This window comes from Vigna umbellata, chromosome 3 (genome assembly GCF_029865625.1).
Source record: "Vigna umbellata cultivar VRB3 chromosome 3, Vumbellata_1.0, whole genome shotgun sequence".
NCBI classification, from domain to species: domain Eukaryota; kingdom Viridiplantae; phylum Streptophyta; class Magnoliopsida; order Fabales; family Fabaceae; genus Vigna; species Vigna umbellata.
Genome location: NC_142167.1, coordinates 17,661,178 through 17,798,832, shown reverse-complemented (window position 1 = coordinate 17,798,832; position 137,655 = coordinate 17,661,178). Strand labels below are relative to the sequence as shown.

The 137,655-nt window shown below is 31.9% G+C and overlaps 16 protein-coding genes, 1 long non-coding RNA gene and 2 pseudogenes across 24 annotated transcripts; 10 read left to right on the top strand and 9 right to left on the bottom strand.

Annotated features, from left to right (window-relative positions):
• Nucleotides 1–6,420: 6,420 nt before the first annotated feature.
• Nucleotides 6,421–8,582, bottom strand: WOX2 (WUSCHEL related homeobox 2). The gene is made up of 2 exons (XM_047318637.2): nucleotides 7,640–8,582; nucleotides 6,421–6,972 (listed from the first exon to the last, which is right to left on the bottom strand). The coding sequence occupies exons 1-2, from the start codon at nucleotides 7,962–7,964 to the stop codon at nucleotides 6,581–6,583; spliced, it is 717 nt and encodes a 238-aa protein (XP_047174593.1). The 5' UTR covers nucleotides 7,965–8,582; the 3' UTR covers nucleotides 6,421–6,580.
• Nucleotides 8,583–20,077: 11,495 nt separating this feature from the next.
• LOC124842203 (heat shock cognate 70 kDa protein 2) lies at nucleotides 20,078–22,865 on the bottom strand. The gene is made up of 2 exons (XM_047318638.2): nucleotides 22,554–22,865; nucleotides 20,078–21,980 (listed from the first exon to the last, which is right to left on the bottom strand). The coding sequence occupies exons 1-2, from the start codon at nucleotides 22,765–22,767 to the stop codon at nucleotides 20,245–20,247; spliced, it is 1,950 nt and encodes a 649-aa protein (XP_047174594.1). The 5' UTR covers nucleotides 22,768–22,865; the 3' UTR covers nucleotides 20,078–20,244.
• A 2,479-nt stretch (nucleotides 22,866–25,344) lies between these two features.
• ALB3 (63 kDa inner membrane family protein) lies at nucleotides 25,345–31,069 on the top strand. 2 transcript variants are annotated; one of them, XM_088109177.1, is made up of 11 exons: nucleotides 25,345–25,770; nucleotides 26,906–27,016; nucleotides 27,397–27,471; nucleotides 27,587–27,647; nucleotides 27,977–28,050; nucleotides 28,156–28,260; nucleotides 28,511–28,618; nucleotides 28,686–28,786; nucleotides 29,193–29,342; nucleotides 29,410–29,536; nucleotides 30,835–31,069. In XM_088109177.1, exons 1-11 carry the CDS (start codon nucleotides 25,459–25,461, stop codon nucleotides 30,934–30,936), a joined length of 1,326 nt encoding a protein of 441 aa, XP_087965303.1. In that variant the 5' UTR covers nucleotides 25,345–25,458; the 3' UTR covers nucleotides 30,937–31,069. The 2 variants fall into 2 exon arrangements, with proteins under 2 accessions (XP_087965303.1, XP_047174551.1); XM_047318595.2 differs by having other exon boundaries at nucleotides 25,352–25,770; nucleotides 30,829–31,069.
• A 331-nt stretch (nucleotides 31,070–31,400) lies between these two features.
• On the bottom strand, nucleotides 31,401–32,323 carry LOC124842168 (CLAVATA 3/ESR (CLE)-like protein). The gene is made up of 3 exons (XM_047318597.2): nucleotides 31,972–32,323; nucleotides 31,756–31,811; nucleotides 31,401–31,652 (listed from the first exon to the last, which is right to left on the bottom strand). Exons 1-3 carry the CDS (start codon nucleotides 32,165–32,167, stop codon nucleotides 31,578–31,580), a joined length of 327 nt encoding a protein of 108 aa, XP_047174553.1. The 5' UTR covers nucleotides 32,168–32,323; the 3' UTR covers nucleotides 31,401–31,577.
• A 5,089-nt stretch (nucleotides 32,324–37,412) lies between these two features.
• Nucleotides 37,413–38,421, top strand: LOC124842188 (Pathogenesis-related thaumatin superfamily protein). Its single transcript, XM_047318620.2, has one exon. The coding sequence runs from the start codon at nucleotides 37,457–37,459 to the stop codon at nucleotides 38,201–38,203; it is 747 nt and encodes a 248-aa protein (XP_047174576.1). The 5' UTR covers nucleotides 37,413–37,456; the 3' UTR covers nucleotides 38,204–38,421.
• Nucleotides 38,422–48,489: 10,068 nt separating this feature from the next.
• LOC124842176 (ubiquitin-conjugating enzyme E2 7-like) lies at nucleotides 48,490–53,479 on the top strand. Its single transcript, XM_047318607.2, has 6 exons — nucleotides 48,490–48,649; nucleotides 48,765–48,867; nucleotides 49,336–49,433; nucleotides 49,516–49,616; nucleotides 51,607–51,684; nucleotides 53,112–53,479. Exons 1-6 carry the CDS (start codon nucleotides 48,607–48,609, stop codon nucleotides 53,187–53,189), a joined length of 501 nt encoding a protein of 166 aa, XP_047174563.1. The 5' UTR covers nucleotides 48,490–48,606; the 3' UTR covers nucleotides 53,190–53,479.
• Nucleotides 53,480–54,217: 738 nt separating this feature from the next.
• DSI-1VOC (dessication-induced 1VOC superfamily protein) lies at nucleotides 54,218–55,074 on the bottom strand. Its single transcript, XM_047318647.2, has 3 exons — nucleotides 54,837–55,074; nucleotides 54,593–54,755; nucleotides 54,218–54,494 (listed from the first exon to the last, which is right to left on the bottom strand). Exons 1-3 carry the CDS (start codon nucleotides 54,959–54,961, stop codon nucleotides 54,363–54,365), a joined length of 420 nt encoding a protein of 139 aa, XP_047174603.1. The 5' UTR covers nucleotides 54,962–55,074; the 3' UTR covers nucleotides 54,218–54,362.
• Nucleotides 55,075–56,539: 1,465 nt separating this feature from the next.
• Nucleotides 56,540–62,938, top strand: LOC124842191 (sec14 cytosolic factor-like). The gene is made up of 7 exons (XM_047318624.2): nucleotides 56,540–56,825; nucleotides 57,609–57,993; nucleotides 58,542–58,693; nucleotides 60,882–60,977; nucleotides 61,510–61,766; nucleotides 61,879–62,099; nucleotides 62,345–62,938. The coding sequence occupies exons 2-7, from the start codon at nucleotides 57,619–57,621 to the stop codon at nucleotides 62,711–62,713; spliced, it is 1,470 nt and encodes a 489-aa protein (XP_047174580.1). The 5' UTR covers nucleotides 56,540–56,825; nucleotides 57,609–57,618; the 3' UTR covers nucleotides 62,714–62,938.
• A 5,851-nt stretch (nucleotides 62,939–68,789) lies between these two features.
• On the top strand, nucleotides 68,790–74,185 carry LOC124842162 (UDP-glucuronic acid decarboxylase 6). 4 transcript variants are annotated; one of them, XM_047318586.2, is made up of 13 exons: nucleotides 68,790–68,945; nucleotides 69,495–69,600; nucleotides 70,340–70,426; nucleotides 70,533–70,620; nucleotides 71,415–71,506; nucleotides 71,789–71,853; nucleotides 71,939–72,027; nucleotides 72,468–72,545; nucleotides 72,679–72,772; nucleotides 72,956–73,022; nucleotides 73,116–73,179; nucleotides 73,255–73,295; nucleotides 73,579–74,185. In XM_047318586.2, the coding sequence occupies exons 2-13, from the start codon at nucleotides 69,523–69,525 to the stop codon at nucleotides 73,762–73,764; spliced, it is 1,029 nt and encodes a 342-aa protein (XP_047174542.1). In that variant the 5' UTR covers nucleotides 68,790–68,945; nucleotides 69,495–69,522; the 3' UTR covers nucleotides 73,765–74,185. The 4 variants fall into 4 exon arrangements, with proteins under 4 accessions (XP_047174542.1, XP_047174543.1, XP_047174546.1 ...); XM_047318587.2 differs by having other exon boundaries at nucleotides 68,804–68,941; XM_047318590.2 differs by lacking the exon at nucleotides 68,790–68,945 and adding an exon at nucleotides 68,989–69,122.
• Nucleotides 74,186–77,443: 3,258 nt separating this feature from the next.
• On the top strand, nucleotides 77,444–82,317 carry LOC124842160 (UDP-glucuronic acid decarboxylase 6-like). 3 transcript variants are annotated; one of them, XM_047318585.2, is made up of 13 exons: nucleotides 77,444–77,558; nucleotides 78,045–78,159; nucleotides 78,705–78,791; nucleotides 78,878–78,965; nucleotides 79,316–79,407; nucleotides 79,658–79,722; nucleotides 79,813–79,901; nucleotides 80,788–80,865; nucleotides 80,979–81,072; nucleotides 81,319–81,385; nucleotides 81,469–81,532; nucleotides 81,644–81,684; nucleotides 81,901–82,317. In XM_047318585.2, the coding sequence occupies exons 2-13, from the start codon at nucleotides 78,070–78,072 to the stop codon at nucleotides 82,081–82,083; spliced, it is 1,038 nt and encodes a 345-aa protein (XP_047174541.1). In that variant the 5' UTR covers nucleotides 77,444–77,558; nucleotides 78,045–78,069; the 3' UTR covers nucleotides 82,084–82,317. The 3 variants fall into 3 exon arrangements, with proteins under 3 accessions (XP_047174541.1, XP_047174539.1, XP_047174540.1); XM_047318583.2 differs by lacking the exon at nucleotides 77,444–77,558 and adding an exon at nucleotides 77,560–77,697; XM_047318584.2 differs by lacking the exon at nucleotides 77,444–77,558 and adding an exon at nucleotides 77,747–77,904.
• A 1,206-nt stretch (nucleotides 82,318–83,523) lies between these two features.
• On the top strand, nucleotides 83,524–88,636 carry LOC124842159 (K-stimulated pyrophosphate-energized sodium pump protein). The gene is made up of 11 exons (XM_047318582.2): nucleotides 83,524–84,027; nucleotides 84,126–84,210; nucleotides 84,548–84,744; nucleotides 86,532–86,614; nucleotides 87,003–87,048; nucleotides 87,156–87,212; nucleotides 87,330–87,384; nucleotides 87,471–87,571; nucleotides 87,667–87,730; nucleotides 87,823–87,956; nucleotides 88,281–88,636. Exons 1-11 carry the CDS (start codon nucleotides 83,947–83,949, stop codon nucleotides 88,452–88,454), a joined length of 1,077 nt encoding a protein of 358 aa, XP_047174538.1. The 5' UTR covers nucleotides 83,524–83,946; the 3' UTR covers nucleotides 88,455–88,636.
• Nucleotides 88,637–89,170: 534 nt separating this feature from the next.
• LOC124842189 (THO complex subunit 4A-like) lies at nucleotides 89,171–93,278 on the bottom strand (annotated as a pseudogene). Its single transcript, XR_015784828.1, has 5 exons — nucleotides 92,970–93,278; nucleotides 92,716–92,871; nucleotides 91,047–91,115; nucleotides 90,787–90,965; nucleotides 89,171–90,103 (listed from the first exon to the last, which is right to left on the bottom strand). The product of XR_015784828.1 is annotated as a THO complex subunit 4A-like (transcript).
• A 4,467-nt stretch (nucleotides 93,279–97,745) lies between these two features.
• Nucleotides 97,746–98,464, bottom strand: LOC124842194 (putative histone H2B.1). The gene has a single exon (XM_047318627.2). It carries the CDS (start codon nucleotides 98,375–98,377, stop codon nucleotides 97,940–97,942), a length of 438 nt encoding a protein of 145 aa, XP_047174583.2. The 5' UTR covers nucleotides 98,378–98,464; the 3' UTR covers nucleotides 97,746–97,939.
• A 2,377-nt stretch (nucleotides 98,465–100,841) lies between these two features.
• Nucleotides 100,842–101,825, top strand: LOC124842163 (glycine-rich RNA-binding protein 4, mitochondrial-like). The gene is made up of 4 exons (XM_047318592.2): nucleotides 100,842–101,052; nucleotides 101,186–101,254; nucleotides 101,351–101,457; nucleotides 101,612–101,825. The coding sequence occupies exons 1-4, from the start codon at nucleotides 100,950–100,952 to the stop codon at nucleotides 101,657–101,659; spliced, it is 327 nt and encodes a 108-aa protein (XP_047174548.2). The 5' UTR covers nucleotides 100,842–100,949; the 3' UTR covers nucleotides 101,660–101,825.
• Nucleotides 101,826–102,690: 865 nt separating this feature from the next.
• LOC148201752 (putative histone H2B.1) lies at nucleotides 102,691–103,426 on the bottom strand. Its single transcript, XM_088108877.1, has one exon. It carries the CDS (start codon nucleotides 103,326–103,328, stop codon nucleotides 102,885–102,887), a length of 444 nt encoding a protein of 147 aa, XP_087965003.1. The 5' UTR covers nucleotides 103,329–103,426; the 3' UTR covers nucleotides 102,691–102,884.
• A 10,182-nt stretch (nucleotides 103,427–113,608) lies between these two features.
• LOC124842180 (ras-related protein RABE1c-like) lies at nucleotides 113,609–117,641 on the top strand. Its single transcript, XM_047318610.2, has 8 exons — nucleotides 113,609–113,815; nucleotides 114,658–114,730; nucleotides 114,824–114,924; nucleotides 116,223–116,288; nucleotides 116,400–116,497; nucleotides 116,885–116,947; nucleotides 117,025–117,117; nucleotides 117,197–117,641. Exons 1-8 carry the CDS (start codon nucleotides 113,743–113,745, stop codon nucleotides 117,272–117,274), a joined length of 645 nt encoding a protein of 214 aa, XP_047174566.1. The 5' UTR covers nucleotides 113,609–113,742; the 3' UTR covers nucleotides 117,275–117,641.
• Nucleotides 117,642–119,376: 1,735 nt separating this feature from the next.
• On the bottom strand, nucleotides 119,377–119,808 carry LOC124842195 (zinc finger protein ZAT11 pseudogene; annotated as a pseudogene).
• Nucleotides 119,809–119,812: 4 nt separating this feature from the next.
• On the top strand, nucleotides 119,813–123,016 carry LOC124842201 (uncharacterized). The gene is made up of 2 exons (XR_015784754.1): nucleotides 119,813–121,775; nucleotides 121,935–123,016. It is a non-coding gene; the product is annotated as an uncharacterized LOC124842201 (long non-coding RNA).
• Nucleotides 123,017–124,059: 1,043 nt separating this feature from the next.
• On the bottom strand, nucleotides 124,060–128,321 carry LOC124842181 (UPSTREAM OF FLC protein (DUF966)). The gene is made up of 3 exons (XM_047318612.2): nucleotides 127,498–128,321; nucleotides 126,543–127,412; nucleotides 124,060–124,588 (listed from the first exon to the last, which is right to left on the bottom strand). The coding sequence occupies exons 1-3, from the start codon at nucleotides 127,794–127,796 to the stop codon at nucleotides 124,426–124,428; spliced, it is 1,332 nt and encodes a 443-aa protein (XP_047174568.1). The 5' UTR covers nucleotides 127,797–128,321; the 3' UTR covers nucleotides 124,060–124,425.
• Nucleotides 128,322–137,655: the final 9,334 nt, after the last annotated feature.

Genomic DNA, 137,655 nt, shown 5'->3' with positions numbered 1-137,655 from the left:
AGACATAAATATCCTATTATGATATATATATAAATCATCTAAGAAATTTATGCTAATTAATATTTGGATTTACGTCACTGTTATATATTTTATATTCTTCTGTTTTCATGTTAAGTATGCTCGATGTAATAAGATATATTAAAAAATTTACATGGATTAAAAAAAGTTTAAATTATATTATTTTAATCATGTGAGAGCTTTATTTTAGGGCAAATGAAGAGAAGGAGACGACGAAAATTGGAGAGATGTGATGAGATGGATTTCGGAATAAATAATAATATCTCTGAAAATTATATCTAAATCTGCTGAGAACGGTGTCATGCAGTCTATGTAAATTAATCATTATCATCTAATGAGATAAGGCTTTGGTAGTGTATTTCAAATTCCAGAAAGGAAAGCAATGCATTATGGCAAAAGGCTATTGAAAATTCTAGAACTTTAATACAATAAAAAAAGGTTTATCCCATTAATATATAGATGATATTGAATGGCTACTAAAAAAATAAATGTTTAATTATCACGTAATGTGCTTTATGGTATTTTTTTCCCGTCATCCAATAAAAAAAGATACTCTTAACAGGGTTATAAATGAATTGAGCGAGGTAAACTAAACTCAATTACAACTGACTAAAGAAGAATTAGTCTAAATTTTAGTTAAAAACCTTTTTTTTTCTTTTAATTTGGTTCGGTCACTAGTGCAAAATTGATCTTTAACGTCACCCCATAGACGTCCGTCAACCAAAATTCCAATGTAAATAATTGACCGGTGGCATAGATGTAAATAATTGCGTGTGGAGACGTCCGTCCTAAAAGGGGCCGGACGTCTATAATATTGTAGACGTCCGACCCCTCTAACGAACGTTCAAAAGCCTGACGGGAGAGTTGAAGATTCAGCCTTTTGAACGTCCGTCCTGGAGGGAGCCGGACGTCTATATATATTAAACGTCCGGCCCATAAGGGACGGACGTTCAAAAGACTGACGAGTTAAACGACCCTGTCAGCATCTTGAACGCCCGTCCTAGAGGGGGACGGACGTTTAATATATATAGACGTCCGTCCCCCTCCAGGACGGACGTTCAAGAGGCTGACAGAGTACTTGAACCGGTCAGCCACTTGAACGTCCGTCCTGGAGGGGGACGGACGTCTATATATATTAAACGTCCGTCCCCCTCCAGGACGGACGTTCAAGTGGCTGACAGATTCAACTACTCTGTCAGCCTCTTAAGGACTTTCAACAACGGACGTTCAAAAGACGTTTAAAATAAGGACTTACTAACCAAAACGCGAAGCCGCGAGGAGTTATGCGAACCCGTGAGAGTTCCCTCTGCGCCTTGCATTTCTAGGTTGGTTTTTATCTGTTTTGGACCGTTTAATCTTACTTTTATTCCGATTAAATTGTTCAGTGATGAAATGTCTTTCATTTGGACCGATTAAAAATCGTTTTCTGTGCATTTTTGTGCAGTTTGTAGAGTGTTCTTGGGCGGCGTTTTTGGCCTACGTTTTAGGTCGTTTACTCCTCCGTCTCCCTCCATTTTCATTTCGAATCTGCTCTTCAGACGTGTTGCAGTGCACAAAAAAACGTCCAAAACCTGTAATCCTAAATAACCCGTAAATAACCCTAAATAACCCGTCTAATAAAGCCCTTTCTGCAGTAGTGTATAGACGTCCGAGAGGTTCGCAGCGGACGTCTATACAGACGTCCGCCTGACACAGCAGACGTCTATATAGACGTCCGGCCTGACACAACGGACGTCTATATAGACGTCCGGCCTGACACAACGGACGTCTACATAGACGTCACCTGTAAAGACGTCGGACGTCAAAAAGCCTAAAGAACGGACGTCTATGGCCCTTTCTGCACTAGTGGGTTCAAGCTAATCTACTATACGATTTTGCTTATTAACTTAATTCCACGTAATTTAATATAAAATCTTGATAGCCTTACATTTGTCAGTTCATATATTTATTTCATGCAAAAACAAGTTGATATAAAAATGAATAAAAAATCATTATATTGAATTCGTCCATTAAGTGAACGAATTTAACTATACAACTCAATGATCAGTTTAATTTTCAATTAAAATTTGGTACATAATCGAGTTCAACGAATAACTGGACTAATTGAATCTCAAAGTAATTTTGAGTTGGTTTAATTCATAAAAATAGATAATGGTGTTTACACCAACAGTATAAAATAATTTCTCAATGTATTTAAATTTCTAATTTTTTTTTCTTGTTTCTTTTATTGGTTTGTCAAAAAGTTCTCCCTTTCTTCTTGGATTTCACTTTAAGGAATTGAATCGAAGGAACTAAGTAAGTTATCTTCTGAAAAATCTAAATTGGACTTTCCACTTAGTTGAAGTTTTGATACAGGGATAATGATACTTTAACAAAAAAATTTTGACAATATTTTAACATCGTGTCATTTTGTGATTGATTCAAAATTATTTCATAATTAATAATAATAATCATAAACATCAACATGGACCAATCATAGAATGACACGTAAATAATGTTAAAATGTTGTCAAAATATCATCATGCTTTGATATAACTAGGGAATTTATTTTTGTAAAATCTTATTTTGTCTTTACATGTTTATTTTGTTTTTATTTTGAAAAACAAATTTTTCAAGTTTTTCTTCCGGAAATTAAGTCCAAATTAAATTATCTTTATACCTAAATTCAATGACGATGACAACTTACAAACTAGCGAGGTCCAGATCCACATAGGAACAAGTAATAATTGTTCAAAATATTCATGGGCCACGGGTTCCCATAACCAATCTCCTTGACCCGGCCCGAACCAACTGTACACGTTGCATTTTTTATAGTTGGGTTATAAATGATACTACAGTAACAATGAAAACTTATCAATTAAACAACTTTCAATGGAATTTAAATAAAATTAAATGTAAATGTATTTTTAATAATATTTAACGACGGTTAAATCTAACCGTTATCATTTCAACGATATTTTTAACGACGATTAATTTAATGATGGTTTGAGACTTATAATAGAAAATTATTTTTAACCTTGGTGAATTTGCCTTTTGTATAATAATGCAAATACAATTTTGTAATCCAAACTTAAATTATACTTACTAATTATGTATTTATTAGGTCAGGTTATATGATGACTTAATTTAACATAAAAGTACAACACTATCCAAGATAACAAATTTGTTCAAACCCTATCCAACCTAACCTACCTATAATCATCAAAATTCATTTATATTTGTTTTTTCATTTCTCATCTTTTAAGTATCATTATTAAAAAAGATGTAACTCTTTCTTATCCTACATATAGTGAAATATTTAGTATAATATATCTTTTACCTCATAAATATTTTGTATAGTAATTTTTTTATGAACATAAGAGAAAAAGTTAACTATTATTTGTTGTTTCCTAATCTTTTTACTTATGATAGTTTATTTTTCAATAAATAATGAAAATACATGTGAAGATGAAATAATACAAATTCAACTTCTTCACATGTTCGGAAACATGATATTAATAATTCCATACATTTTATTAGAGAAGTTCCTTCTAAATATTCAAAAAAAAATTACAAGTGATGAGTTTCTTCTTAATTTTTTGAAACGTGATTTAGGTAAACGTCCTTAAATATTAAAATATCCAATAAATCAAAGAGATGAAATTAGAACAACTTATAAAGCTTTTGACATTGAGGATATATGTGGACATTGAGGATATATGTGGATAAAATATCACTTTAAAATTTCAATTTTAACATTTTATTTTATCAACCATATTTGAATTATGTCCATCTTTAATGTGAACAAAGAAATCAAAGATATTTTACTTGATCGATAATTTAATCTGTCTTATTTTAGTTCTTTATGTCTCTAAAGCTACAACATAATGATTATTTTCTATAATAAAGATCATGAAAACAAGATTGTAAAATAAAATGGATGATAATTTGTTTGTAGACAACATAGTTATCTATATTAAAAAAAATGGCTAAAAATTTTATTTTTGATTCAATGATTGATGAATTCAAGAATTTGAAGGAACGAAGAGTAATGTTTTAAATATATGTCATTTCTTTTATAGTTATAGTAATTTATGTACTCATTTTTGTTATATTAGTAACAACGAAGAAAATTGAGTGCTTTCCTAATTCTTAGTATAAAAAAGCTGAAAAATCAATTACAAAACAATGTCCATTAACATTGATCATATAATCAATATGGAACACAGTCATTGGTAATTAAAAATCATAGTTGAAAGGTAATGATGAGAGCTTCATGCTCACTATTTGATAGGGTAATCTTTGGAAGAAATAATAAGACCATGTCTCTTTCTTGTCGAAAAGAATAAAACTTTGTTCACTTGAATGGATTTAGGAAAAAGTGATTGAATGAATTTGAGAGGATTTGAAGGTAAATTATTTTTTATTTATTTGAGTGAATTTTGAAGGTAAGTGAGAGTGGATTTGGAAGTAAAGTTTGTGAGAATTAGTATAAGATTTGATTGATGTGACAAATTAAAAAAATTTACTTCTAAATCCACTCTCACTTACCTCCAAAATTCACTCAAATAAACAACAAAAAATTTACTTTCAAATCCATTCAATTACTCTCGCTCAAATCCATTTAAGTGAACAAGGTGTAAACAAGCTCTCTGTTTGACGACTTTAAACTTGTAAAACATGTTAACTTTTTTTGGAAAGTGGAATTATTTACTATTGTTCTCGCGTTACATCTTATTGTGTTCTATCACGGTTTTATCTTTAAAAGATGTTTGAACCAAAAAAATATTTAAATTGCTTTAAACTTTAATTCCTAAATGATATAACACAAGTTCATTTTAATTCAATTCCAATTAGCACTCCTAATCCTTTGAAACATATAGCAGAGCGAGAAAGCACAATGAAATCAATATGAATAGCCAAACTTAGTGACCTCATGTGTGAAACCAATCTATTAAAAAAGCCTCACACAACAGAGTCTTCACAACACTAAAAGCATCTTCATAAGCTTGAACATTGCTATTCATTCAGAACAATAGATGCTGTACATGCAATTGGAAAGAAAAGGTTTGGATTGGATTGGATAAAGGAATAGATGAATATATAGTATACTGTAGCAGTAGGGACACATTGTCTCTTTTAAGAAGAACTGTAGGTTTGGGACCACCAACTCAACTTGTTAAACCATTCCTTTCCTTTTTATTGCCTAAGAAAATAAATTGGATTCAGAATTGCGATTTTAGAACAGGCAAAACTTCAACTGTTTTTTCGTTCAAGTGTTTTGGTCGTTTTAGTATATTTCGAGAAAACATCATTTACTTTCAATTATTTTTTTCACTTTGAGGAAAGAGAATAAAAAAATCCAAAAATAACTACAGCTAAGTTTTTATTTATCTATTGCTTACTTTTATTTCGGAAATAAATAACATGGAAAATATTTATTTAAAAAATTACCTTCTTAAATTATTTTTATTCTTGTCGTGTCATAACGAGTATCTCTACTCATTCAATCAAATACTAACTTGCAATTACAATATAGTTAAAATTATTTCAGAATATTCCCACACAACAAAAATTAAATACTGTTAATGTCCATTAAATAGATAGTATCTGAAAAATCGAGTAAAAAGTGTCCACCCACAATGGAAACCCATTCAAGTCATTAACCTCTTAAATTCAAATCTAACTATGGATATCCAATTTCTTTGACCATTATAATGGTAACGGATCAATCATAGTAACAGGAGAAATTTTTAGATTTTTTTTTCTGTTCATTTCACTCATTTCTACTTAATATCTTACTTATGATTCAATAATTGAATTAAATTCTAAAAAATTTCCACCTTTTTTATTAAACAAACAAAAAAAAACGTGTGTCATTTTAAAATTTGACCACGGAACATAGACTAAAAAAGAATTAAAAAAATACGAAACACCACAGAATACGTGTCTGTGAAACTTTGTATGGCTATAGAATAGACCAAAAAAGTCAGTAAGAAATATTTTAGCCAAGAAACATAGGATAGATCCGAAAACAGAAATCTTAAAAACCAATAATTGATGAACACCTTTTATTTTTAAATCCCTGAAGTTTTTCTCTATCTCTCTTTCTACAACCATATCATTCATGACTTATTTTTTTTCTCTTATTTGATATCATTTAGGGGTCATTTAATATTGGAATTGTTTTTATATTTCAGTTTTTCGAAGATACACTCATTGATCCTTGTCGTTGTATTATAATATTTGACATTTATGAAAATAAATATTTATATAAAAGCTCCCAAAAAGAAAAGTGTTAAAAAAGATCGATCTCGTTTGCTTTTAGTATTCAGCAAAAAGAATTATTTCATGAGTGAGCGGCAAGCAAAACGGTGACAGTATAATTATGGCAGAAACATAAGCCAGGTTGACAAGGATATGTCAAGTTATAAAATGATAATAATAATAATATATTAAAAAGAGGCACCAATAATCTCATTACAATGAACTGAAAGGCACATAATAAACACATTTCAGTGATGAGCCATGGGAATTCAAAGTTGCATGTTAGAAGTTTAAGCTAATGACATAGAACAAGTCTCTAAGAACCTTGTCCAGAAGTAGTAAAAAAATCAAAGAAGGGTTTGTTAAGAGGGGAAGGATCATTTTCATTGATATCAGTGGAACTATCAGCAGAAACTGAAGCCAGAGAAGACACCTGGTATGTTGTTTTCCCTTCCAAAATACCAGTTGGGTGCAGAGGAAAAAGATCCAACGTTTCTTGGTTACTGTAGCTCAAGTTGCAATCCGAGATTCTCTGTTGCATTCCTTCGTATAACAGCGGACCGTTGCTGATAACGTTTGACATGTCTGTGGGCACAAATATCTCAGATGGTCTTCTCCTAAAACCTACTGGTACAAGCACCTTTGGATGTGGGGGATAAAACCCATTTTCACTCTGCACCTGAGGTATGCAATACGGAGGACACAGGCCTGAAAACCAAAAACACCCTCAACTACCAAGGTTATATAATATAATTAATATGTGACTAATGAGAAAGAGATGTAACAGTTTGAATTTTGAAAAAGATGTACTATATATATAGATATATAGATACATTGTGTGTGAGAGAGAGATGTGAAAAAAAGGCTTTTGGAAGAAAACAAAAGAAAAAAACAGAAAGCAAAAGAAACAGCTGTCCTTCTATCATGATTTGGCTACATAAAAGTGGAGACAGTGACTTTTAAGATGATTTCAGTTACTTGTGAAGAAATAAATACTGTTAAAAGAACCGCAGTATGTAGATCTCAGTTGATACGAGTTATTTCGATCTCAGGTTTAAATGTAGAGAGAGATAACTTGGTTAGAAGAATTTGAAGAACACACATGATAATCTTCTACAGAGAAAATTAAAAAGAGAATAACTATTGTTATTATTGCTTTATTTAATTAACACATATACCAATTGCAAGCACATTTGCATGAAGAGACGAATTGGTGACATAACAATCAAACAGTAGTTAATCAATCAAAAGCAGAAGGCAAGAAAGAAGAGTGAAGATATAAAGATGAAAAATTGTACAGTTTAAATGATTGATTGAATAGAATGATGAATGATGAATGATGAATGATGAGAAAGGAATGAATGAATGAACGAACCGTTTGGGCAAATTGGCGGAGAAAAAAAGGGCTGAGGAGTATGAAGAAAGCGATTGAAGTAAGCGATGGTGTCTTGCTTCTGCTTCTGTCGCTGCCTAGCTTTGTGATTCTGAAACCAGTAGAAGACATTCTTTCCTTCGATGTGACCATACGCCCTAAGCCTAGCAGTTATCTGCTGTATCTCCTCAGCACTGGGAGTCTTTATTCCCTGCTTATACAGGTTCTCTAGCATGGTTATTTGCTCTTTTGTAGGGTTCCACCGTGAACTGGCTGCAACACCATTAGACCCTCCCATCTCCAACTCTTCGTTTCCACTCTCCTCCATCTTAACTTGTTTCTCTCTATTAAATCAATGGTAATGGGGGTTTGGGTAGTAGTATTATAGTAGGAGGAGGCAATTAAAGGGTTGTTTTTTATTTGATTATTAGTATACTACACCAGACAGTGCTCTTATTCTCATGGGTGGTGAAGGAGGTACTCTTTTTATAGAGTAGGTAGGGAGAAACAAAATGGTTGAGAATTGAGAGAGAGGATTAACATGCGTATTGTTTTTGGTGCAGAACATCTCTGAAAACATGGCGGTTAGCGGCACAGAGAGAGGCTTAGGTTTCGTCGTCTTCGTTCCAAGACGTGTAGAATTTTTACGAGAAGACAATAATTGCCCAAATGGCCCCCCCTTCGTGCCATTGATTTTGGTGCATACATAGTAGATTTAACGACGCTGTTTAAGATTAACGTTGATTTCTACCACTACCTCTCTCTCTTTCCTAAGCCCATAATGTCTTGTATCTCGGGAATGACAGATAGATAGAGAGAAAGAGAGAGAAGAACGTAGGTTACGCCATTGAAGGAAAGGAAGGGCATAAAAGTCATTGAAGGAAAAAGACAGCCGGTTGGGTTGTAAGGTGTAGGTTAAGGCTAGGCTTTGGGAATTGAAGTGAGAGCAGATAGGCTCAGAGGAAAGAGATTAATGAATGAATGAATGAGGTTGAAACGTCTACCTATCTAGCCTCACTCAAAACGAGTTTGAAGGTGACTGTGAACTTCATATCTTCTTAATTTATTACCATTATTCTAAAACCATCGTTTCCCACTGTATGTTCTCATGCCTTTTTTTGTCTGCTAAAGTCGCCCGATTGGACCACCCTTCTTCATTTCAATTCCTAACATGCCCCAGCAGTTGTGGTCCATTTTCATCTACATTCTTTTCTTTTTCTCCAAAGTGTCATGCAATTGGCATCATTATGATTATCATTATGACCAAAAAAATCTCATGCATAGGACTAACGTATGGGATACATAGCAGTTAAATATTACTTTGCGTTGGGTTCTAAGGAAAAACAGTTCTGGCCTGACCAGTTCTTTGTCATGTTGCATGTACCAGCTAGGAGTAACAGTGCTTCATTAGCTGTTAATTCATTTCATTTCACTGTAACAACGCATTCAACGTAATTACTGTGGGCACAGTATTGCTTTCCAGCACCACAGTTCTTTTTTCCCGAAAAACCGATTGAAAAACGCATCAAATACAATTTGGATTACTGCTTTATACGTGGGGAAATAGAACCAGTTTTTGTAAAATTCAAAGTACTCGTACAGCGTGGAGAATAACCGAAACCAGTGCAAAAAGAAACAGCAAGTGGGTGGTATAAACCTTCTGGCTTGTCAACATGTATATATAGCCTTTTCTCAACCTTTGAAAAAGAAAGTGAAACAACTGGCGAATTCAAATCCAAAGGCATACACACGAAGAAGCGGATATAAATGAGACAGTTTCAAAAAAAGGGTTATTTTGTGTGCAAATTATTACAAGTTAGTAAGTAAGCCAGGCTTCTTTTATAACACCACATTTTTGCTTATAAGAAAAACTAATACACTCTCCTTTTTTGAGCATTGTTTTAGATATTTTCTCTCACTGATTTTCGTAATCTGGAAACGCAATTAAGTTGAATGCACGTAAATTTCACTGGATTAAAAGTATACTGCATAGAGAAACGGAGTGTCAGAAGATGGATTACACTACATTTTTCTTTTAGGTGCCAAAGAAATATCCACGTTTAGGAATCGATATATTACCCGTATGTCAAAATCAACAGAAAAGAGAAAACGGGTCTTGTCAAAGTTCTGGGATCAGTAGTATTTTTTTTATTTATTGAAGTTGATGACGAAAAGTTAGATTTGGAATATTTTAACACCAGTATTTCTCGTACTTTTTGTTTAGACATGTTTCTACTATTTCCTTATGCTATTCTCAAACCATCTCTATGGTTTTAAATAATTATACTACCATGGAACGGAATCGTTCTATAATCTCAAAAGGCGAAAGAAAATCACAGTGTACCTTGGAAAGGGTAATAGGCGTAAGATTTGATTTTATATATTTGGCGGAATGTTCTTTTTGCTAGATAAGTAGGCACAAAAGTTGAAAACCAAATCCTTAAAAGAAGGAAAAGAAAAGAAGAAGAGAGATAATAGAAGAGATATAAAATAAAATACAGCATGGATTAGAAAGCAGAAAAAGCAGGAGGAGAAACGTAGATGTAACCAGACAAAGGGTTTGAACATTGAAAGAGTGCAATGGGTCGAAAAGGGTGGTGGTGGATGGTGGTGGCGGTGAAGATGCGTGCTGAGATAGATTACTGGAATTAAGGTGGCAGTGTGTTTGGCGCATGCAGATAAAGAAAGGATAACGCAAACACCAAGTTGATGGATATTGGTTGGACGTATGTGTCATAAATGTCTCTGCATGCTGCTGCTGCTGCTACTACTATACTGCTGCTGCATCCTACTAGCATATACGGTCAACCAAAATATATAGGGAGAAAAAGTGGACCTGATAGGTAAGAGAGTGAGAGTGATCATGCTATTCAATTCTCAATTCAATTACTGGCTTTTGCGCTGACTACATTGTTGTTCTAGTACTACCAACATATGCGATCACTGCTCTGACTTTTCACTTTTGCACTATATCATATATACTCACTTTTTTCTCTTCTTTTTAATGCACTTCTTACTCTGTAAGGTTGCTGTAAATATATATACCAGTAGTAGTAACACATACATTCAACACTTTCGACCATGAATCAAATTCAAAGAGTTATTATCATCGCTTTCTCTTTGCCATATCTTATGAATGAATGTAAAATGTAGAATCATGTTGAGCAGATAGATAGATAAAGTTTGAAATGAAAGATAGTTAGAAATGATTGTGCAATAATTCAGTTTGATGATAAAAGAAAATGGCTGTGTTGTGATGAGAGCGTGGCCTCGTGAAATGCGGAAGCAGAGGCGGAGGCGAAGGGAATTGAAGCACCAATCCCTTCGTCTCAAGTCCACGGAATTCGATACAGATTGGTGAAACCATGCATATCTTCGCCTCTGAATATGCACCCATTCAAGCTACGCTATACAATTACAATAAAAATAATAATACCAATGTAGTAATTCAAGACGTTTGAAAATAATATACATGTTCAAATTACTTTTTCTGAATAATTATTTACTGTAGTTTTTTGTTTTTTTTGGCAGACTTATCTTTTTTAAATTATTTGTATTAGTATTTGATGGTCATGTGATACAATTTTTTTAGTGAAAGTTTGTCGATCATAAATTTTGTATTATTTTTATTTTATATGTACAAATCAAAGTTAGATCTTGGATAAAAATGTTGAAGCTTAGATATACTGAAACTGATTTTGTGTTCATAAATGATGCGTAAATTTAGATATGTCTATCTTTTTTAAGTTGTCAACAAAAATTGAATTAACCTTTATCATTAAGAGGACTTAAAATATTAATATTTTATTAAGATTTTTTTTATTTTGTTAATTTAAAATATCAATATATTATTATATCTTTTAAATAGTTGTTGAGTAGGTGTAATTTCTTTTTATGAATGTTAAACTATAAGTTTCCGAACTTTGGTATATCATTATCTTTAAACTCAAGTCAACAGCGTAAAAACGTATTTTTATTAGGATAAATGAGAAAGTTTAATATAAATGAAAAATAAATAGCTGTAATTTTTAAATTGCAAAGGTCATACATAACAAAAAAATAATTTTATTTCTTTTTTACTTTTTTTATATATTAAGTTTTATTTTTAATTCTTTTATATATATATATATATATATATATATATATATATATATATATATATATATATATATATATTAACAGTTAGTTTTGTTTATAGGTGTATAATATGTATCGATCCGTCAATCAGACGGTCAATCTTTTATAACGACCAAATAATTAAGATAAAAACTAAATAATTTGAAATTTTATTTTCATTAGATTTAATTATCATTAGGTTATGTTTGTTGAAAAAGACTGATCTCATACACCAAAAATATCTAAAAGAGTACGATTTATGTAAAAGAAAAATTGCTAATTTATGTAATGTTGTGGTCCAGTTTCTAATTCTATTTGGTTGGTGCAAGTTGTAATCTTCTTTTCTAACTCTTTTCTTGATTTTACACAGCTTTTCTTCATGAGCACAGGATTTTAAGGTAAGGAAATTTTTTTTAATTTAGTAAATATGAATTAATTTGAGTAAAATCAAAGATTATCAACTTTGAAAGATATATAAACTTTGAAAGGAATTTATGTTTCTTTATGGAATTATAAGTTGTAAAACCTAGATTTTAATCTTATTAAAACTTGTGTGACAATCACTGTGGTTTAACATTCATATTCTGCAGTTAATATTTTTCATTGAATATTAAAACAGTCACATCTCTTTATTTTTATATAATTAATAGAGATTCGTGCACTAATATTTAGTATAAAATCAATTGGATTGCATAATATTCGAAACGTATAACTTAAATTTAATATTTTAATTTTTATATTTAACCATTTAATTTATCGAGTTAATCAAATGAGTTTAGGTATATAAGGTCTAATTTTTCGAATTTATACTAAATATAAAAAAATTAATAAAAAAATTGTTTTTTTTAAATAAATGAAATAAATATATAAAACTTTAATTTATAAAAATAAAATGTATAATTTTAACAATAATTATTATAATGGACTAAATTTATATAAATTACAACTATTTCTTAACCAAATAATATCATATTAAATATAACAATTTAAAATTTAAAATTTATTTACAAATATTAAAATATAAATTTGAATATTTATAAATTTTCAATAAGTTATTATAATCTGATTGTAATTATTTATTTTACTCAATTTTATTTATTCAACATTATCGTTTATTCAATTCAACTTAAGACTATGTCGAAGTTTATTTTGAATTTCTTCTAATCACTATTTGATTTAAGAACTTGATGCAGAGAGGGAAAAAAAAAAGAGTATTTTTTTTTACACCATCACTACATCCTTCTCTCCTTGTATTCCAAAAGTAACCTTTAGTAAATTTATTTTTACTTTTACCTTATTTAACTTAAAATCCTAATCTTTTTTTTCATTCCTTGTTGTCGCTTACCCCACACCCTCACATGTCACATAATCTCATTCTCTCTTCTTCCTACTATCTTCGTCTTTCTCTCCCTTTTGTGATATTTGTTTCCTCTCTCCATTATTTTGCCTTTCGTGCCTACATTGTGTCTTACTTCCAATATGGTTGAGGTTCGCGAAGGGGAGTGTGGTTTGTGTTTGGTTTCCTCTCTTCAGGTTGGTTTCTTATTCGTTTTCTGGTTAATGTTTTTTGTCCATTTTGTTTAGTGCTATGATTTTGTATGATCTGAGTTGTGATGGTCATTTTATGAGTGAAACCGCAAAGGTCAAAACGGGGAATGGAAGATCCGTTTGGCCTTCACCGGATGTTAACATCTGTCGAAGGCCAAACGGATATTTCATTTCTGTTTTAGCCTTCGGGTTGTGTATTTTTTTTAATTTTTTTGGTTGATTATTTTATTTTTTTTAGATTTATTAAAATTATATTTAAAATATATTATTTTGTTAGATTTATTTTTGTAAATTTTGTTATATGGAGTAAAAATTGCTATGTTTAAAAAGAAAAATGGTTGCAGGCATCAATGGAAATGAGGAATCCGTTGGAACCTTTAACGGATGTCTATATCTATCAACGGATATTAGTATCCGTTAAAGGGCCGACGAATGTTCTATTCTTGTTGAGTCTGCATCCTTTTTTTTTCTTTGATTTTTTAAATAAATAATTTTAATGTCTACCAAAGATAAATTGGGAATGTAGTTGTGCAAGAAGAAGATGTGGTGGTGCAGGAGAAGCTTTCAGAAAACAAAACATCTCAGTCGACGCAATGTGTGCGTAAAGTTGAATTTGGGCCAATGATTTTATACTGGACAAAAACTACTCGGTGGGCTTTGTTATTCACACCTTACTTTCTACTATTTTCATTTTCTATTTTGTTATTACATTTTAAGTTAAAATACTTTGAACAAAAACACACTTTTCTTACATACACAAAAATGAAAACGTGTTTCAAATTTTTTTGACTGTTGTGACCACTCACGATATGATTAAGTTTCTCTTCTGACCTCAAGTTTAATGTTTTAATTATTAACTTATGTTTTAATTTCTTTTTTGATTTTAAATTTAAATAATATTATTAAGGTCAATAAAGTATTATCTGTTATGAAATTTAAAATTTCATCCTTATTTTATTCTTAAAAATACATGATAAAAATTGAAGAAAAATCGATATTTGAATTATCTTTAATCTTAACTTTCAAACGATATAAAACTATTAAATAAACAGCTTTTAGCATCATAAAATTATAATATTATATCTTTTGAATATGGTTGTATTTTTTAATTATTAAAATAATATTATCAATATCAGTTAAATCTCGACTGAATCTTAACCAGTGTATTAACTGATTGAATGATTCATGCGATTTTGAAAATATATATTTCCTTGTACAATGAAAATATATTTTTGCATACATTACATAAAATAAACATATTTTTGTTCTGCTAATAAGTTTTTAACCTTGTCCATTGAATCTTAGAATAATATATGTTTCATTGTATATTGAAAAGGATTAAAAAGAAAATTTTTATGTGAAATATAATTAGATTTTTACGAAAGTAATTGTTGAAAAAAATGGAAAAATCTAGGATGGTATCATTTCTAAGCTTTTTAAATGGAAGGAATCGTCAATATTTTCTTTTCACATATTATTAAGTTTCTAAGAAAATAAATGTCATTTTTTATCTCTACTTTATCTATATAAAGAAGTAATAAAAATAGCGGAAATGAAAGGAAAATGAAATTGAAGGTATAACATATTTCAAACTAGATTGACGCATAAAGGATCTAGTTAATTTTAATTTCTTTTTTTTAGAATTTAAATTTTCCTTGGCTACAAAATCTTAAAGTTCATCACCTTAAGCCTTGAAATCCTTTGTGTTTTTGTTATTGTTTAAAACTTACTTTCTTTCTTTAAGAGAACTACATACACATAATAATTTAAAATACTATATTTATAGAAAATAAACACTTTATTTTAATAAATTTATCAAACCTCATGAAATTTGTAACACGTTTTTCTTATTTACATTAAAACATTCTTATTTACATTAAAAACATCCTTTTAATCGTAATAAAAGTGTATCGTGTACCGTATTTACAAATGTTGGTGACATAATAATAATGATAATCACTACAACAATAATAAGAAATTATAACAACAATAATAATAGCGATAATAATGACAACATACAACAATAATAATAAAATATATCAATAATAATAATAGTGAGAATAATGAGAGTAAGAATAAGATGGTAATGATTGTTCATCACAAATTATAATATTAGAGCGTTAATAATAACAGTAAAAATAGTAACAAATTTAACATAATTATAAAAATAACAATGATGTAACATTATTGACATAATGATATAGTTACTACCATAAATATAATTTGATGGTAGTGATAAGAAAAATGACAATAAGAATAATAATTAAGAAAGTATAATTAAGTAAGTGAAAGTAGTAGTGATTATCATATAGTGCTAATGGTAATAGTTGTCTATAAGATGATGATGATAATAGTGAAGGTTATATGTGAGATATAAGTGTATATAAAACACAATGCGTTTAATTGTATTTTATGATATTTTAAAAAAAATTACAAAATGTGTTTTTATTTATATTTTTTACAAAATATGTGTTTTTATTTATATGTGTATTTTTTTGTTGTAGATAATTAATTTCATTAAAAAAAGTTAATTTAAATAAATAATGATTTAAAGGATAAAATAATTAAATTAAAATTAACAGTAATATAAAGAGTAAAATAGAAATATAATCAATTTAATTTAAAATAATGATTAATTAAAGGATAAAAATATAAAATATTGTGTACACGAAAAAGAAAAAATTATTTTGTGTCTACTCTTTTTTATTGCAGAAAAAAAACTAAATAATAAACTATTTTCATTATAAATAATTATAAAAATAAATAATTTCTATGATTTTTCCTTATTATGTAAATTGGTTTTTATTATAAAAAATTATTTGAATTAAAAAAAAGACTAATCATGGTCAACTTTTTAAACTAATAAACTTTACAAGTACCTATGACGATAAATATTGTACAATGATCATTCATCCATAGAAAGTTTTTATAATGCACTTGCATATATTTTTAGTTAGGTGTTGTCACTAAAACGGTGAAGATAATACGATGAAACCAAACAATTATATTATGAAAAAGGATGAATAAAACATAAAAAATTATTATGTAAGGTAAATTTTTTTTTAACAATTATTCTTGTAAACCAATAATTACACGTGAAAGTAAGAAATTTACACTAACAATAATTAACTATTATTTCTATAGTAAAAAATATTTTAAAATAGTAAAGAATTTTTATTTGAAAAAATAAAAAAAATTAGAACAATCGCAAAACTAGAACTATAAAGAAAAATTGAATGAACCAAATTCTAAGTAAACGAGATTGAAAATTAATTCTGCATATTCTAACTCATTTTGACTGCAAATACATAAAACCAAAATTCTGTTTTAACACAATGAATAACTCATTTTGACTGCAGATACATAAAACCAAAATTCTGTATTAACACAATGAATAAAGACCATTAATTAGCTTAAAAAATAACATTAGTAATAATAAAATAAATCGTATAGAACAAAGTTGGTTTTTTGGAGGGAAGTTTCTCAAGATTTTTCTTAAAATTGTCTAATATTTTTATTGGATCACATTCATCCATGTTGCCTTTTCTTAAAACTGTCTAATATTTTTATTGGATCACATTCATCCATGTTGCCGCATGAAAACATTTTAAACTAGCAATTGTGATAAGGATCGCGATATTCCAACAACGCCAATTTGACAAAGATTTGACAACGCCACGTGTCAAGTTTTAATTGGTTGAATTTGAATGTTTTTTTTAATTTAAAATCTGATTTGGAATGGGTTGAAGTTTGGATTCCGAAACTGCCCTCTTCGTTTTCGAACTCTATCTTCTCTCCTTATCACTGTCTTCTCTCTCCATTTTAGGGATTTGAATTTCATTTCAACTTCTCTCTTCACAGCAGTGTTCTCCCTCCTCCATTTTTGTAGTTGTTTGTTCGTCATCATTGAAAGACCAAGTTAAGGTGTTTCTGGGTTGAGAGGTGAGTTCCTGCACCATTGACAAAGAACTGATGTTGTTGTAATCGATTACAGGGAGCTGGTAATCGCTTACCAGTAGAAAAATCTCCTTTTGTACCGAAAGTTGAAGAGTGCTACCCAGACGTGGCTTAAGCACTCCCCAGGAATATTTTGGATTCGTTATGACTGTCTTTTGAAGGTTTTATGGATGAATCATTAATGGAACACTTCAAGTTGGAATACTTCAATATTAAACAAATATAAACGAAATAATGAAGGGTATTGAGTAATGAAAAATTATAACAATATTAAAAAGCACATACATTAATAAAAAAACGTAATGACATTTCACGAAACAACAAGTTTTGAAATGAAAAGATACATAACAGTATACAATGAAATGTAATCTAAGAAGATGGTTGTCGATCAAATTGATTGCAGAAGTTAATAACTTCTTCCTCTACGAGTTGTGCAAAAATTGTCATGAACTTGAACTACCTTGGTTCAAACACCTATAGGTGGTTTTCTCCAATTGAGGTGAGGTGCATAACCCATGCTGTCAACTTTGACCTTTGCTGACTATTTTAATCATAACTTTTTCCACAGACCTCCAAATGATGTGATTCTTTTTTTATTAGAAAGTAGACTCAAATATCTTTCCAATGACTACTAATTTATAATTTTTGGACACCTGAGTAGGTGCAGTTAATTCTTTAAAGTTAACATTTTATATATTTCTACCACCTCTAACCTTTGCTGGTTGTTTTACTCATAACTTTCTCCACCGAACTCCAAATGCGTTGATTCTTGTTTTGTTGGAAAGCTCTTTGAGTCTAGATTCCAACAAAACAAGAATCAAGTCATTTGGAGTTCGGTGGAGAAAGTTAAGAATAAAACAAGTAGCAAAGTTCAGAAAAATAGAGTTGGGGAGCAGTGTTCATCTAGATGGGGAGTACAGTTGAAGTTTTTGTACAAATTACCCTTTTTCCTCTGATAATCGATTACAAGACCCCTGTAATCGATTACAAGAGGAAAAAGGGTAATTTGTATCGAAACTTCAACTGTACTCCCCAGCTAGATGAACACTGCTCCCCATTCTCTATTTTTGTTGAATTTTTCCTTTTTTGAGATGGGTGAGTGAGTTCAATGTTATTCGGTGAGCTCTCTGCACCAATAATGAGGTTAGGTCATTGATTTCTTCAAAATAAAAATGTTCATTTAGGTGGTTTTCTCCAATTGAGGTGATGTGCATAACCCATGCTGTCAACTTTGACCTTTACTGACTATTTTAATCATAACTTTTTCCACAGACCTCCAAATGATGTCATTCTTTTTTTATTAGAAATTAGACTCAAATATCTTTCCAATGACTACTAATTTATAATTTTTGGACACCTGAGTAGGTGCAGTTAATTCCTTAAAGTTAATGTTTTATATATTTCTACCACCTCTGACTTTTGCTGGTTGTTTTCCTCAAAACTTTCTCCACCGAACTCCAAATGAGTTGATTCTTGTTTTGTTGGAAAGATCTTTGAGTCTAGATTCCAACAAAACAAGAATCAAGTCATTTGGAGTTCGGTGGAGAAATTTAAGAACAAAACAAGTAGCAAAGGTCAGAAAAACAGAGTTGGGGAGCAATGTTCATCTAGCTCGGGAGTACAGTTGAAGTTTCTGTACAAATTACGCTTTTTCCTCTGCTAATCGATTATAAGACCCCTGTAATCGATTACCAAAAGAAAATGGGTATTTTGTACAGAAACTTCAACTGTACTCCCTAGCTAGATGAACACTACTCCCCATTCTCTATTTTTGTTGAATTTTTCATTTTTTGAGATGGGTGAGTGAGTTAAACGTTATTGGGTGTGCTCCCTGCACCAGTGGGAAAAATCCCCTTTTGTACCAAAAGTTAAGGAGTGCTACCCAGACATGGCTGAAGCACTCCCCAACAGTCCTGACGACTGTGTTTTCAAGTTTTTATGGATTGATCCCCCTGTTGGCCATTGTTTAAGGTGTCCATAACAAGCAATTTCGAGTTTGGTGAGTCCTATGTGGATGGAAGACCCACGAAGGTTGTTTATAGGTTGAGAAGTGACGTTCTGCACCATTGTTTATAAGTTGTTTATACGAAAAAACAATACCTTTGGAGAAATGATGCCAACAAAACCACTCGCTAACCAAAGAGGAAGGAACAATGCACCTAAGCGACGAAGGAACAACGGTGTCAGCGGAAAAACAAGAGCTTTGGAGAAATGGCGCACAAAAAGCACTTCAATGGCGGAGAGAGAGAGAGACGACTTCCTCCAAAGACACTGGTGGACCCAAGCGACGGACGAACAACGGTAGACAGAGACACCACTTCAATGACGGAGAGAGTTTCAAAGGAAGAAACTTCAATGACGGAGATAGAATTTTGAAGGATCTTTCGGTGAAGGGGGAGAGAAAGTTTCGAAAAGATAGAGAGAGAGTTTCGAAAATGAGAAAAGAGACTTTTGCAGGGTTTCTGAAAAGCGCCAAAAAGTTTCTGAAAATTATTCCAAAAATGCCCTCCAAAACAAAATGAATCTTTAAACAAAATTTAATAAAAATAACCAATGACAGTGAGACACGTGTTGTTGTCAAATTGTTGTCAAAAACGTTTTCCTTGTGATAATTTAAATATTTTAGGTCATACAAACCGCTTGAAAAGGTAAGTAAAGGTTGTTTTGCTATTTGATACAGTAGCTAGTTTTTTTATGGGCTGATACAGTGCTAGTATACGCTTCGAAGTCAAATAATCACAGCTGCAAGCCATTTTTCAACCACTTAATGTTCTCAGTTTCGTGTGGCCAGCAATCATAATTGAAAAACTACACTATAAATGGGCAAACTTCATATCATTGTGTACATTAAAACAGGAAAAAGTACATTAATGAAAAAAAAATAATGAAAAGTAAAGTAAATAATTCCAATTAAAACAGTCTGACAACAGATATCATTATCTAAGGGTCTTGGCAAAATCAAGAACAATCCATGACAATTGTTCTGCTTAATCGACTTCCTCAATTTTGGGTCCAGCACCGCTTCCACTGGCAGGAGCAGGACCATCCTCATCCATGCCTGCACCAGCATCACCACCAGCACCTTGGTACATCTTAGCGATGATGGGATTGCATATGCTCTCCAACTCCTTCATCTTGTCCTCAAATTCATCGGCCTCACCAAGTTGGTTCCCATCCAGCCATTGAATGGCTTGATCAATAGCATCTTCTATTTTCTTCTTATCATCGGCAGGCAACTTGGAAGCAATCTTTTCATCTTTAATTGTGTTCCTCATGTTATAGGCATAATTTTCCAAAGAATTTTTGGCTTCCACCTTTTTCTTATGCTCCTCGTCCTCGGCCTTGTATTTCTCAGCTTCCTGCACCATCTTTTCAATCTCTTCTTTGGAAAGCCTTCCCTTGTCGTTGGTAATTGTTATCTTATTCTTTTGTCCAGTGGTCTTGTCCTCTGCAGACACGTTCAATATACCATTGGCATCCATATCAAAGCAGACATTGATCTGGGGAACACCTCTCGGGGCAGGAGGAATTCCAGAGAGCTCGAATTTTCCGAGCAAATTGTTATCGCGAGTCCTCGTACGTTCACCTTCATAGACCTGAATCAACACACCGGGCTGGTTGTCGGAGTATGTTGAAAACACCTGCTCCTTCTTGGTGGGAATGGTTGTGTTTCTGGGAATCAACACAGTCATGACACCTCCTGCTGTCTCCAAACCAAGGGAGAGAGGGCTAACGTCCAACAAGAGAAGATCCTGAACTTTCTCATTACCCTCGCCACTGAGAATAGCAGCCTGCACTGCAGCACCATACGCAACAGCTTCATCGGGGTTGATGCTCTTGCAGAGCTCCTTCCCATTGAAGAAATCCTGCAATAACTGTTGAACCTTGGGTATCCTGGTGGAACCACCGACAAGAACAACATCATGGACTGTGCTCTTATCCATCTTCGCATCTCGCAAACACTTCTCCACGGGCTCCATGCATTTCCTGAAGAGATCCATGTTCAGCTCTTCAAATCTGGCACGGGTGATGGTTGTGTAGAAGTCAATGCCCTCATACAAGGAATCAATCTCGATGGTGGTTTGAGCAGTGGAAGAAAGAGTCCTCTTCGCCCTCTCACATGCAGTTCTCAACCTCCTCAATGCTCGCGCATTTCCACTAATATCCTTCTTGTTCTTCCTCTTGAACTCCTGAACAAAATGGTTCACCATTCTGTTATCAAAATCTTCACCTCCCAAGTGAGTATCTCCAGCGGTGGCTTTCACCTCGAAAATTCCTTCCTCAATGGTGAGAAGAGACACATCGAAAGTCCCACCACCAAGGTCAAATATGAGAACGTTCTTCTCCCCAGAGGTAGTGGCCTTTTTGTCAAGCCCGTAAGCAATGGCAGCCGCAGTAGGTTCATTGATAATACGCATAACATTGAGCCCTGAAATGACCCCAGCGTCCTTGGTAGCTTGACGCTGTGAGTCATTGAAGTAAGCGGGGACAGTAACCACGGCATTCTTCACTGTGGATCCGAGAAAGGCCTCCGCAATCTCTTTCATCTTGATTAGAACCATGGAAGATATTTCTTCGGCGGAAAACTGCTTTTCCTCCCCCTTGTAATTTACCACAATCATAGGTTTGTCACCGGCACCAGAAACCACTTTGAACGGCCACAATTTTATGTCACTCTGTACAGAAGCATCACTAAGACGTCTACCAATCAAACGCTTAGCATCTGCGCCAAAACAAATGAACACAATCAGCAGATGATTCGAAAAAGAAAAAAAAATAATTGTCTGATAATTGAGGACGCTTTTGCACGGGTAATTCAATCAAGTAATCATTTAACCAAAACTTTCATGGAAACACAAAACAGCTCAATCAAGTGCTTCAACTTATCATGCAAAATCTAAACAGTTCAATTAAGTGCTTCAAACTAACCATGCAAAATCAAACCAGTTAAATTATGTGATTGTTTAATAAACCTTACATCGCTAAAACGCAGCTACAAAAATCGACTAACAATCCAATTGCATCGCCAAGGATTCTTTTACACGGCTTATTTTTTGTGAAGTAAACTCTTAGAAACACAAAACAATAACTACATGACTTCACTTCTCTTAATTTTCTTTATGTAAATAAAAACGAAAGAATCATGACAATAATACTGACTAACAGCAGTTATATTAGAGAGAATTAGAACTTGACCTAGATCGACATAAATCTGGACAAGTTGACTAAGAAATCAATTAAAGTGACGACAACTGCGGATAAGCAAGGTATTACAGGATGAATTGAGAGTGCTTACCGAAAACAGTGTTGGTTGGGTTCATAGCGACCTGGTTCTTGGCCGCATCGCCGATCAACCGTTCTGAGTCAGTGAAAGCCACGTAGGATGGGGTAGTTCTATTACCCTGATCATTGGCTATGATTTCAACACGATCGTGCTGCCAAACACCGACACAAGAATAGGTGGTTCCCAAATCGATTCCGATCGCAGGACCCTCGCCTTTACCGGCCATATTTTCTGCTCACAACTGTTTACCCTAACGGAATTAGAACTCGAATTGTAGAAAAAGGAATTAAAAACTTCCGGCAATTTCTTGAACTGAATTGGGGAGGAAGAAGCAAGTGGTGTCTTTTAAAGAACCCCTTAAAATTCTGGAAGGTTCGGTTGGTTGCGTACCGTTGGATCAGAAACTTTGGACGGTTGGATATTTTGTTTACTAGTGAAATTGGAGTTGAGAAAAAGCGAGGTATTGCGTGGGGTGTGTGGGGTATCTCCTACGTCCTCTAGGTGGTTCCAGAATTTTCCGATTTCGAATCCACGGTGGCTTGGCACGCGTTGTATCCAAACACGCTTAAACTAAGATTCTTATAACCGTTGACGAGTCGCCGTCGCCTTTTTTTACGTATTGGATAGATTGTCTTTGTGATTCTCCCGCGCTATTGGCCGAGACAATAACATCTTTATGCCTTTTAGATAACAGACCAATTGAATTTCGCCAAACTCCACGCATTGACACAGTAACATCTTCTATGTTTTTTCCTTTTAAGGTATATATTTAACCTATTATATAAAAAAAAATCTTTTCAGTTTACTGATTTTATTTTCACCTAAAAGTAAAAATATTTTGATGGTTGATGTATTTTGAAGACCAAGTTTCTAATAAAAATGGATAAATATTTAGTTATTCTTCATGAAGATTGATGATATATTGTAATTTTTCATATAATATATAATATTTTTCATTTATTATGTTTTTTTTTTAATTTTAGCATTTATTTTTACCTATTATTGTTTTCATTTCAATATTTTTTTATTTTATCATAAATTGTCATATATTTTTTATTTATAGTAATTCGATTTTTTTCATGATTAATTATATGTTATATTTTTATTATTTTTTTTTGTTATTATATATACAAATTTGTAATTGCTAATAAGGTATAACGTTTTATACAATCAAAAGTCTATAAATTAAACATGACTCGAACTATACCTCATCTCGCACGAAACTATATGCCTAATAATTATAAGCATATATGGGAGCAATCAAACAAAAGTTTGACTACTTTTAAAAATAGGGTTAAATATGTTTTTAGTCCCTAAACTATTGGCCGTTTCTGGTTTTGGTCCCTCTTTCAAAGTAAGGTACAATTTGGTCCTCATTCTTTTCTAAACGTTCGTTTTAGTCCTCGAAAACTAAACACTGTTTAAAAATTTGGTCCTCATTTAGTAACAAATGAAGACTAAAACCAAAATTTCGGGAATTAAAACGAACGTTTCGAAAAGAATGAGGACCAAATTGTACCTTACTTTGAAAGAGGGACGAAAACCAGAAACAACCAATAGTTTAGGGACTAAAAACATATTTAACCCTTAAAAATATGGTTTTCTGTTTATTCGTGTATGCAATTTAAAATAAAACGTCATTTATCCTAGCATTATGGTCGTTAAATTTGTTACTAGTCCTACTTATGCGTCGAATGCATTGCTTTCTTAGAACTATAATTTTTTATAAATTGTAAATAACTTTTTTAACTGCAGTTTAAAACACAAAACTCTAATTTTGTCATGATTTTAACCACGAGTCCCACAATTACTTTATCAAGCTATAAGAATGTAGGGATAATACTTAATCTTAGATTATGAAACCAAAAACAAATTAATTGTTAATGAGCAATCAATTTTTTCATTAATAAAACAATTCTTAATTTATTGTGGAGGTCTATTTAAATTGGTCATTGAAAACAGAAACCTTTTTAGATTAACCATTAAAAACAATTTAGATTAATTTGTATATGTTGTTCCAACTTTATAACATCTTAAATTCTTCTCGATTTTCTCTAATGAAAATGAAAAAAAAAAATGTAAGAAAAAAAAATGTAAGTAAAAAAATTTAAATACTTACGAATAGAAAATATGATCTTTTTTATATAATTTTTGTCAATTACTTTTTTTTTAAAATTTAATATTTATAATTTGATTTCTCAATAAAATAAAATCATATTCATGATTTATACACTATAAATCTTTTATTTATTAATGTAAGAACTTAGAAAATAGATGTATTATATATTAGCTATAATTTAATTAATTAGATCATCTTGACTAATAAAAAAAATTATTATAAACATGTTGCTTTTTGTTAAATAATGAGTAATCTAAGTAGTGTCCAAATAACAGTTAGCAAAAGAAAAATTAAATTATATCTACATATATAGAAAGAAAATTCCAATTTACTTTTTTTAATATTTCGTTTTGAATATACCAAATTTAAATAAAAAAACGTGAAAATTTACTTTAAATAACGTTTTTTCTCATAAAAAACTGTATGTATTAAAATAGATTTATCCATCAATTTAATTTTCTTAAAACATATAGTTTCAAGCTTTTGAATAATATTAATAACTCTTATGGTATAAGCAAAAATTCCAACATTACACCGAGGCTGTGAGGAAAGTAGCCACTTGCCATTTTCCATTAACTGAAATGAAATATCTGCAAAATGACCATAAAACCCCTAATCTATTGACGTGTCACTCAGTCGGTGGCTGAAAACGGAGAGGAAAATCTGGCTCTAGCCATCGTGCACCATGTCATTGCCTCGCAGAAAATGGGGATAATTCGGAAAATATTCCCTCATCTCTAATCCGTTATGAGAAGCTGAACCATCCTCTGCACAATCTCCTTCGAAAGCTTCTCATCCATGGCGAATACACTCATTTCGTCTCCTTCGTTCCTCGGCACGCCTCTTCCCTCGCTCCAACGCCACCACCGCACCACCACCAGGCTTGTCGCCACCAAGGTCCACGTCAGCCTCCACCAAATCCCCCCTCTCCACTCCATAAGCCACTCCATCGACTTCGTCGGTATCGCCACCAGAGCTGAAGGCCTTCTTTACACTCTCGCTGACGCTGCGGTTGCGGCGGACCCGGCTGCTCCCGCCACTGATGCTGCCGTGCAGAAGAACGGAGGCTGGTTCGGCTTCATCTCCGAAGCCATGGAGGCTATTCTCAAGGTAAACTTCGTACTCGTGCATGTTAGTTTTTAACTTCCTGAGTAGGGATTATTTGGTATTTGATAAAAGTTAGCGAGTTGTGTGACGCGTCACTTGCGGAGCACGAGCCTCGAAATTCATAGAACTTGTGTTTCTCGAGATCGTGTGGCTTGCTTAGATGTTGGTATGATACTCTTGGTCGTTGAGTTCTTATTAAGGAGAGAGATCATTGATGCTGAACTAAGTGATGTTTGGATAGACTTTTATGTAAGAAGAAAATAAGAAGGTAATGTACTAAATATGTTTAAGCTTATTCCGTGTAAGTTAAAACTAGTTCATGCATCACTTAAATAGAATGTTGGAGAAACGAGCTTCTTTAAATTAATCCATGCATAAGCTAATAACTTATGGAAGAAGTTTAATTCAGTGTGCTATGTTCTTCTCATGTAAATGTTCATTGAGAATTTTATTTAGCCAAGGCCGAGGTTTACTAGACCCTTGTTTGGGTAAAGTTCTCTCATAGAATAAGAAACTTCTCTCACGAGCTTAATCAACGTACACACTTCAGCTTTTACAGAAATCAGATAAGAGAACTTCAAGAGAAGATAAGTGCAAAAGTTGACTTAGTTAATAGGAAAACCTCTATTCATTTTACATTTTTTATATTCTTTCCCTATAAATTTGTAGAGAACTTATTCGAATAGAACCTAGAGAATAGAGAATGATGCTAATATTGTTAAATTCGTGGCAACTTCTGTTCCTGAGATGATATTTTGCAGGGCATGTGTTCAGTGCTCGCTTTTCAGCTGTGAATTCGATTGATAAAAAATTTCATGCTGTAATATATTATTTGTTTCATGGGAAGCTATACTTGGAATAGTAAATAGTGCTGTTTGTTTATAATGGATGGTATTCTAACTTCTGCGAGACAGTTTACGAACTACACAATTCACTTGGCAAGGTCCTTTGTTTGCAATTGATGTTATTTATAACAAAAGAAAAGAGGAAAACAAACTACCTAACTATAGGAAGCTCCCTTACTTCTTCTGTTTTAATAATTTGATGAATTTAACATTTTATTACTAAATGTTTGCTTGTTATTATTCAGGTACTTATATGTTTTTTTGTGGTTATTTGTTCTTGTTTTGGTTTTCAGGTGTTGAAGGATGGCCTTTCTGCTGTGCATGTGCCTTATGCATATGGATTTGCTATCATATTACTCACTGTTATAGTTAAGGCTGCAACACTTCCCTTGACAAAGCAACAGGTTGGTACAAATTAAGCAATTTCTAGGGCCAAAGGAAGCACGATAAATTTACAAATTTGCTGCAACCTTTAAATTATGTAAATCACTTTGTTTGAAACAGTTTTTTCCCATCTCGTTGGATTGAAAGGAATATTTTATTCTTCAAAGCCTGACATACTCTATGAAAACATTTTTAACAAGATCACAAACTAAATATGAATTTGATCTCTTGATTAACATATGTGTTGCAAATCCTATGGCGATTAGAAATTAGCCTATAATATATAAGTGAGGTGCAATCCTTAATTTACAAATCAGGTAGAGTTAAAGTATAAGCCTACTTGTTAAGAATATGTTTCGTTTGATTACAAGAACTGAGGATTTTAATTAAATCTATACAGGTTGAATCTACATTGGCTATGCAAAATCTTCAACCAAAAATTAAGGCTATTCAAGAAAGATATGCTGGCAATCAGGTGAGGGGTGTTGTTGGCTATTAAGCATCCATTTCGATCTTGAGTAAATATTGATTCATTTTATCTTATAATATTGTTGTTTCTAAACTATTCATTTTCTTGGCCTCTTTTTAAGGAAAGAATACAGCTTGAGACATCAAGGCTATATCGGCAGGCTGGGGTTAATCCATTGGCAGGTACTTTTGCTCTTAGTTTCGGTGCATGTTCTTCAACACTGTTTTTGAATAGTACCTTGACTCATGAAGCTAGTAAGCATTGGTTCTACGTTCATAATAAAACGACTGTGCTTGTGTATGATGACAAAAAATATATGGTTTTGAAGTAAGAGTTCTTACCAACAGTAATTATTTGATTTTATTTTGTTCATCCATATTGCTCCTGAACCTGACCTTTCTTTTAATAATCAGTAAATAGTCATATTATCTTAGTTTGGATTTTGTACATATTCTATTCAGCTACTGACGTATAGACTCAACTTCTACTGCAATGGCATCAATTTGTATAGGTTGTTTACCTACTTTGGCCACAATTCCAGTCTGGATTGGTCTCTACCAAGCATTGTCAAATGTGGCAAACGAGGTAATTACTCACTATTAGCTTTTATTATTTCAGCAGAAATTTTGACGGACAAATTACTCACAGAAAATGTTTATGTTGCTAATTATGGAAACCTTTAATTTGAAGGGACTATTGACTGAGGGTTTCTTTTGGATACCCTCTTTGGCTGGTCCTACTACCATTGCTGCTAGGCAAAGTGGAGCTGGAATTTCTTGGCTTTTTCCATTTGTGGTAAGACATCTTTTTCTTTGTTGGTGAAATAAAAAGTTGTAGTTGGCCTTTCTTTCCAATGTCCTATGAGTTTGGCATTATGATCTTTTAGCCAGAAGATTGTTTTCTCATTGTTGGAATAGTGAAGTTATAGGATGAATTGTTCACTTGAAGTCCTGTATCAAGAGGAAATAAATAGCAAACTTTGTAAATTGATTTTGTACTTTCTTTTTATCTTTATACAGTATCATAACAAACATCTGTTATTCAGGATGGGCATCCACCTTTGGGTTGGCAAGATACTGCAGCATATCTTGCTTTACCCATTCTTCTTGTCATTTCTCAATTTGTTTCAATGGAAATCATGAAACCACCTGAGGTAAACACATCAGTTCTCTTCCATTTCATTTTTTTATGATCACAACCTAAAAGATTTCTTTTGACAGACAGATCCTTCTCAAAAGAATCAACTTCTTATTTTAAAGTTTCTTCCACTCATGATCGGCTACTTCTCACTATCTGTCCCATCAGGATTAACAATTTACTGGTTAGTTATTTTAAAAACTATATTGATACCATCTTTTACAGTGTACATATTCTTATTTTTCGTGATTTAGCCATAACTTCAAACATTCTTTGCTTTATTATTGGTTTCAAATATAGTTATCTTGTACACTATCTAGGTATGTCCAATTTGGTAAGCAAACTTTAGTAATTGTGTTTTCACTACACTTTATTTCAGAAACAATTTCCTTGATATGCATGCAACAAAAAAAATACATAGAAAAAATGAACAAGAGCTTAAATTCTTTAGTGGAAATGATAGCATTTAATCAAGTGAATGCTTTTTCATCAATTTTAGATTAGGTAGATGGTCTGGACAGCCTTGCTTGAGTGCTAACGGGAGTAAAACAAAATTTCTTTGCTGATTGGTGTTGCGTTTCTTTTGCTAGGTTTATAAACAATGTCCTGAGCACAGCTCAACAAGTATGGTTGCGCAAATTGGGGGGTGCAAAGCCTGTTGTGAATGAAAATGCCAGTGGGATTATTACTGCAGGACGAGCTAAAAGATCTGACTTGCAGCCGGCAAAAGGCGGTGAAAGGTTAGTGTTTTCTGGTACATGATGCAGGGTTTCGATTGCTGTTGGATAATAAATTGGTGATCTACAGGTTTAAGCAGTTAAAAGAAGAGGAAAAGAAGAAAAAGTTAAGCAAGGCACTGCCAGTGGAAGATGTTCAGCCTCTGGCATCTATTTCTGCTTCTGATGATGGCTCGGACATAGATAGTGACAGCAAGGTATTTCACTTGTGGAGTTTATTATCATGATTAAGAATATTTATAAGTTCAATGTTATACATAGAACAATGTCTAACTATCTTAATTTCCAATCTTTTCTAAGATGAAACATCTTGTTAATTTTCCTGCATATGTGCAAAAATAACTGTCCAGCCATAGATTGAAGTTTGAAATTTTCTTTACCTGTTTTAATTTTTGTGTGACAGTGATGTTAACTAAGGAAAGTAAAGTTAGTCATTTCATGGGCCTTCTACCCAACTTTCTAGCTGAAAAAGTGTAGCTAAGATTGTTGGAATAATTTGAAACGAGGAAGGGTCAGATGGAGATGCAGTTGGGGGAGAGAAAGATGGAGTAACAAGTTGGACGGTCTGGGTGTGAATGGGGGGGAATCTACTATGAAGACAGGATGAGTGGGGAGAGGAGGAGGACGGGGGGAGTTGTAGGAGAAGACGAGAATGTAAACGGGTGAAAAAATATTTAAGTGAATGGTGGAGGTTGAGAGCGCGTGTAAGGGCTGTTAACAGTCCTCTTGGCCATCATCTGTGGTAGCATTTATAGGATTTTCTAATTTCACCTTTTTAGTTGTAGTTCTGTTTTCAGAAGATAAACCATAAACTTTTTAGCACTACCTACTGGTGGTGAGTCTCAAGTGTGGATTGAGAATGCGGAAGTTGAATAATAATAATAATAATAATATTCACGTACAAAGACTCATATATACCTTATGGCTTGAACTTATGAGTTTAACATGGTGTTTAGACTGCATATATGGTTCTTAGCCCGTTGTCGAAGATCTTCCCAGGATCTTCAGCTCTCCTCACTAACCCAACACTATGTCCCTTGTTCCATATACACCTAAAGCCTTGCTATATACGTCACAATGTGAGTGGATATTAAATATGAATACTAAATGAACTCAAATCTAATATCTTAACTGCTGAAAATAAATACCCTGGAAAGAGAATTTCGACCTTAAAATATAATTCCCATGGCTCAGATCGAAAAGGAGGTGTCTTGAAGTCTTGTTTTACTTTTAACAAAGCTGTAGGAAAGTACAGGCGAACGATCTAAAGCACTGCTCTCTTTTTAATTCCTCCCACGCTTTCTTAAAATTACCTGACCAAACCCCTCTCTGATCTCCGTCCCAAATTGTTTCGGAAGCTTGAGATTATACATCTGACCTTTTTTTTCAGACAAAAATTACCAGGACTTATTTATATTTTATTGTTTTGAGATTGTTTAGAATGTTCATTCTAAGATAAAATTCCCAATACTAAGTTACTTTGTTACAGGAACAGGAAGTTGAAGAAGGAGCCTATGCTTCTAAAGTTGGTGAAGAGGTTCAAATTAATTCTAGGGAAAAAAGAAGCAAGCGTTCGAAGCGGAAGCGTGCTGTATAAAGGACCGCCGCATACGGTTGTTTGTAGTTATAGTGAGTTTTGTATATCTCAAGAGATTATACCAGTTTTGGGTTGGCAATTGATTAAATATCCGTAATTTATTCCAGCATAATATCTTTGTTTCGTTGTTAAATTTCTTTCAACCAAGATCCCCCTCCAGGGAAACTAGGGAGCATAAAATCTTGCATTACAAAATTGTTGGCTGCTGACTGTTAACAGTACAGTAGTCCTGTACATCGAAAAGATATTGTTGAATGGAATCAGAATTCATTGTTATAAAATAATATATGATGCGGAATGTATAGACCGGTAGAGCAAAATATGTTTTCCAAATCGGAGCTGAGCTATTAAATCAGGGAAGACATTTTGGTCAAGACCTTGTGTGTCATTTTACATACACTTAGGCCAAGAATTGCTCAAGAAACTTAACACAAAAGCTGGTTAGTTAATAAATAGAGAATTGCTTTCCTTTATGCGAGGTCAATGCATTAGCTGATAAAGTACAAATATTCAATTAATCACCATTTTGTACATACACAATACTCCCAACAGTAGAATTGCTAGTCTATACCAATCCATTGATCTCAAAAAGCTATTGATGTCTCAACTGCACGCCGACGCTGAATCCATGTTTCCAACCTCTATGGTTTAGATGGCGGGCGTTGATTCCCTATTGGGTTAGGCCCCGATGGGCTTTTACGATTCTTTTCATTAACCTGTGATTTTGGTTGTTCAAATCAGAATTTTGTCATGCAAATTAAGTAAAAATATTAATATGTATGTATGTATATATATAATAGTACTCGTATATTTACTAACCCATGAAGGAATGACATTCCCAGTTTGCAGCTGTGGGGTTCTGAGCTTGAAATGAACTGAGTACAGAAGTATAAAATGACGTGAGATAGAATTACTCTCAATTACCATTGCTAAGTCATTTCTCATCAGTTTGTGAATGACAAAATAGACGAACAACGAACATACGGAAGAAAATAGTTTCACAGCTATATGCAAAAGAATGTGCAAATGCAATACCTGACTGCATAGCCTGAACATCGGCAGTGAAGTGATTGAGTGCAGAAGCTGGGAGCAGAAGCCATGCAAAGAGAAGCTGGATGAAGAATTGTCTTCTCATCAGTGGCATACTTGGAGTGAATAAGAGTGCTGCAGTCTTAATGAGAATGTCACGAGCATTTTGCTGCTTTTTATATGCTATATTTTTTGGTATCATATAATCATGACGAAACTTGAAATTTGATGTGAGAATGTTTGTAAAAAGATGCCCTGGAATCCTATGCCATTACGCACTGACTATAAAAGATCGAGGATCTGTTTTTATCCTCATTATGGATTGACTTCTAATCCGTTATCATTTCTCTGTTATCATTGTTTCCATGATAATTTTACAAGTACTTGCCATTATTTTTCTCTTGAGTGCTTCGCCGTTATGTCGGCATCCTTTATATATATATAACCCTTCAAAACCTTTTTTATAGAATTTGAGTTGGGCATCTACAAATGCTTGATGGTTGGATTATTCTTTCTAGGAAAATGACACTTCAACAACCATTTTTGACAACATTTAGACACGCGCACACGTGTCAAAATCTGAGTAGTCCAGTTGGAAAAATTAAATGAAAATGGACCACTCAGATTTTGACACGTGTGCGCGTGTCTAAATGTTGTCAAAAATGGTTGTTCAAGTATCATTTTCCTTCTTTCTAAGGTTAAGTTTGTACCAAAATTGGTAATTTCACATAGATATGCTAACCTGTTTTAAATTTTTTTGCTTAAGATAATTATGTTAAATACTACCTTAACATATTTACTAAATATTAAGTAAAAAGTCATTGAACAAAATTGTGAGGTTTAAACTTTACCTATTTAACTCCTTTTATATCTACGTTATATATGATCATTCACTGTTATATGATCATTCACTGAATAAGAAGTGTTACATTAGATAAATGTTTTTATCCAAAATTTGTTATATAGAACTATTGGGTATATAAAAATAAGTCTCTAGTAAAGATAACATCGTGAATATCAAACATTTCGTTCGAAGTATTGTTTTTCTTTGCAGCCTAAAAATTAAAGGAGAAAGATGTGGTTAAATTACTTTTATTTTCAAAATTATGTCAGTCTAATAATAATAACAAAAGGTTCAAAAATTTTAATTTATTTTAGACTTAAATGCTTACTTCGTTCTCATGTTAAGACGTGAATTTATGTTTAGTACTCGGTTTTAAAAATAAAGACATTGGGTCCCTATATCATGAAAAGTGTATGAACAAGGTCTTGTTCGTTAAGTTGCCAGCAACGACGTTAAGTTCATGCTGATGCGGTCATACTTTTTCTCTTCTCTCTTCTACTGTCCAACTTTCTCTCTCTTGCTTACCTTTTTCTTTGATGATTTGTTGAACTTGTGAAAGTGGTCTTATTTCAAATAAGTGAAAGTGGTCTTATTTCATCCCACCCTTGTATTTCCAATACTAGGTGTATTTTGCTTGCAAACATTATTCGTTGGTCACTGAACTTGCTTTCTCTCTACGTTTGTAAGTTTATGTAAAGAAGCTGACTATGTGCTATAGCTAGTGATTAGTGTTAGCTGACTTATGTGAGACATGATGAAAATCTTTAGTTACAAAGTCAAGGGTTATTATGATTGTTTGAATTGTAATTAAATCAAATCTAAATGCTACCAAAACAGATGTGCCAAAAATGTCATGGCAGTCACCCAAACATACCATTGTGTGGCCTTTAACCTCTTAAATAAATTCTAAATTAACTTTACTTTTCAATTGAACATCAATATTTCATTCTTAATTTTTCCTACAATTAATTTATTTCTCCATTTCTTTTTAAGTATTAGATTTTTCAAGGGTTTTGTTCTATTTATTTAATGTTTAGAAAGTTCAAAATCGTGTTAATTATATATATATATATATATATATATATATATATATATATATATATATATATATATATATATATTACAAGGTTCAATGATTATTCTATTAACAAAGTAAAAATTAACACAATAATATATAAACGTGAAAACTCCAAAATCGAAATATAATCATCACCGTTTTTTTTATGACAATTAGATAATAACACTATATGAAGATTTGTACAACACATAGGCTACACTCTCGTGTTTTTTGATTCCAAATACACTCACATTTTAAAAAAAAGAATTTAACTCAAATCTTACAATACTATACTCTAATAATATAAGAAAAGTTAAATATGAGCTTAAAATGTCTTTGATTGAAATAATAAACACTATAGATTTAGAGTCCATTATATAATCACCAACACTCACTTCTTATCTTATCCTACATGAAATGAGATTTTCCAATACGTAAATATAGCAATCGCAAAAGTAAATACGAGTGGACAAACAATAGTTATTATTTACCTAATTAATTTAATAATTTATATATATATTATAGGACTATAATGTGCATCATAGTGAAATTTGGGATGCAGGAAGAAAAAGTGAGGTGCAGAAAGAAAACCCACTATTCGGTTACAATGAATCTATGTTCATATGAGTCCACGGTCAATCCAATAACTGGTTGGGCCTTATTATTTCACCACTTTTATATTAATCTCAGGCTTCATTTTTTTTCTCTATGTGCTCCTAGAATTTTTAACTGCACGCGTAACTTTTAAAATAATCATTTTACCATTTGTAAAAAAAATTAGGTTTAGATTACTTTTTCAGAAAATGAATTTAAAATAAATTTTTAAAAATTTTCAAAATATATTTTTGAAACAAGATTTTCAAATAAGGTTTCCATACCTCATGAAATGCAATTTGAGGCGAGTTTTTCATAACATAATTTTTTAAACAAATTTTCTGAGATATACAAGATACCTTCCTGAACTAGTTTTCTAGAACACACGATAAACATTCCATAACGAGCTTTTTTCTAAAACAAGCTTTTCATAATAAATGATAACTTTTGAAACAAGCTTTTTTTCCAAAGCAAGTTCTCGATCCTTTTCTTCCTTGCAGTGGATAATGGAACTGTATCAGCAATGGTGCTAGTGGCAGTGACATGGTGGAATGAGGGAGGGTATTTTAATTACTTTTGTTATTATGAAGGTGCAGTTAATAATAATAGGGGTGGAAGAAGAAAATAATGCAGGTGCAGTTAACAATGAATGGTAATGAATAGATTGTTGAATGTGATGTTATAGCGATGGAAATGATGATTTATAGTGATTTTTAAGGGAGAGAATTTTATTTTGTATGATTCACTGTGATGTGCTTTAAGGTAAATATCTTTTCATTACATGAAATTATTATGATTTTACGAGTTTGACTCAAATGGATATATATAGATAAATCGAGTCTGATTATGTCTATGATATCGTCTAACGATGATAATTATATATAATGTGTAAATTTTGTTTACACGTATATATGTTTTAGCTAATTTACTCTTTATATCTAAAAAATCAACTGTGTGTTGTTTTTTTTTTATAATAATCACTTTATTAGTGTAAATAAATGAAGATGTACATGTAAATATATAAAGAGTAATGAGACTATGACACTTTTACATTCATTTGACACAAGTTACAAAAATAAAATGATAAAAAAGTGTAAATTTTTGTATTGTTTCAAGAAAGAAAAGAATAAAAAGTAAGGGTAGTGTCAAATTAATGTAAAATATTTAGGTATATCAAAGAATCTTTACTCACATATAAAGGATAATGATACTATAACAACATTTTTTTGACAACATTTTAACATGATCTACGTGTCATTATGTGATTGCTCCAAAATTACTCCACAATCGATAATAATAATCATAAACATCAATATGAACCAATCACAAAATGACATGTAGATGATGTTAAAATATTGTAAAAAAATGTTGTGAAAGTATCATTATCCATATATAAATACGCATATAAAGGATAAGGAGTAAGTTTATCACTTATTGATGATAAGAGAGCGTATGTTATATTATTTTAGAATAAAATTTTGTTGATCTAATAATTTAGATATATAAATGTTTTATTATTGTAGTTTTATATTTTGGATGATTGAATTAATATACTTTATGCTTTATATTTCATGTTTTCTGAATATTAATTATATAATGTTTTATTTTAGTAATTTTTTTACTATTAAAATAAAATATTACACTTTATAAAACTTCTTTTAAAATATGTGTATTTATTTAAATATATAAAATTGTAAAAACATTTTATAGTAACGTTATATTAGGCACTAATGGAAATTTTCTAGAACAATGCTTTACTATTTATTCGATACGTAATCCTTTAACAGGTATAAAATAATGCTGAAATTCAAGAAGGAAGAAATACAAAAAATTCATAAGACAAAATCTAAATTTACTCATTTTAAAAACTGAAAATAAACATTTAAGCACTTTTCATGTTAAAACATACATGTTTTGGAAAATTTAAATTGAACTATAAACTTACAGTTAAATAGGAGTTTATGCTGTTAAAAAGTTAAATAGTTAAAAACATGCTAAGAAATTAATCTTTATTTTATATAAGTGTTATAGTGTCCTAAAAAGTAATAAATACGAATTAAAATAATTTGTATTAAAAATATTTTTATCAATTTAAATAATTTTTCTCTATTAATTCGTCCTTGTTTCTCTTTTATTAAAATCCATTACGAAAAAGGTATTATAAGCACTTATAAAAAAGTATGTGGGGATAAAAAAAGGATGCAAATGAATTTGTCATAGTTTAGTAAGTTGGTCACAACAAAAACGTTTTTGAAGAATGGAGAGGATAACAAGCTAGCACTATTTACGAGGTCCTCGATATCTAAACTTTTTTCACCTAACCAAAGTTAAGAAAAAAAAATTACATACAAATATAGAGTTTAATAAAATGAATATTATTAAAGAAAAAGTTTAAACTTAATTCGAGAATAACACCAATAATTCATATTTCTAGCAAATACCATCATTCTATTACAACACACAAATCATAACATTAAAAAAATTGAAAAATAATTTTATTCATAAATTTAACTTCCCGTTTTAGTGAAATATATTATATACATTAACAATATAATATTTTTAGTAACTTTAATCATTACAATTATTATAAAGTGAGACACCTACATCCTAGAAAAACATAATATGAATTTTGTACGATAATCTTAAACTTTTGACAAAATTATAGTTTTTTTATTCATCCAGTTTTAGCCAAAGACTATGGGAGTGTCGCTCGAAGGTTCCAGGCCCTTAGTTTGCAATTCCCACTCTTCCCTTTTTTCTGTTATATCAATTTTGCCCCTTCTTTTTCTCCACATTCGAAATTCAAAATTCAAAATTTCAACGCCGTTTAAATGTACAGGGAAAGGGCAATTCGGTCCCACAAAGTAAAAAATATAATCCTCTGGAACACACCCAACAACCCAGTTTAGACCTTCATCCAAAACCCTCTATAAATAACTGTAAAGTATAGCCTTCTCCGGCATGCTTATATTTTCATTATTACTACTTACCAAGTCATGCCTTCTTCACTGTTTCTATGCACCTTCTTCATCCTCGCTGTCACCATCCTTCCCTCACCCACAGGTGCCCTTATCCTAACATTAGTTAACAACTGCAACTACACCGTTTGGCCAGCCATTCAACCTAACGCCGGCCATCCAGTCCTTGCCGGCGGCGGCTTTACTCTCCACACCCTCACCCACCTGTCCATCCCCGTCCCCGATGTCCACTGGTCAGGCCGGGTCTGGGCCCGTACTGGCTGCACCCACTCCGGCAACGCCTTCTCCTGCGCCAGCGGTGACTGCGGCGGCCGTCTCCAGTGCAACGGTGCCGGTGGTGCTCCTCCCGCCTCCCTGGCGCAAGTGGAGGCCCACCACGGAAACGGCGATTCCATCTCCTACGGCGTCAGCCTCGTCGACGGGTTCAACGTCCCCATGACTGTGACCCCACACGAGGGCAAAGGCGTGTGCCCGGTGGTTGGTTGCCGCGCCGACTTGCTAGCCACGTGTCCCCCCGTGCTGCAGCACCGTGTCCCCGCCGTTCACGGACCCGTCGTGGCGTGCAAGAGCGGGTGCGAGGCTTTCCATACCGACGAGCTCTGCTGTAGGAACCACTTCAACAGTCCCCACACGTGCCGTGAGTCCGTGTACTCCACCTTCTTCAAGCACGCGTGCCCCAACACTTTCACCTACGCCCACGACAACCCCTCTCTCATGCACCAGTGTTCCTCCCCGCACGAGATCAAGGTTATCTTTTGCCACTGAAAGAGACTAAACCGTTGTCTGGGTCATTGTTTGGTGACTCAACCTTTGTCTCCTCAATAACATTCCAGAGCAGAAGAAAAGTTGGCGAAAAGAAATAAGAAAAAAAAAAACATGCTTGTAATTTCTTCAGTAGTTGTGTTTTCTTATTCATCTTCTTAGAATGTTGTAATTTATGTTGTGTGGTTAAGAATAGAACTTGAGCTTTGTTTTAGCTGTTAGTTTTTGTTCTGGGCATCTTTAAATAATTCTTTAGCTTCTTCCTCCAGCTACTACTGGGTTGATACAGTGCTAAGAGTGTGATGATGGTGAAATGTGAAAAGAAAGAGACCGGTTCATCAAATGGGCTCCTATCTCGAGATTTTGATTCGTTTTAATGGGAGAAAAAGAAAGGTACCTGGTTTGACACGTGATTTCAGTCCTTTTTCTTGTAATTCTGACAAATTCAAGCAGTGCTACCTTTACCACGTTTTTTTTGTTATCTTCTATATTTTTGTTATTGTTTAGTAGATGATATACTCGTATGAGTAGACGATAAAAAAAGGTAACTAGACTTTTGTTCTTTGGATGGTAGCAGGGGGCATGTCAGCAAAATGTTCATAAAATTTGAACTGATTTGAAATACTGGTTTTATATTGAAGGAGTTAATTTGAAAGTGTTGGATTGAGCGAGGTGGAAATTTTGAGTGTACTTTCCGATAATTTTGCATTGTTTAATCTAATGCAGTGTTTCGTAATTGGTGAACTTTGTAGTGTCACCGAAACGGCTACTGGAAACCGTCCGAACGTGACGTGGAGTTGGACCTACTGAATAATGATGTGTTTTGAGCTTTTACCGAAAGCAAAAATTCAGTTTTTCTTAAAAGTAGTTATAAATAATTTTCTCCCAATATATATTTTCATAATATAACAGTGAAACTTGAGTTTGAACACAGATCAGATTACCAGAATTTTTTTTTATGATTTCATCAAGCTCGGTTAAATAACACATTAATACTGCCTGGTATTTTGTAGATTAAGCATGAAATTATGTGATATTGTAAATCAGTGAAACAATTAAAACAGAGCGATTGATCCTACACTTCATCTATCTCCTGTACTACAGTTTTGTCCTTCTTCATTTAATAAAATAATATTTTTTTAACCATTAACAATCCTTAACTCTATATTTTAATCTCTATATTAATCCCTACATGTATTTCATCTTATTAACAAAATTAAATTTAATATATTAAAATAATATTTCATATATATATTTTTCAAACAAATTTAATATTAAAAATAAATATCAAAAATACTAAATAATATATAATATCTAAAATACAAATTCTAAATTTAAAACAAATCAAATAAAAATTTAATTAAATATAAAAAGTAAAAAACAGAAAAGTAATAAAAAAATTCTAAACCCAAATTTCAACTTCTAATAGCTCCGCACTTAGTTCCAAGTGCGGAGTAGCTTCAAGTGGAAGACAGATCACAGCTCCAAATGCGGAGAAGGAGAAGACGAACCGCAGTTCCAAATGCGAAGAAGAAGAAGTCGAACTACAACTCCAAGTGCGTAGAAGATAAACCGCAGTTCCACGTGCGGTGAAGACGAACCGCAACCCTCTTAGGTGCACTTTCCTGTGCACCACCTATATGTTCGATCTTTGCCAACACCCTCTGCTACAACCGTAATGACAGGGGCTGAATCTGCATTTCCATCAACGTCCTATTCTCCTCCTCCAACCCCACCGCTTCTTTCTGGCACCCCGCCCTCATAACCTTTTCCAAAAAAAATCTCACCTTTAACAAAACATTCTAATTACCTTCAAAATGCCGAAAAGAAAAAACACTACAATGAATTAACGGTGGAGTAGTAGTTTTCCATATACCTGACTTGATAACCTTAAAAAGAAATGGTCAAAAATGAGGGAGGATGGGAGGAAGGGAGAAGCGCTAGTAGAGAGAGAAAGAAAAGGGGTGTAGGGTCTCAGAGATGAAATGCGTCAAAGAGAGATGAGAAGAGAAAGGGGTGGAGGATTTGTAAAAATTATTATTTTATTAAATGAAGAAGGGTAAAACTGTGAATTGGGAGGTGCAGGGCGAGACAGGTGAGGTGCAGGGAGCACCACACATTAAAACATCATTTATAGATGTACATATCCAGTCCTTGAAAACAAAACCTCAAATTTGGCTGTCAATGTATATGACCATTTTGACCCATCATTAGGGCTATTAAGATACTCAAACGACATACATCCTATTTTCATAATTCTATATAAGAAATTCAAACATAAATATGTCACTCATTCAATAATTTAATATTTTTTTCATATCCTAAACAACAGAAGATTTTAAAAGACTCTTAGAGGATTTTTGCAAGAGGATTTGTATTTTACAAGAGGATTTTTCCTTGATTGGATTTACGTATCTTGAAAAACCACTTTCAAAATTCTACGAGAAATTTTGTCACATTTATAATCCAAATCTAGAAAAAATATTTGGCGTTATTTCTGTCTCTTCATTTATTTTAAATTCGTCCTCTTTTCGACGTAAGAAATATAGATTTAAATTCCATGAGTACTATACATAACGAAATTCAACAATTGTTGAATCATAATGAACAACTTAAGAGGTAACAATACACATACTTGAGAAACATACGAAACAAACAGAAGCTGAGAACTCAGACGAGGACTTTAACTCAACAACTAAAACAACAATACGAGATTGATCTATAAGTGTTGAACCCTCGGCCGAGATCACCTTGAGAGCCATAACCAACCTTAAGAAGCAAGAACCAATCCTCTAGTAATATAAGTGTCAGAGAAAGTTGTGACCTCCTTCTAAAAATCCTAGCTCAACTTGTCATCATTCAAGGTGGAATGAATCTTAAGATAACATAGAAGGCAAAACTCTTGTTCAAACTACTTAAAAGATACTAGATGTATTGTTGGAATATTGAATGAGAGGGAATCTTCCCAAAAATTAAAGGAGATAATGTACTCCCAATCTTGAATAATCATCAACTAGATACTCATTTGGCCTATATGTAAGTGTTTGGTAATGACCATAGTCTGAGTTACAAAAGAGGACAAAAAGCAATACCTCTTATACTTCATAAGTTGAACCCTTCAATCAAGTGAAGAATGATACCAAACCATAGATAAACTTATTTTAGCTATCGTGTTCTCTACTCGCAACTTCAACATTACTTTCAAAGCCTTAATATACGTGTATGAATAGATTACCTTATAATGCAGATATTGCAAAAGCCTAAACTCGTTGGTTTGATGACAACTTGGTCGATTAAACTCTCTAAGTTTGGACTCACCTATAGGGGCAAGGACCGATGAAAGCACGTCTACTTCCTAACAAAGCTCCCAACGGCAAGAGAAGACCACAATTGATGGATGTTAAGCGATGACGACTCATCAAATAAAAGAGGAGGAAGCATTGAAGTAATACTAGAGGGGTCCGATAACATGATTATAGAGCAAGCAATCTAATTCACTTTTAGTACATCCCAATAATTAAACAGAATATAAGACATTAATTGTGACCTCTGCTTGGCACACAAAATCAAGGTAAATGAGTTGCAATGTCAAAGTGACTCTCAATTCACGACCAATAAAATAAAATGGGGTATTAAGCCAAAGAACCCTTCTTACAAAAGTATACCATATGGCTAAGGGACTTATTGAAGAATTCAAGGAATTCCAAATTTTTCATGTCTTACATAAAGAAAATGATCAAGCTAACATGTTATCAAAACTCGCCACTACCAAGAAGGTCGATCAATATATTGCTCCAACCTAAGAGAAACTTTTGACTCCTAGTTGGAACCAGAGATAAGTATTCAAGACTTTAACAACTGGGTCCAAATGGATGACCCTTATCATAAGTTACTTCACCTTGAACGTTTTGCTTGAAGACCCGACTAAGTCAAAACCATAAGAAGGCAACCATCATTTTATGTCCTACAAAATGGTGAACTCTTCGGGAGAGGATTTTCCATTCCATTTCTAATATGCCTTAATTTAGAACAATTGTAATATGTGTTGATTGAATGCATAGAGGAATAAGCGATATGCATTTAAAGGATCGATGTTGGGCCATCAAGGTACTTAGGGTTGGGTACTGTTGTCATACTTTAAAGAAAGCTACACATGACTTCATCACAAGATGCCAACAGTTCGAACCACTACACCAAATGCCTTTAAAAAACTTATACATGATAACCACCCTTTAAACATTCATGACCTATGAATGAATATATACTTTGACCCTTCCCCTTACCAAAAGGTTGGGTAAAGTTCCTAATAATAATTATATTTATTACTTTACAAAATAGATTAGAGTTGAACCATTCCAACAAGTACAAAAGTTATTATGGAAGAACATTATATGTAGGCATGAATTGCCCCACTCACTTGTTACCGATAATGGGTGACAATTCATCGACAAATGGTTCGAATAGTTCCTTACACAACTCAACATTAAGCACTAACTTTCCTCTGTTGAACATCCACAAATAAATTGTCAAGCAAAAGCAGCCAACAAAGTAATCCTTAACGAATAACAAAGAAAACTAGGCTAAGCAAAATGGCTTTGGGCCAAAGAGATCCCTTCCATATTATGGGAATATCATTACACACCCCAAATCAACTACGAATGAAAGTCCCTTGCAAAATAAGTCTCCTGCCTCTTAGCTTTCTCAAAACCTACAACATAAGTAGCTAGTCTAGACTTGTTAAGTCCACAACAAGTGGTGTGATGACAGTAGGAGTCGAGGTCGCCACAAGAGCAATTGACGGTGATCCAACATCAATCTTTTGTTTCTTAAGAGGAGGATGAGATATTAGTTCGACGTTTTTTCTAAAGAGCTTATAATCAAATTGGTATGACATGTATTTTACAAAAAAAAGGGCGAAAAAATGGAAAGGAAGTCATTCAAAGGGAAAAGTTCAAATGTAATGTCAATTCACCACCAAAGTAAGCTTCGGGGTCCTCATCATTAGTAACTTGGAGTGTTTTCCTACACTCAAGCAATATGGGAAGTTGTCAAATAGGCTTAATACCCCTTTTCTCCTTAAAACTCAAAAGGTTTTCCCCAATAGAGTTAAACTTAAAGGGACAACTCCAAAAAGGGGGAAATTTGGGCCATTAGTCAAGTATAAAGAAAAACTTAAATTCGACTTCATGAGTAGAGGCTTTCAACTTGAAAAAATAAGTCTTGAGTTTCTTAAAAGATTAGGTACACTGTGTGAAGATGGAATGCTAGGCACTATTTAATGATACTCAATCAACCTAGGACCCATGCTTCTGTTGGTAAAAATATGCAAAAGAAATTGAACAAAGCAAACAATCCTTAATTGCTTGCATAAGACCTGTAAAGCTTTTATAAAATCCCAACTATTTGGGTGAAGCTGACTAGGCATAACGTTCAAATAGGTTAGAAGATCGAGCTCAAAACTAGTCAAAGGGAAGTTTACATTAAAGACCTTAAAAAATATTCAAAAACAAAGACAAAGACACCCGTGTTATCCTTTGATGCCATTAAAACTCTATCTGAGAGAGAGTAGGGAAGAACAACATGCCCATCTTGGCAACTTTTGAAGGTAACAACAAACTTATTTACCTCATCGACAAAAATAAAATCAACAACTTCATCCAAGACCAAAGTATACCCAACGTCTCTTATAGGAAGAAAATAATCCTTACATAGCAGGGGAAGCTGCTTTTTTCCCTTACCCTTTAACTTAGCATTGTGTTTTCTAGGAACTACTACAAAGACTCCTAAATAAAGAATTATAGAAAGAATGATACTTAGGTGCTCTGGAGAAGAAACTCGATTGTCGTGATTAAAAGATGAAAGGAAGTCCTCATCCATGGGGCAATCTCCTTCTCTAACAAAGGATGAGTTATAAAAGAATTGGATGAAGAAGACATACCTAGAGATAAAGGATGAACAAAGAAGTACGTGGAAGAGAGCTTGAACGAAGGTTAATCGAAAATTGCATAATGTTGTACCATAACTAGAATTGAAGTAAATCAATAAGAAATTGAAGATGAAAAAAAAGAGTCTTGAAATTTAAAACAGGGGTTTCTTAAACATCGTTTGCCTCTAAGTGGTGAGAACCTTTGATGCTTCACGTTGATTCATCAAGCCAATGTGATGGTGACACATAAGTAAGAAAGTCAGTTGCATTTAATACAAAAAAGTGTTCCATGAGCTAAAAAATAATCATTACTCAAAACCTCTCATTAATGCAGCACACAAATCGAAAGGGAAATATCTTTATAAGTTAGACGTTACCTTGACTAGAGCCAACCATTTAAAGGCTGGTTAGCTTTCAAACCACTAGCATATGAAAACTGACTTCACCTTGACCAAACAGGTTGATTACCATCACAACAAAAGATTTAATATCTTTTTTGGTAACTAAAAAGGAACTTAAGACACATCAAAACTTTTGAGCTTAGGAAGGTTTATGTGCATACTCGACCTATGTCTATACCCAATCCAAAAAGGAAACCTCAAACTCAACAATTTTAATTAATTAATAGGCATTCAATGCATATGACGATTGCAGTCATATTTTATGAAATGATTATCCACCATCGTGATCAATATACTCAAACGACAAACAACCATATTCTCATAATACCATATAAGTGCTCGGATAAGTAAATATCACTCATTAAATAATCTGATATATCTTTTCTTTCATCTTAAACAAATCTTAAAAATTATGTAATGTATATTGTCATATCATAATTCAAACCTAATAAAATAAATAAAAATTAGTTAAAAAGAGAAATCACTTTTACATCAAATTATTTTAGCATATGAAAAAGAACACATGTTATCTATTTCTTTACATGTAAATTTTTTTTTTCAAAATTCTTTTACAAATTGTAAAGTGATCATATGTTATGTCAGCATTACGTTTGGTAGAGATTGAATCATTAGATTAAGTATTGATCTAATAAGCAAAGGTTTAACGTTATAAAGTTAGTAAAATTTGAAGACATATAATAATTTAATTAAAGAGACAAATTTAAAATAGAAATTAATAGAAGAGTTTAGATTCTAGAAAGAAAAAATTAGAAAGTCATATGAATATAGAATAAGAAGACCCTCAAAAATAAAGAAAAAAACAAAATGCTTCAGTGGATAAGAAGTATTATCTCTTTTGGTTAGTACAATATCTTCACTCATTTAGATATAATAAGTTTATTTTCTATATGAAAAGATAACTAGTTAATTATTAGCTGCCATTAATTTAAAAACACATTATCACATTATTGATTTCGCTTCCGTTTGAATTTAATGTTTTTGTTCTTTTCTTATATATAACGAAACTAAAAAATATCAAACATTTTTATAATTTTAGTAAGTCATTAATTCACTTCTTTCAACCAGTTTTGGAAAATCTAATTCTCACATTGAAAAAAATGTTGAATTTAAATTGAAATGGGATGAGATAGATAACTTTATATAATTAACTAGTTAGGTATAGGTATCCTACAAAAATCAAATACTAGAACAAGTGACATTTGGCAAAACTTTACTTTAAATGGGACGGAATTGTAAGTATTATAAATATAAATGTGTTATAGATTAATGTGTGTTAAATAACAGGAATCTAATATAAACACTTCTGTCCAATATTGCTTAAAAACATAACTATTTTAGATTCATATAACCCAATCTGCTGCGGATTGAGAGAAGTTTTATACTTTAAATTTCAAACTCAATACATTTTAATTAAAATTGAGAGATAATATCTCTCCGACTTAATTATTATATCCGAAATTATATATATGAAATATTATTTAATTTTGAAATTTAGAATTTATGTTACATTTTTTATTTTATAAAATGTTTTAGAAAATTAGAGAAAAATATATTTAAATTATTTTTAATATAATCTTTTTAAGTAATATATAATTATTAGTATATTAAAACACAGTGTTTCTCAATTATGGATTATAAGAGTTTTGATTTTATCAAATAACATCATCATTTCGACATCAGTTAAATAATATTGTTAAAGTCAATTATTTTACTGACAATAGTAATTGTTATTAAGAGTTTTGTTATTAAAAGAAACATTGGAGTGTAAAAAAGATTACATCTTTTGATTTTAACTCTTAATTGATATAATAATAATAATAATTAAACGTAAATATTGAATTGTTCAATTATTAAATAAAGTAGTATATTATATCAAAATTATTCAAGAAAAGTTAAAAATATGTTTTGAAATTATACAGTAAAAAAAAAGTTAAAACCTGATCAATCTAACAAAAAGACGTACAAACTTGATCCAATTCACTGTGTATACTCCAATAATAGGTCTCTTTCTTTATATCTTTTTACATGTTATATAATAAAACAATGATATATTTTTAATATGTTCAAGTAAAATTTGTTTTAAAAAATAAAACAGAAAAAAAAAATCAGTTCTGTACTTTTTTTTTAAAACGAAAAGCAACTTGGAGTTCCTTATAATATAATAGGTTTAATTGCTTGTTTTGTTCCCAGTTTGGCTGTAACGTGTCAAGTTAGTCCACAATTTTAAGAAAGTTTCAATTACGTCCAAACTTGGTTTAAAAGTGTCAATTTCGTCCAAACGTAGTAAAATTTGCTTCAATCAAGTCTCTTCCGTTAAATCCACATAAACGGACGTTAATTCTTTTTCTCTCTCCTCTGTTGCTCTGCTCCTCTCCTCTGCTCCTCTGCACAACAGCAGACCCTCTCTTTCTTTTGAATATTTGCATACACTAAATGAATAGTTATAGTGATCACAATGACAAAGTGAAGCAACGGTTATAATTTTTGTTATAGGGATGAAAATAATGCATTTGCACTAAAAGTTGTCTATCATATTCTATATGGTAGTGTCTAATTTGGTCAATCAATATTTTAAGAAAATAAAAAGGTGTAAACAAATAATCATTTCAATGAAAAGTTTGAAAGAACGAAAAACTTTTAAATAATTTTCAATATCTTTTATTTTAATAAAATTACTTTCTTTATGTTTTAATAAATATTTTTTCGTATTTTATTTATATAAAACATACGCTTATATTTTTAAAACTTTATTTTTTTACCTTTTTATATTTTTATTCAATATTATATCTTTAAATAAAATAAGAGAAATGTGTTGTTTACTAAATATATCAGGTAGATTAATTTTATTTTTATTAAAATTATAGTTGAGACGAATGTGAATTCTAAATCTAGAGGACATATAAATGTCACACATAATATTAAAATCTTCTTTAACATCATTTTAAAGAAGGTAAATGATATTTCTGCAATTATAATTTTTAATTTAATTGGTCTATACATAACTCTCCAAACTATTTAAAACATGTTTCTATTATAATTTATAAATACAGTTTAACTAAAAAATTATTGTTTTATAATAATCAAGTTCAGTTTTAACTAGTAATTAAATAGTTTGTTAATAAAACTTTTCTTTTATGGAGTGGATCCTTCTCTTTTGACAGTAAATGGAGACTCTTCCATTCCAGAAATGTGAACCATTTGATTATCTTCCTATTTTAATTAACCTCTTTATATATAACAATTACATTATATGTATCTCTTAATCTAAACTATTCATTTAAATTCAAATATTAAAATAAATTTTAGTGTATGCAAATATTCAAAAGAAAGAGAGGTCTGCTGTTGCGCAGAGAAACAGAGCAGAGGAGCAGAGGAGAGAGAAAAAAATTAACGTCCGTTTCTGTAGAATTAACAGAAGGGACTTGATTGATGCAAATTTTACTACGTTTGAACCAAATTGACACTTTTAAACCAAGTTTGGACGTAATTGAAACTTTTTTAAAATGGTGGACTAACTTGACATGTTGCAGCCAAACTGGGGACAAAGCAAGCAATTAAACCAATATAATATGCTATATAGTGCATTAGAGAAGAAATTTAAAAAGAATTTTCTGAAAAGCATATAATATTTACATTTATTTTAACAAACTTGTATGAACTTCTGTCTACTATAAAAATAATTTAGAAATAAACATTTTCAGCCATCACTTTTTTTTCTACATTTTTTCTTTCTTTCTGTTGTTTAGAAATTCTAGAATTCCAACATAGCATTTTGCCTTATAAAGTTAATAATAATAAAAAAAAAAGTATGTTTTTGTTTCCCTCCCCAGTTTCCCCCAAAAACATTGTAACAGTTGAAAGTGGTATTTGGGCCGGGTTGGGTTAAACCAAATATGGGTTGTGCTCAGTTCTAATAATCGCAGGCAGTGCAATCCTGGAACGACCTTAACCACATTCATTCATATTCATTCATAGTTATAAATAATTTCAAATCAATCAGAAGGTGTCGGTTTTGAAAAGATTAAACAATCTTTTTCTCTTCTCTTCCTTCTCCTTCCATGGCATCTCAGGCTAGCCTTCTCCTTCAAAAGCAGCTCAAAGGTATAGTTTTTCTCTCTCGTATTTTTTCCATTTCCTTTTTGCGAATCCCCGCGCAATAATAGCACCCTGTTTGGCGTCGATTCTCCGCGATGTTCTGATTGCCCTTTCCTCGCAGATCTTTGCAAAAACCCCGTCGACGGCTTCTCCGCCGGTTTGGTCGACGAAAGCAACATTTTTGAATGGAGTGTCACCATAATTGGACCACCTGATACTCTATAGTAAGCAATCCCCTTTTGATTTTTGTATTATGCCCCTAGATTTTGAGACTCTCCCACGCAATCCTTTCTTGATTTTCCATACCATGTTTGGATTTTTGGGTTCTGCTGTGTCTTTCCTTTGGGGTTTGGATACCGGGCCGAAGATCGCCTTTTTAATCGTTTATTTTGATTCCTGCTTGAACAGTTTTCTTGGTTTATGGACTTGGTTTCTTGCTACCTTAATCGCGAGAATTCATTGCGGTTGTTGTTGTTTCTTTAATGTTGAATTGTTTTTATTCCTCTTAAGCTGATGTTTTTATCTCCTTTCTAAATTACTGTTTATGCTGTTTACTACTGGGTTTTGTCTTAGTCGAGTTCGTTTGATTGCACCACCAAATGTTCTTTTGATGTCATTGTTTTGCTTTCCCTTCGTCGGTGTTAGATTTCTACTAACGTTTCCTTGTTGTGAATTGGTTGGACTTCTTACAGCGAGGGAGGCTTTTTTAATGCTATTATGAGTTTTCCATCCAATTACCCAAATAGTCCACCGTCAGTGAAGTTCACCTCAGAGATATGGCATCCCAATGGTTAGTTTAATTTCTTTACCTTTTCTTTTTAAATTTTTATTTTTCCTTGATTCATACCACATGAAAGCCGTTCAATTTGCAGTATATCCTGATGGCCGGGTTTGCATATCGATTCTTCATCCTCCTGGTGAGGATCCAAATGGTTATGAGCTTGCAAGTGAACGATGGACACCTGTTCATACAGTATGTCAAAATATAAACTACTCATCTTTTTTACAACATTGGCTTGTCTTGAATATTGATGACTGACACCATTTTATCTTGAATACATCCAAATCCAGCATCCTCTGGTTTAATGTCATACTTGAAACTTAAAACACTAAATTAAGTGTGTAAACACGTTCCAGATTCCCAACAGCTGGTAAGATGCAAAGCGATTGTGTTTTTCTGCTTGGGGTGTGCCCATGTGCATATCATTATGCCTATTGCTGAGGAGTCTGCATATCAATGCTTTACTGCATCGTTGGCATTGCAGTAAAAGGCTGTTTAAGTACTTGTCATAAAATGGAGCTCTTCATACGTCTTTCCTCCCCACTATTCAACTTCCTTCCCCATTTTGAAAGAAGAGAAGGAGATGACATTAACACCTTTAATCAATTGTCAAATAAAGTGCAGCATGAAGATTCTGAAAGGATAATTTTTCTAAGCTTTCATTCCATTGATAGAGAATCCATCTGCTAAAAATTCCAATATAACACTCTTAATATCGGGATTCAGTGTAGTATTAAGATTAAGGGAGACACTAGGAGTATTTTGTTAGTAGGACGGGTGGTAATAGAATATTACAGTCATAAGGATTTATTAATGGAAGGTTATCTTGAATAATGCGAAATCTCTTTGAAGCAACTTTGGATTCGAAGGAAACAAGTACCATGAAATATTTGAAGTAGAAGTTTGAGTTTTATGTGGGGAAATTGAGATGTATAGATCTAGTACAACACGTCATGCGTATTTTCTTAAATTTGCTAATGGGGGAAGCGAAGGAAAAAATAAAGTTGCATCTAGCAAGGGCTTTAGTAGAAATGAACAACACCCGGATGATTGATGAGAAGAATCCGGAGCTTACAAATGAAGGATCGAGTCCTGCATTGGGAAGTGGAAGCATAAATTTTCCATCTTCCAGAAAAATATTGGTGGAAACGGTATCTCAGATGAGTGAGCTTCTCTAGCATGTTTTAATCAGAAATAGGGGTCTTACAACTGACAAATACTTTGGACATAATGCATCTTTTTGAAATAGGGGTGGTGTGGTGGGTTCAGAAGGTGAGAAGAGGGGTGTGCTTTTGATGTTATGAAAAATATGGGTCTGGAAATATTTGTAAAATTCAACCGTATAAGGTGTTGCTGCTGGAGATAGAAGTAGAAGAGCTCAACATGGCAAAGTTTGAATGCTTTGAGGAACATTTGGAAGGAAATAACTCCCGGGCAAATATCCTTGCACCATATGATGGGTCTTACCACTAAAAGATCTTTGAAGTTATTGGGAATGGTGAAATAAAGGTTAATTGTTGAACCTCACAGTTTTCATATATATGAAGTTTAAGCAGGAGATGGTAATAGATGGTGTGTTATTACCATTCAATATTATATATTTTTACTTTATCAATTGGTTTTCTATCAATTTGGCCTGACCTGCTCAGTCAAAAGGAGTCAATTCTTTTGACCAGCGAATGGACAGATCATGATGCATGTGACTGGCTAGAGCTTATTGAGGCTTTTTAATTTTTGTCATCACAATTTAATCATTTACCCAAAGAACAATATTTGGGTAAGCATTGGGTTGAACATATGGGTGGTGAAATGGTATTAACAGTTTCAAACTCTTTTGTTGGAGTTACACCTTCATGTTTATCATTAATCTCGGTTGAATATAGAGTAAAAGGATCACTAGTTGTTTGAGTGTTTCAAGTTTGGGATGGCTTGAAGGAATATGAAATGAAAGACTAAGATTGAGTCAAGATCTTTTACGCTTATTATATCAAACAAAACAACTAAATGGTTGTAAAGATGTCAAATGTTAAATGTGTCAGAACTTCTTAATAACTTTGTTGGAGATCCTTTCGAAATGGTATTGCTTTTTGTTGACCACTAGCAAATTTATATATTGTCACCCATGAAGTTTTAAGTTTTTAAAGTAAGATGTATTAATATTGAAATATATTTTATCTTGCAGGTAGAGAGTATAGTCTTGAGTATCATATCAATGCTTTCCAGCCCAAATGATGAATCTCCTGCAAATGTTGAAGCCGCAGTAAGTTTGACCATGCGTTACTTATTTACTAGATTGTTTTACAGCAACCCACTTGTCTTTACCGTCATATGGTTTGTATCCAAGAAAAGATGTTACTGTGAATTTCATTAGATGGTGCCGAAGTATAGTTACTTGGTATAATAATAGATTGTCTATTATAGTTAGTTATTTCTATATTATTATGGACTGTAAATCAATTGCCTTAGGTTACTTGTGATCTTGTACATGCTTTAATTATTTCAGTAGGTATTCATCATGACGTCAAGTTATGATGAATGTTCTCCAAGATACTTCATCTTGATTGCTAGTTAGTGTAAGTGGTGAGATGCCAGGCTAGAATGTTAAATAGGATATACTCCTTCTCCAATTATTAAGAAGAAATGAACAAAAAAAGTTTCCTTCTCTAAATAACTAACACCAAACCACCGACCCTTTTATCTGTCTACCTCAAGCAATGGGGTTAGCGACCATATGCGCCTAAATGGGTTTTCTATCCGTCTTATAATTTTCAGTTAGCGGTGAAATTCTTCCTTATTTTCTTCAATAGGTGTGCTATTCCAACTCACCCCCAAGGCATTTCATTCCTAATCGTATATTGTATAGCAGTGTCTATCCGACGATAGCTACATTCTCATCTTTGTTACATTGTGTTTATTCTCTTGTTGACTTTAACCCAAGATTTAGTATCACACAACATCGTAAACCTTTACCTTAAGCCGAAGCAGTGCTTTTTTAGTCACATCTTGCACGTAGATTGTTTCTTCCACCTTCTGTTTCTCCATTGTTTTGTATACTTAACCCGCCATGTTTAAACTGTGTACCTTGTGACAAGGTGTGATCTCCAATCCACTAGTTGCTGAATACATTGTCTAAATGTTAAGATTTAATGTTGGTAGTCATCCCTTTAATTGTCTTGATCTGAGAAAAATTCTGAACCGTTTTGTATGATGGATGGACGTAAGATATTTAAACTATGTAACTCGTGCAAAGCATGGTCTCCATTTTCTTATTAAGTGCAGTGGCTAAATATGGTCCAAGAAAAATCCTTAATCTTTTTCTTAAGACCTGTGAAGCATAGAAGCGAATAAAATCTGTGTTTCTCATAGTATAGTATGCAATGGTTATGGTTTCCACATTAATAACGAGGACCCGCGACAATTTTTTTTTTCTAAGATGTCAATTTCAATCAATTTCCATATTTGGTTTTATATTTATCCTGATGTGATGGTTTTCTTGATGTCCTTTTTAACTATAAACGGTAGCACGTATTGTATATGATTCTGTAATCGTTTTTGTTCTGGGGATTTCACATTACCATTGCCAATATCTTTACTAGTTGAAATGCTTTGTGTGGGGCGACAAAATACTTTGTTTTTGGTTTTACTTCCTGTTGAGTTTGTTGTGACCTGTATGATATGGCATTGCAGAAGGAGTGGAGAGATAGGAGAGATGATTTCAAGAAAAAGGTGAGCCGATGTGTAAGGAAGTCACAAGAAATGCTGTGATTTGTGGGCGACCCCTCATACTGCTTTTTGTGAACTGGAGGACATATAATGTGTAATGGATTGGTTCACCTGTTACTGTTGCTGCGTATAAAAATGGCATTGGAACTTGTCCACATTCCTCCTTTCTTCAGTCCCCATGTCTGTGCATGGCCATTTGTCCTAACTTGGAAAACAAACTGTATTCTAAGTGCTTTGGCCGGTCTTTTGACTTCATTGGAAATTTACTTTGTTCATTTGCAGAAGCTTATATTTGGATTTCAAATCTAAAAAAGGGTTTATATTTCAGTTTAGGTTCTGTTTCTCCCTATTGTGATTGTCCCCATTTTGCACTGGCCACTACCAGGCCCTCAAGAAGTTCAGTTCTATTTGCTTGATTGATAATACATGAGTAGCGAAGGAAGTGCTTTTAATGCTGAAAATTCTTCCTATTCTTGTTAAGTTATTGTGTACTCTCAAACTAGAAATACGTAATTTTAAAACCTTGGTATGGTTCATCAAGAAACTAGTCATACCTTCTTCCATCTATAGTTTAAGGGTCGAACGTAGTGTGATTTGTACAAGCAGACGGAATTCAATGAAGAAGCTACTATTATATACATACTCCAAATTATGGACCATAAATCGTTAGCATTGTCTAGTAGTAATTCAAGAATCCTCTTAATCGGTATCAAACCACAAATAACAACAAAGAAAAAGTCATAAAACTAACAATGATCGTTACTACTCGAGACTTTCCCTTCGAGCGAGGGAGATACTATTAGCTTTTTCAAATCGATTTCCCATTTCCTGTGGTTTGTTGGGGATTAAGGAAGAGAACTAACCCAATATGGATGTTAAAGAAATCATAAATGAACATTTGTAATACATTCAACAATGTTACCCATTAAATGTTATAAAATGTCTTGCAGACTGGCTTATGATACGCTGGATTAAATTAATTAGCGTAAATTTGAAGGATGAAATTGATGAAAATCCATAAACAGTAAGTGCAGAAAGTCTTATGAATAAAATTTCTGTGAGTTGAACCATTTAAGTGAGAAAAATCCATTTATTTCATGGTTTAGTTGACAGCAAGTTTATTCGTCAGTGACTGAAATACGCATACAAAACTAACGTAAAAAGCATAATATTTCCCAAGTTTCTTCGAGGTCCACCTAAACATAGAGAAAAGAATCATTTGGGTGGTTTGACATGGCTTCCCATTCTAACAACGTTGCCGTCAATATCTCTGACGTACCCAACCTTCTGGCCCCACTCCTTTCCCTCCGGCTCCCTCACAGCCACCGCTCCATTCTCCACCGCACGCTGATCCATTCCATCCAAAAATCCATCAAGACAACCAAACAAACGCATAATGTATATGAATTAACCAACCAATAATTAACAACATATGCATATGTTACCTTAAAAGCAGCATCTACGTCGGAGTAAACAAAACAAACCTCCATGGGTGGTCTTTCTCCACCAGATCCAGAGCTGTGAACCGCACCGGTCAGATTATCGGTCTCGTGCTGGTGAATCGGAGTGAAAGCGATAGTTGTGCTCCCCGTTTCCAACTCTCCCCATCTAAATTCAAATTAATTAAATAAACTCTGCCTCAAATTCCTAACTTAATTCTCGATATGAAGATAATCACATATATTTAACCTGTGAGACTCGTCTAAGCGACGAACTTCATAGCCGAAGGCTTTGGCATAGAAAACCACCGAGGCGGCTACGTCTTTCACGTAGATCACCACGTACCCAAAAACCGGTTTCTGATTCGTCGCCATTGTTACTGTTTGATATGTGATCGATCTCGGTTCAGCTTCCTCCTCGCACTCGTAGTTTTATTCTTCCAATCTCGTGAGTCAATTTTCATGCACGTTGTCACGTTACACTAAAATTTATCGAAGAACATCAAATTTTCAGATCAGAAATTTTGGTGAGTAATGTATAAACCAGTATAAATGGATTATTTTGTATATCCAATATTATGGAAATATTGTAAATTTTTATGATTGATTTGTGTGTTCATAACTATTGTAAACATATTAAATTTAATAATGATTTAAAATATTGTGAAATGCTTGAGTGCAATAATAAGTTACATCTATATGCTATTATAAATATATCATAAGCAGTTTTACACACAGCTCAGATATTTTACTTGTATATTTTTAATGAACAATTTTTTAACTGAAATACCCGCTTGATTTAATGTATTCTTTATTTTTGGATATAGTGATATAAAGGGCATATATCAAATTAATAAGAAATAAAAACTATAAAATAATAAAAATTGTCGTATACATTTTTGTATATATTGTTTAAACTACATTTATGCTCCAGAAAAAGCCTCCATTTACATGCCATTTAAATACATTTTAGAGTTTCATTTAGTTTAACATTAAAATCAATTTAACAGACTCCCACAAGTAACGTTTCGAAAAATATAGCATATAGTGGGCAACAATAAAAGACACTGTAGATAACTAAAATTAAAAAAAAAATAAAATTGAGATACTCATATATAGATGTTGAAAGATAAAATGATCGAGACAATCAAAATTGTGTTGTCACTAGTAAAAAATAGAACTCAATAATAAAGCATGCCACCAATAACAAGGATAGTGGATGATATAATTTTTTTTCAAAAGAATATTAGACTCTATATACATGGTGAATAGAGTGAAAACCATCTAGATTAATCTCCCTTTTATGTTAAATATATATATATATAAATATTATATTTATAATAAAATAAATATAGATTAAACTCAAAATATAAATAAATAATAATAAAAAATTAACTAAAAATAAAAAATATATATTTAACAAAATTAAATAAAAAATAAAAATATAATTAAAAATTCAAAAACAAATAAAATTTTTAAGTTTTTAAGTTAAGCCAGAACGTGAAATTACTGAGTCTACTGTGTTAAAGTTTCACTTTGTAGTACCGAAAAGGTAGATGGTTCTTTTGAGAATTTAAGAGTGTTTTGGGCCATTTCAAATATGAGGTGTCAAATGGCCTAAAAACTTGTCATGTAAGATATCCAACTATAATTATATTATTAGTTTAAGTTATTGTGACATTTAGAAGAGTGTTGTATTTATAATAGGAGTTTAGGGTGAAAATTTGCATGCATTCTTATCTCCATATAATTTTTCATTACACATCAAATATTAAATCAAATTGAAAAACTATTATAATTAATTATATCTGAATATTTAATTTCTTAAAGCAACTACACCACTTAAATATATTATTCTTTTAATAGTTTTACTCTAATATTTTTTATTCCACTTAAACAGTATTTATGCAAAATTCAACGATCATATGATTCACGCTGCCTTTTGCTTGTCTGATGTCCAAAGATGAAAATTGTTGAATAACAGATGGACGAACTGTGACGTCTCATTGAACACATCTCCACCGTCCACGTAGCCACCCAACGTTTGAGAATTAGATTCAGTTCCTCACTCTCCATACCAACGATCTTCCACTGCGACGAAAGCAAATCGGAAAGTTAACTAACGAAGGTCCGTTCGGTGAAAATCGGCGACGAACGAAGATCAACAATAAAAATTCATTACATTACTTTCACTGTCTTTCCTAATCTCCCAACCTTTACACTTGCACATTTCTTTCAGGTCAATCTTCATCTCTTTCGGATCGAATTGACAATTATTCTTGCTTCTAGTGTTTTTATCATATTCTTTGTCTCGATTATTACTAGCGTCGTTGTATGTTCACACATCGTGTTGTTTCTAATTTTAATTTCATTCTTTATGTTTTCTTGACTTCGCTAATTGCAACGGTAATCCACATTATTTCAATTGAGGCTACTGGATTTGTCCTTCATCTTTAACGTTTCTTTTTTGGTGATACGTTTGATATTTTTATTTTAACAAGTTTTGCAGATTTATTTTGGTGTATTGGATTTGTGTTGAGTTTCATTGCGGCTATGTAGATGTAGGCTTGCAGCTTGTAATAAAAACCGTGCAATAATTTCTTGTTCTCCTTTTCTATTTAGTGATGAGAATATTGGGACTGGAATGTTCCAGTGTGACTGATAGATTTCACTTTGAAGATATTTTACTTGATATTGAGGTGCAAATGTCTTCAAAGTGAAATCTACAGGCTCTAGTTGAATATAAAAAAAATTCTATAAATATTTATAAGGAAAATAAGAAGGAAAAAAATGAGTTAATCTTCTCTATAAATATAAACTCACGAGTTTAACTTCTATATAGGATGCAGAGAATCATATACAGATAACTAAGATGCGTACGTTGGTTTTAGTTCATATAGAAATTTAATGTATCTTTCTTCTAATTTTCTTCTTTTACAAGTGTTTAAAAAGAGTTTATACAAACAAAACGTAATTGTTGCATCCAAAACTGAAGATACTCTTATGTTTTACTGTTTGCTAGGGAAACTGACATGCCTTCAGTTTACATGGGGGGTACGGTGGATAATTCTACCTCGAGCATGGGAACTAATTCTAAACAAAGCAGTGTTGTAGCTGGGAAAAATACATACAAAAACCTTCTGGTTGCATCACGGCCTAAAGGCTTTGCACGGAGAAATTATGAACAACTTGTGTCATTCACCCATGGTGACTTTGGAAGCAGTTTTGTGGGTCGTGCCACTTTTTTTTTACTCAAAGTTGCTGCCTTAGAGACCGTGAGGAGGTTCTCCAAGAGTAAATGCCCGTGTGTATGGCGAGGCCTGCAGGGTCTACAAATCCTTGTCTATCCACCTTTCAAATGGATTCAGAGGTGGGCACCCTTCAGGGGTTTGGTGAAGAGCATGCAGGTTTGTGATTATTAATTTCTGAAGGGTTCATCAAAGTTATCATTGAATGTAATTTTAAAGCGGTGGAATATAATAGTTCAGGAAAATCATTACTCTAAATATGAATTAGCTTGGAACATCATTTTTAAGTTTTATAAATTGGTCGACGTAATCTGTATTTGTATGATTCTAAGAGATCTTAGTTTGGGATTTGAGAATACAGTTTATTAGTGGCTTCAATGTATCATTTTCATATGGAAAGTTTCTCAAAGATAATTTTCTTCCCCCTCATTTTTGTTTTGTATAAAAAAAAGATCGGTATTGCTTCTATAGAGACTATGGATATGGATCTTCTAAGAGCTTTTCATGCTTTTAGTATTGTGTCATCATTAGCAATTATAAGATGTATGTTCGATATTTCCCTTGCCCTCCATTACTATTAAGATGAAGGAGGGCCTAATTAAGGAATGTTCTCTTTTTTGTTTGCTTTTCTTTTTTACCTCTTCTACTAATATCCATGTTTAGCTATATTTATGAAACAGATAGCTAATGAATTTTTCTATTACCAGGTACTATCAAGACCACTTTTAGTTCTTTCGATTGCAACAGTCTTTACCGATCAACCACAATGTAGTGATGGAACCTCAGATTGTATTGTTGATTCTCCTGATTCTGAGGTATCTGCCGAACTATCTCCTGCACAGCCTATCTCGAATACAAGGTATATGATTAGAAGCTTCATGATGTGTAGGTTAGCATCCAAGTTATGACTGACCTTTCTGCCCATAATGCTAGAGTAGTTGTAATGTAGAATTCTCCGAAGTTAATCTGCTTTAAAGGTGATAAAGTTGCTGATATAAATTTAGCTTCACAAATAACTGATAAACGACAGCTAAAGAAAGGTGTCGGACTCATCGTACATTCTAATGTCATTTGGATAGTTTGTTAATGGTAATAGGATCAGTGACCAGTGGTTATCATTATATTTGCCAGTTCCGAGAGTTGTTTGTTGGGATGTGAAAACATTATTCTGCAGTTCACTAAATAATTGTTTTAGTGTGAGGTACTAGTGCAGTAGTTTGAGCACCATTAAGAGTAATGTCATTTGGATAGTTTGTTAGTTGTAATAGGATCAGTGACCAGTGGTTATCATTATATTTACCAGGTTCCGAGAGTTGTTTGTTGGGATGTGAAAACATTATTCTGCAGTTCATTAAATGATTGTTTTAGTGCGAGGTACTAGTGCAGTAGTATGAGCACCATTAAGAGTCTTGTTAAAAAGTGGACTTTAAGCTTAATTTAAGCCCACAAAAATATCATTAGGATAGGCTCTAACCTTGTTTTGATACCATGGTAAGAAGTGGACTTTAAGCTTAACTTAAGCCCACAAAATATCATTAGGATAGGCTCTAACCTTGTTTTGATACCATGGTAAGAAGTGGACTTTAAGCTTAACTTAACCCCATAAAACCAGCTTGTAAGATTAGGTCTGCACCCACTTATATATTATAAATTGGTCTTATCTTTAGTCGATATGAGACTTCCAACAAGTCTAACTATGCCTTCTTACGCCATGGGCCTGTTTGAGTAAATTGTCTCCATAAGAATTTCTTAAAGAGAAATATATGAAGCAAAATGAAATTAGTTTTTCCATTAACTAATATTAACTTATGCATGAGTTAATTTGTAGAAGTTTTCTCATACTTCTCTAAAAGATTATTTTTAACTCATACATAAGTTAAATTTAGCTTGTGGGGATATTTATTTCACGTTTTCTTGTTTTCTTTTCCTGAAAGTGTTTATGGGAAAATTTATCCAAGTAGACTGAATATCATTTCGAAAACTAAGTACACTTTTACTTCTGTTTCATTTCGTGTTTTTATTTTCCGTTTTCTTTTTTAATTTACAAATTTGTCACATTTTTTAAATTCATTTCCCGTATGGAAAGATTTATGCAGAAACAGTGAAAACAGATTTATTTATTTATTTTTCTGTTTCCTATACTATTCTTGCAAAATTTCTCTTACCTAGAATTTTCAAAGATAATTTCAACATGAAAACCATGCAGTCTGATTTAGTCGTGTTTTGCTTTGGACAACTCCGGTTAGACAAAATTGTGTTCACACAACCACAAGCTGATAGACCTTATAAAATAAGAATTTTTTTTTTTTTTGTTGTTATTTACATATGATGTTTGGGGCTAATCCTTGGAAGTGTTTCCTGAAGTTTGTTGCATTAAAATTGTGTCCGTATCTTGTATTACTCTTGTTTCAACATAAATGATTTTCTAAGTTCACTGCACTGTGCTTCTACTAATATGTAGGGGATGTGACTAGTATGAGAACTATTTTTATGAGAGTGAGGAGAGAAAATATTAGCCATACAACTATATATGGATGGTAATGGTTAAAGGTTACTTAAAGTCATATAGCTACTTAAAATAATTTACTTGACTTTTCTATTTTAATCATTACATTTTATTATAACATCTAATGAACAATATCTTCCCCTCACTCATAAAGTTTTGCCTCTCATTTGTTATTTCTCAGTGGCTTTTTATGTTAAAATAAAAAGTATTGGCTGAGAGGCCTCTGATATATTTCTCAGAAAGTAATGTAGGATATTGATGTTATTGAGCCAAACATGTGAAGGACTGTCCCCAAATCAGCTCTTTCAATGTTTCACACGCCATACATATGAATCTCCTACGCAATTACTTTGTTCTGTTACTAAGTCTTGAGGTGATAATGCTTCTAAATGTCCCCTTTTTTTTGCAGGTTGTTTTTATGTGTTTTTTTTTTTTTTTTTTTTCAGGATAAATATGAAATTATTATTTGGAGCTTTCCATGTCTATAATTCTCCCGTGCAAGTTTCTTTACTCTTACAGATATTTTTCTTTCCTTTTGCAGTCATTCTGAGATAGATCCTGAAGTTTTAGAATATGAAAACTGGTTGACTCTACTTAATCAAGAGTTGGAAAATCAAGGGATTAGTTTGCCAGAAAGGTATAGATGTTTTCTGTTATGTATATAAATACACCATTCCAATAAAAAAAAAAATACTTAGATATGATTCTCACAGAATTCCATTTCAAAACTAGGCTATTTGTTGTTCCTGCAATGACAGTTCTTTTGAAGTTTACATTGATATCTACCGTTTTCTACTGTTTTTTTTAAAGAAGTGGCACAAGATATAAATAATTTATCAGCAATTCAACAGTTGTCTTTTGTTTCTTTTCACTAAACTAAACCTGTATGAAATACTAGGAGTGCTAGCAGTACACTCTACTATTGATTAAATTTTTTTCAAAACTGAAAAATCATGAGAGATTGAATCAGATGTGAAATGCACCAGCTTCATAATTTTATTGTTATGCAATAGTTAACAGTATAGTAATAGATCCAGCTATTGTATTTCTTGGGACAAGTTCTGAAGTCCTGGCTAGCGCAGCCTTATTAGATAGCAATAGCATATTTACATGCATATTTCTTGGTTTCTCCTGTTGCAGCGGACCATGATTTAGTGGTGTTTATGCAGAATCAATGATGATGAGCTCCACAGATTTTACGCAGCTTCTAATAATGACTTTTCATGCTTCCTTGCCTCAATCAAGAAGACAATACGGTGGCGGGAGAGTTATAGATTTTTTTCAGGAGAAGAGCTGGAAACTTGGTCAAATATGGTGTTCTGGCATGGATTTGATATTTTGCACAGACCTTGCCTCGTTGTAAGGCTTGGGATAGCTTGTCGCTCTTTGGCGTCTGAAAATAGACTTCAGTTTGCTCAGGCAATTAGTATGTTTTTTTCCTTTAAACATGTAGTATCTCTGTCTCTAGCCATTTGTTTCTGTATTTGCTCTATTGGTTTCATGCTTTAGGTTAATCTTAATCAGTGGTTGTACTACAGTATCACAGGTAGAATATGGAGTCTTGCACTTGGTAGATGCAAACAACCCTCAAATTGCAGTATTGGTGGACTGTGAAGGGTTATCTCCGTTGAGAATTCCCATGAAAGTGATGAGAACTTGTTCATCCCTTCTGCAAGATTACTTTCCCAATCGACTTGGTTGTTTGTTTGTCATCCGACTACCAGCATTTGTTCGTGTTATTGCCCAGACTTTTATTCAGGTAAACTTTCCTTTCCATTTATTTATTAGGCTAAAATAGCAAACTAGCAGTCGTGAAGGTGGTCATGAAGTTGGTGCTATTTTAGTGTATGCATGGCATGGTTTGCTCGACTAAATGCAATTTCATTTATCATCATAGCTTCTCAAATCTGGATACAGATTCTCAATTTCTTCTTTCTTACAAAAATACGACTGTAAATAATTTTTTCTTTATTTAAATGAACTAATTTAAGACTTCGAATCTAGGTTCTGAAGCCAACAACTAAGAAGAAGTTAAAATTAGGGGGAGAGATATATTGGAAAGAACTTTTTGACAATTTTCCGACACCACCATCATATCTTGGAGGAAGATGCACTTGCATGAGATGTTCTAAAATTGGCAACTGGGATATGCTGCAACCTCATTCAACTGGGACAAACATAATTGATAGAGAGCAGGATATCAGTGACAATGGGGGATTGCCATCACTGCCATCTAATGAATTAGATGCCCGCCAAGTCAGTAATTCTGACCAGCTTTTGAGAAAGGCCGTCATAAGTTTTCTCGTATTTTGGGTTTTCATAGCTCTTGGTGCTGGAATTTACGATCCTGGTAGTCTTCATTTAGCCCCATAACCCAAGCTGGCCAAATTAGTTTTGTTTCCCTAGTTCAATAAATTTTTAGAGGATACCTCTAGTTTGAATGTGTTTCTGAATTTGGATCTGCCGTTATCCAAAGCTCCGAACAGTAACAGTTCACTGTTTCAGATTCTTTAGACAGTAGATCTCCGGTTATTGCTTGAAGAGCTACATTGTAAAATCTTTATTTTTTTAATTTCATAGATTTTGTTTGATCCTCTATATTCAATGTTATAATGGTGAATGCAGGTGGGATATTGACAACACTCACATCAAAATAAATTTAGACACAACTATAAATTCGTTTGAGTGATATTCATATTTATAGTAGAAAAACTTTGAAAATCTATTCTAACTTAAATTGTATTTAAACATGTCTTGGGTAAACATTAACTCATGTCATAATTTGTCATCTTCATTGTTAATAAATGACTCTAATTCCAACTCAATCAATAATAAATAAACTTTTATATATATATATATATATATATGACGTGAGATTTTTAAAATATTATTCTGACTCGAGATTACATATCATATATGGAATTAGACAATAATAGATTATCCGATAATGGGTGAAACAATAGATTTAACATATATTAAATCATGTCATAATTTGCCATCTTCATTGTTAATAAATGACTCTAATTCCAACTCAATCAATAATAAAAAGACTTATATATATATATATATATATATATATATATATATTTTTATATTTGATGTGAGATTTTTAAAATATTATTCTTATATTGACTCGAGATTACATATCATATATGGAATTAGACAATAATAGATTATCCGATAATGGGTGAAACAATAGATTCAACATATATTAAATTTTACTAAGATAGATATAATATTATATTAAGAAATATTTTAAGTCTAATTTAATTTTTCAAAACTTGTAAAGTGAAGTTTGCACTCATTTATATTAGTGTTGTCAAAATGAATCACTCGGTACTCTATGTAACCCACCACAAGGTTTGACTCTGTCTAAACCACCACAAGGTTTGACACTTATGAGTAAGTTCAACCTGACTCGCTAACAATCCTAAAAAAATTCGAACACTCGTCCAACCTACCACGTGTAAGTGAGTTAAACAGGTTGACTCAGTTACAAATATTTTTTTATAATAGTAATATAAGTTAAAAAATTAGGTGGCTTAGTGAACTAACTTGACTCATCTCATATTCTATTCGAATGAGTCAGACTTTTTAATGATTTTGACTTGAAATTGGTTCGTAAATTCTTTTAAATTCAATTTAATTCAAGGTTGGGATGACTTTGATTGACTTACATATTTAAACGTACTTTATATACTGTGAATTAGTATCACTAATGGATATAAAAATTTTAACGATATTAATTATATTATTAAATTAAAAAATATACATATCAATTATCATCATATATATATATATATATATATATATATATATATATATATATCAATATCAATTTAAATATAATTATAATGTTATAAGATATATAGTATTACTCATTTAATAAAAATAGTTGTATTATTATTAAATAACTGTTTTTTAAATTATACCTTTAAGAAAGCTGATGACATAATGATGAAGTGAAAACAAATATGAATAGAGATAAAAACTTTTGAGGGGCCTACAAATATTTTTAAACCTATAAATAACTTTTACGAATTATTATTTTACTTTAAGGAGATCGTATATCACATTATTTCTAACTAACTCTTATACGATTTGTTATAAAGTAAGCTTCATCTTTTTATAATTTTTTAACTAACTCTTAACAAATTATTTTAATTTAATATTAATATAGACATATTGATATTAAAAAAATATTTTTTATTCTTGAATCTAAGATTTAATAAAAGGTCTATATTTTAAAAAGATTTTCTTCTGAAACCAAAATTCAAATTCAATACGCTCTTGACATGTTATGAATTTCTTTTAGACTCACAGTTGAGTAAAAATAATTAACGTTGTTCATCAGACTTTATAATCATTAAAAAAAACAAAAAAGTATGTTAATATATTTTTGAAAGATAAATTAAATTTTCTAATCAATTACTATTATTTTATTGTCTATTATTTAACTATATATAAGAAAACAATAAATATATGTACGACAGTGTTACAAATGGATAAGATACTTGACTCCATTAGTTTCAGTTTACGTAGAGAAGAAAAATTTAAGTTTATAATAAACAAATTTCCAAATTTCAAACTTATCTTCAATGATGAACTTTATCATATTTTGGTAAACCATCAAGGAACTTGTCACATTTCTTTTTATAATTTTAACTTTTGTCTTTACGTGAGTGTTGAAATATCTCATTCAAAATTTCAAATTTAAAACATCACTTAACCATCTCAGTATGCTATTTCTTTTCTAAAAATAATTACACCTATAACACACAATCGACCATGTCACAACATAAACATCATATTTTTTTATTCCTGACTCGATTTAAATAAAATAAATGTTAATTTATTATTCATCACACTTTAATTATATCTAAATGTAGTGTGCTGATAAAAGATAAGAATTTAATCAGAAATAATTTTAGAATTTAGAAACATTTTTAAACATACTATTTAAAAGTTACAAAACACTACCTTTGGTTTTTGCTCAACAAATAAATGATTGTCCAACAACTAAACTAAAAATTAATTATGAAAAACATACAAAATTTAAAAGAGCATTTTAAACCAATTTTACCCATTTGCAACACTTCACATATTGATCACCACAACATGCAACATATCCCATCTAACTTATTTAACTTATAATAATATAATTCAAAACATCCTTCTAGTGTATGTTTTTAGTTCAAGCACTATAGACACTCATCCACATTATTATATTTTTATCGCCATATTATTCTATATTACTATCCATTTAGAGTTTCACATCCACAATTATACAAATTTACCATTTTCACTTTAAAAATAAATATAAAAAATAAAAGTTATAACTAATACTACTTTATTATTTTTCTAAAAAAATTGTTTTCTAATGAATATTATATTAGCTTTTATGTTGGTGGTTATAATTGAGATGAAATCTCCAATTTAGAGACTCATCTTTCACATCAACGTTGACATATAAAGCGTTGGTTTAAGTGCATATACATTATACGCATCACTACGAAAGCGTCACTATTAGTTTTTTTTTTCCAATAAATTCATTGCCAATTTATTTTTCAACTGATCTTTTACCAAATTATTTATATAAATATACTTATTTATTATAGTATATGAGACTTAAACTCATCGACAATCAGATCTCGAAAATAAGTTATGATGATGATAATAGAATAATGGATTGAAATTCGACTCTCCGATAATTTATTTCTGACCTTCATAATAAAGAAATTTCATTTTGATATAATTTTACTACTAGATTGATTTGAGGAATTTTAAAAAACTATCGAGAAAAACATTTATCTGATTTTCACTCTAATATATGAAAGGTTGATTTTAGATAATAAACTACCAAAATAACCATCATTTATAAAAAAAGATTTTTTAATGTAACTATTTTAAAAATATTAATTAATATTTCTTATTTTATTTTATTTTTTAAAGTACATCCCATGATATTAGAGGAGTGAATTCCCTTGTTAAACACTTTGTTAATTGTATTTCTCCCACTTATTTGTTGGAATGATGCGAAAATTAAATACAATTAAAGACGTAGTTGAAAATGATAGTTAATGTCATCGTCCTTCAAGGAAACGTGTATTTTTATTAAGCACGGTCACTTAATATAAATAACATTAACTTTATACTAGCTTAAGTTTTAACAAGTATTACTTAATTTTATTTATTTAAATTAAGTATATTGTAAAAATAGTATTAATTTAAACTTATATAATGAAAACATAGTCATTAAAATATAACTTATGAAAAAAATATATTATTAAATAAGGTAAAAATAATTTATATGAGAGTATTGTTTTATATATAAAATACATAGTATTATAGTATAATAAGTATAGTATTCTATAATCATCTAATCATCCATAACCTACATGATTAATTATAGGTTGGATGGTTAAGCATAGGTTGACAAATATGCCAATGAGTCTAGTTGGTCAAGCATTAGCTTAGCAGACGGGTTAACGAGTCCAAACAGTTAAGCACCGGCTCGACAAACAGACTAATAAGTCGGATGGTCAAGCGCAAGCTCAATGGACAAGTTAGTGAGTCTAGATGGTCAAACACCAACTTAGTGAGCAAGCCAGTAAATTCAAATGGTTAAGCATTGGCTCCACAAGTAAGCTAATGAACCTGAACAATCTTCAAACATATCGGACAATCATGTACCAGACCAAATGGTCAACCACTAGCTCAACAAGTAGGCCACTGAGCCTGAGCAGTCACCCATCAGATCGTCCAACCTTGTATCAAACTGATCAGACTAAACAAGTCTAAGGAAGATCAACCCTAAAATCAATTAATTTAAGGTCAAAGAATGATTACTCATGTTTGGGCCATAATTAGACTAGAATTAATTAAAAGCTCACAACGGAACTTATAGATAAATGTTTGAGGTAAGAAGGTAAGTAATACTCATTAATAACATCACTTAGTGCTATATTAATAAAAAAATTATATGATTTTAATATCAGAGTACATTATGAAAGTATCATAAATTAGTTTTGGACAAAGGAAAAACAATTTCGGATCCTAAATGAGCACGTTACAAATAGAATAATTGACCTTAAATCCAAATTCAAAACAAGTATTATATATATACATTATTATTTATAATTACATTATTATTTAATTATAATTAGAATTTTGTCTCCAAAGGTTTTAAAATATTAATGCATATTATTTAAGAGATTACATAGTTTAATAATAGCACATATAACATCATATCTAAGTGTTGTCTTGCTTTTATAAACATGTATTTCATGACAATTTAAACTTTTATTAAAATATAATAATTTCAATAAATCACTTAGAAACCAATGAGACATACCCATTTTGGTAACTATAATTCCTCCTTTTAATCACTTTTTATTCTCGTTTAAAAGGTCATATTTATTAATTTTAAAATCCGTGATGCTAAAGGATACATAGTTATATTAAATTATTTAAAGTTTATACATTTTTCACATGAAGAGTACATTTCTAAATAATTGTTAAAATAGTTTATAGTTTATTATAATACATTTGAGATATAAAGAGTACATTTTCTTTATTGGATTTATTTTGTTTCAGCTACTTTTATTGCATTTATTTACTTTTATTGTATATCGTACACAATTATTTATAATGATTACAAAATTCTGCAATATAAAAGAGATTAATGGTAAAAGAGAAACATTTAAACTTAAAATTAGAATTAATGACTTGTGACATATTAAGAATAGGAATAAACGCAAATCATATGAAAATCAACACCTACTAATGACATTAAATATCAAAAATTAATCAGCTTATCATTTACTATCAATAATCACCGTAACTCTTTTATTATATTTTATTAAATAATAATTTATCTATTTTATTACTTTTTTCATATAAATGAAAACTATTTTTTCATTTTATTTTTTAAACTAATTATTTAATAAAATCAATTACCAACACTATATTATAATATCAATTTCATTTATTATATTTAAAACTGAAACTATTGACATATTAATTAAATTTACTACTTAATTATTGTAATAATAATAATTACAACAACACAACATAATTTTCATCATATATCTCTACGTTAAAATTTCACTATTTCATTATTTTTATATAAAAAATAAAAATAATTATTAACAAAAAAATATATATAAATAAATAAACAACCCGTGCGTAAGCACGGCTAACTCGCCAACCATGCCTAATTTTTTATCATATCAGAAATTTTTTGTTAAGTCTACTTGTGTAAATACTCCGGGAAGAATAGTTTTGGAAATTCTTTTTAAATGGATTGATTCGAAAAGAAAAAAAAAAAGAAAATTCAATAAAAAAAGGTTGGAAACAAATTTAAAATAAATAATAAATACATTATTAAAGAATTGTTTTACGCAGTGTCATCATCTCCTACAGTGATAAGAAAACAGCTACTTACTTATCCTATACGGTAAATGTTATCTGACAGGTCCAGAACACTATAGCAAAACCTTATATATATATTCACACACACACGGTTCTGACAGCACCCACATCTCATTTTCAAGTTTCAGAGTGAAGCCACCTTCAACACAATTATCAATCTCAACCGCTGCATGTACCCTTTACTTAATGTTTATGCTTTGCTTCTGTATTGTACACATATATACATGTTTTTCAATATTCACTTTTGGCCTTTTTTTTCTCTCTTCAATGTTTGGTATGATGCCACCCTTTTTGTTTTTGTGTCGTCGCCGTTGCATAGGACCTTTCATCATATGCTCTTCAACTTTCCGTGAGTTTGAAGGATCCCTAAATTATTTTTTCTATTAAATTATTGTTGGGTGTTGAAGTAGCTAATTTAAAAATCAAATTTTTAATTTACCGTTTGGTGGGAAATTTCTGACTCCTGGATCTTATTTCTTCTATAAATTGTTGACTGATCATGGAGCTTTTGGATCAGATCTGTGATTTGGGGTTTTGAATTTGTCTATTTTTTTTTGCTTAAGTTTACAACCAGGTCCATTGTTAACTCTCACTCTCTTTGTCTTTCGGATGTTGTTGAAGTGTCTCTTACTAGATTTGGTTTTGCAAAACATTGTAACTTAACAATTGCGTGTATAGAGGACTCATAGTGTTTAATTTTGACCTTTGGAAATTGTTTCAGGATTTGAGTTGCAGTGGGTTTTCTCACAATGGCAACGAATTCTTCCAATGGAGCAACAAAGCAACCCCCAATGCCATCCCCCTTGCGTTTTTCCAAGTTTTTTCAGGTGAACTCTCCCGTAGAATTCGCATGTGCTACTCTGCCATTCTGTTTCTGATTGTTGTTTGGTTCATGTTATGCAAATTTCTTGTCAATTCGCTTTTGTTACAAGTTGATCTCTATTGATAATGCCATTTGATCATGACGTGTTAAATTATAAAACCATTTACTTTCAGATGAGTGACTTACCTGTGCTTGTCAAAATCCCCTTTTTGTTTTTATGAATGAATCTTTATTCGTGGTGGTGCTGATTCCAATTCTAGTTCAGAATCAAGGAACATAAAATAATCATAACTTTTTAATTGGCTAGATTTTTATTTTAGAGTGATTCAGTATATTTAATGTCTGCTGTGAACATGAGTACTCAAATTCAGATCTCTCTGAATGTCAACCACTGCACTGGTTTGATCTTGTAGCTGTTGGCATTTTAGTTTAAATTTCAATCCTTACTCTTGTCTAAATTGATGTTATGATTGCATTTTTCTGTTTGTCATCTCCTGTTGCCAATTAGTCAATAAAAATATGTGCCTTTTCCACTTCTACATGACATTTTATTCATTCTATTGCACAACACAGTTCAGCAGAAGCGGTATATGTTCCTAAAACATCGTATTACATCTCATTATTTAGAGAACACTGATAACCCGAACTATTTTCTTGCAATGATATCTTTTACCTAGTCCTTTTTTTCCCTTTCCTTGTGTGAACTCTTGGTTTTACAATGTTACTTTCATCTCTGACAACAGTCCAATATGAGAATTCTGGTTACTGGAGGAGCTGGATTTATTGGCTCTCACCTAGTTGACAGATTGATGGAAAATGAAAAAAATGAGGTTAGGATGTTGATATCTTTCTGTTCACAGTTTTGAAGTTTATTAGTTATTCAACGAGTGCTGTAAAATTTTGGAACAAGATGTGACAATATGTTTCTCTAATCAGGTTGTTGTTGCTGACAATTTCTTCACTGGATCTAAAGACAACCTTAAAAAATGGATTGGCCATCCAAGATTTGAGTTAATCCGCCACGGTATAATTTTATTATTTTCTTCATTGTAATCCTCCAATGTTTGACTCTCCTTTCTTCCCATCTTGTAATGTGTGTTTGGCCTCGTAATTTGAGTCATCTAGATTGTGAAATATCTTCAAGACTGCGATGGATCAGGCAACAGAAGCTTGTTGGTTATTAGTGTAGATATTAAATTAATAGATATATAAATTTTCTAAGTTATACACCAAAGCAGTACCTACAATTATAAGCATCATTCAGTTAATCCTTGATATTGTGAAAAAATAAACTTTAGATCCCAACTTTCACAATCGTCAACTATTTAGTCTCTAAAATCTGTATTATCGGTCAATTTGGTCCCTAACTTGAAAGAATCAATCAATTTAGTCCTTATCAGTCTAGTTAGTCAGATATGGGGACCATATTAAATGATGATCCACAACAAAGTCAGGTACTAGGTTGACTTCTGTGCTCTAAAATCAGGGAGACAGATGACTATAGTTAAATTAAGAGATCAAATTGACAGATTCTTAACATTAGGTACTAGAAGGACTAATATTTGCTAATTTCGAGGACTCATTTATTTTTCATAATTTTAGGGAATAAAATGACTTGTGTTTGTAATTTTCAGGATTATTCCGACAGTTTATTCTCAAATTTTCTGAATCAGACACCAATATAGATTGTAGACCAGTCAGCTGCATCTTATTGTTGAACACAACTTGGAAGATGAATCTATCACATGCAGAGTTTCTTCTCTGTTTCTATGTGTTTTAATTTAATTAGAAGTATATACTTTTCTTTTCCCTGAACAGATGTCACAGAGCAATTGTTGATTGAGGTTGATCAAATCTATCATCTTGCATGTCCTGCTTCTCCAATTTTCTACAAATACAATCCTGTAAAGGTGGGCTTCTTAGAATCTACTTCTGTATTTCTGTTATTTACCACACTCCTTGCCAGTTGTCTACACGAGTTATTTCTAGCACTGAAGTAGTTTGAAGTCCTCCCAGAGCACCCCTTTGCTCTATTGCAAATTTAACATGGGAATTTCATATATATTATTCTAATGTTTCAATTGTTAGTCTGCATATTGATTCCGAATATGTTTATGACCTACGCATTGGTTGATTTCTCACTTATTGTGAATCTTGAGAAATAATCTAACAGTTGCTGTAAAACTTTACAGACAATAAAAACAAATGTGATTGGAACACTGAACATGCTTGGGCTAGCTAAACGAGTGGGAGCAAGGTTATCTCTTTTTCTAAAAGATAAAGTTGATAAGCTAAATCAATACCAATTGTTGATTTTACCAAGTTGTAATTTTGATTGGCAGGATTTTGCTTACATCTACTTCAGAAGTATATGGAGATCCTCTCGTGCATCCACAACCAGAAAGCTATTGGGGAAATGTTAACCCTATTGGTACATAATCATCTCATTCTCAATTTAAACTCGATGTATCAATGGCATTGTAGTGGGCTCATACTGATTTAGCTGAGCTCATAATAATGTATACCTCAATGTTTAGTTTTCACACTTCAAATTAGTTTTTCATTTTGAACAAGCATTTGTTAATGAACATGATCTGAATGCTGCAAGTATATGATCTCTTTGAATTATACCTTGATAAGAACTTGGAATGTTCATTGATTTTATATATATGCCATATCCGTTGTTTTATTGTGACTCGGTAAAATTTGATTAGGGGGTGGGTTTAGAAAGAACTTTTCCCTAATTCTTAGGCTCAAGATGTGAGATGCTCCTCAATTACTTGTTTAGTTTATTGTAATTAGTATTGTTAAAAATATGTATGCTGAAACTTGTGAAGAATATATCCTAAACGTAAAAAAACGTGTGTACAGGAGTTCGAAGTTGTTATGATGAGGGCAAGCGTGTTGCAGAAACTTTGATGTTTGATTATCATAGGCAGCATGGAATAGGTAATTCCTTCTCTTTTTTTTTTTTGTTTTTCTCCTTGGTAATACCTTCTCATGAGGGAATGGAGCATACAAGTGTTGCATTGCCTTTAAATATTAAATTAATGTGATTTTTACTTTAATATATTTTTCTCAGAAATACGCATTGCAAGAATCTTTAACACATATGGACCACGCATGAATATTGATGATGGGCGTGTGGTCAGCAACTTCATTGCTCAAGCACTTCGGTAAGTCCTTTATGACTACATATATCTCAACTCTCAAGAAACATTGATGCTCTTCTCTAATCAAGTATAACAATTTATTCTAGTACACTAATAAAAAATCCAACCTTTATAACAGTATGAATTACGTGCTTCTTGAGCCTGCTCTTCATTTTGTTGCTTATCATGTACATTTTTGTGTTACAGTGGTGAAGCCTTAACTGTCCAAGTTCCAGGAACTCAAACTCGCAGTTTCTGCTATGTCTCTGACATGGTATCTTTGCTACACGTGTCTCATTTGTATATTATGATCTTGATTCAAGTACTAGGTGTGATTGACTATGATTATAAATTTGAAACATCTTAGGTTGATGGACTTATACGTCTAATGGAAGGGGAAAACACTGGTCCAATCAACATTGGGAACCCAGGTTGTATCACAACTGAGTCGTTTGAACTCTGATTATTTTGCCAAATTCTAATGTTTTGATACTTTATTCCTACAGGCGAATTTACAATGATTGAACTTGCCGAGAATGTCAAAGAGGTTAGTTTTGACTTGTAACCCATTTAAATTCTTGGAGAATTCCACCCTCCCCCTTATCTGTCAGTCTGGTCATATTTTAACTGCAAGATTTAAACAACAGTTTAAACCCAGGAATTCTTTGACAGCAAATTATGAACATGTTTTCGTGAGAGGGATAATGTATGTGCTGTGCAATATGCAATTAACAGAGTAATGTGGGGGGAAAAGACGCTTTCTGTTTACCCTGTGGGTTAAAAATGGAATTTTGGTGAAAATTTTGATTTATAAGGCTATGTTTTTGCAGCTTATTAATCCAGCAGTGGAGATAAAGATGGTTGAGAACACTCCTGACGATCCTCGTCAGAGAAAACCAGACATAACAAAAGCAAAGGAATTGCTGGGATGGGAACCAAAGGTCAAGTTGCGAGATGGCCTTCCTCTTATGGAAGAGGATTTCCGTCTGAGGCTTGGGGTTCCCAAGAAAAACTAAGCTTGTTCTGTTCCTACACTTCGTAGATGAATATTTTGATAGTATCTGGGATGATTCTGTTACTGTTAAGATATTTTATACCGAGTTATGGAGAGGAAGGTTAGAACTTGCAGGCATGAACACTTGAATATGCTATTCAATTGATACAGTATGGTGATGATTGCTTCTCCACCCAACTTCTCAGAAATGTTACTGTTTTGAGTTGAAATCTTTTTCAACTCTAAACTAGCTTTTACAAGTTCTCTTTAAACTTTCTTTCGTCTGTTGTATGCCAGTATAGGTGTGTCTTAATGTGTTCTTTGTATCAAAATACAAATTCAGATTGCTGTTGGGTGCGTTGAGCTTTGGATTTGAGGAGGTTTGTATCTTCTCTAGAAATAAACTTATGATCTGTTATGAATGTCAAATAGGTTCTATTGAATGTGTTCCTTGTGAACTGAGATCTATTTTTCCCAAAGTTATATTCATTTTTATGTTTCACTGTTGTAATCTTAAATTAGAATTTAAAACTATTGTAATCTTAATCAGTTGTGAATTGAATTTACTATTGTAAGACTGAACTAAAGAAACAACCAAAATTGTGTTTAAGGTCCATCAAAACAAAGTTTAAGACTAAAATGGATAAAACAAAACCTAAAACAAAGATGATTATATTCAGATAATTAAACACCTAATTCAAGAACTTAAAAGAAATTAACATAAATATGTTCCCCAAAAAGGATATACAACATTTTCGCCCTATTTCTCCATTAACAAACATTTTAAGGAATGATCATAATCAGATTATGTAAATATGAAATTTGAAAAAATGTACTAAGTTTAAGAAAAAAGATATCCTAACCGATAATTACATAATTTTCTAAAGGTTAAACCCCTTTAGTTGTCCCTATTTATGTAGGTTTTTTTCAGTTTGATCTCCGTTTTTTTTAAATTTTCAATTGAGTCCTAAATAGTGATAATTTGAATCAATTGAGTCTCTGCCATTAATTTGGTTTAACGGGTTAAGTTTTTTCTGAGGTTGGAGGTTGACGTGTCAATTTTTTTAAACGTGGCATGCTGAGAGTTGAATACATGGAATTTGGTGATTAAAAAATGAGAGGAATGTGCTTGTGAGAGTCTTGTGAACCTTGCGCGAGACTAGGTGGTGTTGTTCTTCTTCCTTGCGGTGCATGAAGGTGGACATTGATGGAGAAAGGAGATCTTGCGATTTGGATTTTAGCTTGATGGTTATGAGGCGCAGTGTGATGAAGATGATTGTGACTGCTGGTCCGATTTTCGCCCAATCTTCATTAGGGTTTTTCTGTGATTAGGTTTTCCTTTGCAGGTTGAGGAAGACGGTGATGGCTCGCGCAGGAGGAGGGAGAACTGTGGCGGATGCGATTCGCGATTCAATGCTTCTGCAATGGAGAAGTTTCTGCATCTTTGCGATTTCTAGCTCTCTAGGTTTTTGGATTTGCAGGTGAATCTGGGCTTGATGATGAACACGAGAATGAAGATGCTTCCATGGTTGACGTCCTGCCCTTGCGGTGGTGGTTTAAACGGCGCTGCTGCGGCGTGAAAAGGAAGCTCTGGGTGGTGTTTGAATAACGGTGAGGGAGGTTGATGAAGATGTTCGCGAACTAGCAGAGAAATCAAAGACGGCGTTGCGATTTGTGTTCGAGGGTTCTGCTGGAGAAGATGAAGATGGTTGCTGGAATGCTATAAATTGATTACGCGACGACGACGACGCTGGTGTTGGGTGATGGCGAGGTTGCGGCAAGGCAGCAGGGTGGCTGACGACGGCCTAGGGTTGCCCATGGTGCTGACGGCGACACAAGCATTTTCCTCTCAACATGCCATGTTTAAAAAAATTGACACGTCAACCTCCAACCTCAGGAAAAACTTAACCCTGTTAAGCCAAATTAACAGTAGGGGCTCAATTGATTCAAATTAGCACTATTTAGAACTCAATTGAGGATTTAAAAAAAACGGAGATCAAACTAGAAAAAATCTACATAAATAGGGACAACTAAAGGAGTTTAACCTTTTCTAAAATGAATGTGCAACTCACTCTTATAATTTGACCTAGAATTTGTGGGTACCTCACTTCGTGATATTTCATTATGAGATTGTAGGTTCTTCTCTTAACTTTCCTACATAGCAAGAATAACACTAAAATGAGGTGAAGATATCAACTAATAACCCAATAATTAAACGATGTTAGAATATATATTAATTACAATATATTAATTACAATATAGTTAAATTAAGGACTAATCAAACTCAAATGATAAAAGTGGTAAAAATTAATTCACTTATGCAACCCAGTAAGATATATTTAAATATGAGTTAAATATGCTTTTAATTCTCAAACATGAACATAAATTAAAGTTATTTATTTTTTTAAACTTTGATTGATGATCAAACTTTAAAATAAATAAATATATTTATTTTAATATAATTGCGTGAAATATTTTATGTATTAAATATTAGTTCCAAACGACAAACTCAAAAAAATTAATATCATTAAATTAAAAGACTATATTTATTTATTTTTAAAATTTAGATATCAAAATATATAAAGGTTTGGGACATAGAGTAACTCTAATTTTAAGTTTAGAAAGGAAAAAACATAACAATTTAAAGATTAATGTAATCTTGAATTATGAACAATTGTTGTTATAAGCTCTCTCGATTAAAAATACACGTTACTATATGTGTGATCATACTTAATATAACAGTAGACAATAGTACAAACAAAAAATAAGACATAATTATACATGGAAAGTACTATTATAATAATGTATATATTTATTTATTAGGATGTTACATTTAATAAAGACAAAAGTATATACTATCTTAATTGATTATCAACGTGTAGATAATATATATATACACACGTGTGTGTTTGTTATAAAAAGATATTAATATTTTTATATTTAGGGTATTAATTTGAAAATTTATATCTTTTTTGTTAAAAAAATATCACATCTTAAAATCACCCTAAACTTTCGCTTAACAAGCGTTTAAGTTCAAACAGTATTCCACATGAAAATACTCGAGTTTTTAAAAATTTGTTTCATCAATAGTACAATACAAGTGATAAAAAAAATTAAATAATTTAAAAGATTAAATTAAAGCAATGGAGATCAAGTTATCTATTTCAACTAACAAAATATTTATCGATAGAATCAGTTACTTCTTAATTATTTTAATCCAAACAAATGTGGTACGAGAGAGGAAAACAGTAACAACCTGCTACGCATAACAAACCTCGTGCTTTTGTCTTGTCCCGCTCCACGTGAGCCATGCAACTCTCCTCACGACACGTGGTACTCCCGGATTGGTAATCTCGTACGCGCAGCGCCATCATATTCGCTCAGTTTCTCAAACAAGCTCAAGAACCAAATCTTCTGATTCTCCACTTTACCCCGAGCCCAAGGTATGTCATGTGAGGGTGAGTATGTGAATCACATCACAATCACAATTTTATTTAGAAAAATATTTTTTAACAACTTTTTTTTTTATAACTTTTTTATAATAATAATTTATGATTAATTAGTTTCAAATATACGAATAATTGAAATAGTGATATGTCAGAAAAGTTATTAAAAAAAAATTTAGAAAAAAGATGTTAAAATATCAAGTCCTTTTATTTAACAGAGTTCAAAAACATTATGATATAAATATCAGTGAATTGCTCCCACATACATCACATTCACATAATTTCCTTCACCTTGCTGAGTCACTACTCGATATTCATATTCATCCGTTAATTTTTTTTTGCTTAACCTTCATTTCGGATCAGATACTCGGTAATTAACTTGTAACTTCGTATTTGCTTCCGTAGATATACGTTTTTTTCTTTGCATGTTCTGTTCGATGTGATTTTGATTTCCCTCCCTCACTCCTGTCGTTGCCTTGGACCTACCATTTTACGTCCTTCAACATTCCGTGAGTTTTAAGGCTTCCTCTTTTTACATTATCGAATTGAATTTGTAAATGTTTTCATTCTTTATAGTTTAGCATTTGGTGGAAGAGTCTTCTGTATTTGGATCTATATATAGTCTGGTTCATGATCACCATGTGTCTGGATCAGAAGAGTGTGTAGGGTTTTGGATTGGGTTAGGTTGTTTGGTTTTCTATGAAGCAAGCAATCAGGTTCATTACCTGTTCTCTTTTCACAATAGGCCATTTTATTTCATGGCACTTGATTTGGATTACGAAAATTTTGATAACTCGTTACAGTTATTCGATCTGTGTTCAGAGGAAAACGTTTAATCTCTTTGAAATTGGTGCAGGTGTTGAACCTTAAAGGTTTTTGCAATGGCATCGAATTCTTCTGATGGAGATTCTAGTAAATCACCGAAGCAGCCACCCCTGCCATCTCCCTTGCGTTTCTCCAAATTCTATCAGGTGAACCGTCGGTTTTCTATTTTACGCTTTTCTTGCATCGTTGTTGCTCTTATTGTTTATCTGGATCGTACGATTAAGATGTTTTGTTAATTACCTTGGTAGATTTTTTTTTATTCAATGGTATATTGTTTTCACCATTTATTAAATGTGATACAAAACAAATATAATGGATGAATTTTATTTTTGAGCTTGAGTTTGTTCTGAGGAACCGCAAATCAGTACGATCTACTATTTTCATAGAACGCAGTCACCGAACCTTTAGAAAATCGAATCATAGGAGCTTACCCTGCAAAATGGCTACAGCTAAATTGTTTTGGGGAGTATATACTGATCAATGAAATTGAGTTGTTTTTTTCATTTATCTATTCTTTTGTATACGTTAGGTTCAGAAGTATGTGTGTGCAAACAGGCATGCATGTTACGACTGTTGATTGAAATTTGTCGTGTGATTATAAACAAGGATTTTGCCGGAAAGAATCCTTAGTTTACGAAACATTTTTTCTGATGCCTTGTTTCACTAACATTTCTTTCATTATTGACGATAGTCTAACATGAGAATCTTGATCACTGGAGGAGCTGGATTTATTGGTTCTCACCTAGTTGATAGATTGATGGAAATTGAAAAAAATGAGGTTAGATTATTGGTTTATTCTGTTTTTAATACCTTGTTTTTTTCCTTCTTTAACAATTATATTTTTTGTTGACATAACACGATCAGGTCATTGTTGTCGATAACTACTTTACTGGATCAAAGGATAATCTCAAAAAATGGATGGGTCATCCCAGATTTGAGCTTATCCGTCATGGTATACTCTGCTTTTGTTTGCCATTCAACTATCTTACATATTAAATTGTTGTGCTTGTGATAGACTGAAGGATGGGAAGTGATTTATATTAAAAGATAGAAAGCTTCAAATGATCGTTCTATCAACAAAAGCCTCAGTTTTTTCACAATAAATTTCAGTAGTTATATTTCAGACTACAGCTACTTCATTAATCAACTTCAGCGTTGCTCAGTTCGCATTATGCTATTCTCAAGCAACATTATCAGTGATACCTTAGTTTATTTTGTATAATATATGATGTTTAGAATGTCTTAAAATCTGTCTGAAAATCGATAATTCTGATGCACATTATCGTTATGATTCCTGTGTAGATATCACTGAACCTTTGATAATTGAGGTTGATCAGATCTACCATCTTGCATGCCCTGCATCTCCTATTTTCTACAAATATAATCCGGTGAAGGTATAGTTTTTATTCTTATTTTGTCTGCATTTCGTTATCTTTTGGTTGGCATGCTAACACATTTTTCTCAATTGCTGACGGTTTTGCTTAACATTAATTTCATAGCCATTGGCCCATTATGTGGCTTTCTGCAATCAGCAGTATATTTATTCTACTTCGGTCATGTATCTATCATTATGCATTTCCTGCAAGTTGTTTTTTTGCTGATCCTAGACAAATTATATAATTCACGAAATTATAATTTTTGCAGACAATAAAGACAAATGTGATTGGCACACTGAACATGCTTGGGCTTGCAAAGCGAGTTGGAGCAAGGTTGGCAAATTTCTTCGGAATTCAATAATTCCAACTTCTATCAAATTTTAATTTTATTTGGTAAAGTCTTAATACTTATTTTATTTTCAGGATTCTACTTACCTCAACATCGGAGGTATATGGGGATCCTCTTGAGCATCCCCAAAATGAAAGCTATTGGGGAAATGTGAACCCTATTGGTACATGCTTTTATCTGTCTCTATCTCTATCTCGTGCTTCTTAAATGAGATTGTATTCTGCTAATGATTGTGAAAGATATCTGCACTGTATAAACCATGGAAGCCTACTCTCATTTAATTTTTGTACTAAATAGTCGCTTAGGGCTTGAATTTATTTTTCATGACAAACAATAATTAGTTGTAGACTTGCGAAGCGAAAAACATATTTTATAGTGTGTGTGGAACCTTACTTTTCCACATAATAATTAACTATTTGATGCAAGGTTGATAATTTTGAGTCAATGAAATTCTTTTAATACAATATTTAGGTAGATGTGGTCTAAGCACTGGATTATCATTGTTAGATATTAAGCTAGTGCACATAGAATTGCAAAAAGAACAGAATAACTTCTTTAGTAACATATTGGGTCGAATAAAGGCCTTTTACGACGAACTGGAAAAAATTCAGCTTCCACGTTTAACAACCCATACAATGTGGAGCACTAAGTACAAAGGATCCAACCTACAACTAAGTCCATTTATGCAGGACTTTATTAGCAATAAATAATAAACTGAATTACTAACAAGAAACCTTATCGTAATATATATCCTTACCTAAACCTGATTATGGTCTAATCCGTTCAAGTTAGAAACTTGCAAACTCCCACTATCTTCCTCAATTTCATGATTAGCTTGAGTGGTTAAGTTCATGTCTTCCACTTCATTAAATGAACCACAATGTACCAGCTTCACCTTTCCATCATCGCTGAGGTTAATGGAACTGGACGTGGATATGCTTACACCATCCGTGGAATACAAGAATTTTTAAAGCTCGATAATATTGCCACAAAATACTAAACTGAATTGACTAACAAAAAACATCATCCTAACACTCATATGTCTACAGGAGTTCGTAGTTGTTATGATGAGGGAAAGCGTGTAGCTGAGACTTTGATGTTTGACTATCATAGGCAGCATGGCTTAGGTAATTTATGGTCTTCTTTTCTTCATGATTGCCTATTGTTCGTTTTAAGGTATAGTTGGTAGAAAATATTTTCTCCGTAATTTAACAGATATTTTTGTATTCTTTCAACATAGAAATACGTGTTGCAAGAATCTTTAACACGTATGGGCCGCGCATGAATATTGACGATGGGCGTGTTGTCAGCAACTTCATTGCTCAAGCACTTCGGTAATTAAAATTTCTTTTACTGTTTGTGGTTTATATGTTGCATTGTTGTTTCTACATAGCTCTCTTAATTATCGTTTTGGTTGCCGCGTTCAGGTCTTAAATAGAATATGTGAGAGTGCAACGCTCTAGCATCGATTATTGATTTAATTATTTCAGTACCTTGATTTTGTAGACTAACCTTGTCTTCTTTTTCTTTCTTCCCATTTCTATTTTGATGCTTACTTCACTATCTTTGATGTACTTTAGTGGTGAACCCTTGACGGTCCAGTCTCCAGGGACACAAACTCGCAGTTTCTGCTATGTCTCTGATCTGGTATATATTCCATAGCCTATGCGCATATCTCTTGCGTTGGGTTGATATTAGTATTTGCTAAGGTAATTTTGATTTATTGTCAGGTCGATGGCCTTATCCGTCTCATGGAAGGATCCGACACGGGGCCAATCAACCTCGGAAATCCAGGTTACATTTATATTGCAAGGCCTGTTTATGAGTATCTTAACTGTTTCGAACTGAGAAAACATCTTTAATTTCTTTCCCCTTATTTATTTGCCTCATTCTCTTCCTTTTCAGGTGAATTTACAGTGCTTGAACTTGCTGAGACAGTTAAGGAGGTTAGTTCAAAGCTTAATAGAGTTCACTTCTCTAGTTTTTTCATACTTACGTTTTATGAGTGTTAAAGTGTGATTTAAAACTTGGTAACCTCGGGAGGGAGCTATTTTATGGGGAAGGTTGCATATTTTCACAATACAAGATTAAGTCATGGCGTCTATACTAACGGAATTCTGGGAAAATAGATTTTAATTTATGCTTTTGTGATTCATTTGCAGCTAGTTAATCCAGATGTAGAGATAAAGATGGTGGAAAATACTCCTGATGATCCCCGGCAGAGAAAACCAGACATAACAAAAGCAAAGGAGTTACTTAAGTGGGAACCAAAGTTCCAGCTGCGAGATGGTCTACCTCTAATGGAAGAAGATTTCCGTTTGAGGCTTGGAGTTGTCAAAAAATAATTAACTTATATTTTCATTTTAAATAGCCAGAAATGGATAGATAATAAGTGGGATGGATGAGTCTAAAATTTCACAATTTTCCTTTCATAATTATGACAAGGGTCAAAAACCGTACTCTTGCTTTTATTTGACCAAAAACACTGCAGCAATAGTCTCTGCAAATTTTGCCGGTAGTATTATTTACTGTGATAAACTTTCTATTGAGAAAAAGAAAATCCCCCTCTTTGTAGTTCTCTTGTTACATGTATTCGTGATATATGATATTAAGTACTCAGTCGTACAAAACCTTTAGTTCGTTAAAACAAAATTTCAAGTTAGGATGACTATAAATTTCATGTATTTATTTTCCTTTTTTCACTAGTTTCCAACCATTTCCCCTTACAAAAAATAAGATGAATACTAAGAATACTATTTCATGAATAAGTTTCAATATTTCAATTCCTAATTTGAAATTTCATTAATGAATAACAAAGCGAAACAAGAATTTGAAAAACAACCTTTTAATGAATACCGACACTCATTAAGAATTTAAAAGTAAATATCCTTGTTACAAATATTTTATAATTTGCAAAAATTAATTGGCTTAGGATGTTTTAATTAATTTGATAGAGAATTATTAATATTTTTTGTCATCCTGTTTACTTTAAAATATTTACCAATTTTATCAATAACTAATTTATGCTGAAAATAATACGTTTAGTGGGATCTCACATTTCAATCACGTTTATATAATCAGCAAGAGTCCCCCTCTATTTTTTTAACTTGGTTAAAAAAATCATCAACATATAAAATCATATGTTTTTGTATTATTTTTATATGCCTGGTGTTTAGTCGACTATCACTTTTTTATTTTCATTTTTATTATATATAAATTAAATGTAATAATACTATTTTAAAAAAATTATAATAATTTAAATTGATCACTGTAAATTCAAAACATACTTTATACATTTAAATTTACTAATTTATTAAGAATTATAAAATTTACCTGTAGAATTTATTTCTTATTTATATCAATTTACAAATTTAGTGAATTTTAATTAACTATTAATAAATAATTACTGGAAGAATTAATAAACTGGCCAAAGTAGACGAAACTGTAACTGCATAGTTCTTTCCCAGTTAAATCACATATCTATTTCAATCCACCAATTCAATTAAATTAAGGAAAGAAAAAGAAAGATTCATCTTCGCGAATCAACGCGGCTCCACCAGAACAAAAGCAGTGAAATTGTTTTCTTTCGTGTACGGCGATTGGAATATCCACGAGTTCGTCCCATTCACCATGTCACCGATGGTTGTCGATACAATAAAGAACACATACATTGAGTAAGAATAACACTAACCTCCATTTCACGCCACGTCAGATTCTTTCATTATCCAAAACACCTGCCATGCCACCGCATCAGTATCCATATTCAATAATACGCAAAAAGCATCGACAGACATTACTTTGTGCCAGAAAATAAACCCCTCTCGCTTGTGCCATCTAACGGTCACGCTTCGATCATTTCACTTCCTTTTCAAACCTTCGTCACCCGTTCCTTTCTTCACCTTCTTTTGCATTTGCTTTCTACGATCTTCCTTTCCAAAACAAGCAACGAAGACCTGAAGCGGTTGCGTTCCTTTCTTCGCTTAAATAAATCTCCAAAACCAAAATCTCCGAAACTGCACCAAACCAACCAACCTCTCTCTCTTTCTTTCTCTCTCTCTTCGCTAGATTTAAATCTTGATTTGATTTCTTTTTTCATTTCTCTTCCGCCGCGAACATTCGAGAGAAATGGCGAAGCTACGTCTGGATCGGGATTAAGGCGCTAGGGTTTTGTACGCTGCCTTCGATCCTGATTCGGATTCCGATAGGAAATGTCCGAACCTAATTCAGCGCCCCGAACCTCCGCCTACCTCGACGCGCTCTCTCAGGCGATCCACAAGAAGCTTCAGAAGGTCCGTTTTCTTTTAGTTTGTCTCTCTTTTCGATGTAGCGAAGTGGAACGAACGAGTAATTAATTATTAGTTTTGTGTGTGTGATGAATGTGGTGCAGGCGTTGGCTAATTCGTCGCAGAGGCGTAATTTGTTGCAGGAGTTGTTTGCGGATATAGCTTTGGAAGTCGATGACCGAGCCAAAGGTATTAAAACAGTGCGTTATTTTAAAATGTTGATTTTCATTGAAGGTTAACTAGCATGCATGCGGCTAGGAAAGTCCGATTATAATGTCTTGTTAACGTAATTAGGTATTCTGTTATGTTATGGTGCTATTTGGTTGCAATTTGTGCTTGATCACCTGTTATTGGGAATTCTTGAAACTCGTGAGAATGGAATTCACAACAACAATGTGGATATTTGAATTTAAATAATGTCTTAGGAACCTTTCTTTTTCGTTCTTAGAAGGGGGATGTATGTGTTATCTTTTATTTGTCAAACAAGTGTTACAGAGTGCGCGTTTTCCGATTTTCATAATAACAGATGTAATTCTGAACAAGGAAGAAGATGACATTTCTCCAGCAGAAGATATTAATGATGGTCCTTTATGCTTCTACGATGTGCTTGCTGATTATTTTGTGCGTGTGTCTGAGAGCGGAAAACCTATCCTTGACTTGATTGTTCAACTTTGGAGCCAATCGTTTGCTTCTCATATATTTGCCCTCCTGTTTCACAAATGGGTATGTGAGTTTGTGTCTGCTTTTGTCTTATTGCGTTCTTGATCACGCTTTTTCCTACACTTGTTTGTGTCTGCTTTTGTCTTATTTTATGATCTCTCATCACTGGTTTAAAATTACTACATTCACCTTAAAAAAATAAATGAACGAGTTACTCACTTACTCAAATAGTTTTCCCAGCCTGGATTCTATTACTCAAGTACTCACTCTTTTATTTTGTTCTTTCTTTGTTCTTTTTCATTTAATTCCTGACAGTTGCATTCTTGTTGAGTAGTCTAAACCATGTTGCTAACATTCGATCATGAGAACAGTTTTATGGTAAAGGAAAATATGTTTAAAAATCCAAGTCATTGAATAACATAACGTAAAAATCAAATAGAAAAATTATATATCATTTATAATTATAATAATAACAACAACAAGAACCTAGAACAATAGCAAAAAGTTACTTGGATGTTGAAAAAGGTTTGGAATTGGAATTGAAAACTTTACCACTTACAGGTTGAGAAAACCTGAACGGTACATTAATGATGATAAGAGATATTTGAGATGACAATGATGTTTAGATATCTTAAAAATAGAAATCAGCAGCTGTTTGAGACTTGTACAAAATAATTGTGTAAGCTGGATGGTCATTAGTATGAAATGAATAGTATCTCTTCTTGGGATCCCGTACTTTAGGCAGTCACTTGCAGACCGTTAGCATTCATAATTCATTGCTTGCAAGGCTAAAATGTCAGACCACTTTTTGAGAAGATAATAGATTCTATATTCCATGGTCGGTCATATTTTGAACTTGTACTTTACCTGTTCAAAATCATAGAAACCTCTCTTTTCTAATCTCTAAAAGGAAAATTAATACTTGTTTATTTTATGGTCAAATATTTATTTGAAAACTCATAGCTCATGCTATTGTTCTGTATGTCATTGATACTCCAACCAGTTCTAGCAGGTGCCTTTCTGACAACTCTGAACATTTATAATTTACGTATGTGAGATTGTGAAGCGTGCACATTGTCTGTGCAACTGTTCAGAGTGACTGCTATTCCTGTTTTCAGTTAGTTAAGGGAATATATAAACATTTGGCATGTATCCCATTTGTCATTAATGTACTGTGATTTCCTATTGATAACTCAAATTTTGAAATTCTAATAAGCATTTATAATATATGTTCCTGGTTTCTAAAACTAATACTTTCCCTGATTTCAGACCCAAATTTGTCAAACCTTAATGGGTTCTGCAGCTGGTCTTAGATTTAATATTTAGGAATGCAATGCAATATTTTGAAATATGTAGCATAAGTATTTAATTATTCATTCAATACAAGTGAAATGATTTGTGGCATTATTTGTCTGTGTCTGTGTAGAATATGTATGAATATAATTTGTTTATTATTTTATAATAATGAAGGATTTAAACATTTGAAAATTTTCGTTATTCACAAACTTAGTTATCATATTATATTATTTCGATCTTTGTACAAAACATATTTAACTTCTGCTGATAGAATTTTATAATGTTTATACAGGGTAACTGGTATGAGATGGGATGGTTCTGGCCTTTTTAGGATATTTTATTTCATTTTTTGTCAACTCTGTCTTTTAGGATTACAGAGGATTTCCTCTGCTATTATAAGAATTGAATCTCCATATTTCTTAAGCAAACCCAAATTCCTATAAAATTCTGATGAGTTGGATTAATCACTGTTATTCATCTTTCATGAATCCTAATTGTGGTATATATAGTAGCTTCATTGTAGTTTTGCTTAATAACTTCGTAACCTTTTGCAGTTATTTGAATTTCATCTTGATAATCCAGAAGTGCTTCTCCGGTATTCATCTGCTCTGGTTGAAGGTGCCACAAATGTTTTCTGGTATGAATACAGGCTGTTATAAAAGAAAACTTTACATAATTAGGATTTGCCTTGGATTTGGATTGACTGGCTTTTTGTACTAGTTACAATTGTATTGATTTTCATTATTATTCCTGGACAATGTATGAATTAACTTTAATTATCTGTTCTCCCTCTAACCGGGAAGAAGAATATTTCTGAGTGCTCTTCATGACTTTTCTTTCAAAAAAAAAAACCACCTGATGTTGCCGTGTCATTTCCATAGCAATCCATGCCTGTCCCGTCCCCTCCATGAAAACTGAAAGTAATGGAAAATATTATTAATTGCTGAGATTGTGCCCATCGGTGGTACAGACTCAAATTTAATCTGGGATCATATTGCAATAATATTTTTCAAACCCATGTGCAGGATTGACATCCAAACAAATACTAGGCGTTTTCGGTCTTTATTCTGTGTAAGTCCTTGAAGGAATCTAATGTTTGTTGCACTGATATGGATCATCTGACTAATGTTTTGATTATTGGTTCCTTTTCCCAATTCTTTTGTTTCCCTCAAGTTCAGTACCTTCTGCAAGATGTTGCATTAGATCACACTCGATTGAATAAAATTCCTTTCCAGGTGAGATTAACCCTATAAAAGCTATAGTTTTGGTTTGTCGGAACCTTGAATTACTAAATTAATGTTTCTAGCAATTTGCATTCTGAAAATTCTGTATTTTTCACCATATATTATCAGGCTCAGCGTGATACCTATCTCTTGCTCTCAAGATTCATTCTATTATACAATAAAGGTAAAAATTGACGTTTGGGGCAGTGGATTATTGGCTATAATTGACTATCTAGTAGCCTGTTAAAATATAATAATATTCTTTTGCAGCTGACAAAATAGATAGCTTCTTAAAACAATGTCCTGCTTTCCCCACTGCTTTTCTAATTGGTGGTCCAGCAGATATATTTGTTACTGAACTCACTGATCAGGTACGTTTGAACTACAATTTACCACTTCATGATTAACAGCCTTATCCTCAATTTCATTTGAAGAGATGAAGATTTTTTTTCTCGTGACTTGCCAGCTTCAAAAGCTAAAGGTGGAACCTGTGCTTCTTCATTACCTTTCAGAAATGAAGATCCTTCAGGGTACTATATCAAGCATATAGATGCTATTTGGACAGAGACTACTAGTATCTCGTCCTGATTTAGCTTGCCTTTTTTTTATGCTAATGACACAGGTATGGAATTGAGAATGACTACTAGTACAAGATTAAAAACTTGTCTGTATAGCTTTACTTCTCCTGGTGGTCCAATGTATCCCACGAGAGCCGTTCGTCATGCAGCTTGGGAAGCATTAGACTTACTTTTTCCGGTTAGTATTTTTTTTCTATTTCGTACTTGAGTCACTGCAAAGACTTCGTTCTTTATACCCCTAAATCATGCCGAAAAACAGAAAGTCACCCTAGTTAACTAAAGTATTATTTACTTTTGTTGATTATATGTTTATAAGAAATCTTGTAGGACAGGTACATTATATGATTAATCAGTAGTGCAAAATTGTTTAAGCTTACCACTAGATTGAGAAGAATAGTTATTTTAGTAAAATAGACCGGACACGTATTTTTTTTTTCCTCTTTGGTCATTTAACTGATTTCCTAATAAGTGCAAATTGCTTATGTTTATACCCTGTATACAGGTGGGACGTTATCCGCGGCATCTTATTAGTTTGTTCTTCAGACTGCTTTATCCTTGGTATTGGCCATCTTCCTGTTGGAACTTCGTCGTTGCTTGTGTTCAGACGATTTTCTACTCGTTGCTGGGGTTTATATTTTCAACGTGGCATAAGATTGCCAAGCCAAAATCGCAATAAATTCCTGTGTGTACAGATTATTATCAAGCCATCGTCGATGCTTAGTGGGGGTCTTTCTTCTTGTTGTCGCTAGTGAAGTTGTGTACAAACTTGCTAAAGTTTTGTTTGTTATTGTTAAGTTTGAGAATAAGTTATATAGCGTTTAGATTAATGAGAAAGGACTGCAACCATTTTTGCTCCCAGATGAACGGTGGTTACAGCGAACCGCATAATTATATATCAAGTAAAATTATGAAAATGAAATCGAAAACTCGTCCGTTTTAATGTGTTAAACAGAAAGTTGTCGATTTAAACGGGAGAAAAAGGTTTTCTTTCTCCATCTTTAAAAATCAGATTTAAACGATTTATTGAAAACTTGAAGCAAGTATTTTTGAAGGCCGAACAATTTTAACTAAACATATCTGACACGTCTTTCATTCTCCAATCTTTATCTATTACACGATGTCATTGGGACAGCAGCAGACCTAGAGTATCTGTTCAATTATTTACACATTGAAACGTTTCTAAAAGTTTAAAAGCACTGCAAAAGACACCACAATCACTCGCCAGTTACAGGTCAGCGAACAAAAACAATGTTAACAGGGCAAGCTAGCACAAGCTGGCCTCCCAATGAAAAGTTCCTCAAAAAAAAATTAGTTGTAAACGTTACACTAGGTTAAAGGAAGTTAACACCACCATTTCCCACTGCTAAGAACGGGTTATCAATGACTGTCTAGTTAAAAAGAATCTCTGACTAGCGTGTGATTATAGTAAAGTATGGCTAGGAAAATGGCCTAGCATGTAATCGTAACCAGCAATGACAGTTTTCATAGATTCACTACAAGTGAAGAGCTGAGATACCAACTCCTATAGCAAATCTTGTAACACCGAGTGCAACCAGCCTATGAAGTCAATTAGGATTATAGGTTCCATCTCACTATATAATAAGCCAAAACTACCAGACAGAGAGGAAAGATGTCCCCAACTACAACAAGTAGAACATCTAAAAGATGACAAACCTCAATGATTACACAACAAAAGGCAATGTCACAATATAATAGATCACATGACTATTTTCTGGGGAGAGAGGGTGTTAAAAGAGGAGGTAGGGAATCTACCTTATTAGAAGATTCCGCAGCATTGGTGTGGTTTAACCAAAACATCAAAGCAACTGTGGGTCAAATCTGCAGCCTCCCATATTTTGTAGCAGCCAACTAGATTTTTGTGCATTTGATAGATGAGATCATGGTTCCCACTTCCACAATACACTGTTAAAACAAATTAATGCCAAGAGGATGCTGACTACTGTTTCGTAATCCATAAGGAAAATGATTAATAGGCAACAGAAGCCCAAACTCCACGGGTCAAGCGTTCACTAAAGAAGTCCATTCCCTTTCCCCTAATAAATAGGGCATAGCAAGATACACAGTGTTCCATCAGCAAGCCCCGAATAACCATAGATGTTTAGCAAGAAAATAAAACATGGGCAATTCCTTTAGTTCAATTGGATTGACTCTGCATGATATTTCTCCAGATCAGCATCCAGATCATCTGCAGATAACTTTTCGTCACGTCTTCCTCCACCACGACCTCTTCCTTGACCTCCATCCCTTTGAATGCCTTGCCCTCTTCCTCCTGGCTTTCTAAATGCCCCACTTCTTCCTTGTCCACTGAGTCAGATCAATAGCACATATGATCATCTTTAAAGAAAAAGACAACCAACTTAACAATCACAACCAAAAAAAATATTTCTTAACAAAACATTAAATGATATCTCATTACAGCCATTCATCAAATTAGAATCAAAGCCGATATTAAGAAGAAGAAATGAAATAAAATATAGAAATCATCTAGGAAACAAATAAATAAACATCCTTTCTTGCATTCCTTAAAGAATGATGGTGATTAAAATTAACACGAGCATTGCAATTCCTTTATTCAGAAGTCACTTTTAGAACACAAAAATGACACGATGGATGATTATCTCAACAGCAAGTAAATGGTAGGGCATCAAAAAGGTAAAATGCTTCCACTGTGTCGAAGGATCAATAAGTACATGACCATTTAAAATATCCAAAAACATTCAGCCATTTTGAAGACTGCAAATTGCTAGCAAAGGGCCATTTAGTAACAGACATAAATCACTTGGAAACATCATACAAGCATAACTCAGTTTTCTAGGGAGTTAAAAAGAAATAAATTTGAAACCATTAACAAATACACATTGAAAGCCAGTAAAATTTAGACAAAAAAATGCCAAATCGAAAAACATAGAATACAAAAGGTTCACAACTCCGAAAATGAAATTAAATAACAGATTATTAAGGAAAAAAGCCATTAAGCATGAGTATACCTTCGAGGACCTCCATTCAAATTTCCAATAGCTCTGTTTGCAGCGGGAACACCAGGCATAGAAATGTTTGTTCCCACAATCTCTATCTTCATTGGTTTCCCATCTAATTAAACATTGTTGTATCTCTTTACAGCAGCTACAACATCAGCTCGTCGTGAAAATACTACTTCTGCAGTACCCTATGGAAAAGAGTTTTTCTAAAGTACTGCAAGACAACAAATTGATCAGAAGGGCCACATCATGCCAACAGGATAAGATACCTCCGATCTTCCACTCCTGTCGTAGTGAACCCCATGCCGTTTCAGGTCACCAACTTCAGAAAACAATTCCTGGAGTGTAAAAAAACTGAATTTAAAACTTTGACTGTAAAACAGCAGAAATGCAAACATCTTTGTTTGGAAGAAGATAAGATTATAATCAAATATTTGCATTTTCTTCATGATAACACAGTCAGCTACGCAAATTTAGGTTTCTGGCAGTATATAGGTAGATCAGACCAAGGGCTGTTTCAAGAGTAGGGTATTGCAAGGAATGAGAAGGAAGTTTATTATTTTTAAACTTATGAGACTTGTGTAAGGTTTATAACAACGCTAAATAATAGATTAAGACATTGAATTTATATTAATATTTTCTTAAAAAAATGTCAAAGGAGAAAAAATATAAATATTTAGTCCCTCCTTCCCTTTTCCTCCAAAATCCATGACACTTAGACTAGGTACTGGAAACTGTCAGCCCCTCTTGGTGCCTTAGAAACTTATATAATTAAAGTAATACATGACATTAGCACCTTATCAGTAACAACAACAAAATTGAAAATCCATCCACATAACTTGATAAGTTATAAACAAGGGGCGAAATAGAATGTTGACTCTCCGGGTGTATCTAGAAAATTAAACTTATTAATAGTTTTATTTACAATGAAAATGTTATCCTTGAGTAATTGATTCATATGGAACAGGAAAAGCTGTGCAAGACAATCAAATATTTTACCTTTTTCAGACTATATTGTTAATGACGTTCTTTAAAAAGCATCATTCATTCTTAAGCACCTTAAGCCAATGCCTAAGAAAACTTTTCACCTTTGACTACCTTAAAAAGCAGACACCAAAACCTTCCTTTTTATATCCTTCAAAACCACTTGTACAAAACCTTAATGCCCAAAAGCACTTTTGGGCTTTACAACCTCATAGGCATCAAACCTTACCTTTATTGAGGAGTCAATTAAATTGAAGTATAGAATAGAGAAAAAAGGAATTTTAATTGAACAGTGATTGGGCTTTACAACCTTATAGGCATCAAACGTTACATTTATTGAGGAGTCAATTAAATTGAAGTATAGAATAGAGAAAAAAGGAATTTTAATTGAACAGTGGCTTTAAAGGGGCCAAAAGGAAAGAAGACAGAGATAGAGTTACCACTATCATTGTTGATTTAAAATTAAGTTCGCCAGATATTGTCCCCAACATTACATAGAGGCATGTAGCCAGTACTATAAGGAGTGTTTGGAAGAGTTTTGCTGGAACTTTCTAGTGGTCTATATGTAATAACTACCAGACCTATATAACAAAGTACTAATAAATACTTTTCAAATATTCTAAAATATCATAAGGTACCCAATAGCTACGGTATGAGAACCCAAGTATATATCAAAAGGAATAGGAAGAAAACAGAGCATACACTTACAACTTTTTACACACGGCTAGGGTCCTAACAACAAAGCTACTTGCGCAAACATACACTTCATAGTCACACTAACACGTCGATCCCTACTTTCTTCATCTATAAAAAAGGGAGTCGCTCTAAAACTATGCAAACACTACGAACAACAGAGACCACAGATTTCTAACAAACAGTCAGAGCAACAAAATTTATAGTTAGTGCCAAGCCTAAAACACTAAGGCCATGTACGAAAAGCACAGACATCATTACCTTAATATCATCATTGGAAACGCCATAATCCAAGTTAGAAATGTAAAGTTTGGTCCCAGTTTCCATGGAAGACGCAGAACCACCTTGAGAAGGGTACCCCGCCGCAGCCACGAGCTGATCTGCATATAAATCGTGCTTCCAAGTCGCCTCGGGCGCCTAAAACCAACGATTAATCAAATCCAACGTAAAATTACGGTTTAAACTTCGAAATCGAAATTCAAAACAAAAAATGGATGAAAGTAAGAGGTACCTACCTTGGCGGTGGCATATGGAGCAGCGCGGTTGGCAGAACGGTTAGGGAAGCGGCGTGAAGGTCCGTGTCCGGATCCGGATGATCGGTTCCGGCCACGGAAGTTTCCGGATCCAGATTTTTCGTTATTCTTGATGATGTCATCGAGCGTCAAATCCAGAGCCGCAGACATGTTTGCAGACTCAGGTTTGGGTTTTTGGAACAGATCTGGTGAGGTTTTACAAACAGAGAAAGAGAGAGGAGAAAAGGATGGCCAGAGGTTTTACAAACTTTCAAACTCGAAATTCAAATGTTTTTGTTTCTATTTTTTATTGGTCTGAATCCTTTTTATTTTACTCCTTTTTAGTGCTATAATGTTTAGCATTTCGGAATATATCTTTTAGTATTCATTATAAATATTTTAGTGAAAATATTAAGACTATGATTAGCACACTTTAAATATCTTTATAATAAGTTTAACCTATTTAGTATAAATTCATTTAGATAAAAAAAATTATATAAAAGAGACATGATTTATCGGTTATTTATTATTATATTTATTATAGGTTTAATACCTCTTTTGGTCCCTGGAAAAGGGGCAAATGTTCACTTGGGTCCTACCTTTTTTTAGAAGTTCAATGTGGTCCCAAATTTTGTAAAAAGTGTGCAATCAAGTCCTTTTTGGAAACGGCGTTGATTTTTTAACGGAGCAGCTGACAGGGTGGACTGAAGTTAGCTACGTGGCTGTGAGAGGGTAATACGTGGTTTTCCTAATTCGAAAAATCCTAAATTTGAAAATTAGGAACCTAATTAAAATTAGAATTAAGAGGAAAAACTCCCAATCTGAAAGGATTATGAACCCTAAATTGGAAATCCCAATTTCTTTCTACCCTCTTCTTCTTATGTCTGCTTCGTCACGCTCATGTGAGGGAAAGATATAGTTTTCCCTTCTCTTCTTCTCCATCAGCGCTGCTCTGCAACCATATGGCAGCTTCCTTTCTCTCACGTTGGGACAACTCGCGACAGCTTTGGGGTGGTCCGCGGCGGCGGAGCTTGTGAGCGACACAGCGGCAGAGGCGCGACCCTTGGGGTTTCGATGGTGGTTCGCGCGGTGGGTCTCGAGCGACAGGTTTGCGGAGATCAACGAAACTTCGCCGAGGTTGGCCGCTGGATCTCTGGGTTTTGGTTTTTGTTTTTGGTTCTGGTTTTCTGCAGGTGGAAGGCTGGCCTCGCGGTATGGTTCGACTTCTTCGACCTGGTTCGTCGGCGGCGAAGGACGGAGCTTCTGGTTTATTCCTTCAGCGGCGGTCTTTGGTCTTGGAATGAGGGGAACTCAAGCAAAAAAAAATTCAAGTATACTATGTTTGCTAACAATAGATTCATCTCTGTATGTTTGCGTATGGAATTCGGCTAGCAGATTCTATTCCTTCTAAATAACATGATTCCTGAATGCCGTGATCATTTTAGGTGACAAGAACAAGATGAATGCCACGTATCACCTTCACACAGCCACGCATCACCCTCACACAGCCACGTATCACCCTCACACAGCCACGTATTACCCTCTCACAGCCACGTAGCTAACTTCAATCCATCCTGTCCGTTAAAAAATCAACGTCGTTTCCAAAAAGGACTTGATTGCACACTTTTTACAAAATTTGGAACCACATTGAACTTCTAAAAAAAGGTAGGACCCAATTGAACATTTGCCCCCTTTCGAGGGACCAAAAGAGGTATTAAACCTTTATTATATGTTATCTAATGTTGATTTGAATGTTGAAGTATCTTACAAACATTCATTTCAAAGTCTTGATTGAAAAATAGTACACATTAGGAACATAAACTTAGGATGAAATATTGTAAAAATATATTAACTCCTTCCAAAAACTACAAAAACTAATGTATAATATTTATTCATGTTCAAAGCTTTGTGCACAATAATTAGTTCATGAGTTAGTGTTTAAAAGTGTTTAAAGATTATTGTAGAGATCGTTGCATAAAGATTGGTGAAAAAAACTTATTCTCTAATTGATTTAATGTATGCATATTTTAGTGATTAATCAATAAGAAGTTAATACAAATTATGCTATGCATATCTTTTAATGATAAACCATACAAATTGTACAACTTTTAATATAAATCAAGAATATTCATTTATTCTTTAAATAATGGAATAATTTTTCATTATTTTTATATTAAAAAATTACTTAAGCTGAGAGAGCAAATTAGAGATATTCATTGAATGAATTTGAGCTAAAGATCTTTCAACTATAAAATCAAGTTATAAACTATCAAGATATGAAATTGGACTAAACATATTTACAAACTTATTAATAAATAATTGTTGGAGAGAATTGTAGAACTTAGTTACAATTGTTCTTGGTATGAAATCAAACTAAATACAGTTATATACTTATTAATAAATAATTGTCTAAAGCATAAAGTGAAATTGGATAAAGTGAAATTGGATTAACTGAAGACATAAAATCAAGATAAAAATACTTAAAGAATAAATTAAGCTAAGCTAAACATGCTTAAAAGTCAAACTTTTAATAGTAAACAACTAGAAAAGTTATTCAAGCTAACATTGACATAACAATGTGTCAATCCCCCATTTTTTTTTCTTTTTAAATATATAAAATACAAATACATGATAAACTATATGGTTGTTTCACAAAGATGTGGAAGATTCCTTGTTATAAAAATTTCACCAAAGATTAAACTATATGTTGTAAGTGTAATTCGATATATATAGGTGGCAATAGGACATGATAGTCGTAAAGTGTAACTATACTAGAATTTTGATCAATGCAGCACAGTTACCCTTTGTTCACTTGAATGGATTTGGGGAAGAGTGATTGAATGGATTTCAGAGGATTTGAAGGTAAACTTTTTGTTGTTTATTTGAGTGGATTTTGGAGGTGAGAGTGGATTTAGAAATAAATTTTTTTAATCTCTCACATCAATCAAATTATACACTAGTTCTCACAAACTTTACTTTCAAATTCACTCTCACTTACCTTCAAAGTCCACTCAAATAAACAACAAAAAATTTATTATTTTTCAGATAAATGTATTTTGTTTTCTACAACAATTAAAAATAAATTAAGAAGTTAAAAGTATATATCCCGTTTGAAATAGTAATGATAATTAAGATTTAAAATAAGTGACATTAACATCTTCATAATGTTTCTTATAAATTCAATAATGTTGAACATCCAAATTCATTGTAATATTAAAGGTAGTAATCATTCTTTTGTCCAATATGAAGGTTAAGTTTTTCGAATATCTATGCATGTATTTGCTATGAACATCCATACACGATTGTTTTCTCAAATCAGAAATCCATTGTCATTGACATATATAAAAGAGATAAACCTTATTATATTTAAAATGGGATTCCAAAAATAAAGGAATGCAATAATTCAGAAATAGTCAGAATAATATAAGATTCATTTGTATACCTCTCATTAAACCACATTTGTAGTTGTAGAGTTTACATTTCTATTTTCATCTAAAACTAGTATTTTCAAACCTTTTTTTTTCACTCTAAAAACTACTGCATAAAGTTTTTCATGTGTGAATATCAGATAAGGAAGATAAAGTCTAACTTTAGAGAAAGTTTATCGTTTACTTTTATTCATTATTATTATAAAGCATAGACATATAGAAAATTGCATCCTTTAAACCTTGAAATGGATGCTTCAATAAGAATGAGTCAACTTCATTCTTCATGTAAATATTTTATTACCAACATTTTTTTTCTATTATTACTATAACATTTTTTGGAATATTATTGACTTGCAACCTGTACCATTGTAAAGATCATTTCCTTGATCACTGGTGTTTACTCCTAAAAGTAACACCTTTAAAGAGCTTTACTTTGCAATAGTATATAGCAATAGCAACATGTTAATCTTCTAGAAATATAAGAAATGCATTTAACAAATCAACATAAACATCAAACAAAGTACATTCCATTCTAAAACTACTGTACGAATATGGGATTGGTTAAAATTTACAATAACAAATTTATAATAAAGGACAACATGTTAGAACAAATAACAAATTATAACGAAGTCAAACAATCATTTTAGACATCAGCTTCAAACAATCATCTTAGACATCAGCTTCAATGAAATGACATTCATCTTCATCCTCTTATCAGTGTAAAAATTAATAAGTATTGTTGTGAATTAACACAACAAAATTTGTAGACTTTTGCTTTAAAAAAAATACAAAAAAGTTATTAAGTATTAGAATAAATGAAATATAATCTAATTCTTTTCTTGAAACATACTATGTACAATTTTCATGACCTTAAACATCGTGTATGAATTGAAATATCAATAGCTAAAAAGGTAAAATGTTGCTGTAAAATAAAATCAGGATATAACATAGACAATGCTCACTGAAATATTTTAAGAACCTAGAAAGCTGCAATCCATGATTCTTTGACTATAATCCAGTGTATATATCTTAATTCCTATTAAAACATAATACCTACACCTGCATTTTCCAGTCATAGATTGTGCCCCATAAAAAAAATAATATATATATATATATATATATATATATATATATATATATATATATATATATATATATATATATATATATATATATATATATATATCCTGTAATATTTAAACATTGCATTATTTATTTTAGACATCAAATAAAAATACTTTAAATAGATAAAATTAGTTTATAAAAATAAAATGAAGTTCATATACAACTATTTCATTATAAAACTCTTCCCAACCAAGTTAGAACAAACTGCAGAGCATGTAGAAAGGAGTTGATTTTGAAACACTTCTAAAGGATCAATTTTATCATTTCAATAGACAAAGGATATGCACAATCCAACTTCTTCAATGCAAACTAAATCCTAGAATCTAATGATTCAAATCTAGAAACAGAATTTTAGATCAACTAGATACAACTAACAAACATAGGGAATCAAAGGCACAGATCAGGAATCAGATAATTTGTTTAAGAACTGGTGAACTTTGTAACAGCCTTGGTACCCTCAGAGACGGCATGTTTGGCCAATTCTCCGGGTAGCACAAGCCTAACCGCAGTCTGGATTTCCCTTGAAGTGATGGTGGGTTTCTTGTTGTAGCGGGCAAGTCTAGAAGATTCTTGGGCAAGCTTCTCAAAAATGTCATTGATGAAACTGTTCATGATGCCCATAGCCTTGCTGGAGATACCAATGTCAGGGTGAACCTGCTTCAAAACCTTGAAGATGTAGATCTTGTATGTCTCCACACTCTTCTTGTGTCTCTTCTTCTTGTCACCAGCTCCTCCTTCCTTCGGAAGCTTCTTCCCTGCCTTCGGTTTCTTCTCAGCCGGAGCCTTCTCTCCTACGGTGGACTTCTTCTCCTCCGCTGGCTTCTTTTCCGCTGGCTTCTTATCTGCCTTTGGTGCCATATCTAGAGAAGAACTTTGAACTCTGAAGTAAATTAGGGTTTGGAATTGGGATTTCAGAAGCTTGATGTGAGAGCAGATGAAGTTGTGAGTATCAACAGAGTTTAAGAGGATTATAAATATAGGGAAAGTTTTGTCTTCTGATTGGCTAATGGGGTTTGTCGCGGATCGATGAGCTGGCGTTTTTATGAGACTGTTGATCAACGGCTGAGATGTTGTTTTTACTTTTTAGTTTGCTTTGGTGCCTAAATATATTCTTGTCCCACCCACGGTTTTCTTTTATGGTTAAGATGAAAGGAAGACAGTTTTACAATGGAAACTTAAGTTATCCTTTTTAAGTTTCATCTATGAAAATACATTTTCTTTTAAGAAAAATAAAACATTTCTTTTAAGAAAATCCACTCCTATTCTAATAAAAATATGGAATAAATTTAGAACATTCTTGAATTGTTTCCGTTATTATATTATTTTTGTTTAAAAATATATATTATCTAATTTTATCATCCTCCTATCTTTCAAATACTATATTTTTATGATGATAAAAGTAATTTATTTTATTTTAAATTTTAAATATGAAGAATTACTAGTTATGATTTTAAAAATAATATTAAATTAATTTATTTTTGGAAGAATTACTAATTTTTAATTTCAGTCAACATCTTATCAAATTAGAAGGAAATCATAAAATAAAGAAAAAAAAAAGAGGATAAAGCTTGTAGGGTAGCATCTTTTCTTAAGTACTTTAAGATTCCCATCAACTTATTAACAAATATATTATAACAATTTTCTCCATTTTATACTTGAAATCATTCAATTCCTCTAAATCATACTTTTACCTCAAAGAATAAAACTAGAGCAATTATTTAGTATCATTATCTTTATCAAGTACTTTGAGATTACGAGAAATAAAATAATTAGAGTGATTCGAGATATATCCTTTATTTTTTAATTACATAGTAATTATATGATGTGTCGAATGAATATGTTGAATATGTAATATCTTATGTTGTCATTTGATATTGAGATTTGTAATATTTTTTCTTTAATCTATAATTGAGGTAAATAGTGATGAAGTAGCATTCAAATAATTTAATGATTATGAAAAAATTGATTTTAAATGTTGACATTTGTGTATATAGAAAATACAAGGAATCAATAAAGAAAGGTAAATTGAAATAATTGTGAAAAATGAGTCACGTTCATTTGTAAAATGTGATTTTATTATCACCTAGTGTTTCTGCATTAAAACTATCGTCTCTAAATGAAATTTAATTTTTTTATTATTATTATTATTATTATTATTATTATTATTATTAATAAGACTGTTTATTTGGTAATAATCACTTAATCGTATGATTATTGACTTATTCTTCATAATGGGTTTAGTTTATTTTTTAAAAAGATTTCAAATTTTTCTAAAAATTTAAAATTTTAAATCGGTACCCTCTACTTGGTAATAGTCACTTAATCATATGAATATGGATTAGTCTATTTCATCTTTTAAAAATTTCAAGACTTTTAAAAAATAAAAGTATTTAGATCGGAACCTCTACTTGGTAATGATCAACGAATCATGTGAATATAAAATATTCTTGATTTAGTTAGTCTTTTAAAGATTTTAAATTTTTCTAAAATTAAAATTTTTTTTATTAAGACCCTTGATCATGGTCATTGAATCCTATGAATATAGATCATGTCCTCCACATTGGTCTAATTCATATTTTAAAGATTTCAAATTTTTTCAAACTTAAAATTTTTTTGGATTAGGACTCTATTTTACAATGGTTGCTAGATATAGACTCTCTCTTCTTTAAAGTTTTTGGATTTGAGCTTTCTACTTGGTAGTGATTACCAATTTTTTTTTTTAGGATTGATCATAGTTTTTATTTGATTTTGTTTTTTCTTTCTAAACATAAACAAAATTAGTTTGATATTTTTTAATATAATTTAAATACAGAGGAGCAACTATCCTAATTTTGTCGAGATAAATGTAAAAATAATTTATAAAAATATAGTATTTAAAAATATAAATATAAACTAAGTTAAAAATATATGTGTATATATTTATAATAAAAAGTATTACTAATATAATAAAATTTAGAATTAATATAAATATAAAAAAGGAAAACAGGAAAAGTAAAAAAGAAAACAAGGAGAAGGTGATTTATGATCTGAAAGCCTAGCCACGAGGGCCACGTGGCTGAGGTCTAAAACTACGAGAGTCGGATTCTAACTGAAAACTGAAAAAAGATGTTTGATAGGTAGGAAAGTTCATCCAAATTACTACTTTTAATTCATGTTTTTGTTAAAAGATTTGTATGTTTTTGTTATTGATAATTAGTCTACGTGGATTGCTTAATTATATTAAAGTCTAGTAAACAGTGGAACCCTGTGTAATTGCTAATTTTTTTTTGTGAGAATATTAACAAAATGAACATTTTCTAATTGAGTGTGTTTTAGCTTCAGGAATATACTTGCAGCTCAAACTAGAAGTAATACACAGGACCTATAAACTACTTTAAGCTCAACAAGCGAATTCGCAGTCTTCCTTTTCACTCTTAGTCTCTTCACAGTCATGCAATTAACCAGTGCATTAACGAAAGGCAACCTTCTTCTTTCCCTCTTATCTAGATTTCTGTGTGTGCGTCATCATTCATCAGCCAACTTGTTTGTCGCAGGTTTTCTCCAACTTCTTTCGTTTCTACTTTCTTTTCTAAAACCTAATGTTAATTGCTCATTTTAGAGTTCTTATAGCTTAGGTCAAATGTTCCATTTTAACTGGGAGATTTTTGGTTTTGTTTTGGAACGAAGGACTTTCCTGGAATACCAATGAATCGATTCTGAGAGATGCCTTTGAGAAACATGGTGAAATCGTTGAAGGTTAAAATCTAAGATCTTCTTTCATTTTTTTGGTTCCAATTTGGTCATACAACTATGTTGAAATTGCCCTAAATTCTTCTATTTTTCTTTTATCAGTTAGAGTAATATGTGATCATGTGACTGCGAAATCAAGAGGTTATGGATTTGTGCGGTTTGTTTCTGAAACTGCAGCTGCCACAGCTCGCAAAGAAATGAATGGCCAGGTTTTTATTTTTTTCATCTCTCCTGTTTGTTTGAGATTAATTCACTCTTTTATATCACAATCTTTGACAATATGCGGACTTATTGGCCAAAGAAGTTTGTTTCTATGTCACCCAACATTGTTATGTATGAGCCTTGCTACTTATTCTTTGACAGATACTGGATGGAAGACGCATTCGGGTTACTTATGCACACAAAGGCTAGGGACTAAGTCGGTCAAACAATTCATGGTTGCAGCATATTAACTCACGAGTTTTGCATTGTGTCTTTCTTTGTGAATTTCTGAGTTATTCTTGTTTTAAGATTTGATAGTTCTGTTGTCCCATTATTATTTGAAAACACTTGTTATATTATGAGGACTTTGACATCATGCCCAAGTTCCTTAGGACACTGAGGTTTTATACGCCCAAGTTAAGCTTATTTTGTAATGGATGTAATGGTGTGGTTTTGGAAACTAGCAGGCAACAATATTAATATAAGATAGTTGAGACCATATAACTTGCAGCTCAGTGTTTTTCAGGTTTGATTTGTCTTTTTCTTTTTGCAATGTTACTGATGGCCAAATGAATGTGCACTGACAGTAACCATTTGAAACTTACATTTAGTTTCCCAATCTATTTTCACATGCACTTAAATGGTTTTAGCTATTCATTATAATTGGTCACTTAAGTTTCTCAATGTATTTTGACCATTACACGAATTCGCAGATTCTGAAAAAAGGAATGATCATTTCCTGTTGTCATTGAGTGACAAACCGCATAACCGCAGATTCTGGAAAAAGGAATGATCATTTCCTGTTGTCATTGAGTGACAATCCGCATAATCGAAACTCCTTGAATTTCAAATTCTAATGCAGAAATTTGATAACAATTCACATTCAAACCAACATGTGTCTTGGCTTTTGTCTAAGATTGAATTCATCAGCAAATCATGTGTTTAAAGATTGAATTCATAGATTGTGTCACTTTCATATTGTGTTAATAGATGTGTTCATCGGTCTCTACAAACAGAGATATTAATTTTCAGGAGTTTAAGCTACTGAATGAACCAAGAGGTAATGGATTTGTGCGATTTGTTTCTGAGACTGCAGCTGCTACAGCTCGCAAAGAAATGAATGACCCGGTTTTTATTTTTTTCATCTCTCGTGTTTGTTTGAGATTAATTCACTCTTTTATATCACAACAAATATTTCGAACCCAGTTATAAAACTTTTGAAGGGAATTAGAACATGAACATTTGGTATCAAACACTTCTATTGCATCAATTTAATCATTTCAATACATAGAGGCTGTGCACAATCCCATTTTTTCAATTTAAACTAAAACTAAAACCCTACAGATTGAAATTTAGGATTACAACATTAGATCCAATAGATACAACTAATAAACATAAGGGACCAAAAACACAGGTCAGAAATAAGATAACTTGTTCAAGAACTGGTGAACTTGGTAACAGCCTTGGTACCCTCAGAGACAGCATGTTTGGCCAATTCTCCAGGCAATACAAGCCTGACCGCAGTTTGGATTTCCCTTGAAGTGATGGTGGGTTTCTTGTTGTAGCGGGCAAGTCTAGAAGATTCCTGGGCAAGCTTCTCGAAGATATCGTTGATGAAACTGTTCATGATGCCCATGGCCTTGCTGGAGATACCAATGTCAGGGTGAACCTGCTTCAAGACCTTGAAGATGTAGATCTTGTATGTCTCCACACTCTTCTTGCTTCTCTTCTTCTTCTTATCACCGCCAGCTCCTCCCTCCTTTGGAAGCTTCTTTCCTGCCTTAGGCTTCTTCTCCGCCGGAGCCTTGTCTCCTACTGTGGACTTCTTCTCCTCTACAGGCTTCTTCTCTGCTGGCTTCTTCTCTGCCTTTGGTGCCATATCTAGAGCAGAAGTTAGTGCTCTGAAGAGAATTAGGGTTTCGAATTGAGATTCAGAAAGCTTAATGGAAAAGCTATTGAAGGTGTGAATGAAAAAAGACTTGGAGGATTGTAAATATAGGGAAATGTTTTGTAGTTCTGATTGGCTATCGGACCTTAGCGCGGATAGATGAGCTGGCGTTTAGATGTGTCTGCTGATGAACGGCTGAGATGTTCTTTTGGCTTCTTAGTTTTCCTTGGGGACCTAAATTTATTCTTGAGCGGGTACTACCTTTTACCAGTTAAAGGAAAACAATCTTTTTAACTTTAGTGTCAGAAAATCAATGAGGAGTGCATATCAAAGCTTTCTTTTTTACATTGATCTATCTAAATATTATTTGTTTTAAGATAATTCACTCTTATCTAATAAAAAATTATACAAACATAATTAATTATTTATTCTTACTTAAAACTTAATAAAAATTAATATTTTATTTTTATTTGATTTTTTAAAAACTATTTTATATTTTAAAATAAATATAAAAGGTTTTCAGTATAGTATTAATGTAGAGTAGAAATGAAAGTAACAATGTATTATCATCAAAAATAATATAACATAAAAAATAATATAACATCAAATAACTAATTTTCTTTTAATATTACCTGCTATTTAGTTGTTTTAACTGTAAAACACATCTTATATTATTTTTACTTCCCATATTATATTCTCAAGATGATGATAAAAGTAATTTATTTTTAAAATGTAAATTTAAAGAATTTTTCATAATTTAGAATAAGGTTTAATCATTTTGATTTTTATAAGATGGTAGGTGGAGCCTTACGTGAAATATGTTAGAGTAAAAAAATTTAAAAGGATAATGATACTTTGACAACACGTGGAATATGGTGTTCTAGGGTTTCAAATGACGAGATTCATTTTGTAATTTCAAAATTATAATCTGAGTTTGGGTTAGAGAGAACCCTAGAGAGAAGGACAACCCAACAGAGTCGCATGACGATGAGGAGAAGCATCGTTTGATAAAGTTTTGACCGTTTTACTGACCAGAGGCGCCGTTCACCAGCTGGACATCCGCCGTCGTTGGAAACTTTGGAAGCAAAGGACACCGAAAGGAATGTGTATTCGCCGTTCTGCCGTCGTTGGAGCGTTCGTTTGGGAAGTCATTTGTTGTTGTTCGGTGTGTTTTAATTCTTTTCTAATTTTTTTTACCATTTAGTAGTTTTGTTGTTTTATGGATCTTATTAAGATATTATTTAACCTTGTTTGGTTTTGATGTAGTATCATAAAGGAACTTGGTGAAGAAGCTTCTCATAAGAGGAATAAGGTATGTAAGATTGTAAAAGAAAACAATATTTGTAAAACTCAGAGTAGTTTTATAATTATTTTTTATAAATATCTTTTTTGTCTAGTAAGATATATATACTTTAGAGTATAAACACTTAAATGATGTGAAGGAAAATGCATTAATTTACAAAATATTGAGTTAAAAATAAATCATTTCCATTGATGGTTTAAAATATATTATCTAATTAAATTTTAAAGTAAAAAAATGCACATTATTAGCAATTTTAAATTTGAAATTATAGTTTTTAATAGTAATTTATATTGGAGATAATTATTTTCAATAACAAGTAGTACAAATGTAATTAAAATATCAAATACATGTAAATAAAAATTTAAAATAAATTAAAATATTTTATTTGTTATTTATTATCCCTCTTTGTGAACATAACTTACTATTCAAGTTCTAAAACCATTTTACTACTTTGTAGTAAAAATGTTAGAGAGCCCTTAACACTTTTTTTCATCAAAGATTTTCTCATGATAATTCATCTAATTCTTTCATAATTTTTGTTATTATAAATTATTAAAATATAGACAATTTTTAAATGTATACTTACATAATTCGATTTCATTGTAAAAAAGTTATATATGTAAGACATGATTTCTTACTTTTAAAAGTAAAGTTGTGTGGATCACACATAACTTTGATTAATTCTCTTTTTTGAGTTTGAATTGAAATAATCTTAATTATTTATCATTTAGTTCAAATCAAATTATATAAGTTTTTGTAATTCTTACATAACTCTGGTTTAAATGAAAAAAAAAACATATTTGAAATTTTTAAACTTAAACATGAAATTAAACTCATGTTTAAAACTTTAATATAATTTAGTTTTAAACTTTAAAAAAGGAATCCTCATATTCTAATTGAATTGTTATTTTTTTTTGTATGAAATAATTATCATGTAAAAATCAAATAGAAGTAACCTAACTTCACTTTGAAGTCATATTATATATATTCACGACTCATTTACAAAATGTCATATCATGCAACCGTCCATTAATTTTAAAAATCTGTCCATTGATAATTTACTACGAAAAGTAAAAAAAAAACATCTTCCATCAATACTTTATTAATTTGGCTTTTCCTACTTCTAACTTTGTTTAAGAGATAAAGACAACAAAAAAAACCTCTCTTAATTATTTCCTAAATACACAGTACACTTGATTGAATTTTGAATTTGTTAAACTAGGTTGTTTATTATAATCCGTATGTCTTTATGAGTAAGCAATCTACTCAAGTATATTTTCATGTGTACAATGACTTTTTCATATATCTTTACATGTGCATTCATTTCCTTTAATAATGTTATCATATCTAAACAAACTTAACCAAATTTTATATAGAAGTTCATTTTTATGAACCTAAATTAAAATAATAATAAAAATATAATAATTAAATTAAAACAAGTTAATGACATGGTATAATAGTAACAAATTATAATATCACGTTACATGACACAATGTCAGACACATAATAAATATTTACTTTTTAACAAAATGAAAAACAATAAATAAAAGTAAAAATTAAAAAATAAACATTTTAAAAAAATGATAAACTAACACGTAACACTTCAAAGTTATTAATATAGTATTTACAAAATTGTATAAAAAATTTCAAAAATAAAAACTAAATTGAAACAAATTTTGAAAATGATATCATTTAATTTTTATTTTAAATTTTAAAATGCACAATTCAAAAATATTCTGAAATACATAATCAGAAGTTCAAAATTTATATTTCCATTTATACAATTTGAAATATAAAATAAAAAATACATTTCATATAATATAATTCAAAATACAAACTTTATATTTTAAAATACACAATTTAAAATATAAATTTTATATTACGATTATATATTTCAAAATCTTAAAATAAAAAATACATCTAAACTATACAATTTTTTTCAATAAAAAAGAAACGAAAAACAGTCGAAAAGCCATCGTGAAGAAGAAGAAGGCGCAGGGGAGAGGTGTGTCGGCTAAAAGAATAAAAAAATAAATAAGATAAAAGGTAAATAAACAATTTCATATGTGTATACATCCATTACAGCACATAACAAAATATGTCTATACTCCTTGAAAAGAAAGTAAATTCCCAACTTTTATTTTAAGCGTTTAAACTTTGATCTTTGGTGTGCAATCATCCACATACACAGTACATAGTCTCGCCAATTAATCACATTCTTCTGGTCAGCTTAATTTCTCATCAAATACTATGCATAACACCTTTTTTTTCATAATATTTTAATATCATCTATGTATCGTGATTGGTCCAAAATTACTTATTTTACAATCAATAATAATAATTATAAACATCAATATGAACCAATCACAAAATAATACATAAACCATGTTAAAATATTATTAAAAAAATATTATAAAAATATCATTATCTTTTCTCGTCCCATAACAAATCATACTCCAAACAAAACACAGCAAAAAAAACAGTACTTTAGAAACACCAAGTGAAAATAACTATCACTGCAAAAGTACAAACAAAAACACAAACATACCCAAAAAAAAAAACTTAGTATGAGTTATGTCACGAAGCATACATAGACGGAATCAACATTTTGGAAAAGCACAACCTCTGAGTTTGTCGGGAAAACAGAAGGTAAAGAGGAGGAGCAAGGAGCATCCTTCACATCCTGTTCCTATGCCAAAGGATCTTCAGTTGCCCAAATGATCAAACAAGTCCAAAGACTTGCAATTGTCATTGGTTCATCAAAAATTCAACAACTCTATCTCATCTTCCTCGTCTTCGTCCTCGTTAGTCTCACTCTTCTTGCATGCTTCTGTTCGTATCCGAATTACCATCTTGAAATTTGCAGCAGGGAGAAATTCACTTAGGAAAATTTGGGTTTTGAATGAATGATTCAAGGGAAGAAGAGTTTAATAAAGTATAAAGGAGTTTGTTTTGGGTGGGTGCAGACAGAGGATCTTCTCGGCATATGCTTGAGCATTAACTTGCTGGCCCATTCTTTTCACATATGCTTTAAGCATCTTTTCTATCACTAATTAATTACTATATACTTATATTCTTAGCATCTATCTAATGTACCTAAACATTGCATATAATTTTTGTCTTAAAAAAATTGAAATGATCTTGTCTTCGATTTCAGACATTTTTATTTATTTTTCATGTGGTTTGAGATGCAGTACTGAATTTGCTTCTTAATTTGTAACTTCAGAAAACATAAAGATGACAGAAACCAAGAAGACCAAAAGTGGGTCCTCTCCTTTTCCTTTATACATCAATTGATTGGTGTCCAATGCCACATGCCACACACTAGCTACATTATAAAAGTAAAATAATCATAAAAAAATAATTTTATATATTTTTTAAGAAAAAAAATGATAATATTAAATAAATATAAAAAAATTATGAAAGTTAAAATATCATTTTTCTTTAACAAAATTGATAGATAATTTAAAATTAATTAAAAATTAAAATAAGCAGAAGATAGGAACTTTATGTTCAAACTTTCACATAGAATAACATTCTACAAAAAATAAAAGTACAATAAATTCTTTTATAAAAACAAGTTTTAAAGTTATTGAGTATATCAAAAGCTAGTAGTGGCACTGAGAAACACACTTTTTAAGTCTATTATGAAGAATCTATTGATTTGCCTATGGAAATAACAAATAAAGCTCAAGAAATAGATCACACATTCATGCTTTGAATTTTGATCTGGGTTTACCGAAACATTATGAATTCACCAATTGCATTTGGAATATCTCTTTTTGCTGGTAGTTTGCCAATTGAATTCACCAAAATTTTCAAGGTATTGATAAATTCTAGATTCATTATATTGATAAATTTGATATAAGGTTATTACTTTCTTTGTTGCATATGACATTTGATATGGCAAATGTCGAGAGCTTAAGGAATATGTGTTTATCTACAATTGCATAAAGATTTTGAGGGTTTAAGACAAAATTGACGTTCATATATACATTTGGACCAAAAAGTAATGAAACTTCATGTTCCAAATATTCAGCAATTGACGAAAAAATATGGCGTTAGTTTATAGAGCTCTGTTCATCCGAGGTGTGGCAGGTAAGTGTAGTAAAATAATTTAATTCATCATTCATAATTTTTTTTATGACAATTGTTTCATTTTGTCACAGGAAAAAAGGTCAAAAGCACAGAGAATAAATGCTCAGAATAAAAATCCACACCTATTGTCTCGTGGTGGATATAGGAAGCTTGAGGAAAAAATAATGAAGCAGAAGTCAAATAGTAGACTTCCACATTCGGAGGGTGGTGACCCTCCTCCTCCTTCACCACCATCTCGGCACAAGAAGTGGAAGTCAGCCCGTATAAGACCATCGAGCTCCTACACTTCCGACTCTGCCAGAGAGATATCTGAAAGAATTGTAAGATGTCATTTCTCATATTTTTACATTATTTTTGTTATATATATATATTATAGATCTTTCAAATGATTTTGAAGTTTTGTTATGTGACAGGACTCCTTGGTTGAGAAAAACCCCCAAGGTCAATTCACATAAGAAGGTCGTAAGGATATTCTTGCCACAACTATTGGACGACCTGAGCACCTAGGACGGGTGCGTGCTGCTGGGATTGGCATAGGCATACGATAGTTCTTTGGGTCTTCCTCGTGTCCATATTCATACGAAAAGATGAAGGAGGACATAATAAAAGAGATGACGCAGAAGATCACAAAGAAGGTTCGAGCAGAGTTGTATGATGAAGTTGCTGAAATGGTTGCGCGCCAGTTCCAGCAGCGTTATGAGGATTATGGCAATCGTCCTCCGCCATCTCCTGTAGCGGAACATATTGTGCCCCCTACAGGTAAACTTAATGATTTTTGTTTATTAATTTACTTTTTGTATAACCTAACATTTAATTTGACAGGTAGAAGCGGTAAAGGAAGTTGCTCAGTTGTCGGTGCCCCAGGGGACGACATTGATGACACTCGTCCATGTCAGTTATATATTCTCTCTGATACTGGGACCATGCTAGTGGCTCGTGGTACAGTTTATGAGACAACCACAGTAGTGCATGGTGTACAACTTGCAGAAGATGAGGTCAAGGTCACAGTGGATGAAGTTGTCGTACCAGATGTTGTTCTTCCTGTGCCTACAGATGAGTTCTTCACTGTAGAAGAGGCATTTAAGTCCTTTGTCGCTTGGCTTAGACATTTGGTTGGTGATGTATCTGATCCCCCGGTAAACACTCGTACTATATACTTCTCAATTTTAATATTTACTTCTAATTGACGTTATAACATAAACATTTTTTCATGTAACAACAGATAGGTCAAGAGGGAAGTCCTACACCGAAGAAGACTCATTTATCTGAGGACAACCCTCTTGGTGCATTAGACAAGCTTGTTAAAATCATTTCAGATGGGCCAATGACCGTACACTGGGATTCTACTACATTTGGAAGAGAAGCTCAGATCTCATTGTACTTGCATCAGCAAGATGTTAGGGAGCTTCCGTCGGGGAGAGAAGAAATTAATATTACAATCATTCAGTTGTGGATGATGTAAGTTTATGATAACTTTTTTATATAATTATTTTTTATCAAGTTACTTATATCAGATTAACTCTTCATTTTAGGTATATGTTTGATGTTAGTAACAAGAAGGGGTTCAACGATGTATATGGGTTCATTGACCCCTCTATGACTCATGAAAGAAATAAATTTGATGATATCCAAACATACATCACCACCTGCTTTGGAATGGGGAAGAAGATATATTTTCTCCCTTATATACTTGGGTAAGTGAAGTTTGTTAACTTTAAAGTTTCATTTATTAATTTTGATATATGACAATTAAGTTATTACCAATTTCAGGAGTCATTGGCAGCTACTTGTTATCTCCATATCGGAGAACACTACTGTCTGGTTTTGTTCATTGCACAAGTCTCCTTCCATCCTCTTAGACATGTAGTAGATTGGTAAGAACCTCAATATTTTAACTTTCTTTGTTATATAAATGTATGCTAAAGCAAATTTTTTTAATAGTTCCCTTGCAACACATATGATGTTATCTGGGAGATCTACTGCTACAGCTAAAAAGCTTGCATGGGTTGCCCTTAAGGTTTGGTATTTTAGTCCATACTTTGTTACAATTGGTTCCATTCAAATGATGTTACTTAACATTTTATAATTATGATGATATATTGTAGTGTAATAGACAAATAGGGTCATATGAATGTGGTTATTACATCATGTTTTGGATGATGACCATTATTCGTGCATATTACACCAGTGGATGGGAAACGGTAATATTTATGTTTGAATTTTATTTTCTCTATAGTTTAGATTTCATATACACTAATTGAAATCATTGTGTTTTATGTAGAGATTTAATAGGACTGCTCTAATTCCAGAGAAGTCACTTCAACTTGTGAGGAAAACACTGGCTAAATATGTAATTCATTTATATAATAGTATGTAGTAGATATTAGGATATAATAAGTTCTAAGTTTATGTTTCTAAGTTGTTTTATGTTTTTCTACATTATTATTAGTTTAACTTTGTACATTGCATTGATTTATGCTTCAAACTTGATTTATGATTACATTGGATTGATTTATGCTTCTAAGAAGTTGATTTATGATTCCATTGAATATATTTATGTTTTAATATAATTTTCATTCAAAATATACGTTTCTGGATTATTCTGGACTGTTCTGGCTATAAAAATATATGCAGGTCTGTTTTTGTAGTTGGGAATGTTGCAGAAACATACCTCATTTAAAAAAAAAACAGGGGTATATGCCTCGGTTGAGGTCATAACCGAGGTAAAAAGGCCCCCTTATGGCCACACACCCGAAGCAGAAAGGCTGCCAGATGAGAGAAAAAAAAAGGCTTTACTACCTCGGTTCAAGCTACAACCGAGGCACTAGAGGGGGGACATTATGCCTCGGTTCAGGGGGAACCGAGACATAAAGTCCTACGAAAAAAAATTAAAAATTCAAAAACTCTACTGCTTCGGTTAACGTTGAACTGAGGCAGTAGATGAGGACATTATGCCTCTCCTGGATATGCCTCGGTTCTGGAACCGCTGCTTATGGGTAAAAATAATCGCTGTCGTTTCCTCTGACTATACTAGTGATAGATTATTACAATAATGTCTTAAATTCACGCAACAACCTATCTTCTTACCTCATACTTGTATTTATAGGTTTACTATGATTAAGAGAAATGTAATCTCAATCCAATGCCAAATAAGTAAAACTTACCTCTAAGTAAACTTGATTATAGACTGTGCTTAAGGCTTCTTAGGATATGTGACAGCTTGATTGTTCATATTTTTTTGACTGATCCGTCTTAGTCTTGACTCGTACAAGTGTACGGTACAATAATCAAATAATTTTTTGTTTTGTTTTTAATAAATCACACTTTTTTCTTATTTTATTTAAAATTATAATATTAATTACAACTTAAATACAAATTATAAAAAATAAATATCATTTATTAAAACATAAACCGAGTGTTATTTATTAAAAGTAAGAAAAATAATTGAATATCTATTTGAAATTTATAAAAAACACGTAAAAGAGATAAATTCCTATATTAATATCATACGAGATGTAACTGCTATATAATATAACATTAAGAAGATAAATGAAAGAAACTCTGGCATTAGTAGAAAAGTATAGTTTTATATTTTTTTGCTATTTGTTTTTCAGAAAACGTGAATATAAACTTAGTTATATAGCAATATACCTTGAATTTAGTTTCTTTATTACTGTTTAAGAAATTACTTTGTGAAACATAGTTTAAAAAAGTTATATTATTCTTTTAAAAAATAATATATATAGTATTTATTAACACTCATAACAAAATAAATTTAATATATTATACTTGCTAGGTAGGATGTTTAATAACAAGTTGAATTACCGAATTACTTATAAACTTTACATTTTAGTTCATACTTTTAAAAAAGTAATATAGTTTTGTCTTTATAAATAATAATTTAATTATTCATTAACATTTTTTATCTAATATTTGTAAGCGCTAAAATTAATTAAAAACAAGGTGTATAACGTAGAAACTAAAAATTAAAACTCGTTTACAAATATGGATTCGATAACTTAATAATAACATTAACTTTTGATTGCAATAATTATTTTTTCATTATTAGAAAATTTGTAAACATACAGACGAAATAACGTATTTTTATAACAGATAAACAACTTCTTAGTATTCCTATTTCATTATTAGAATATTCTCGTAGTATTAAGTTAAAATTTAAAATAATATACCCTTCCATTTATTTCATATAATTAAATCCAATTACTTCCCCATCTAGTTTTCAATAAAATATACTCTTGGGAATTATTATAATTTATATCATAAAAATTAAAATAATAGTTGTGTATTAAAAATAACTGGAGTGTGTTTCTGGGAGATTCATTTAAATTAGTGTTTAATAAAACCTCCCATAACTTGTATAAAAGTAGTGTAAGTTGTAAAAGTAGTGCTCCCAATTTTTTTTCATTATCATTATTTAGGAATTTTAGTAAGCTTTTCGGTTAATTTGTTTCAATTTTACACATTTTACTGATAAATTAGATATATCACAAAATGTTAGAAGAGCTTTATAAAAATAAGATATGATGAAATAGGTGAAAAAAACTTAAATGATAAATTACGTAAAAGTTGAAAATACAACAATAAAATAACACATTAGAAAAATCGAAAAAAGTTTGTAAACTTTGGTTTTAGTCTAACATCAACTATCATCTATAAAAAGAATTATAACAGTGAATGTTAAAATATAAAAAAATACGATTCCACACACAAAATTTTTATATTTATTTGATACTATTATTTTTTTAAAATATAAAAATTAACATTTTTATAATTATTTTATTATTATCTTACTCTTCTCTTTTGGTTTTTATTTTTAATAAAATAAAATGAAATGAGACGAAATTAAACACCGGTGTTTTCTCCCCAAAATTTCCCTCTCTCTCTCATTCTCGATCTCACCATTTTCAGACACTCAACACCATTTTCTCAACTCTTCAGACCTATTATCCTTTCATTCAAAACAAAATTACAACTTGAGAGTTGATGGCTGCTCCACCGGCAAGGGCTCGTGCCGATTATGATTATCTCATAAAGCTTCTCTTGATTGGTGACAGCGGTAAACTCTTATTCTTCTTCTTCTTATTTTTAAATTAATTTGTGGGCAAAACAAATGTTATAAAAACAAACAAAAGGATAAAATGTGATTTCTTTATAATCATAAATGATGTTTCTTTCACTGGGGGTTCCCTTTTTGTCATTCCACCGTTTTTCTGTTTATTTTTCTCTATATATTTAATCCTTGTGTTTGGAGTTCGCGGTAAATGCATACATATCTATCTTTTTCAAATGGGATTGGCATTAAACCGTAGCAAAAAAATTTCTTTTCATGATCTGGTTCAATCCAGCATTTGAATTTATTGTGTGTTATTATTAAGGTACAAATTTTAGGTGAAAGAGGTTGGATTGCAAATTTTGTGTTGACTTGTGTGGTTATCAACTGAAATTAGCCATCTCTTTGATCCATTAAATTTGTTTAATTTTCAAAATATCGGTTCGCCAAAATAAACCTTCAATGGTCTAATTGCATCTGCAAGTTGTTCTTGTGTTCATGATACATTTAATTGTCTTTATCCCAATAAAAGCCAGAGCAATCAATGTATTTTGATACCGCCAAGGATTTCTATCATCCAATCTCAAACTAACCTGTATGACAAGAGTGACTATTTGTAATTAGAATGATTGAATACCTTAACATGATTTCTGATTGGATTACAGTGTAATGTTTCTTACCCTTGTCATGCATATAAATTAAGCTCCAAAAATATGGCATTTGTTGATGTTTCACAACGGATTAGAAGTATTTTAGTGGGCATTGCAGTTATCACAAGGGAATAATTGTGTAGCTTTTGTCTGAAACTATTTGCAAGCTAACATCTCATGTTTTTTTTATTTTTGGAGGTGTTGGAAAAAGTTGTCTCCTTCTGCGTTTTTCTGATGGTTCTTTCACTACTAGTTTCATCACAACTATAGGGTATGCTTTTTACAGCTTAGGAGTAAAATTATAGAATTTTGTTAGCCAGGAGATTCTCTCTCTAACACCAATAGACCCACTTTCCTAATGTAGCATTGATTTTAAGATAAGAACCATTGAGCTTGATGGCAAACGGATCAAGCTCCAAATTTGGGACACTGCAGGGCAGGAGAGGTTTCGGACAATTACAACTGGTAAGGTTTATTGTTTGCACAGGTATTATTATATTGATTTTAGTATATCCTTGTATGTGGCACTTGGGAATTTGTTGCATAGCAGTTGACATGATTTGTGACACTTCCTGATGTAGGTTTTAAAGGTGGTCTAAAAACTCGAAAATGGGATATTTAGTATAGAAAAAAATATATATAAGCATGAAGAGAAGTTAGAGAAAAGAAAGGGAAGTAACCAGTGAAAAACATCATAATTCTTATTGAGTGTCAGATATGATATGTTAGGCAGCTTATTGTTCTAGTTTGGAGACGATACTTCTAAATCCCTAGGATATGACAAAAATTGGATCCCGGGATATGTATTATTTTGAACCTTAAAATGGTCTCTTGCTATATCTTTTTTGTCACCATTGTTTCAACTGCATAAAGGAATAATATAACTTTCATGCATATTTTTTACTCAATTTAATTATTGAATGTTAAAGATACCAGAGGCTAGAGCCATCGAGAGTTTGTTCAATTTACATGAGATGAATCATAGATTCATTTAGGATATGTGAGTTAGGTTTTGGAGGGGAGTGAAAGGAAAAGCAAATGTTTTATTTTAAATTTAGATATATATTTGTTTAAATGAACAAAAGACTAACGTTTTAAGTTCTTGCTAATCTATTGCTCTGTTTCTTTTGTTTACAAATAAATAAATTTGTTAGATATCTCAAACGACTAGAGAGAAGGTCAATGTAGAGTATATATAAGTGAGGAAAAATGTAGGCAATCATAACCTTTCACCTTGTAATATAGTATCAAAGTCTATCATAGATATGCTTGTTGAGCTTGTCATGCCACTTGCCTATTGAACAACTTATAAATATCTAGTTCCATACATGAAATGTCGATGACTCAAAGTGAGGGGGACAGGATGAAGATTCCATATTGATCAAAAATAAGATCAATTTATAGTATATATAAGAGAAGACAAGTGAGGACAATCATCACCTTAGATAGTTTTGTGAGAATGAGTTAGACTTACACCCACTTTCTTATAAAATTAGAGTGTTGACTTAAAATGAAAAATTTGTCCACCATTCCAAAAAACAACTTCTAAACTTCCCCTTAGTATTAATTTGTTGACTACCAAGAGTTAAACATCAGAAAAAATGTCTATTACTGTTTGTTTCATTCATGCTACCTTAATTTTTTTTTGTATTTTTCATTTTTTTTACCTCTATATATAAAAGACACGTATAAGTGGTAGTTTTTATCATTTAAGTTTTTTTCTTTTTTTGTGTAACGTATCTTTTCCTAAATTGTTTTTGCAGCTTACTATCGAGGTGCAATGGGCATATTGTTAGTCTACGATGTTACAGACGAAGCATCATTTAGCAGTAAAGTTCTCAATTGTTAATTAAGTTCGAAAGTTACAAATCTATGAATAATTCTTCACACTTTAAATGCTTTTGCATTTGGAGTATTCATTCTGCTTCTACTTATTTTAGATATCAGGAATTGGATTCGCAATATTGAGCAACATGCTTCAGACAATGTTAACAAAATACTGGTGGGGAACAAAGCTGATATGGATGAAAGCAAAAGGGTAAGTTAACCTTGTTGGTCATGTTTGATGAAACCTCTTCATTTCTTCTATCTTCTACAACTTGCATGGGCAAAGTAAAGATAATTCGAACACCAATTTGATCTGAACAAGAAGGTTGTAGAGCCAAGAGGAGAAGGGCTTGGAAAAATAACTAAAACTGTTATCAAATGTTCTTCCATCATTGTTATGCAAGTTAAAACAACTTATGGTTAAATTTCATCATTTGTGGTGTTAGAGAACCTTGTTACTGCAAGTGAATTTTCAACTATTTTGCTGGGATGTGGAGGTCAGAAAGGGGTTGAGTGTTTTATCTGATGCCATATGTGCATGCATGCATGTCAGACTTGAAATGTTCTTGATCGAATATACCTTCCCTTTTCTTTTAAGGTTGTGCCTACATCCAAGGGTCAAGAACTGGCCGATGAGTATGGAATTAAATTCTTTGAAACTGTAAGTGGCGTAAACCAGAAAATGTGGAAACCCCTAAACTTCTTTGTCATTATGCTCATAAAAAAATACTATTGCAGAGTGCAAAAACAAATCTAAATGTTGAGGAAGTTTTCTTCTCAATAGCAAGAGATATAAAACAAAGGTTGGCTGACACGGACTCGAAAACAGAGGTATTTGAACTTCCTCTCTCAGTACTATAATGTCTTAATAGTTCCCTCTTCCTTTCTAAAGTTGATATTTTCATTGCAGCCATCAACAATCAAAATCAACCAAGACCAATCAGGAGGAGTTGGGGAAGCTGCCCAGAAATCGGCTTGCTGTGGTTGAAGACAAATGTTACAAAATTGGAGGCAACATTACTTTCCAAGAACATGGAGGAAAAATTACATGTATAATGATCATGATGCTGACTTGCACTTAACCTTCTCATTCTTCATGAATTTGTGTGTGATAAGTAGTGTCTGAACCTTTTAACAAGTAATCCAAAACTCCATGTATCGTGGAGATTGCATGTCCAACTTTCTATGGTGGGGGACATGAGATTCATTCAATATTGATTTTTTTTTTCCAATGTATAATAGATGCAACGACTTGTGTTGGGCTGGAACACATTTTCAAAATTTGTTCTCTGCCATCAGGCATTGCAGTGAAATATAAATGCATGTGAAATATAAATCTCGTATTAACTACTCAAGCCGAAGTTGGTATGAAAAGTATATAAGCTAATTTCACTGAAAATAAGAATCAAATATTTTATCAAAAGTTAAATACGATTGGCAGAATTTATTTAGTTTTTAATGTCTTATTATAATTTGGATTATTTTCTTTATTTTTTTATTTTATAAATTTCACGAAAATAAATGTGATACCCTTGTCCAAATAGGAATTTCATACATAAATGTTATCCCAAACTGATATTCAACAAACTGTTTATTGTTTACTAAACTTTATTGTTAACCAAACTAACAGTATTTTATATACTACGTTGCTATAGTTATTTCAATGGATAACTATATATTAAAATTTATAATGATTTATTAAGTAGTTTTATATTATTAAATGAGATGTTATAATTTTAGTTATAGATAATTTTTATTTTATAAAATAATATTTAATTTAATTAATATAACAAATTATTTTTTATATCTAAATTAGTTATTATTTAATGTTTTTATTGTAATTATAGGATTAATCTATAGCAAGGATAACTCACGGTTGGGTGATGTATCATATGAACTAAAACTAGACTTTTGTATAGGTAAACTTCTATGACATTTAATTATAGTTAGAATGAGTATACTCAAACCCAAAATATTATTTTGGTGTGCTTGACATTAATTGGGATAAATTAGTAAATTTTGAAAATTAATCTGTGTCTTTTAAGATAAATTTGAGTTTTATTTTTGAATAATTTCAACCTAGTTTAATGTTAATTTTTTCTCTCTAAAAGATATCTTTTTTCTCAACAAGTATATATTAATAATACAACAACTTTTGTACAATAAATGATATTATGTATACGTTACTTATATTAGAACTAAGTATATAATTTCAAAATTTGTAGTTATAAATTAAACACTAATGAAACTCTATATTATTTTATAATACAACTATATATATAGTATTAGATTGATATTTTGTATTATTTCTTCTTCTTATTTAAGGTTTTATTCGCATTGCAAAATTATAAATAAAGACACTTTCATTGTAATTTACTATTTCTAGTAACTTTTAGTGATTTCTTAACACGTTTTCTTCCATTTATCCATAATTTTTTTGGGTATAATTTACTTTTTAATATTTTAATTTATTTTTATGTTCAATTCAGTCTTTAATTTAAAAAAAAATACTAATTTAGTCTTTCAATTAAAAATGACATATTTTTAACATAGTTGATTAAATTGATGTAACCAATGTAACTCAATATACAAAGTATACCGTAAAGTTACAATGATAAAAAAGTATTAAATATATGTTTTTCATCTTGATATAACAAATTTTGTTTTTTTTTAAAATTAAATTATAAATTATTTTGTCCTTAAAATTTATGAAAATCATCGAAAATATTTTTTCAAACAAATGATATATTGAGTGTTTTTAATATGACAAGCCAGTTTTATAATGTAACCTCTCTATATATATTGTGGAGGTTATTTTATATAACTTTCATAAAATTTAAAGATAAAATAATTTATAAGTTCGTTATAAACAAAACACAAAATTTTTATAATACTCTAAAGATAAACATATTTAATGTAAAAAAAATTAAACTTAGTTTCCATTAAATGTATTTTCAAATTTCTCCCAGTATATTAGCCTTTTTAATTACTTAATACGAATACAAAATGAATTTGGTAAAGTAAGAACAAAAACAAATGCTAAAACCTAGTAAAAGAAATTGAAAAGAGCTCACATCTAAAATGTTCCAATCACAAGAACAAATGTAAAACAGGTGTCATTGAATTGAGGGTAAGATAATTCTCGTACGGTGTCAAGTTCAAGTCCAACCACAAACGAAGCTTTTTAGTGACATTAGATTCTGGCAAATCTTGGTCATGAATAGTTGACAAGGCATCATTTGAAGAAACTCTATGCTTTCTCATATGTCCTCCCAAAGCTTGTCCAAGACCAAACACAAGTCCACAAATTGAGCATTGGTGCAATCTTGGCGTCACCATCGAACTCGAAAGGTTTGAAGCCATTCGGTTTAGGTTCTTGTGGCTAGCTCGGTGGCCTCCAAGGGCTTGAAACGAAAGGAACTGCTTGTTACATGTCTTACACTTAAATTCACCACTCTTTAGAACCTTCTCTCTTAGTGGATCTTCCTCAACTTTGGCTTGTAACATCAAACAATTAGTCATGGTTGAGAGAAAAATGTTGTTAAATGAGAAAATATTTTGGACCTTAAGGGCATTGAACAGTGTATATATAGTGTCTTTGTGATGAAGGAAATGAACAATATATTGTGTGTTAATCGTGAATGTTGGTCGAAACACGAGGTGACACGAATTGATGCACTTTGTTTTGTTTAAGATTCGGACTGAAACTCCTAGTCAAAGACAGGAAAGTTATGAATCAGATGAAATAAAAGAAAATGATATTCCCACAGTTTTTCTATTGCAGCATTTCCAAGAAATAATGTTTGGTGGAAAACGAAATTAGACTATCCATATATTTGAATTACTTAATATAAATATAAATAAATTAAGTAATTTATTGCAACGGCAATGGAGGCTAAAAAGTGAGTAAAGTTGGCTTAAAGAGAAAATGGGAAAAAAAGTGGAGGAACTTATGGAAACCATGTTTCTTCCCTATGCAAGTTGATTCCACATTTTCCACCATTTTTTTTAAATCCTCTTATTTATACGAGAATATCAAATGACTCCTCATATTGGTAATTGTCTCAATTAAATCTTAATATTTATAAAATATTGGTTCAAATATTTGAAAAATTTAGTCAATTAAATCCTGTCCGTTAAATCTTCACAAACATCGTTAATAGCGGATGACATGTTACACGCTTATGTCAAATATTTGATTATGTAGAAATTTTATTTAATTTAAAACATTATAACATGACAAAAGGGTTTTACTTATCTTCATATTAGGGTCCACCATGGCCGCCACCGCTAGCGGTCACCATTTTCACCATCTCTTCAACCACAGTTTACGATCAATCCTTGCATCATCCAAACACAACAGTGGACCATCCAGTATCAGATCCCTAACCTGCAGAGAAGCTTAGATGAACAATCCCAAAGATCCCCAATCGAAACTGAGAGCCTCGCACCGTGATACGCCGGAGGACGAAAACCCTCGTCGCCGAAGAGACATTGCCGCTGAGACGCAAATCGAGAGTAGGGGTTCGGGAACGATCCTGCAAAAGAGGTGAAGCTGGTGGAGACAGAGTCGATGGAAGTCAGTGCTGGGAAGCACGAGTCCGGTTTGGCGATCGATCTGGAGGGTCTGGATGAACTGGAAGGGGAAGGTGGAGGCCTTGCGAATGGCGAAGGCAACAGCGGCGACAGAAGGCACGATGAGGCAGAAGGCGTCATCAGAATCGGAGGTAGGGTTGTCGTTGTGCGTGATAGGGAGGCTGACTGAATTGGAGGAGTGTGAGTCACACCTACGCTCGCTGCACAGACAAGCATTTCCCTTTGATTGATTACTTTGCAACACCAAAATCAAGCTTCTATTTCTACTTAATTGGATTCTTCATCCTTCAGCTAAAAACAATTTTTAGCTTTTTTCTTCTTAATTTACTTCTCTGTTTCACTGAATTTTTTCAATGGCAGTTCAAAATTCATATATTAAATTTATACTTTACTATTGATTTTCCTTACTATTTCTCAACCTATTATGCTTGAAAATGGTACTTGAAAATGGTAATTTAATTTGTGGATCATCTATTGAAAACTGGAATTCCTGGGACGCCTGGGTAGAGGTGTTAACTGAACTCATCCTAGTTGAGCGGTTCGCTTCAGTGATGGTTAGAAATGGTAGCATGTTGACATTTATTGCTTATTGTGTGCAATAGGTAACACCAGATTTAGGCAGGTCATGGAACAAGCATGGTCCAATTTACATTGAAAATGAACCTCTGAGTGTGATTCAACCAGTACCTTATCAAACTGCAAATGGGAAATTACGTGTAAACAAGTCTTTTACTGCAAGGAACCCATTCATTTAATCATGGCCGAAAGGAAAAAGGAAATTACGTACATAACATACATCAGCTTTAACATGAAAAGACAAGCTAGAAGTACTTTTACTTTCATGTGACCAATTTTATCCTACATGGTTGCATTTCCATGACTGCTTTGTAAACGTGAGTATATTAAATTCTGGTCAATTTTGTGAACTATATTGCTTTCAAATTTTTGCTGCATAGTTATGAAGATTGTTTTATCTGAACAGTAACGTTGATCATTGATAATGATTACACTAGAAATGTGTGATGACTATATTAAATTCTATTACTTGACAGGTTTGCAGAGGGGCGTTTGCAGAGGAGAAAATGCTTGTAGGGGAAGAGGGGAAAAGTTTGAAGAACCATGGGCCACACGACGTTGCTGGCGTGAGCGGCGTGAGGGGAAAAGTTTTGAATATTTGGTTTTTTTTTGGACGGTTTGTGGGGCGCGTTTGTCGAACTCCTCTTTCCCTCTGCGGACGGCGACATTTGTCATGGCCCCAACGGTGGCGTTTGTCATGGCTCCAACGGTAGCGTTTTTTAGTTTGAGAGGGAGAAAGGGTGTGTGTGTCTCTGGGGAGTGAGGGTTTGAGGATGGAAGTGGGAAAGAAGCAGCTTGGACGGAGGAACGAAGAGGTGAAAGGTGATAAGTGGTTTGAGGGAAGAAGAAGCACCACGTGGATTTGATTAATTTAATGCGCAATGTCATGTCATCAAAACAAAAATACAGCTCAACTCAATTTAACGCTGTTTGGAACAACTTAACGGTTAGGATAAAATTGACTCAATTTTACAAATATTTAGACCCAATTGGGATATTTTATAAATATATAGACCCAATTGAGACAGTTGAAAATATGAAGACCCACTTGAGATTCCCATACAAATACGAGGATCATTCGAGGGTTTAAAACTTTTTAAAACTTTTTTTTTAAAAGGTACTATGGGTCACTTTATTTTTGTTGCTGGCTTTTACTTTTTCACTTCTTTAATTTTTCCTCCACCTCTGTTGTTTTGAAAATACCAAACTTGCCCTTTCTTTTTTAATTTGAAACAGGGTAGCATCACCATCTGTATTTGTGTTTGTTTCCACTTTTCAATGACCTTTTTCTACAGTATTGAGCAAACAATCCATTCGGAATGAAAGTATGTTTGGAAAGAAAGTGTGACGAGGGAGTTGCATAAAGAAATATGGAGGTGTAGGAAACAAAATACTGGATCACTGGGCTTTTGAGTAAAAACAAAATACTGGATCACTGGTTCACAAACTACTTGAAGGGCCTATTTTCCGACCTACTTCAAAATATTACATTTAAACAAAACTTATTTTATTTAAATATTATTTTCTATATTTTGTTTTACGTAGGACAGTTTTATTATTATTTCTCTTCTCTTCCTCTCAACAACAGTATTTTATTTGAATTTTACTACTACTTTTTTAATTACGTTATTTGTTTCGGCCATTACGTTTTTCAATAGTCCAGTTTGAAAAAAAGTCGTGAGAACATTTATAATTATTGTTTTAGTTAAATTTTAGGAATTTTTTATCAATAAAATATTGTTTTGTGACCTTGGATTGTTTAAAAGTGGGGTGCATTGCTTTTTTAAACAGCTGCTTCTTGTGAGTAATTTAAATTTGTTTTAAATATAGGAAAGATAATATGAAATGTTAAAAAGAAATAAAATATCTGTGTTCTGAACAATTTGTTAACTATTGTGGTGAAAACATGCCAAGAAGTAACGGTAACTACGTTTTCACTTCAATAGTTACAGTAACTATGTTGTAAATTTGGAAACCTAGTTACGGTAACTGAAAAGTTCTGTCATGTGTGTTAATATCTAGTCTTCTTTTCTTATTATTTTGTGTAGATTTTTTTTTTTCCTTTTCATGTATAAAAGTGTGGTAATTAGTAAAGAGATGCTTTAGAAAACATTAAAGTAAAGACAAAAAAAGTGTCACACACGCGTGCTTTAGAGTTGAAACAGGAAAAGCTGAAGTATGGTATATACTCACATTTCGCAGCATTATAAGTCAAAGGATTAACAGTGTAAAAGGCTGCTACAAATTTAATGGCAATGCATTTTTATTTTATGGGCAAAGGCTGCTACATAGTGTATTTGTTGCTATAATGTTTTTAGAAATATTTTTTTATTTTTAAAACGGTTGTGAATGTTTTCGAAGGTAGAGTTTATTTTTCAACTTCATTCGACACATAAAATATGATTGTGCAGCACAAAATCCAGGTATGCGGTAAGCGCCATTTATGTATGTGAAAAGAGAAAGTAAACTTTGATATAATTGGTCTTCAACAACTACTGGTATAAATAATTTGACACTTGAATTATATGAACAAATCATTATCCTGAGTGTGATAATCAAAATAACCTTTTCATTTTTTAAAAAGAATGACCTGGTGAGATCTTTAACTTTAATAATAAGAAGAAAGAGGCAATTATTTACCAAGAAAAGACAATTGTCACAGCCAACCAGACCCCATATAACGCCAGGAATGAAACGATGGCTAATCCTTACATGTACTGACTTTAGGCCAAAAACCTAAACATCAAACCTACACACGGCTGTGTCACTAGCAAATTGCCAAGCTCTACACCACTATACTGCCCCTACTTCATTAGAAGTGGTCCTAACTGCTTCCATATTTATACATTCTTCCAAACTAACCTCACTTCTCTAAAATTTTGTTCTCTTCTCCACTATCAGCTAAAATACCCTACAAACCTCCATTGACAAGATTTCCTTACGTTTTATATTCATTCAAAGTATCAGTTATTGTTGTGAGTCAAATCTTTTGCTCCCGTGTTGGCCACCGCTAGCAATATGCGTGGAAGTACCCTCATCTTTCTTTGTTGGCAGTGTCTTAGATTTCCTTGGTATGCACTTTGCCCGCACCACTTCTCCTTCGTGCTCCACTATCTCTAACCGGGAACCGCTGCAAGGAACAAAGAGGCCACAGACAAAACCACATTATTGATAAAACCATTTGTCACTGTCATAATCATAAAGGAAGCTTTTAATCATGGCATCTAGCACCACGTTGTCCCATCCTTAGAAATTTTTAATTGCTTTTAAGATAAAAGAAAAGTTATTAAGCTCTTTTTAAAAACATACCTAATTTCCAGTACATGGCTAATTAATGAATGTATAAACAGTAGTCGGCAATTAATCAAAACAGAGCATATAATATCACATTGCCCCAGAGGAATTCCTCTTTTTACCACATGCACCCAGTAGCCGCTGATTTCGTACTGCTAGAATTGTTTTAGGTGACAAACTGGCAAGTTAATTAATAACGAATATCTAATTATCAACTCTCTCGATGCTTGAAATTAGACCCCACATGCATGCAGAAACTGAAAAATACTAAATGAGACCAAAACAAAATAACGAGTATGTCTAATTGCATCATTAACTAAAATTTAAGTGGTGCATAATAAATTCATTATACATGCTGTGTACGAGATGGAAGAGGACTGACACGCCACTATCAAGAATCAACATCTTGTGTTACTGTACACAACCAATTACTAGCTACTCATTTTGTGTAAATTGAACATTTTTCGCAAACAAATGTTAAATCATATGACACTTGGAGCAATATCTTAAAAAGTTTTGAGCATGACATGACTACGTATGCTTTCATTTTCGGGTGCCGAGGCTACATGATGAAGAAGTAGAATGGACAACATCCGGAGACAGAGGAAGTTAAAACCCTACCATGTTCTGACAATAATACATATGATCTACAAAAATTTGAAATCGTAAGATATGTAGTTAAATTCAGAATTTCTTAAATAACTATTAATGTTATGTGCTTACTAAGTATAAGATTACTTGCGCGTGCCATATAATCTAAAGGCTTACCGAGTAAAATTTTAAAGAAAATTGCAGACATATAATCACCCTGTAAACGGAAATTATAGTATTATAATGAAAAAAAATGTTAGATGGGTATTTATTATGACAAACCAACAAGAGATTGCTTCGTAATCTCTAAATCAAGATCTCAGATTATTAAAAAATAATATTTATTATGATGTATGCACAGGAAGAAATGAAAAGAAAAACATAATGAGGTATTTTTTAAGAGAAACAAAAAAGGTTAAAAAAAAGTTAACTTTTACAAAAGAAAATAGTTTTTGTTTTCACTTTTCCAATTCAAATTTTGAACTTTTTCTTCTCCTCTATTCTCTTTTTCTCATTCTATGCAGAGTTAGAGCATATGAACAGAAGAAACACAAATTGGAAAAAAAGGAAAAGAAATCTATAAAGACAGAAAATGAAGTAATAAGAAATAAACAAAGAAAAATAGAATAAAATAAATAGCAACATGGGAGAAGAGTTAGGTCTCTATTATAATAATCTGACCAACAGAATTGTGTAATAAAATATTTTACGTTTTCAACTCGAACGACAAAATCTGACCTACTTGTTGGTCTTGAATAACAAATTTTTTAAATGTCTTCAATCTCAAGATGCTTTCTATGTCCTAGGAGCATTACACATGCTTAACCACAACTTTTTATTTAACCTATGAAGCAGAAACCGTATGAATGTCAATGCCCACATTCTCCAACGTTGCTAACTACAAGGTACACGCAGGGGCATGGAATTTACAAAAGTCACCTTAAAACAATGGTTATATAAATAAACGTAGGAATGGAAAAATAAAAAATAAAACATGTAGCCTAAACCCCAAATAATAAATAGTATAATACCTTCTTCTAATAGAAATTATTAAGTTAATCAACCAAAACTTTCCATTAATTAATATAGCAGAAAACGGTGCATAGTTGTGGCAGCAGCAAAAACTTTGTCTTTGTAATTCAGTCAACTTGATTACTAAAAGAGATTTGATAATTTGAAAGCCAAAAAATGTAGCATACCTATCTGCATTGTAAGAAGAAGACCTCTTCAAAGTAGGGGTTTCCACTTTCTTGGTTTCGATCAAGCTTCCGCTAAAATATTCCTTATCTTCCAACCTAAGCCTGTTCAAATCCGGAATTTCCATCGATATCCCTGTCTCCTTTCCCACGTGATTCCCTGCTCCACGGGGCATCCTGGACTTGTAGTGCCCAACCAACGAAAACCCTTGATCTTTCACTGCGTTAACCCCACACTCCTTAAAAGACACAGCGCCACACGATAGCAACTGCAACAAAACCGACGACGCTCTCATCCTCCCACTAGGACAGCTCTCCACCGTCAGATTCTCCTTCTCCGATTCCGAAGACCGCAATCCGAGCCGCCCATCTGCCTTCATCAGCGTCTCCAGCGTCTCAGGGCTCGAATCCGACGGCGGAGGCGAGATCTCATCCCTGCTCAGCTCCGTAGTATGATTATTGTTATTATCACAAGTCACGTGCGAAACCCTCTCCCCTTCCATTCCCGCGTCAATTCCATCATTCTTCTCGTGAATCTCTTCCGCCTCTTCCTCCCTCGCCGCCCTCCTCCGCCTCCGCTTCTCCTCCGTCTGAGTGGCAGCGTCAGCACCGATTCTCCCAGCCGAGTCGCCGAACGATTCGGATTTATAAACACGGTACTCGTTCAAATCGATAGAACTCCACGACTGGTTCCGCCGCCTCGTGATCACCACGGGCGAGCCGGACTCCTCTTCCGACTTGTTAACCCTCGCAACGCCGGCGACACTGTGCTCAACAATCTCCGATCCTTTGAGAATGTAGTCCTGCCCCTGCGTCGGGTAGATGAAATCGTTCTCCGACAAATCGTGCCAAACGAAGCCGTTTTTGTAGCTCCTGAATGACCACCACACCACCGTTAAAACAAAACAAAAATAAAAACTAAATTTGAATCAGTTTAAACAAAACCATAGAACGGTACCGTTTGGAGGACCAAGAATACATGGTGGGCATGGCTTTCCCTCGGAGAACGTGCAAGCGGTTGATGAAGTCTTTGAGGTAAAGTCCTTGAGGTGAAGAGAGAGGAACCTCCATGAAATGAGGGTGTTCCAGTTGGCCGTTTCGGGAGAGGTAGTAGACGACGGAGACTTTTCTGGCCGTTTTGGGCTTGGGCTCGGCCCAAACTTTGGTTCTCTCTGGACTGGTTTCTCTGTCAGTCCATTTCTTGGGAACTTGAAGCTCCGTCGTTATCCTTCCCCTGGAACTCGAACTCACCGACATTTCTCTTCGCTGCAAAACCTCGATGGAAGGCGAGTTGTCGCAGAGTGGTGGAACAGAGAGCAATGAGAACGAAAGCGAAAGAGCGCAGAGAGAAGGAGGGAAAAAAAGTACAAAACCAGTGGTGTTAGAATTTTAATTTGAAGAGTTAGAGAAAATTGCGTGGGTTTTTAAGAGGGAGGGAGAGAGAGAATTCAAAATGTGGATGCGAAAGACAACAGCTACCAAACAAGGAATGCCTGTTTGGGATTCAGTACTGCCAGACCTGTGACCGTGACAGTAGAATTCTCTTTAGTTTATTGCTTGAACGCGCAGAAAAAAGCACGACGCCGTCGTAACGGCTTTGTTTGTTCCTTCTCTCTTTTTACTGTCACCGACTCCAACCCACCCAATTTCAAAAAATTACAATTTACACCTTCCTTCTACCTCTTTGTCGTTTTACCAAACTCTGACCCAAGTAAATTTACGGAATATCTATTTCACAGCAGGTAATAGAACCCAAAAGATACGAAATTTCAGAGATTCAACTTTTATCTGAAAATTCAAAATTCCGACTTCAACTCTTTGCATTCAATGCTTGAGTTGAATGATGTTTGTACCGCTGCTCTTATATTATTATCATTATTATCACACACCATATCTTGCATGCAGGTTTTGTTGATAATAAAAAGATGAACTTTTTGTGGTCCCAAATTTTTATAAAAGCATAGGCAAAAGTCTACGTTCATTTACTCTTTCTTCTTATTCTTTTCTACGAATTTTCAACAACTTTTCCTTTGAAAAATTCAAATGTTTTTAGGTTGACCGCTGAGGCACGTACACGATGCTCACCTAACTTTGACTACATGGAGTTATGATGTCGCGGTTCTCTCACGGCATCATTGGAGTTTAATCAAACCTAGAAAATTTAGGGCTTAATTTATAAGGAGTGGGTCCCATTCCCATTCCCATTCCAGGTGGCGTTTATTTACGGGATGAATGCGATGGTTGACCATGTCCCCAGATTCCCAATGCCTCCTGAAAAGAAGATATTGATCTATCCCACATTGGACAATTCAATGTTCTGATTGAAGTAAGTTGTTTGTGAGAGCAAAGGTCGTGGCTTTGTGGAAGAAAATGCGAAGACCCCACTGAAGCAGCATGCATGGTGGTGGTAGAAATGAGCAGTGTGGTGTGGTTGATTTGGGAGGAAGACAGGACTATGAATTCGATGAACAGAACAGTGTGTGAATAAATGGGAATTGGTCGGTTGGTCCAATATATCGGCACAAGCGTCCAATGGTATGAACAAAGTGATTGAAGAGCACATGCATTTGCTCTTCCATGAGGGTTTGAAAGTCCATAACCATAACCCAGTATTGGCCCCATTCTCAAATTCCACACTTTCAAACCCTTATGTTCCCACCTGTTCATGTTTTTACACTGCCATATATATAACTATAACATCTTTTTCATAAACTAATTCTGATTACTATATACTCAACGTCTTAGAATAGTGAGCCTAAATGGCTAGTGCATGTGGCCGCAGTTATAGTATCTCGGTGTGATGGCAGATATGCTGTGAATTTTCATGTTATAAAAATGGTGATGTTGCGGTGACGATCGTGGCTTGTCATTTAAATAATAATTGGGCAAGAAGGATTTCTACTGAGAGAGAGAGAGAGAGAACGTGGATGGATATCACGTGAATTCCACATGCCATGATGAATGATTTGCGTAGAGAGAAGAGAATGAGTGTGATGGAAATAGAAAGGAGCTGAGACAATTGTTTCAGAAAAAAAGGAGAATTGGGTGATGATGAGAATGACTTTTCGAAATTCTGAGATACTCAACAATCCAAATTGTTATAATATCTCATGTGGTATGTATGAAATTCGTTATTTTATATTTACAATATTTCATGTGGTATGAGATCTACTATAAGAAAAAATTCATGTCAGAGCAAAGCTTTTCTTAAATACTCTATACTTTTGTGGAGAATTTAATATTATATTCAAATTTCAATGTTTTTTTTTACTCCCAAGCAGATGCTAAAGAAATTGGATCAAAGCTTACTCACATTTTGGGCTATGCTTAGTACAAACTATGGACAGTTTTCTTCCTGCACCTCTATATATTTCGCTGCACTCTACATAAAAAATTCCTTTTCTTATTCTTTCTGATTCTACAATTTAAAACTAAAAAATAGCTTTTGAATTCTGTAATTAAGAAGTTATAAATAATTTTCAGAAGTTGGAGATTAGAAAAATTGACTTCCAAATTAAATAATTCAAAAGTCATTTGACTTCAAGACTGCGAGTCCAAAAACTATATTTTATTTTTAGATTATGCAATCTGAAAATATTTTTCTTAAAAAAATCTGATTTTTTTTTTAAATTCAAATTAATCAAAATGAGAACTTTTTTATATGGAGTGTAGGAAGAAATATGTTAAGGTGCAGGAAAAAGCTTCCCCAAACTATGCCCAGTGGCCCAGTTCTTGTAAGTATATATGTCTCGTAATACTTCATTTTTTAAACAAATAAATAGTTTTTTTGAACCAATCAATTGAAATATTTATTATAAACTTTTAGTTGAACATGTCTCATTCCATACAATAACATTTTCTTTTCTATAATTTTAGAGCACTTTCATTCTTTTATAAAATTGTTATTTTTCGTTCTAATCCCATGTTTATTTATTAATCTTGTAATTTTAGAGACTAAAACAATAAAATTACGGATCGGTGACAAAAAAAAAAGAAATCTCCAAATACTAATTTGATGGTGGGTAATGTAATGCTAATGGAAGAAAATGTTGGGGCGAAAATTTCTAAAATTAAGAATTAAAGTAATATAAAGTATTATAGTATATTAAAAATAAAAATTCAGAAAAATACTTAAAATTAAAAGTAAATTTCAATTAGTATTTTATGTACACAAAATGATAAGTATATTGATGAATTAACTTACACACCTTAGTTATATTTTATTTGAAATATTCCTTGTTGTGTTAGTCGCATCAACAACTAACAAAATGATAATAATAGAAAATAACACTAAATCTCGTTAAAAAAAAAAAAAGTAAAGTGACATATTCGTCAGATTTTAAAAGTATTTAAGTGTTACTTTAATTTTATCTGTTTAATTAAAAAATTTGAGAGAGAACGAAAGGTCCACAAAAATTAAGTCTTTTCCTTATTTGCGTTTCTTTTCGATAGAATTAGATTACAAAATCTCTATTATTACTAATAAATCTAATTTTTAGACAAGATATTAACAACATAAAATATATATATATATATATATATATATATATATATATATATATATATATATATATTATACTCTATAATTTCATAATATTTAGAAATTGAAATACAAAACTATTTAAATATTTATGTTTTCAAGATTTCTTCTATTTTTTAATATGTATTTTAAAGATAAAATTGTGACCAACGAGATTCTAACTGATAATAAAAGAAACGATTTTGTTACTCTTTGGGATTCTATACATTTTTTTGTTTATAAGAAGTGAAAGAAAAAAAATATAGTAATTGTAAAGAGCAACGTAAAAGTAAAAACAAAATATATAGAAAAAATAGTATTTAAAGTAAAGAAAGAATTAAAAAATTGGATGTAATTTGCTATGGAAGTGGAAGCATTGTTGTGTGATTGTTAAGGGGTGTGGTGGAGTTGTAAAGAATAATGATAAGCATGACTTTTTGTTGCTTTAAAAATCTAACAAGATGTTATCTGCTTTTGCGTTTGTGGGCTGAGTGGAAGTGCTTCGTTACCGCACCAGTCCCCACCTCGTATAGTTCCGACCAAATTTTCCCTATGTCACAAATCACCATTGTTGTTCTTACTTACCGTTTTTTTTTTCTCGTTGGGCCCATAAAACCTACCAATAATATGCTCTTCTATTCTTCTCATCATATTCTTTACTTCCTAAACATATATAATTTAACTGTCAAAATGGGTCACAATCCACGGGTCACAACCCACGGGTCAACCCGACCCACCACGAGTTTGAACTGGATTGGATTTGAAAAATTTGTATCTTTTTTATGCGGGTCAGATTCAACCTGACTCATTTAAACTCGCCTTATGCGGGTTGAACCCATGGTAGGTTGGGTTGGCCCACCAATCCAGTGAAATTTGTTTATATTTGAATTATAGAAAGTTTGTAAATATTTTTATTTTAAAAAAATTATATTTAAGTGAGCTAGTGAGCCAACCCGTTTACCCATCAACTCGTGATGGGTCGGGTCGGATTCGAATTTTTCTGACTCGCTAATAAATGAGCTGAGTTGGGTTGGCTCACTAAGTGACCAACCCGTGGTGAGCCGGACCGGGTGACTCGTTTTGACAACTCTAAACTTAATCATCTATATTATAATTTTTTTTAACATAAGTATCTATGAATGTAAATTCATTCAATTATGAGGTATTGTATTATTATTTTTAAAATATGAAATGGTTCCCCTTTAAACTATTAAGATTATATTTGTTTTTGGGTGATTAATTTAGGTAAGTAGCTCGTATGTGCATGATAAGTTGCGTGTGCTATCCACTAATTAAGAAGAATAGAATATGGTCATTTTATGCGTTGTTTGTGGTTTCCATTATATGGTCTCCATTTGGCAACAAACAAGCAAGAAATTGACATCAGGTTTATCTCAAATGCATTGCTGATGCCCATTTTTCTTCTTCACTCAACCCATCAATTCCATCAAATAGCTTATTTCTACAAATAAAATAAGCACGTTGTGTTCTTAAATAATTTCCAAACACGTCGTTTCGTCCACGACACTTGTTGCGACAATGTATCTAAGCATTTCCTACTAAATTCATCACGACAACCTATAACTAATCATAAACATTCGAATATGACCTTACCAACACGAAAACTAGTAGCAGTGTCTCTACGAAACTTAATCACAATCATGACAGATTAAGATTTAAAAATAATATGACATGGTCAGTAGAGATAGATTTTAGAAATTATTTCGTAAAATCAACTTTGTAGTGTAATTTATTTATCATAAATTTATTTTATTTTTAGTGGATATATTAGATACACTAGTGAACAACCTTTTCTTGTCAGTGTAGTGTATTATAAATTACTTATTATTTTATTGTGTGTACTTTGAATTCTTATACAACATACTGTTGATATTTTATTAATTAAGATAAGGCATAATGTTATACTTATTAATGAATAATGTGATATTTGTGTGAGTGGGGATGGATAGTTGCTACTTAAATTAGGAAATTATGATATTGATGATGATAGAGTTTTAAATGCAAGAAACTATGAAAGCAAAATTGGATCTATGCACATCACATTAGTGAAAAAGTGATCATAAATGTTTGACAAGAAAAAAAATCTATTAAGAATATATGTTATTGTTGATATATTTATTTATTTTTGTTTAAATTAGAGATGTCACAAACTTTTAAAATGAGATAAATTTTATATTTATAGGATTGTTAACAGTTATACAAAATGTTTTCACAAAACTCAGATAGTATTGTTGTTTTTTTTTTCGTTTTCAAGCTAAGATGATTAATAGATCAATAATAGAGACATATTTCTTTTGTTTATGTTATTTTTATGATATTAAAACTTTAAATCTTACTTAAAGTTCCCTTTATCATTACACTCAGATCAGAACAATTTTGTATAACTAATGTTTTAAGCACAAGTGAAAGTGAGATAAGATTGAAAAAAATTTTATAAACGAAAAAATACCTCTCAAGTGGTACAATTAGGACCTTATATTTATTATAATGATACACATACATCTTAATTTTATTTACACCAATTGTATATTTGTCTTTTTTTTTTATTTCTCTCTTCTTATCACATCATATATTCTATAAATTTATCATTTTTTTTTCTGTAGACATGTATTACATTTTGAAGTACCTTTTTAATATCAATATCATGAACCATTTTTGTATTTATTATGAATTAAAGAATCAATTTTGTAAATCACCCATAACTAAGTAATTGTAAGTAGTTACTACTACTTACAATAGTTGGGCTTTGGATTAAAGTTTACACTATAGTTTTTTATAAATTCCAATAAATGTATTTAACAAAAAAATATTATTTTCAAAGTAAAAATACTTGAATTTGATGTTGAAAGTATTTTAATTGATAACTCATTTTTTGCTTACACTGGCCTAGAATTTGTCCAAAACAACACAATATATTTGTCAGATCATTTTATATATATATATATATATATATATATATATATATATATATATATATATATATTAAATTACATATTATTATAAGTTTAATATTTGTTAACCGAGTATTAAATAATTTAATATTATTCTAATAACAATCACTTTAATTTAATAACAAATTATGAAATAAAATGAACCAATGAAAACTATTTAATTATATATGTAAAAGAAATAACTTTAATTTACACTTGTAAAAAAAACACAACAGAAAAGGGAAGTCAAAAGTTAGCATTTGTTTAAGAAAATTAGAAAGGATTGAGATAGCAGTGACTGATAGATTTCTTGCACACCGTTTCTTTCTTGGTCATCGTCTTTAGTGTACTTTTATTTTCTAAAACTTTATAGTTTTCCTTTTTTTTTCAATAATTTATCACAGAATTACATATTCACAATTTAAAAAGATAAAAAAAATAAAATATTAAATACATTTTTTAAAAAGAGATTAAATGTATTTCTTATCTTCAAATTATTTTTAAAAAGGATATCTTATTTTTATACACGTTTTGTCTGTACACTAACGTGAAAGTAATGTAAAATATTTTTGTATAACATATATGGACTATATAACATAAAATTCATGTAATGCTTATTGAAAATATATTTTACATTATTTAATAAAATATAGAGTAATAAGATAAATATATGATTTAATTTAAAACTTTAACTGAAAAATAATAATATAATTAAGTCCGAAAAGAATTATTAGATATATATTTGTTAATTTAATTGAAAAGGGAAACGTGGGACCCTTTGATTATCTTGTAATTAAAAGGGTCAAAGACCTTGAGACACAGAGAAAGAAGAGCATATAATCAAGTGGTGTATCCACATAATACTGGTGCCATCCACCTCACTACCCAATCTTTTTCTGCCCATTCTCTCACTCTATTTCTCCACAAACAAACAAACTTTTCTTCTATAAAACAATATCATCATTTCCAAAAATATACTTTAAAACACATAAATATTTGATATTTTTTCTTAATTTTTATTGTTCTTATTTTATAAATATAAAAATTTACCTTTTTTTTAGTATGAAAAGAAAATCAAACAGAATCTATAAGGTTTTATTCATAATGGCTGTGGATTTTTTATATTTGGTTTTCAAACACATTTTATAAAAAAGAAAAATGGGTGAAGAAGGAGTTAAAGTTATATTTTTATTTAATTCCAAAACTCTTTTATATTAATTTTTAAAATTAAGAATAGTATTAGTAAATTTTAAGAAACATACTTTTAAATCTAATCTGATCCGTTTATAAGATAATAATACAGTTTATAAATTTAAATTCGTTTTGTTTGTAATTAATTTAAAATTTCCAATATATTCTCATCCTGATATATACATTATATATATATATATATATATATATATATATATATATATATATATATATATATATTACTTGGTAAATTCAAATTACAGCATGCTTTAAATAATTTTAATATCATTTTAAACATTAAATTTTTTTAATTTAATTTAAAATATCAACTTATAAAATGAAATTTAAATATATAAATTCGTTTGATCTCTAATTAATATAGATATATTTAATAATAAATTTATTATTTAGTTATAAGAAAAGTATTCTATTATTTGTGGTAATAATTATTCTTATATTTTTCTGGTAATGATTCTTTCAGATGATGTCATATTCCACTCTCCTTGTCTACTTATCACGAAGTTCATGGATAGCACTAATCGTCTAAAAATGTGTAGAATTTTCGGATCACACAGAAAATCAGTGTCCAATTAGAATCATTTGTGTCCTTAATTTAATCCACTCCACTCAGTTTCCGAATGCAACCAATTTCGGATCTTTCTAGAGAATTATCAACTCCGAATCATGTTTGGACTAATTACATTATAATCTCAAAAAGTATACCATATCGTGATTTTGTTTAATGTTGAAAATCGGTCGCCAATGATCATATAACATATTTTTTTATGATTTATAAATTCAGGTAAACTTTTACCCAGACAAGCAATTATCAACAAATTCAACCGATGAATAAAGTGAAATTAGATGTTTTCACTCAGCCGCAATGTAAATAAAAAATGACTTAAATGTAATTAAAAAATGTTTCCAAGGGCTCTCACTTCATTCATTTTATATATTCATGTTTATTTTTAAAAAAATTGAATATTGAACAACCTAAAGTGGACCGACATGGTTGCGGCCGAAATCCCATATCATGTTTGTTGCAGGGACACCAACCCGACATTTGGTATTTCTTTAGTACAATACGAGTGACAATATATAATTTTTCATCTGAATTATTAACAAAAACCTATCAGATTTTCACTTTGTACTATGAGAGTAAAGATCGGACATAAAACATCTCAATGATTTCTTTCCATTCTCCACTTGTAAAGTTTGATTTGTCCAATTCTCTTTCTTTTATTGAAAAACCTGGGCCTCCTCTTTTCTAAAGTCAAGGAGCGCATCGATTCATCAATTTGAATAAGAAAACCCCAAGTTGCTTCCTAAAGTCATTTTCCTCCACCCATTCATGTTACCACACTTCTTCTAAAATTCTATACCTCACAAACTATATTTTTTTCCCATTAAAATAGTCACAAATCCAATTTGGATTCTCAGCTGGTTTTTCTTTGTAATTTTTTTTATTTATCTCTAAAAGGTTAAATATATTTTTAATTAATTGACTTTTAATAAAAATTGAAATTAGTCTCTTTTCGAAACTTTGAATCAATTCAGTTTCTTATCTTTAGAATTGTATGAATTTAATTTTTTCAACTAAATTTTATTAAGTTTATATGATATTTCAAACACAATTCTTATTAAAATTTGAGTATAAATATGTCAAATAGTGTAAACAATTCAAATGTTAATATAAAACACGTTTGAAAGGTCAAATAAATCAAACAAAATTTAATTAAAATAACTAAATTTAGACATTTATAAAATCAAAGAACTAAATTGGATTAAAATTTTAAAAATAAACTAATTCGAAATTTTAGTGAAAGTTAAGAATAAAAAACATATTTAACTTCTCTTTAAAATATATTCATGAACACCAGTTTTGATATTTTGAAATATATATATATATATATATATATATATATATATATATATATATATATATATATATATATATATATATTAAATATCAACAATATTATTAACGTTCACACCAAAACACTTAGAAAATTTTATTTCTCACAAATTTAACTTATGACGATAAAACATTTCAGAAAACTTAGTCGTGTTGAAGATATTGACAAATTATAAAAAAAACTTCTTCAATCACGTAGATTCATTGTTTTAAGAATTTATCCATGTTGTGTTACATAAATTCTTTAAGACACAATAAGTACTTTCCAATTTTTTTTTAAGAATATTAGAATTAAAAAACTCTAAACAATAGTAAATATAATTAAAATAATACAAGAAGAAGAAAATATAATAAAATAGGTACGAGAGAGAAAAATAACAACAATTTTGCATACCTGTAACTACAATTATCTAGATCTTGGAAAGGAAGCATCGTCCAACAATAAATTTGTTACAAATAATTCTATCAACAAACAAAATCAACCAACATAAATTTAATTGAATACAAACTCAGCCAACTCAAACTCGATTACCTGAAGTC

Excerpts from the sequence above, each read along its gene's own strand:
- WOX2 (XM_047318637.2), bottom strand. The coding sequence starts at position 7,964 with ATGGAGGAGAGTGGAAACGAAGAGTTGGAGATGGGAGGGTCTAATGGT. Across the intron at positions 6,973-7,639 it reads TCCGCCAATTTGCCCAAACG|GCCTGTGTCCTCCGTATTGC; the intron begins GTTCGTTCATTC and ends TTTGGTTTTCAG.
- LOC124842203 (XM_047318638.2), bottom strand. The coding sequence starts at position 22,767 with ATGGCCGGTAAAGGCGAGGGTCCTGCGATCGGAATCGATTTGGGAACC. Across the intron at positions 21,981-22,553 it reads CCCAACCAACACTGTTTTCG|ATGCTAAGCGTTTGATTGGT; the intron begins GTAAGCACTCTC and ends GTTTTGGCGCAG.
- ALB3 (XM_047318595.2), top strand. The coding sequence starts at position 25,459 with ATGGCGAATACACTCATTTCGTCTCCTTCGTTCCTCGGCACGCCTCTT. Across the intron at positions 27,472-27,586 it reads AAAGATATGCTGGCAATCAG|GAAAGAATACAGCTTGAGAC; the intron begins GTGAGGGGTGTT and ends CCTCTTTTTAAG. Across the intron at positions 29,537-30,828 it reads ACATAGATAGTGACAGCAAG|GAACAGGAAGTTGAAGAAGG; the intron begins GTATTTCACTTG and ends ACTTTGTTACAG.
- LOC124842168 (XM_047318597.2), bottom strand. The coding sequence starts at position 32,167 with ATGATACCAAAAAATATAGCATATAAAAAGCAGCAAAATGCTCGTGAC. Across the intron at positions 31,812-31,971 it reads TGTTCAGGCTATGCAGTCAG|TTCATTTCAAGCTCAGAACC; the intron begins GTATTGCATTTG and ends TTCTGTACTCAG. Across the intron at positions 31,653-31,755 it reads GGAATGTCATTCCTTCATGG|GTTAATGAAAAGAATCGTAA; the intron begins GTTAGTAAATAT and ends CCAAAATCACAG.
- LOC124842188 (XM_047318620.2), top strand. The coding sequence starts at position 37,457 with ATGCCTTCTTCACTGTTTCTATGCACCTTCTTCATCCTCGCTGTCACC.
- LOC124842176 (XM_047318607.2), top strand. The coding sequence starts at position 48,607 with ATGGCATCTCAGGCTAGCCTTCTCCTTCAAAAGCAGCTCAAAG. Across the intron at positions 49,617-51,606 it reads GATGGACACCTGTTCATACA|GTAGAGAGTATAGTCTTGAG; the intron begins GTATGTCAAAAT and ends TTTATCTTGCAG. Across the intron at positions 51,685-53,111 it reads CTGCAAATGTTGAAGCCGCA|AAGGAGTGGAGAGATAGGAG; the intron begins GTAAGTTTGACC and ends ATGGCATTGCAG.
- DSI-1VOC (XM_047318647.2), bottom strand. The coding sequence starts at position 54,961 with ATGGCGACGAATCAGAAACCGGTTTTTGGGTACGTGGTGATCTACGTG. Across the intron at positions 54,756-54,836 it reads CGCTTAGACGAGTCTCACAG|ATGGGGAGAGTTGGAAACGG; the intron begins GTTAAATATATG and ends ATTTGAATTTAG. Across the intron at positions 54,495-54,592 it reads ACGTAGATGCTGCTTTTAAG|CGTGCGGTGGAGAATGGAGC; the intron begins GTAACATATGCA and ends GGAATGGATCAG.
- LOC124842191 (XM_047318624.2), top strand. The coding sequence starts at position 57,619 with ATGCCTTCAGTTTACATGGGGGGTACGGTGGATAATTCTACCTCGAGC. Across the intron at positions 57,994-58,541 it reads GTTTGGTGAAGAGCATGCAG|GTACTATCAAGACCACTTTT; the intron begins GTTTGTGATTAT and ends TTCTATTACCAG. Across the intron at positions 60,978-61,509 it reads GGGATTAGTTTGCCAGAAAG|AATCAATGATGATGAGCTCC; the intron begins GTATAGATGTTT and ends GTGTTTATGCAG.
- LOC124842162 (XM_047318586.2), top strand. The coding sequence starts at position 69,523 with ATGGCAACGAATTCTTCCAATGGAGCAACAAAGCAACCCCCAATGCCA. Across the intron at positions 71,507-71,788 it reads ACAAATACAATCCTGTAAAG|ACAATAAAAACAAATGTGAT; the intron begins GTGGGCTTCTTA and ends AAAACTTTACAG. Across the intron at positions 73,296-73,578 it reads TTGCCGAGAATGTCAAAGAG|CTTATTAATCCAGCAGTGGA; the intron begins GTTAGTTTTGAC and ends ATGTTTTTGCAG.
- LOC124842160 (XM_047318585.2), top strand. The coding sequence starts at position 78,070 with ATGGCATCGAATTCTTCTGATGGAGATTCTAGTAAATCACCGAAGCAG. Across the intron at positions 78,160-78,704 it reads GTTTCTCCAAATTCTATCAG|TCTAACATGAGAATCTTGAT; the intron begins GTGAACCGTCGG and ends TATTGACGATAG. Across the intron at positions 79,723-79,812 it reads GCAAAGCGAGTTGGAGCAAG|GATTCTACTTACCTCAACAT; the intron begins GTTGGCAAATTT and ends TTTTATTTTCAG.
- LOC124842159 (XM_047318582.2), top strand. The coding sequence starts at position 83,947 with ATGTCCGAACCTAATTCAGCGCCCCGAACCTCCGCCTACCTCGACGCG. Across the intron at positions 87,213-87,329 it reads TGAATAAAATTCCTTTCCAG|GCTCAGCGTGATACCTATCT; the intron begins GTGAGATTAACC and ends ATATATTATCAG. Across the intron at positions 87,731-87,822 it reads AGAAATGAAGATCCTTCAGG|GTATGGAATTGAGAATGACT; the intron begins GTACTATATCAA and ends CTAATGACACAG.
- LOC124842194 (XM_047318627.2), bottom strand. The coding sequence starts at position 98,377 with ATGGCACCAAAGGCAGATAAGAAGCCAGCGGAAAAGAAGCCAGCGGAG.
- LOC124842163 (XM_047318592.2), top strand. The coding sequence starts at position 100,950 with ATGCAATTAACCAGTGCATTAACGAAAGGCAACCTTCTTCTTTCCCTC. Across the intron at positions 101,053-101,185 it reads AGCCAACTTGTTTGTCGCAG|GACTTTCCTGGAATACCAAT; the intron begins GTTTTCTCCAAC and ends TTTGGAACGAAG. Across the intron at positions 101,458-101,611 it reads GCAAAGAAATGAATGGCCAG|ATACTGGATGGAAGACGCAT; the intron begins GTTTTTATTTTT and ends ATTCTTTGACAG.
- LOC148201752 (XM_088108877.1), bottom strand. The coding sequence starts at position 103,328 with ATGGCACCAAAGGCAGAGAAGAAGCCAGCAGAGAAGAAGCCTGTAGAG.
- LOC124842180 (XM_047318610.2), top strand. The coding sequence starts at position 113,743 with ATGGCTGCTCCACCGGCAAGGGCTCGTGCCGATTATGATTATCTCATA. Across the intron at positions 113,816-114,657 it reads TCTCTTGATTGGTGACAGCG|GTGTTGGAAAAAGTTGTCTC; the intron begins GTAAACTCTTAT and ends TTATTTTTGGAG. Across the intron at positions 114,731-114,823 it reads AGTTTCATCACAACTATAGG|CATTGATTTTAAGATAAGAA; the intron begins GTATGCTTTTTA and ends TTCCTAATGTAG.
- LOC124842181 (XM_047318612.2), bottom strand. The coding sequence starts at position 127,796 with ATGTCGGTGAGTTCGAGTTCCAGGGGAAGGATAACGACGGAGCTTCAA. Across the intron at positions 127,413-127,497 it reads TATTCTTGGTCCTCCAAACG|GAGCTACAAAAACGGCTTCG; the intron begins GTACCGTTCTAT and ends GTGGTCATTCAG. Across the intron at positions 124,589-126,542 it reads TCTTCTTACAATGCAGATAG|CGGTTCCCGGTTAGAGATAG; the intron begins GTATGCTACATT and ends TGTTCCTTGCAG.